The sequence below is a fragment of the Diadema antillarum genome, unplaced genomic scaffold (assembly GCF_040938485.1).
Source record: "Diadema antillarum isolate AM-2024a unplaced genomic scaffold, OU_Dant_1.0 scf00000200, whole genome shotgun sequence".
In the NCBI taxonomy this organism is placed as follows: Eukaryota; Metazoa; Echinodermata; class Echinoidea; order Diadematoida; family Diadematidae; genus Diadema; species Diadema antillarum.
In genome coordinates this window covers 395,203-539,381 of record NW_027271089.1, presented here as the reverse complement: position 1 = coordinate 539,381, position 144,179 = coordinate 395,203, and the positions used below count along the sequence as shown (strand labels likewise).

Here is a 144,179-nt window from a genome sequence, read left to right as displayed (position 1 = left end):
TGACGGAATCGTTCCGCCGTCCAGATTTGACTTTTTGGGTCAGATTGCGCACGGCACGCAGATCCGTAGTAACACAGCGATCCGGTCCGCTGCGCACGACACTCCTCTTTTCCTTCACAGGGACGCATAAGGAGAAAATAAAAAGAGCTCGTCTCCTGTTAGGGCTCAGTGTATAACTTAGCGTCGGATCGGATGGACATTATTTGTTGACCAACTAAGGGACAATTTGGGGTTTCACTCGTAACATTTGTGGCTTGGTTTCATCTCGCAGAACACGAAGAAGGCATGTACCAGGAGAATTCATAGCAAGAGCTGCTCGGAAACCTTGATTCAAGCGCCCTGGCTGTAAAGTGGATCGTGTCACCTGCAGATAAATCTCGTCAAGAACTTTTGTACATGTACATAGTAATAGCAGGTGAGCTTTTCTTGCCCCATTATCCCAAGAGTCCCTTCGTTCACTCTCTCCCTCTTTCACTCTATTCTCTCTCCTTTTTTTTTTCAATTTTCCTACCATGTGTGACTTGATATGGGCACACGGTGGTAGAGTGGTTCATGCTTTGAACTTCCCGACAGGTGTTTCGTAGTTCGCATCCTGTCTGATGCTTTCATTCATGTTTTTTTTTAATAGATATTTTACACACACACTCTCCCTTTTCAACCATGACTCTTAAAGTTTGGTACCTAGCAATGCTGGGGTGAGTGTTAGTTTCATAGTCCTTTGGAAGAGCAGTGGCTATAGTGAAAAAAACAATAACAGGAGTTTAAAAAAAAAACAAGAAAAGACTTCTTGCAACATTTTTGATACTTTGATACTGTGTTTTTCTTGTGTTCAAACCCTCGCAGCAATAGTTTCCTATTGCCTCTGTAGATATCTGTGTGTGTCTGCAGCTCATCACTATGAAATGAGCTTACCACTCTGGCCTATCGTATATGAAAGGGTTGAGGGTGTAGGAATTGCGATAAGAAAATAGAAGACTCGAAATGCTACCGTCGCATATGACTTTGCCCAGCGTTACTTACTGCAATTCGCCTGATGTACGCGACATTTTGCCGGTCCCTTGAATGCGTTAAAAGCTGATGGTGTCATTTCGTGGTCGATGCACCGTGCATATAGGCATGTTAATTAATTTGCCGCTGGCCAGATTAACGATCGTGGACTAACTAATGCCTTAAATTGTGGTTTGCCCCACAGAAAATATCCAGTACATGGGGAATTCCGACATTAGGAACTGCCCTGGAAAATAAACCCACCACACAACCGAAGAGGTAATTAGTTTAGGCTCGGTTCCTAGAACACATGTTCATCATGGAACTAATTAGCAAAACACTTGTTGCTCTACAAAGCAAGGTCAGGTTAGAATTTTAGCCTAGAATCGCAACCAAAAGCGTGTCTAGTACAGTTAATTAAAAACAAAAACAGAATCATAAAAAGCAAACATACTAAGAGATTTATTCTACAGTTGTGATGGTATAAGTGCGACGCTGAAGTTGTATCACTAATGACATTGTTTTGTTTTCTAAAGCGCTGCACTATTTATAAGCTTACACCATCGTCTTGTCATTGGAATCATGACCTATCATATGGTATTGTCATTAAACTGTAAGTTGTCACAATCTTTCCTATTTTTAATCTCGAACATTCTGTGATTACGAGGGAATATACGATAAGACTCTGTGGACGAGCACAGTCACAAAAGTACCATCATGATTATTAACTTTTGAAGAATAAAGAAATAAAAGTGATCTGGATATTCGTTCCTCCTTCGGAACCACATCAAGCTTTGGGTATTTTCTTTTTAGATTCCCTTCCCTCCTGACGCGTTCATCCGTGCATACCTGGTAGCTCATTGCCAGAAAGTAGTTTGACCCCGGTCACCGTCTTCCGTCTTAATCACTTCAATTTCCAGTGGCTGTTAGTTGGCAGAATTATAGAGTACATCGCCTTTGGTTTCCCCGAAATCCTATGCCCATAGGCATCCCAAACGAGAAAGAAACAGCAAAGTGCATTTGGAAGGAAAAGTTGAAATCAAAGCCAAAGGAAAGTGAAATCCTATTCAAAGATTTGTGATATGTAAAAGCTCAATGACACAATAAGTAGGACTAAATACCGACTTGTTGATCAAACCGAGCGTTACATGTGCAGTCATGATTTCTTTCAGAGAAATAAAAGCCTGCAGGTTGAAACTGAATGGGTTTTCTCATGAAACAGGCACATTTGCTCTTTACCCAAAGAATTGGGATATTGACATAAGCTCTTACAACTGACATATTAGCTCAACTGTTCTACTTTTATTCATGTCATGAATATTCAGTGGGATCGAGAGAATAAAACTGACAATGTTTGAGTCATTTCTGCCTTGTAATTTTTTTTCTCCGTACATCCAAACCAATACCTCTGACATCATGGACGCCTTAACATGTTTAAATGGTCACTTTACCCAACCGTACTTTTATTTAAAGTAATTTTTCTCATTTCTTTTTTGTTCTTCTCTTTTCTTTACGAGTCGTCGCCTTCAGCAATCATGGCAGGTTTTTATATATTACATAACACTTCCCGGCATTCACTTTCTTACTCACATCACGTACAAAACCGCTTAGATGAACAACGATGAAGTAAGTAGGCGAATACACGCTACAGCATATGAAACATGTATGCTTTGAAATCGAGACGATGTTGTCAAAGAAAAACAAAAAACAAGACAAAACAAAACAACAACCAGCCGGGTACTCCTGTCATAAGCCTATTGAACACACGAAATGTCTCTCTCTTTAAATGATATTGTGGAGGCCTAGTGGTCGGTGCGCTAGGCTTTCCAACCATGAATGATCTGGGTTCGAGGTGTGCCGTGAAGACGTATTTTGGGCATTTTTTCGCACCGTTCAGTTTCTAACCAGTCACTACTTGTAGACTGGTAAAGATCATGGTCATTTAGGAAAGAAGATCTTTTTAAGTGTGTTATTGAAAAAAAAAAGACTGAAGAAGGAAAAGAATAAAGGAAGCTGATGGCGAGGAAAGAAATTTCAAAAACCTCAGAAACTTTCAGTCAAATACCATATAAAACAGCAAACCGTTAACACAATCTGGCTTGATAGGTCTTTGACTTTTCGTAGAAACTTTTGCCTTTCGATGTCCTTTATTGGACTGTTTCACTTACTAAATTTGTCCCAGAAGAGAGGGGGATACATCGACTTTAGAGAAAGTTGACGTACCCTCTTTGTCAGACTTTTGCGAAGTTGCTGACTGAAACATGTCTTTGCACAAATTTTGTTTTGCGGAATTTTTTCCCTGTCTCTTTCTCCTGAAAAAGTCATGTTATTATGTTAACTTTAGATGATAATTTTTTATCAGAAAGACTTTCGTGTGTGTATGTGTGTGTGTGTGTGTGTGTCTGTGTGTGTGTCTGTGTGTCTGTGTGTGTTGTGTGTTGAGGTTGTCAATGGGACATTATTCTACACCATAATGGTAACATGCAACTTCTCCTAACTTTCATCGTAATATGTCTGAAAACACTTAAATTTTCAAACTTTCATTGCGACGTTTTTCCAGTCAGAGTGCATATATACACTGTGTTAACTTTCACATTTCTTATGTCGCATGATACACATGAAAGTACTTGATGTTGTGGTACGTTGTTGCCATGTTGGTGCTGTTGATATTGCTGCAGTTATCAAATTGGTACAACAGATGAACTTTTCTTCTTAAGGAAATCGTTGCTGCGGGAACGAAATTGGTGCTTTGTTTCAGTTCGTACTTTCTATTGCGTTACCTCCTTTAGACTGATTAGGCTGACGGGTAAATTTGCTCGGCTCGCTCTTATTCTTCAAATTGCAAATCAACGCGCCGTACCTCATTTCGCTGATACTCCCTTTCCTAGAAGACCGTAACTTTCAACTTGATTTTGTACTTGAGCCAACAACATTCTCAAGTGCTCTGGACATCGAATATCGTAGGTGAGAACGGAGTGGGAAACGTTTTGGATTTCGCTTTGAGCGGCGGGTGCTGGCTGAACATGCTTCAAGGGCACAATATTCAAGTATGTTGCAAACGTCGAAGGGGTATGGGAGGAAACGAAAAATGTACACCTGGTCAGTTCACTTGCCAAGCATTTAGAGGTTTTTGATACCGATATTGTTCATGAGCATACACTGAATGGTTTTACAGCGTAGAACAGAACATGAAAGTGACAAGATGCTACACATTTCCAAAATCGTAAGAGAAAGTATACTAGGAAAGTCACAAAAAATAAGATGCCTATGTAACATACATGTATAACAACAGCAACAAAACGCTCTATCCAATACATCGTCCTTACTGGGTGAGGATCGGGGTAAATGCATTATTAGTGCAACTGAAGACTCTCCGATTCCGTGTGTATACCAATATAGCTTTACAAAGCTAAACTTCTCTTCCCGTTCAGTAGGATGACTCAAAGAAGTGCTGCACTTCACAAACACTCCATATAGTTCTATTGTTTGCGTTAATTTATTTGAATGAGTCTAAGTGTGTGAGAGAAATGAGATGAAAACATGCTTTTCTAAAGAAATGGGTTTCGCGCGCTTTTGAGAAAAAAAAACTGATTACCACTTGCTTCACATCTACCTCTGATTACGCCAGACGTCATTAGTACACGACCCTCGTTACTGGCACTGTGGATACACCAAGCAAATCAAGTGGCCTCGTGATCGCACGACACTGCGCAAATTTGCATGCATTTTTTTTATTTTTCTTATGCAGTTCTTGTTTATGTGAGCGCATCGTGAGTGCTGGCTATGGTATTGTACATTTACGTTTCTCCGCAGCTTCTATTAGTTGCTACAGCTTGTTACGGTTGACAAGATTCGCAGAATTTTCCATTCCCGCTTGGACGCAAGGAACGAAACTACGATCTAGCTATATTAACGACACCACACCACACAAGAACTGAGGCGTTGTTTACAGCCGGTGTATAGGCCTACTTCTGGTAATGTAATTCATTTGTTTTCTTTTCGTTAACTTACTGTAACATGGAACATAAGACTGGTGACACGTTTGCGTGGATCTTTCTCTTTTAGTGACAAATATCATTTTTGAAAATCTTTTTTTTTTTACTTACGGCTTCTTACCTCCAGTTCCTTTTGAGCTCAGATACTTGTGTTCCCTTGTTTGAGAGTATCAGAGGTCTTTTAAGAGAGTAAAATCTCATTAAAGGGGCATTCCAGACGATTGTCAAAATTTCACATCATGCAGTACATAAATCGACAGCTACATGTATAGATTTATGGAATTTATTGTGGTCCTTGAGCAGAGAAACCAATAAATCTTAAACAAATTAAACTGAACAATGTTGATGAGATAGAAACCTCCCATATGTCAGAAATGTAGCAGTGTAATTCCATTACAATACCGCTTGCTTAACAAGTTCACCTGTGTAGAAACTATGCATGACTTCTTCTTTTGTTCTGCTTCCTTGAGCCCCAACTCATGCATTCTTATGGTGAGGCTGCCATGTCATCATCCTTGTCCATTGCAATTTGTTATAAATTTTGAAAACATTATTATTCCTCATCCTTGTCACTATACATTCTGAAACACTGTACTCTGGATAACAAATTTATAGTTCAAAATCATGTAAAAGTCTGAAAATCATCTGGATGTCTTCTTTAAAGGATTTATTGTCAGAACATCTAAGGGTTTGAGACAGTCATTCTCATCTCCCCACATCTACTCTCTCTCTCTCTCTCCCTCCCTCCTTCTCTATCTCTCTCTCTCTCTTTCATCTTCTCTTTTTTTTGTCTCTGTCTTTCTCTTTCTTTCTCTCTCTCTCTCTCTCTCTTTATTTGCATTGTCAAGAAGTTAGTCTGCGTTGAAAGATTAGTGAAAGTTTGTACATTCCTTTTGAAACAAATAATCAACTCTTTGATGAGAGCGTTTTCATTGTATAACGATAAGAGGAGGGAGAAAAAATATATCACAGCAGGTCTAGTTGCAGGCAATAGTGTGCTGTACGCCTAATAGGACAGGCAGAATCACAAGCAGAATCACACTAAATTAAGATTAACGTGATAACAGCAATAAACCTCCCACTACTGTGCTACGGAAATGTCCCTCCCCGAACCCAAATATTCCGAATCACGATAAAATCACATGTAACCGTGAAGTCTGATTCCACATTGACCTCCCTCAGTGCAGCGATAAAAAAGGTTTCGGTGTGTGATAGTTTTTAAGTCTATTATCATAATGTCTAAAAAGAGTCTGTGTATACAAAATCATGTATACAGTATCTACAAGCCCCTGCTTAAAGGTGTTTAAGATATTGTATACACATGTATATGCGTGTGTGTGTGTGTGTGCTTGTGTGTGTGTGTGTTTGTGTGTTAGTTTAAAAAGTACACAGATGCATCGGAATTAAAACATGAAGCAATATTTACGAAGTCAGGTACTCTCCGCGTAATAACCAGTTCAAGTGTATCCACTTCCTTAGACTTCTAAATGTCAGCCAACTCTTTGTCATATCATAATATGTCTCTGTCCATCTGTCCCTTCAGTATTAGATGCGGGGTCTCCGATGGATTATTACTCGGTCTTGCATTCACCAACTGGACTTTATTGACAATCTTAAGCAGAGAAAAATAATTCAAGTACCTGCCTGGCTCTTGATGCTACAACATTAAATATTTGATTTGGATCTGACATTATTGACAGTGCGATTATATTCCATTTCCATTGGCAATATGAATTCACTCAGCTAAAGAAAGAGAGAAAAAAAGGAGTCATCCTCTAGGCTACTTGTATTCCTCGTTTCATTTGATAAGTGTGTGTGTGTGTGTGTGTGTGTGTGTGTGTGTGTGTGTGTGTGTGCAAGTGAGTGTGTATGTGTGTCTTTAGTGGGTCGTACTTCAGTTCTTGAGTACCCGATGTCCCTTTATTCCCATTATTTTTTTGGGGTGGAAGGGGTAACTCAAACGCTCGAACGGACTGTCGAAGGACTGATTACAGTAACATGTGACGGTCCTTCTACAGTTCCCCTTAAACTTGGTAAAATGTTATGATCAAAGTATGGCAGCGGCAATTGTATCAAAGTTTTTCATGTTTCACCAATAGGCATGTGCCATCTTTACTCGACATAATCAATCCTTTCGCTTTTTTTCTTTGCGTGTGTGTGTTGTAATATCACCGTGTTCTGAGACGAATTAAAATATTTCGAGTCCCCCCCCCCCCCCCCCCCCCCCTATTTTTCCCCTCCGCCAACTCACCCGTGAGTGGTTGCAAGTTTCGTACTGCCAAATGCGGGCTATATAGATTTCATTGTGCATGATCTCTGTATCAAAGCAGGGAGGTGGAATTTCACCTCCCTGAACAAAGCAAGCACTCTCGCGCTTGACCAGGCCACCTTCACTCTGCACAATGCGATAATGATCCTTGCAACTTTTAACAGGAATTAAGAGAAAATGGGACTGAGGGCCAGTTTTAGAGGGCAAACTGTTGTGCCATTTCTTGGAAGCAAGGTCTTATTTTCTCATTCCGCTAGATGAGTCAGATATGGTTAAAAAAGGAGAACGATAACAGCTCTAATTGCTTCAGAGGTAAGACAAAGTAAATAAAAAACTCCTTTTAAAACACCCAGTATCCTGATTTCATGGATTTTGCCATAGTAGATGGAAGTTTCATTCCCTCCTCTAAACGTACGATGTGGTGAACATCGCAGCAAATTACTTGCCCCGAGACCAATTGTAACGCAGGACACTGTACACGCTGCCCTCTACTACCTCCAGAGATGAAGCAAAATGAAGAGAAAAAAAGAGAGGAAAGTTAATCAAATCCTGGTTTATTCCTCAACTGATGCGCCCTGGGCGGTCTATTTTGATTTCCCCCATCCCCCGTGGGGACCCTGTCCAAGCATGACAAAAAGCTGCCGTGTACGACGTAAGACGCACTGCGTCTCTTCGTTGCGGTCCGACGCACCAGGTCGTGACGACCAGCGTGTTGAGATGTCACGCCACGTGAGCTCCGTCCGAATCTTGCCGACTCACTTCCCCCGTGATTGTCATCAGTGCGGTCCATACCACACTCCCCCCCCCCCATGCCCCTCTCCCCTGACCCCATCCTCACCATCACCCTCCGTCCGCCCCCCCCCCCCCTCCTTCCCTCACCTAATACACGACTTATTTCAACCTCGTCAGGCAGGGGAGTGAGAAAGCTCTCCCACCTCCCTGCTCTAAGCACTGCCTTATTAGCAGTTCCTTCTCCGCTTGACACCCCCACTAAAAGCCTTAGGGAAATATTTGATTTCGTAGCATTCTAATTTCCATTTTGAAATTCTCTCTCATACGTTTAATCTCTCATCTCTTTGTCTTTCCATAAGTATTTATTACTCTCTTGTGTATTACTTACTCGTGTATTTTAGATATCCCTTGGTAAACTTCTCCGATAATGTCTTCTTGTCTTTCCATTTATATATGCATCCGTCGATTTCAAGGTTTACCTGAGATTGAAATTCTGTCTCAGTTACATAGGGTTTATTCCTTCTGTTACAATAGGTTTTCTGTCATCATGATTTCTTAAATGTACTTATTTTGTCTGCCTCTTGAGAACCTTCAGTGTAGTTATGGAGATTTAAAGCTAGGAAATGCGTTCCTGTCTTCCTGATGAGGCGTTTGCACTCATACGTCCTTTATAGCAAAATGTCAATTCGATGAGTATATATATATATATATATACATATATATATATATATACATACGTACATATATACATAATGTACGTACACACGCATTATACATACATATACATATACACTGAAAAAAGATACCTTAAGATAACAGCAAATCTAGCGGCAGTAGAGTCGCCAAAACAAATGTAAAAATACAAGCTGTATATAATTGTAGCGTACATTTCAGAATTGAGATTCAGATTACAGGTCGCTATGTATCCTGGACTAGCAGAAATATACTTTACAACGTTTAACATATCATATCTGTAGATAGACGTATTTATGTTATCTCTCTCTCTCTCTCTCTCTCTCTCTATATATATATATATATATATATATATATATATATATATATATATACACGTTGTATATATATATATATGTATATACATACATATATACATATATATATATATATATATATATACATATATATATATACATATATATATATAATGTATGTACTATACATATATGATATACATTATATATTTGTCAAGTTAATAAAGGAAAATAAATATATGACAAAGCAGTTTTTTGGAGAAAATTCATGGCATTCATGTCTCTCATGGAGCATCATTCAAGCAAATCTCTTCGTTCTCACTTACAATAAATTGCAGGGACGAAAACCACCATTATAACTGAATTTTGTTTAAGAGAATCAACATTCAAAAGACTTGAAAGAAAAAACAACACAGCAAGGCTGCGAGAGACAGAGACAGAAAGATAGAAACTGGGCAATTAAAGGTAGAAGTTAGCATGAGAAAAATTAAGGCCCATACTTTTTTCAGTCGTTTACTTGAAAATGATGTGATGTGGAAGTTTCCAAAAAAGTATGGAAATTGCCAGCAACACGTATGGTCCTTACGTATAAAGTGCTACAGCTCCGGCAATGTGTTGAAACTTTCCCCTCCACCAATCAATACGCACACACACAGCAACACACATACGTACATTCACACACACAAACATACACACAAACACACACACACACACACAAACACACACACACGTACACTTCCTATTTCACATCTTTACAACTTACCAATCAGCCGACCCCGTCCGAGAAGACCGCCGAGAACCAATTAGGTCGTGGAAGTGATAATGAAATCTTGTCACGGGGTGTCGGATCCGCCAATCGTGCGAACGATTAACCACAAGAAGCTGCTCAAAGTCTTCCAAGAGTTTCTGACGTAATGACCACGAAATGATGAGGATTTGAGATATATGCTTCAATTGTGCGCATGAATATCATCTTCACGCCCTCCCTCTTTTCTCGCAAATTGCAGAGTGTCCGCCAGATAACAGCGCATTGAGATGAGAATAAGAAGGAAGAACGCTACAGGTGGAATAGTGGTACACATCACTGTTACTCTGATTTGCTTCTTTCTTATACAGTATTTCCGATTTCACGGGTGAAAGGCGTAATTCACAAATTGGTTTATCATACTTTGTCACTGTTTGTACTAGGGTCGGAAATTCTCAAAATCAATACAAAATATGATTTCAAGATACACAATAGAAAATACACAGATAAAGTGATGTGCTTTTTTTTTAACACACCGTCAGTGTTTTACTTTTACACTCGTGCTATATAATAGATACTAGGATACGTCTTTTACGCATAAATGAAAAATAGATGCATATCATTTATTAGTGATCATTTTACTTCCGCGTACACTACATTTTCACCGATTGTTGCGTGTTTTTTCTCTACAGATGTAAATCTTAAGAAATGCCCAATATTTCGATGCTAAATTTCTCCACAATTAAAAATGAAAAGATGGGTATCTACCTGTAATACAAAATTGACGACATTCAATATTGCCTGTCACAAATGCAAAGAAACAGCAAACTAAAACTTACAGCAGTCACCAACTTTTGGAGGCCTGTATACAATGGTATAGGTCTCTTGTCATGTGTTGTTTGTTTGTTTGTTTGTTTGTTTGTTTGTTTGTTTGTTTGTTTGTTTGTTTGTTTCTTGTTTTGTTTTTGTGTAAAAATTGCTAGTCATGTAAATGCCCGACAAGCCTGAGGGATAATTTGTACACCATGATTTGCATTCAAGGGATAAACATCCGTTCATGACGTACATTTTCAAAATTGTTACGTGAGATGCTAGCTTATAAAGAGATCTATCTTGTCATCAAATAGTATGAAGATAATGTTTGTGTGTATTAACTAAAATACATGATAACATTCAATATCCTTCGTTCCCAGACAAAACAAGTAATTTCTGGGTCGTGTAATATATAATATGTTTTTTTTTCTATAAGAAAACGACTATCGGGATGTATATCGTAACAATGCAGGTGGAGAATAGAGAAAGATGTGGTAGGGAACGATATTTCAATGGGAAGAACGACATACGATAGATTATCAGGCGAACCCATTATGCCAGAACCCAGAAGATACCTGTACAAGTACCTTTTTTTTCTTCAATAATGTTGTTTTCAAGTAACGTACACGAGCGCTGTATCATCAGAATTGTTTTTGTTTTTCCCCTCCTTGAGCCACCACTTGGAGTAACATCTCATACCAACTTTCCGTTTGAGATCATAGAACTAAGAGCTATTGATGCCCGGAGGGAGGAATCCATCCTTGGGATTGACAGATAATGAGATCTGGTGTCACCTGAGAAACTCGCTAAGGATATTCATTCCATATTCCTACTCGGAACTCTTGCTATCAAACCCTTATGCAGCTGGGCCATTCGTAAAGTATGCCAAGGATTATGACTACTTCATGAAGCAAAATGAGGAAACTCATTACACCTACGCCCTTAAGAATCTTGTTTCTTTTATATTTTCATCTAAAAATTAAAGACATCATATTCAGGGCAGAGAATATTCAATACCCACTCAGACAAACATGTCAAGTTGAAAAAACAAAACAAAACAACCGCTTATTTGAGAACGAACGTGCCTGTGATTGTGAATAATCATTATGATATTCCGTTTTACCAAATAAAAAACAACGTTTTTTGATAGCATGAAGTGAGTGAGATGCAGCCTTTAATTCTTCTCATTTTGATTGCACATGTGATTGTTCAAAAGGAGCACTTTCGTAATACGTACGTAATCATTGCCTCTAACAGCAATAATGTTATGGAAAGAATGGAATGAGCATGGGTGTTTGTTATTTCGCTTGTTTGCTTGTTTGATTTATTGTATTTTGTTTTTTTGCTTGTATTTCCAATTCCCGCTGCCCCAGAACAATAAATCGTAATGTTTTCTGGAACTTCTTATGTTATTCTAGAGGGGGGCAAAAGAAAAAAAAACAAACAAACTCCTTCTCATCCATTCATAGTAACAGAAATTATGTGCACGTATAAGAGAACGTGTAAGAAACAATATTTTGATATATATTGAGACAGTGAGGGTTTTTTTTCGACCATTCGATTAAACTCTACGCGGTTTGTCGCATGCATCCTAAAAGTGTGTTTGCCATACTTTCACTTCAAACAAGATTCACTGAACTATGTATCAGTGAACTCAGGGGTGAGCAGAAAAGAAATACCAAGCCATGCTTTGAAGGAGGAGGGGGTAAAAAGGGCAGGTTGCCCCTCGTTCGGGACCCGAGAGACGATGAAGTCAAGTAAGAATCCGCTTTCAGATCCGACAATTTCGGAAATGCCCAGGGGAATCATTTGGCAAATTGAAGCGGGCGGTCACGAGGGTTTGTACACCACTTAGCTCCTCCTGAAACCTAAGCCATGAGGTTTTTACCCATCGATCGCTGTCGTGCAAACTCGACGTCATAATCATAATTATCTAGGTCTGCGTCTTGTGAGAACTGTTACCAAGAGTAACCGCGTCGCTGACCGCCCAAAGCCGCATGTGCGAGTCGCTGGTCGTAAACAAATATGAATACTCAACACGATGCAGACAAATTTAGCAAACGATTTCCCTCTCCAGACCCCCCCCCCCCCCCGCATGCACCACCCCTCCCCTAGAAAATAAAAAAGGTCAGAAAAAAGTGTGAGAGTTCAAAGTAACCACGCAACATCACAACGAACAGAAAGGATTACAAGAAGAGAGAAACACTAATATCTGAAAGTATTGCGTTTCCATGGAAACGAATTTCGATAATGTGTCATTGCCTACAAGGTCATACGTAACTCACTAAGATAAAAGTAGTTAAACTGTTATAATTTTCTCGATCTATATCATTCTTTTTGCGTAGCCTGTAGGCCTACCTATATTAGGTCAGTGGAGACTGCTTCTTAAAGCCAGGGTACAGACAGAAGTCGTCATGTGGTCGCACTTGCTATTTGTCCGTGCTAAATCGATGTAAGCGTGAGGTTCTAGTGATGTATACAAAGAGATGAGATAGAAATAGAGAGTGAGAAAGAGAGAAAAAGGAGGAAGGAGAGTTAGCATAATGAGGAAAGAAAGGAACTTCATGGTCATTGCATATAGTTGAAGCTCTCACGCAATCACCATGGATTCTTTTAGTTGCGTTCCAAACAAGAGCGTGCTCCCGTCACTTTGATCATAATCCTTGTCACTGTCCGACTAATAGCCAGTTACCGTTGGCTTGCCAGCTGTGTATGGTTCCATAACAAAGCCGACTTGGGAAGCTATAGGTACACCTTTAGATGATAGTCGGCCATTAAGGGTTCGTAAACGAGATCAAAATACATCAGGAATACAAAAGATAAATAGCGACATGCCACCGTTAAAGCCATAATTTACCATTTGCAGATGAAACAAAAACCCAACATTAGTGCTTCAAAATAATTTTAGAATGTGAGTTAGGGATAGAAACAACCGCTGTAAAAAAATTAATCAATAAAATCAATGCTATTGTTAAATATATAAAATGTGAATAACAGTTGTAACAAATATTTTTCCAGACAAAACCGTCTACAGTTACAGTATGTTGAGAAAAATAATGATGTCTCCTTATATTTTAGGCTTAATTGCAAAAATTTTATATGATGTGATATGCTTTGTGGTACAACAGACACACACATGTGCATGAAATGTAATGTCCTAAACATTTCTTTTTCAATCACTGCTCCTAAAGGTAAACAGGACTTTTAAGACCGGCGTTCCCTTCGGCTTCCCTTTGCTTCTGATGTCATCACCAGCTCTTCATTTTTTAGCAACTGCTTAACATTACATATATACAATATGCATAACATGATTGTTTTGTACAATTTAAACCATTTTCGTTACATATATATATATATATATATATATATATATATATATATAATATACATCTGTAATATTATTAAATGGATTATATCTTAATTTCCTTACAGTACGATTGCCAAGAACAGCACCGATGTATTGATCGCATTGTAATGCATATGATTCACTTAAGCCGAAGAACAATTCGTACAACAGAAACAAATGGGAGGAATGAATAAATGCAATTAATTTCTTCAGTCATTAATCAATGTATTCATTCATTTCCTATTGATATGTTGTGGAAAGACAGAGCAACCAGTCGTTAATCCAAATCCTGATTCTAGTTTCACCAGACATTCTGGATTCTGGGGTTGTCTTTCTTCGCGGCATAGAGTAATAAACATGTATTTTCGATTGAAGTGACAATCTGAGATTATATTCTTTGTCCTATATATTTTCGTTGAATAGAGTAAAATAGCAGAATGTGTGTTTGCCGTTTGTCCCTCTGTAACGCGCAGATTAAACTCCAAAAGGATTCCCCGCCCAACTGTGGGTGACTGAAACCCCAACGCAAAGAATAATCTATAAAGCAGATGTAACGACAGTTTGAAGATTTAGAATCTCTGCAAATCCTCCAAAAGTGAATGGAATAAACAGTCGTCATAACTCTGATACCAAAGCAACTCCGCTACGTACAAGTATATCGCGTATCTATGAAGTTCCAAAAAAAAAGAATATATTTGGCATGATGAATAACAAATTTTATGAGGTTTTCACTTTTTGTTCCTAATCATGGCAGGTTTTTCAATCGATTAAAGGCCAATTTTGATAAACGAGACATTATTTCCTAATTTAATGATAAAATTTTCATAATTTTTTTATTGTCGAAGCTTCCTCAGTCCACTGCGTATTTTGTGCATTCTCTGATACCTCTGCTAAACTCCCAAATCGTCGGTGTTACCACGAACCGACGCTATTTCGTTTTTGAGCGAAAATGCAGTTCTGAGAAAATCGCGTTTAAAGATCTCACAAGTTTTAGACAACGTTTTCAATGACTTTTCCTGTCTTGTGTGTGAAAATTTTGACAGGGTGATGAGAGTGGAAGTTATTCTTCCTATCCATAGTGTAATTTTAGTGTGAATTCAAAAAATTTACGATATTTCTGTCTTCAAACTCACTGCGTCGGTTCGTAAATCCATCGTTTCTTGCGCGCACCATAGGTTATGTACTTAAGCGCGGGTCCCACGAACCGACGTAAGTTGTATTACGCCGGTTCGTGGGACCCGCGCTGTAGGGCCTGTACAATAGGTAACGTGCAATACGCGTGTATTTACGAACCGTCGCTATTTCATTTTCGTATGTGTTTACATACAAATACTATTAGGGCTATACCTGCTTATCAACAATAACCTTATTAATTGAAATTAATTGTCATGTAATGATTGTTGTGATGATTACAATACATTTAGTGATAACTAAGATGATAATACAAGCCAGTTTCTCTTGATTGTTCTAAAAAGAGTGTTGTCATTGTTTTCATCTTCATTTAGTACACGCATGTATTGTTATTATAGCTGTGGTTGATCGTTCCAAAGATTTCTTTGCCCCCCCCCCCCCTTTTTTTTTGTGGATATATTATTATTTAACACTTTTGCGTTTGGACATCTATGGTACAGGGGAAACTCGGTATAACGAACACTGCTATAACGAGATATCGGTTATAACGAGGAAATTTTCTCGGTCCCAAATTTCCTTCCACACAAGTCTATGTAAAATGCTACTCTTATAGCGAGATCGGCTATAACGAAATAACTGCTATAACGAGATAAATTTTGTGACTTCCAAACAAAAAAAAACATAGTAAATCAAACCTGTTATAGCGAGGTAAAGCAAAATGCCTTCGGTAGTGCTTTACTTCGCCTGTGCTATCATCTTCCGAGATTATAAAGCTTGATGCGCCAAAAACTGTCTTGTACACACATAATAATTTTCTTCAGTGCACTCCAGCTAGCACTGCATGTTGTACGTGTGATGTGTGTGTGTGCACGCACACTGTATGCAGAAAATGTGGTGGGACGGCCATGTGTATACATGACATCATCATGACGTTTAGCAGGTGTGAGGCAATCTGATGCCGTGATTGGCCTTCTACTTTGGGAATTCCCCGTCTTCACACACACACTCAGTCATAATGTACAGAATGTGTCACATACACACACAGCATTGTGCAGACCATATTCAAGCTTTCCACACAACACACACCCATACGATAACCACATACCAATCCACAGACGATCTTGATACAATCGCAAGCTATATAAATTTACAAATTCAAACATCTACAATTAATGAGAAACACATTCTTGATATTGGATTGCCGGATTTCCTTGGCGAAAAACATCTTCTTACCCATAAAGGTGAGTAATTCCCTCACACACAATATCAAGTTATCAGTATTGATTGAAATATGATGGGTAGTCCCACATGTGCAAATTAATGTCTTTATTTTATGCCTTCTTTTATGCCTACTGATATAACGAGATATCGGCTATAACGAGGAAAATGACTCGGTCCCGACCATCTCGTTATATCGAGTTTCCACTGTAATACATGTATTCGGTATACTGTGTTTCATATTTTTTTACTGTTTTTTTTTTACTTAATTAACTTACTTTTTCATTTTTTCACATTATTTTTAATTCAAATTTAGTTCACTTCTTTCATAATAATTATGAATGTTTGTTCTAAGATGAAGGATACCGCTAAATCTTGGGAAAAAGATGTGCCAGTCAGTAATAATTACTTGTATTTACTCATCTTTCATACTCATGCATGCACTCTGTTATTTCTTTCTCTGAAATAATATATTAATTTCTTTATTTCTTATTATTCCACATATTTGTGACATTTACTTTGTCACAATTTTTATCAGTGTCATTGTCATTTGGCTCGCATGCGAATTCACTCATAATTCCTCATTTTCCATCTTTCTCTTTCCTGCTCAACAGATTCTATGATAGCTGCACCTGATCATATAAAGACATAAACTCATCCTGCATGCACTCTTCGAAACTGATAAACTCCTAAAAATACATGAATATCAACACTATCAGAATTTCAAGCTTCATTTTAAATATATAACAATGGTCATGTTTTATTATGCCTTTTGCAGCAATATATTGAAGAGGTGCATTATGTAATCGAAGAAACATAGGTCCTCAGTAGAATATCAAATTTGAATTATTCAGAGATGAGTAATGACAATGGGAAGGATAACAATTGTGGAAGAGCTCCATAAATCAATACATATCCAATGGCAAATGGAGATGGAATCAAGATTCAAGAATATGTGTAATTCAAGTTCATTATTATATCAGTTCTTGTGTGTTCACAAAAAGAGGAACACAGTTCGAACATGCACACCAAATCTTACATCGTACATTTACATCTATAGAGTGCGGACGGAACATATACAAGAGAAAGAATAACATTCTCAAATTAATATATCAAGCATAACTACATGTATGTATATGACCACACAAAGATGTTGCTGCATACAGGTTTTAAATATGCATGAAGCTTGAGAGTGCTGCAACACCCATATGCTCAGATAAAAACTTGATGTATATCATACAAAAGAGAAGAGGTACTGCATGTACATGTAGTTACACTATTCACAGGACAGTAGAGAAAAAGCACGAGAGAGAGAGGGAAATGGGTGTCTAAAATAGGTCGATGTAAGGAGTGCCAAGCCAATTAAGTCTCTAATAGAAGTCATACATATATAAGGAAACAAATTAATCACAACATAAATGATCATGCTCATGTTAACCAATAATTAGCATCTAAAAATGTGTGTAGAAAGCCCATAATATCAGCCTTTCGCCCCGAAGGCTTGTATTATGAGAAAAGAGAAATTTTGGCCGACCCCCCCCCCCCCCTCCCTGTGAATCCTTAATCCACCAGTACTATAAACACATTCTGAGAATGTGTTTTAGTACATGTACTAGCAAATTCACAAGAGGGTTGGGGAAATTCAGCCAAAATTGTGTGTGGCTAAAATAATTAAAAAGAAAGGTCATCAGCAAAACTACGGGGTGGATGCAGACGAATTTTCATGTGATGACTAAAAAATATGCAGCTAAAGGAAAAAAAAAAGACGGCGGAGAGGGGCCAAGGCTAATTTGACTCCCCTCCCCCCCCCCCCCCCCCACCAAAAAACAAACAAACAAACAAACACCACTGTTTTACAGCACCTTTAAAGGACTCTTAATTTTTTGTTTGTTCAAAAACAAACGTCTTTTCCATATTGTAGGCGAAATGTAGACCGATACAGTGTATAAAGTGTACATCCCAAGCTATTAAAGAAAAAAAAACAGATTATGAATATCATTTAAAGTAAGAATTTCAGTGTGTTTAATCATCTTTAGTTGAGTTGCAAATGACATGTACATATTTAATAAGAGCAGTAAACTTCGAAGCGCCCCCAAGCCCTTCTATACTTAATTATTCATGTGTAAAGGTAGCGCCAGGGCACTCTGGTGGTCTAGTGGTTATGACGCTGGTCTAGTAATCCAGAGGTCGTGGGTTCGAATCCTGCTTGGGCTGCCTGTGATTTTTTTTTCACAGCAGCCTACAAACTGCACACTGCAGTTGCGTGCGTTACTACGGATGGAGACAAATGAATAATCTATTATTTTAATATACGATGTTTGACATCCTTATTGCAATCACTTTCTTTAATTGTAAATTTAGAGACATAATGAATTATTATTAAAAGAAATCAAATTTCTGTATTTTGTTGTGAGTTTGCATGGGAACATACACGTATCATAATTTACAATTTTAGTTATATAAAGAACATCTTATAACAGAACTGTCTAGTGATGGTTGAATAATTATGTCAAATTGTTATAAGTCCTATCATTTACATGGAGTGCATGTTCCCATGTTTATAAGAATCATACGTGACACATTCAAAGTGGGTTGAAGACAACAAAATAATAAATAAAAGAATAAAGGAGAATAGAACTTAATCTGATTACAGCATCATCTAAATATTGCCAATGTGCACTTAGAAATCTATCAAGATTTATCACAAGGTTATGATTACCACACAAAACCTTCAAGATTTATTATCATGAAATACATACCAATGAACACTTAAAAAAATCTAACGTTCCACATCCACATGAAGCTTTCCTTGATATAAATGTCTCTCTGTAGTGTTATTAAAGTGTAGCAAAATTGTAATTACGACATCACAGAATGGAATGCATCGTTTTCACCTTCAATCTTAGGATCTCCTTTCATGTTTCCACTTTACAATCACATTTCACTGTAGATATACCGTCCTTATGTTGTCGCCCTTCATCCCAATTTCTCCCTTCTATCCTATCTGTAGATTGTCTTCTTTCCTAAGCCATTGTATTCACATTCCTTGATGATCAGCACGATGCTGTACTTTTTTCTTCTTCTCTGAAACAGTCCAGCTCTTCGCTACTGCATGGCATCAGTCATCTGAAAGAAAAGACAGAAATTAAGAACTTTCGATTAAAATCAAACATCATGATACAAGATACAACTTTCATTTTGAGAAAAAGAAATCAGCCAACTAAACTGTAGTTGAAATTATTTTGCTCTATTTATATTAAACATAAAACAAAACGGTATACAGGATCAAAGAATGTCAAAAAAAATACTGCTGTTTTTGATGCATATTCAAATTGTCTCGCCTTTTACATACTTTAATGATGCAAGATCTTATGTCTAGCACTTAGTAAGTCTCATGTAGAATTTAAATTATTATTCACATGAATAAATCTGCATGTCCTTGTAAACAAGGCATTGCTTTGAAAAAGCTGAATATCACTAATTGCATTTGGGAAAGAGTCTACGACAATCAAACTTGTTTATTATCAGAGACTTTAACATCTTAATAAGACCTAGACTCTACATTACCATTGTATTCACATCCGTTGGTGATGTACACGACCCTGTACTTTTCCTTTTCTTTTCTGAGACAGTCCAGTTCTTCGCTACTACATGGCACCAGTCATCTGAAAGAAAAGAAAGAAATTAAGAACTTTTGATTAAAATCAAACATCATGGCACAAGATACAACTTTAATTTTGAGAAGAAAAAAAAATCAGCCAACAAAACTGAAGTTGAAATTATTTTGCTCTATTTATATTAAACATAAAACAAAATGGTAGGCCTATGCAGGATCAAAGAATGTCAAAAAATGCTGCTGTTCGTACTGTATTTGATGCATATTCAAATTGCCTCTTCATTTACACATTTTACTGATGCAAGATATTATGTTTAGCACTTGGTATGTCTCATGTAGAAATTGAATTATCATTCACATGAATATAAATCTACATGTATTTGTAAACAAGGCATTGCATTGAAATAGCTGAATATTACTACATGTACCTGCATTTGGGAAACAGTCTATGACAATCAAACCTGTTTCTTATCAGAGACTGTAACATCTTAATTAGACCTAGACTCTACATTATCATTCAGCTTTTAAAGGTATTAACCATTCACCTATAAAACACTGGCATTGTCATGTGCATCATATTTCTTTGATACTGCACATATTTTCATGAAGTCTGCACAAGAATGCAAATGAAACACGTCTGCTGTTTGGTATTTATGAAAAAAAAAATCACTAACCCGAAGTCCTTGGCCTTAGAAATAACATGTGGCGAGTTTAGTAGGAATTGACGTTAAATTCTTAAAATAGAATAAGAATAGATCTACTAAGTAGGCCTTTGCCTCATGAATGTCTGGTCTAATTATAGACTAAGTGAAGTCTAGACCTTTCACTTTTAAGTTACCAGTGGTTCACAAAATTTATATTATAGATCTAGACTACATCTAGATCTAGACATCTAATACTATTAGATCTTGGCAACTTTTGTCTTTGTGACACGAAATTAACACGTCACGGATGATATTGCGGCGATATCCAACAGGATGACAGTACCACTATTACTGACTCAGTAAGTTGACATAGATAACTAACATCAACTTGTTAACGTACGTTAGAGATGGCACCATATACAAAAGCCGGTGACACTGACACTGACAGATCTAACGACTACGTTAGACTAACGTTAAAGAGTTAGACTCGCCATCTCAGTAAGTCGGCCAAAGACAAAGTCAATACAGGGCTAAGTCAGTGTTACTGTTATGTTAGGCCTAACAAATGTTAACGGTTACTCGGTTAGGTTAGGTTTACCAGGACTCAAGAGTCCTGGTTAAATCAGTCGAGGGACATTTCTTAGAAGTCCTTCGATTCCAAGAATAAAAAGGGTGAAAGAACAAAGGGAAAAAAGGAAAGAAGAAAGGACAAAAGATTATGTATGGATGCTGTGGAAATCGACAGCGCTACTGTATCACTATCAATCACGCATGAATATGTAAACGCCATTTGGTTGGGCCGCATTCACAAGTTTTAGGGAAAAAAAGTCCCACCGCTGTGCTTCAAAGGTACTCCACTCGAACTAACATTAGACATAATGTCACGTATCTACACACAGTACGGTACTAGGGCTGAATTCACAAGTATACTATAACACTGCACTGTACAGGAAAGCCACCTAACCTGTAGAGTACTACTCGTAGTGTTTAGCGTTAGGTAGTATCACTAGACCACATACTGTCATAGATGACATCTACACCAACGCTGCACACTGGCACTGGTCCGACGGTCCCTGACCAGGAAAAATCACTGTTGGACACTGACCAGTAACTTTTTCAGGAATGGACCAGTAAAGATTGGGGGAAAAAATGGGTGGACTCTACCTACTATTACCACTAGTCTAGATGTAGATCTAGAGCTAGACTACCGTGTACCGGTATGGCTCTGAACTGTGTTAATTTGACTTGGTCTTAGACTTCAGCTGATCTTAGTTTTAGTAACTGGTACCGGTATTACAAGTAAAGTCTTAACTTAGACTTAATAGTTAGACTTGAAAGTAAAAGTCTAACATGTCTAACTTTATTCTTTACTCTTCCTTTGAGTTTTACTGTTAGACTTTTTATTATTTTTTTTGTTTAGTACGCCTACTTTGTCAATCTCATGATTTCATTTTCAACTCAAAAGTCAAGGCTTTTAGTGTCTTCGAGACTTTGAAATCTTGCAATCTGCATGTCTTGCACACAGACGTTACGACTACAGTACTCAGTAGTCTCAGAAGTAACGACATAAGTTGAAAAGAAACAATAAATAATATGATTTGGGATCTAATTTGAAATTGGATGGCGTTTACAGACTAGGCTTCATAAGCATCACGCGATTGAATACATGGGACTACACACTACCGCAATTAATGGTTATGGTAGTCCAACTGAAACTGTTATTTTGAGCATGATTTTAATAGGATTATAGCTTACCATTCACTTCACTCGTGGACAGTGGGCTGGCTTAGGCCGTCATTCATCTTTCAGAAGGTTTGGTTCTCACTCTGAGATCTGGATTAGGGCCAAAACCTAATTCTAGGCCAGTAAGTTGAACAAAGCTCAAAATAATGCAACTGCGACGGTTCGTGAAACCCGCATTGCTCTTCACCGTAGCAATTCGGGTTTCACGAACCGGCGTATCTTTCCTGCGTCGGTTCGTGAAACCCCTTTTTCTCAATTTCTCGATATTTCGAGTACCGTCGTTTTTTTCTTTCTTTGATAAAATTAAGAATAATTAATTTTGTGATCTAAAATTTTGGGATTTGGTAGAGTTTTGAAAGCACTTTCATTTGGTACCAATATCTCGATTTTGAAAATTTTGACCAAAATCGAAATAGCGTCAGTTCGTGAAAACACCGACGACTTATGTGTAGGTATGTGTCTTTTTACTTTCCGTCGTTTACATCATGCTTATTTCTTCCCATTTGGATTTTAAAAACAGTCAATCTAGTCTTCAGTTCAGTCTTTAGATCACTGGAAAATGAAATTCTTAAAGGGATCGTACAGTTTTGGTTGAGACATAATTTCAGGTTTCTAACATTTTTTGATGAGATAATGAGAAACCTCTTATGAAATATGAAAGAGCATGTAATTCTATGAGGAATTCAACGTTTATTTGGTGAAAATTGGTTTTGAAATGGCTGAGATATCCAAAAAAGAGCGATTCTAATAAAGTGTGGGACCCACACTTTATTACGATCGCTTTGTTTTACTTTGTTTTTGGATGTTTCATTCATTCCAAACCCGATTTTCATCAAATAAACTTTGAATTCCTCTTAAAATGGTATGCTCTATATATTATAAGTGTTTTCTTGGTATCTCGCAAAAATTTAAAAGCCCAATTCTACAATTGTGGAAGAGCTCCATAAATCAATACATATCCAATGGCAAATGGAGATGGAATCAAGATTCAAGAATATGTGTAATTCAAGTTCATTATTATATCAGTTCTTGTGTGTTCACAAAAAGAGGAACACAGTTCGAACATGCACACCAAATCTTACATCGTACATTTACATCTATAGAGTGCGGACGGAACATATACAAGAGAAAGAATAACATTCTCAAATTAATATATCAAGCATAACTACATGTATGTATATGACCACACAAAGATGTTGCTGCATACAGGTTTTAAATATGCATGAAGCTTGAGAGTGCTGCAACACCCATATGCTCAGATAAAACTTGATGTATATCATACAAAAGAGAAGAGGTACTGCATGTACATGTAGTTACACTATTCACAGGACAGTAGAGAAAAGCACGAGAGAGAGAGGGAAATGGGTGTCTAAAATAGGTCGATGTAAGGAGTGCCAAGCCAATTAAGTCTCTAATAGAAGTCATACATATATAAGGAAACAAATTAATCACAACATAAATGATCATGCTCATGTTAACCAATAATTAGCATCTAAAAATGTGTGTAGAAAGCCCATAATATCAGCCTTTCGCCCCGAAGGCTTGTATTATGAGAAAAGAGAAATTTTGGCCGACCCCCCCCCCCCCCCTCCCTGTGAATCCTTAATCCACCAGTACTATAAACACATTCTGAGAATGTGTTTTAGTACATGTACTAGCAAATTCACAAGAGGGTTGGGGAAATTCAGCCAAAATTGTGTGTGGCTAAAATAATTAAAAAGAAAGGTCATCAGCAAAACTACGGGGTGGATGCAGACGAATTTTCATGTGATGACTAAAAAATATGCAGCTAAAGGAAAAAAAAAAGACGGCGGAGAGGGGCCAAGGCTAATTTGACTCCCCTCCCCCCCCCCCCCCCCACCAAAAAACAAACAAACAAACAAACACCACTGTTTTACAGCACCTTTAAAGGACTCTTAATTTTTTGTTTGTTCAAAAACAAACGTCTTTTCCATATTGTAGGCGAAATGTAGACCGATACAGTGTATAAAGTGTACATCCCAAGCTATTAAAGAAAAAAAACAGATTATGAATATCATTTAAAGTAAGAATTTCAGTGTGTTTAATCATCTTTAGTTGAGTTGCAAATGACATGTACATATTTAATAAGAGCAGTAAACTTCGAAGCGCCCCCAAGCCCTTCTATACTTAATTATTCATGTGTAAAGGTAGCGCCAGGGCACTCTGGTGGTCTAGTGGTTATGACGCTGGTCTAGTAATCCAGAGGTCGTGGGTTCGAATCCTGCTTGGGCTGCCTGTGATTTTTTTTTCACAGCAGCCTACAAACTGCACACTGCAGTTGCGTGCGTTACTACGGATGGAGACAAATGAATAATCTATTATTTTAATATACGATGTTTGACATCCTTATTGCAATCACTTTCTTTAATTGTAAATTTAGAGACATAATGAATTATTATTAAAAGAAATCAAATTTCTGTATTTTGTTGTGAGTTTGCATGGGAACATACACGTATCATAATTTACAATTTTAGTTATATAAAGAACATCTTATAACAGAACTGTCTAGTGATGGTTGAATAATTATGTCAAATTGTTATAAGTCCTATCATTTACATGGAGTGCATGTTCCCATGTTTATAAGAATCATACGTGACACATTCAAAGTGGGTTGAAGACAACAAAATAATAAATAAAAGAATAAAGGAGAATAGAACTTAATCTGATTACAGCATCATCTAAATATTGCCAATGTGCACTTAGAAATCTATCAAGATTTATCACAAGGTTATGATTACCACACAAAACCTTCAAGATTTATTATCATGAAATACATACCAATGAACACTTAAAAAAATCTAACGTTCCACATCCACATGAAGCTTTCCTTGATATAAATGTCTCTCTGTAGTGTTATTAAAGTGTAGCAAAATTGTAATTACGACATCACAGAATGGAATGCATCGTTTTCACCTTCAATCTTAGGATCTCCTTTCATGTTTCCACTTTACAATCACATTTCACTGTAGATATACCGTCCTTATGTTGTCGCCCTTCATCCCAATTTCTCCCTTCTATCCTATCTGTAGATTGTCTTCTTTCCTAAGCCATTGTATTCACATTCCTTGATGATCAGCACGATGCTGTACTTTTTTCTTCTTCTCTGAAACAGTCCAGCTCTTCGCTACTGCATGGCATCAGTCATCTGAAAGAAAAGACAGAAATTAAGAACTTTCGATTAAAATCAAACATCATGATACAAGATACAACTTTCATTTTGAGAAAAAGAAATCAGCCAACTAAACTGTAGTTGAAATTATTTTGCTCTATTTATATTAAACATAAAACAAAACGGTATACAGGATCAAAGAATGTCAAAAAAAATACTGCTGTTTTTGATGCATATTCAAATTGTCTCGCCTTTTACATACTTTAATGATGCAAGATCTTATGTCTAGCACTTAGTAAGTCTCATGTAGAATTTAAATTATTATTCACATGAATAAATCTGCATGTCCTTGTAAACAAGGCATTGCTTTGAAAAAGCTGAATATCACTAATTGCATTTGGGAAAGAGTCTACGACAATCAAACTTGTTTATTATCAGAGACTTTAACATCTTAATAAGACCTAGACTCTACATTACCATTGTATTCACATCCGTTGGTGATGTACACGACCCTGTACTTTTCCTTTTCTTTTCTGAGACAGTCCAGTTCTTCGCTACTACATGGCACCAGTCATCTGAAAGAAAAGAAAGAAATTAAGAACTTTTGATTAAAATCAAACATCATGGCACAAGATACAACTTTAATTTTGAGAAGAAAAAAAAATCAGCCAACAAAACTGAAGTTGAAATTATTTTGCTCTATTTATATTAAACATAAAACAAAATGGTAGGCCTATGCAGGATCAAAGAATGTCAAAAAATGCTGCTGTTCGTACTGTATTTGATGCATATTCAAATTGCCTCTTCATTTACACATTTTACTGATGCAAGATATTATGTTTAGCACTTGGTATGTCTCATGTAGAAATTGAATTATCATTCACATGAATATAAATCTACATGTATTTGTAAACAAGGCATTGCATTGAAATAGCTGAATATTACTACATGTACCTGCATTTGGGAAACAGTCTATGACAATCAAACCTGTTTCTTATCAGAGACTGTAACATCTTAATTAGACCTAGACTCTACATTATCATTCAGCTTTTAAAGGTATTAACCATTCACCTATAAAACACTGGCATTGTCATGTGCATCATATTTCTTTGATACTGCACATATTTTCATGAAGTCTGCACAAGAATGCAAATGAAACACGTCTGCTGTTTGGTATTTATGAAAAAAAAAATCACTAACCCGAAGTCCTTGGCCTTAGAAATAACATGTGGCGAGTTTAGTAGGAATTGACGTTAAATTCTTAAAATAGAATAAGAATAGATCTACTAAGTAGGCCTTTGCCTCATGAATGTCTGGTCTAATTATAGACTAAGTGAAGTCTAGACCTTTCACTTTTAAGTTACCAGTGGTTCACAAAATTTATATTATAGATCTAGACTACATCTAGATCTAGACATCTAATACTATTAGATCTTGGCAACTTTTGTCTTTGTGACACGAAATTAACACGTCACGGATGATATTGCGGCGATATCCAACAGGATGACAGTACCACTATTACTGACTCAGTAAGTTGACATAGATAACTAACATCAACTTGTTAACGTACGTTAGAGATGGCACCATATACAAAAGCCGGTGACACTGACACTGACAGATCTAACGACTACGTTAGACTAACGTTAAAGAGTTAGACTCGCCATCTCAGTAAGTCGGCCAAAGACAAAGTCAATACAGGGCTAAGTCAGTGTTACTGTTATGTTAGGCCTAACAAATGTTAACGGTTACTCGGTTAGGTTAGGTTTACCAGGACTCAAGAGTCCTGGTTAAATCAGTCGAGGGACATTTCTTAGAAGTCCTTCGATTCCAAGAATAAAAAGGGTGAAAGAACAAAGGGAAAAAAGGAAAGAAGAAAGGACAAAAGATTATGTATGGATGCTGTGGAAATCGACAGCGCTACTGTATCACTATCAATCACGCATGAATATGTAAACGCCATTTGGTTGGGCCGCATTCACAAGTTTTAGGGAAAAAAAGTCCCACCGCTGTGCTTCAAAGGTACTCCACTCGAACTAACATTAGACATAATGTCACGTATCTACACACAGTACGGTACTAGGGCTGAATTCACAAGTATACTATAACACTGCACTGTACAGGAAAGCCACCTAACCTGTAGAGTACTACTCGTAGTGTTTAGCGTTAGGTAGTATCACTAGACCACATACTGTCATAGATGACATCTACACCAACGCTGCACACTGGCACTGGTCCGACGGTCCCTGACCAGGAAAAATCACTGTTGGACACTGACCAGTAACTTTTTCAGGAATGGACCAGTAAAGATTGGGGGAAAAAATGGGTGGACTCTACCTACTATTACCACTAGTCTAGATGTAGATCTAGAGCTAGACTACCGTGTACCGGTATGGCTCTGAACTGTGTTAATTTGACTTGGTCTTAGACTTCAGCTGATCTTAGTTTTAGTAACTGGTACCGGTATTACAAGTAAAGTCTTAACTTAGACTTAATAGTTAGACTTGAAAGTAAAAGTCTAACATGTCTAACTTTATTCTTTACTCTTCCTTTGAGTTTTACTGTTAGACTTTTTATTATTTTTTTTGTTTAGTACGCCTACTTTGTCAATCTCATGATTTCATTTTCAACTCAAAAGTCAAGGCTTTTAGTGTCTTCGAGACTTTGAAATCTTGCAATCTGCATGTCTTGCACACAGACGTTACGACTACAGTACTCAGTAGTCTCAGAAGTAACGACATAAGTTGAAAAGAAACAATAAATAATATGATTTGGGATCTAATTTGAAATTGGATGGCGTTTACAGACTAGGCTTCATAAGCATCACGCGATTGAATACATGGGACTACACACTACCGCAATTAATGGTTATGGTAGTCCAACTGAAACTGTTATTTTGAGCATGATTTTAATAGGATTATAGCTTACCATTCACTTCACTCGTGGACAGTGGGCTGGCTTAGGCCGTCATTCATCTTTCAGAAGGTTTGGTTCTCACTCTGAGATCTGGATTAGGGCCAAAACCTAATTCTAGGCCAGTAAGTTGAACAAAGCTCAAAATAATGCAACTGCGACGGTTCGTGAAACCCGCATTGCTCTTCACCGTAGCAATTCGGGTTTCACGAACCGGCGTATCTTTCCTGCGTCGGTTCGTGAAACCCCTTTTTCTCAATTTCTCGATATTTCGAGTACCGTCGTTTTTTTCTTTCTTTGATAAAATTAAGAATAATTAATTTTGTGATCTAAAATTTTGGGATTTGGTAGAGTTTTGAAAGCACTTTCATTTGGTACCAATATCTCGATTTTGAAAATTTTGACCAAAATCGAAATAGCGTCAGTTCGTGAAAACACCGACGAAATATGTCTATGTATGTGTCTTTTTACTTTCCGTCGTTTACATCATGCTTATTTCTTCCCATTTGGATTTTAAAAACAGTCAATCTAGTCTTCAGTTCAGTCTTTAGATCACTGGAAAATGAAATTCTTAAAGGGATCGTACAGTTTTGGTTGAGACATAATTTCAGGTTTCTAACATTTTTTGATGAGATAATGAGAAACCTCTTATGAAATATGAAAGAGCATGTAATTCTATGAGGAATTCAACGTTTATTTGGTGAAAATTGGTTTTGAAATGGCTGAGATATCCAAAAAAGAGCGATTCTAATAAAGTGTGGGACCCACACTTTATTACGATCGCTTTGTTTTACTTTGTTTTTGGATGTTTCATTCATTCCAAACCCGATTTTCATCAAATAAACTTTGAATTCCTCTTAAAATGGTATGCTCTATATATTATAAGTGTTTTCTTGGTATCTCGCAAAAATTTAAAAGCCCAATTCTCATCTCCACTAATACTGCACTATCCCTTGAAGTACTTGTCTTTCAGCACCTTTCATTGAACACGTCTTCTACATTGTCTGTCTCTTTAAGTCATCGTTACCAGAAAATGCAATTCTATGGTATCCCCTGCTATATCTGTTTATCACAATTCTCTAATTTCTTTCTTGTCATTTTGTATGGGGAAAAAGGCTAAAATCATCCTTTAAACAAGTTCTTTGTGGTTCATGTTGTGATTATTTGTGTTAGCTTCAGGATTCGAAAAGCCTCTTAATACCCCATTCATCAATCAATAACAACATAGGTCACAATATTGGTGTTCTTTTTCCCTCACAAATTTTACCTTCTGACTATGTTCAGATTTACTTAGCTGAACCATGTAATTCCGTCTTATTTTTTCCAAGGGAGAATACTCGGTAAAATTCTGAGTTTTCCAATGAGATAATGGTAAGATGATTATTTGAGCAGCAAATTCCCCCAGCTGTGCTTAAAGGGATAGTACAGTATTGGTGGAGATGAAAATTGGGCTTTTCAATTTTTGCAAGATACCAAGAAAACACTTATGATATAGTACAGAGCATACCATTTTAAGAGGAATTAAAAGTTTATTTGATGAAAATCGGGTTTGGAATGACTGAAACATCCAAAAACAAAGTAAAACAAAGCGATCGCAATAAAGTGTGGCTCCCACACTTAATTAGAATTACTCTTTTTTAGATATCTCAGCCATTTCAAAACCAATTTCCATCAAATAAATGTTGAATCCTTCATAGAATTACATGCTCTTTCATAATTCATAAGAGGTTTCTCATTATCTCACCAAAAAATGTTAGAAACCTGAAATTAGGTCTCAACTAAAACTATACGATCCCTTTAAGGTTACCTATCGGACGTTGGTCAGTGGTAGTTGAGAAATTTCAGGATGAACACAATAAATGATTTCTCTTTTGGCCAATGCAGTAAATTTCCCACGCTTATATTCTTCCATGAGCAAATGCTGTATTATTGGGATGGGGGAAGGGGTCTGAAAAGAAAAAAAAACAACAACAACGTGGAACAAAGGAGAAACGAAGGAGCTGCAGTTGCGTGAACGAAATTGTATCTCATGATAATCACAACTGCGCCGTATATTCCGAGACCTTCAGAATTTTTGTCGGATGGGTCGTATTATTGCGACGTGGGAGTTGGCTTGGCTGGACTTCTAGCTGGCCGACTGAAATGACTTACCTGTTCATTGTAATCTTTTTCACGAACCCCAAGATGCACTTTGAGAGCGAGAAACACTCGCTATGTCTGCTATTATTTCCTCGTTTTGCCACATTATTTATGGACGTCCATGGACGTCCATAACAAAAGAGAGAGAAAAAAACAGAACAGCTTTATAAAAGTGTATTATTGTTTATACTGCAGTCTGGGAGGGGGCTGGCCACATTACATCTATTCATATATTTTTATAGCGTATACTATGATTGACTTCATGACATTTTTCCTATCGCGAGTTTTTGTAGGGAAATCAACTGATCAGAGCATTTACTCCACCCAGACACGGAATTATTACAAATAAAGGAGCTTTAAAATGTTAATCATGGCCTTGATAAAACGCATCCTTATGTCTATTTTTACTCGAATTTAAATGATTAAGGACGACCTGTTAAACATCTCTACATTATCAGGATAAAGTTGCAGATCGTAAGAGGAGATGATGCCAGGAATAAATGCGAATTTATAGTTCTTCACAAGTAAACTCTTTGTATACTCAGTTACACATCCCGTCCAAATTCTAAGGTCTTGAATAATGTGAAAGAGTTCATGTGCATAAAATATATTCTACTTGCACTCTTTCAACGTCTTTTGAAGTTAGATTGCGGTATACAAAGATCACAAATATTATAATGCTATGATTGAAAGTTGATATTGACACATGGACACTTCGAGATTGTAATTACGTTATAAAGAAAAAAAGTAACACATCGACACACCCCGAAAACTGACGATGAAAACTGGATGCAAAGACTGCCTGTACAGTCTTAGCCAATGAAAATTTGTCACGCAAGATGTCGCCACTTCCTCCCCCCCCCCACCCCCCCCCCCCCCCCAGCGAAACGGGTTTCTTACCCCGTCAACTTCTCGTTGAAATTTCTTCAATTAATAGTAAATGTCATACGCAAATCCTTTCGAGAAGGTGAGGTAAGCACAGGATACTTCTCATCTAATTCTAATCTTCTTCATTCGACATTGATATCGTAATCCGCCATGTCTTCGACATTGGGTGGATGTATCAATGATTGTGAAGAACGAAAGGAATTGGCGTTCATTGCCTGTTTATACTACCGCGTGCGTTTCACTTCCGTCGCAATGAGTTCCGTTTACCTTCCAATTTGTCGATGGTTGTTAGTTTGATAGAGTAGTGATACGCGCCCATTCTGCTCGCCATGATGTATTTGCAATTTAAGCCGAAATGTGAGTAAATAAATTCATTCCAAACGTCACGTCTTCTATCGCTGGCATTTTGACGGCCACACGTTTTTCCTCGCAACACGTATACACCTTTGTAGTTCACTGGCAGATGACTCCCAGCTACAAAAAAAAAAAGAAAAACGAAAAGAGAATGGCCGCGTTTAATGGAAGCGAGCGTAAGAAACGCATTATCTGAAGTGTCGACAAGACAATAATTGGGTTTCTTCCTTATATAGGGCTTCATTTTATTTCGATGACGGAGGTGATTGAGTTTGCGTTCGTTTCTCCTCTCTGATACTCCTTGTTTAACTCCAGGCTCGGGATTGTCGTTGTGTGCTTCAATGCATATATATTAACTAACTCAAAAATCTGAGAGTATAATGGATGCATCAAAACAGCTTGTATTAATCATATTCTGGAAGTGCTAGAAATATTTCGCTTTCCTCCAACGACGAATTTTCAAATATATATTTTCCTATCGACCATCTGTCTTGTGTATAGGGCCCAAGGAGTTTTAAACGTTAATCATTTACACTTCTTCTAGGCGTGCAATTTACACTAGCGGCATTGACGTTCAGAAAGATGTGGCTGGAATGAGCCGCATCAATGTAAATTTTACACCACCTGTAATATCATTATAACTCCGTAAGTATACTTTCTTCTAAGATTCACTGAGGATTTGCTGATTAGGATTAGGCAGCAGGTATTATATCTTAACTATTAGGAATGCATGCACAATATCGATAACTTTTGAAAATTGCAAATTGAGCCCCATTTTGCCTCCTGCCCCAGTTTCGAGAAGCCTTGGGAAGGAGGGGATTATTAAAGTCTCGCGGTTTTAGAGCGGAGACGACGACCAGTTGCTACGATCAGATAATCATCTCGGCACTTGAAATAGGAAGAAAAGGTAAAATCATACGGACATGTATACATGTCTGTAGTGATAAGAACACACGGACATCTTTCCCTCAGCCAGAGAAGAAGATAAACGTCCCCGACCACTTCAAAAATCTGATAGTGAGATTTATAGTACTAGTAGTCATTCTGGTAGTTGTGAGATTTTATGATGCACATTACTCGCCGCGCACACTCTCATACCGACACAAGCACATTTAATGCATGATATGCATATTTGTTATATTATATATCATATCACACTATATTATATTTGCATACCAAATCATATTCTGACTCTTCTCAACCACCTGGGTCAATTTTCCAGTCGGAGATTCAATGCTAGTAACGTCACACACTATCTCTATTCCCCTACTCCCACTTACTACCCTAATTTACAGCATTCCAGTCGTTTTAACCATGTATCCGTGATATTACATCTCTCTTTCTCTGTCTATGTGTCCGTCCATCTCTCTCTATCTCAGATACGCGCATCCAGTCAAGATGATGAAAGAATTAACAGTGATGGCGATTGTTTTCCTGTCTCTATCAAGCGCATTGGCCTCTCCCCTCCTAGATACACAGGTGAGTGTCATCCAGGTATCCATGATGGAGGTGGGTCTGCTCTCCATCTCACATTATTACTATTTAAAGGGATCGTATAGTTTTGGTTGTGGTGAGATGGTGAGAAACATGTTATGAAATATGAAAGAGCATGTAATTTCAAGAGGGATTCAATGTTTATTTGGTGAAAATTGGTTTTGAAATGGCCTAGATATCTAAAACAGAGCAATACTAATAAAGTGTGGGACCCACCTTATATTACGATCGTTTTGTTTTACCTCGTTTTTGGATGTTTCAGATATATTCCAAACGCGATTTTTATCAAATATTGGAAAACTTTTAATTCCTCTTAAAATGGTATGCTCTGTACTATTTTATAAGTGTATTCTTGGTATCTCGCAAAAAGAAAAAGTTAAAGCCCAATTTTCATCTCCACCAATACTGTACCATCCCTCCAACGTAGTTTATGCGTAACTGATCAAACTCTCCCAAACTCCACCCCTCCCCCTCCCTGCCCATCCTCAAAATATGTGTTGCATGATTGAAAGATCTGAAAGGCGCAGTGTATCACAGCTCAGGTACTGCGTCATTCTCATCTCCCTTCATGGTCATCGTGATTAAGAGAAGATGTGCACTTTGCACATGGACGCATATTATCTGAGATGTCAAGAAGACCGTTATTCTAAGGACTAAAGAGGTATGGGATGCATTGTTCAACACCTTAATCATTATCACTGTCATCATCATCAACGCAACTAGGGCCGATAGCATCTTCAATACAATCTCTAAACAAGAATCTCACGTTTTCCTAACATTTTTGACATTTTAGAACAAGAGTAAAATTGCTGGGGGAAATCCGTTTTCCCATCATCTCCCTCACACTCTTCTTCACGATGGCAACTGATGAGATCGTTTGATGCGAAGACTTTACGAGGGCAGGAGGAGGATGATATTTTTGAGGGGCCTCGGTTGACAGACATCTGGACTTGGGCCGAGATCATTACTCCAGCTGAGCTGTAGTCAGGCAAAAAACGTACTCACCTCACGAGTAACGCTACCAATTTTACTCTTTGTAACACTCTGACTATAAAGCAGAAAAATGCCAGACAAATGGGCGCTTTATGAGAAAAAAAAAGAGCGAAGAAGAAAAGGTAAATTGAACACACATTTTCAAAGACATCTACGTGAAATTGCAATTAGCAATGCACTCACTACTACTTCACTCCCTGTCATCGTGTCTACGAAGGATCTTAACTTGAACGCGTTGAACTGAAGATTAACAATATTTCTTTGTCACCTGCTTGCTCGTTCAAAACTTTTCCACATTTACATTTCACCGAAAGAGAACGGAAATATATATATATCAAGCCATCCGAATCTGCTTAAAACAAGACAGGAGAAATAAATGATCGCTTTATAGAAGAGCCAGATTGAATTTGCGGTGAATACGACTCATCCTCGGTAATCAAATTAAAAACTGGCCTTACTTCATATTGGATTAGGATATCTGAAGAAATCATATTAGCTTGGTAGACGCTCGTGTAGATGTATCTTACACCCATCTAGCTTTTGCTTCTTTTTTTTTTGGAATCATTGTTACTATGTTCACCATTTTGTGAATTTGTTTATTGTATCTGATAAAGTTTTTTCTTCTTCTTTTCTTTTCTTTTCATTTTTTTTAAGGGGGGTGTTGTATATTTGCATAAGTTTTTATCAGTGCACGGACATGTTGAGAAATGGGCTTTGGCAGATCTTGTTACCGTGCTTAAATAAATGAAATGTATGAATGAATGAATGAACGAATGAATGAATGAATGAATGAATGAATGAATGAATGAATGAATGAATGAATGAATGAATGAACGAACGAATGAATGAATGAATGAATGAATGAATGAATGAATGAATGAATGAATGAATGAATGAATCCTTACCAGAGCTCTGCCACAAGTCTCACTGACCCCTTGTCAATCTCGTCCTACCGTGTCTGGCATCAAAACGATTGGTTTAAAAGAAGCCAAAGACTATACGCGTCACATAGAAATCACACAGTTATAGGCATCATTAGATACAGAGGAACCCTGCCCTACACCATTTTACTTGTGTACATTGAAATTTAAAAACCTTAAAACTCACATTTTACCACTTAAATCCACACACCATAAATCCACTCCACCCCCGCCACACACACACACACACCCCAACTATATTTACACGGGGTCGAAGGGACCGCATGCGTGTTTCGAAAATCACCGGCCCGAGGGGGTTTATTTGACTTTTCAAAAGGTTAATATCAGGAAGGAAAAAAAAGGTGTGTTCAAGTAAAGCTTTAGGGTGTTAAGAAAAGACATCTGTGCGCGTGTTTGTGTTAACTTTCGGATTAATGAATTTTCTTAATAACGGAGTTTATTTTTTAACGAACCTTCGGAATAACGAACTTTTTTTAATTTTCGGATCGACGAACCTTAGGAAAAAGAAATTGTAACCGAATTAATGAACTAGTGGTATCATTATGTCATTGTTATTAAGTTTCTGCTGACAAAATCATAAGATTAAACACACACACACACACACACACACACACACGCACAAAGCATATCGTACGCAGTAAAGCGCATGATTACACCCTTTCTGAAATATAACAAACAATTAAAGAAAGAAATGATTATAAAGGAGACCAACAAATGGATAAAGTATACATTATACACCGAATTCACGTATTTATCAGTACACCTAAAATCTATCAGGCGCATTGAAAGATCTTAAGTAATACCTAGTACATGATATGATTTTTCCATTCTTTCTTTTTTCTTTACTATATTGAATCATGTAGTTTTATCTTCATAATTTTTTCTTTTTGAAACAATTTTGATAGTACGTATAGTCAAGACACACTTAGAAGACATTTTGTATATTGCACTTTCATTTTGTGTGCATCATAAACACGCAACAAGTAGAATAAAGAAATGGCATACCCATTTCGGAGGCCTTCCGAAACCGTGTTACCACAAATTCACGATACTAATGGCGAAAGTGCACTTGTCCCCCTAGCACAGATTTGACGCCCACTGCCGATTAAAGGTGCACAAACTGTAGGAAATTCACGTCATTTTCAATTTATGCTTAAACGTCAAATGATGCGCGTTATCTATTGATGTCAACCGTCATTAAAATCACCGCGTGGGTAATTTATGAGTTTGTGTATGGCAGTGAATGAGTGTATGTTTGTGGGGGGGGGGGGATAGGAGGCAGAAATAGAGAAAAATTTTATAATTAACCTGATTGAGGGAAATTTTTCTATTGCGTCGTGCAACATGCAAGAAGAATGAGAACATTATAAACAGGCGTTAGACTTCATAAAGACTTATTTCAGTTTTCATGATACACCTTTTCATGATACACTCTGAGATTGGTTGGTGATATCAAAAAGATACAGGTTTAAGGTATAGGCTTATCTATTTGAACGAAACAAAATGAGACATGAAAGACCCTTCAGCGCGTTATTCTAATGTCGTTGAAATAAGTCTTTGAAAAATGTTGATTTTTTTTTTTCAGAAAATGTTAATTCTTCCTGAAAATTTTGTTTTTTTGCTGAAAATATAAAAATGTAGCTGCATCATCAAATATCAAAGAGTGTGATGTTTCCTTTTCAAATTTCAAGGTATATATATATATATATATATATATATATATATATATATGACAGTCTAAAATCCAACGTGGTTATCATTGGTTTGAGTGAACTGCGTTACCATGGTATGTTGATGACTCTTTGTGTTAGAATAGATTGGCTTATCTACAGCACGCTTGACAAGATCTGCTTGACTCTTTGAAACTCCAAACCCATTTTCAGAGCAAAATTGTGTTTATGTAATATCGTCTGTTGTTCCTTTCCAATGGTATAAGTTTCAGAGGTGAACCGAACAAATCATTTCTCAATGAAAAGTTCGTGGTCTGGAGAATCGGAAAAATACCCAAATCAAAGGATCGATGGAATGTGACTCCGTTATACAATAGAAAATAACGATTAGCATTTCTTTCTTTATATTTTTTTTCTTATTTTTTTCTTCTTTAGAATTGACCTGTGTTCAAATCACTTTCCAATCACTCTCCCCTCAGTAATTAAGGTTGATTGATATTGTGTGTGGGTTTTTTTTTCAGCATTTAAAATGTATGAACGATTTGACGCTTTGTAAACGATTGAGAACTTCAAGATTCTAATCGTTCTCTTTTGTTATGACTTATTCAGGAAATCGACACAACATTTTTTTGAGACGAAGACTGATTTTTCATTTATCGTGTAAGAACTAACCTAAAAACATTCGAAATATCTCTGATACGTTTGAATAATAACGTTGGGTTGTGTTACAAACATAAGACCATAAATGTTTCCATGTTTATCAGGAATTCATTAATTCTCAAACAGTTGAGCATTTCTAATCTTTCACAAATGCGTTTTGTCCGTACTATATGCTATTGTTTTTGCATTGTTTAATTTAGATTTTCAAAATGTTTAGAATCACAAAAAACAATTATTTCATTATTTGTGCCTCTGCATCAGAGAATCCACAGAAAGCCCCGTACAGATTCCTTCTTCTTTGTTTTTCTTTAGTTAGGTTTCCAAATCATCACAAAGAAGATGATCAGCTTAATAACAAAAAAAACTAATTAGCTGTTCTTAACACAGGGCGGTGAGTTGGCTCTGTCGGTAGTGCGTCTGCCTCACAATCCTAAGGACCCGGGTTCGAACCCGAGTCTGGACTGAGCAATGTTGTATGTAATCATACCGTCCCCTCTAGCTAGAGGCAAAACACTCTGTCCCTTGGATAGGACATATAATGGAGGTCCCGTATATGAGAGAGTTACAACTCATGCACGTAAAAGATCCCGCTTCATTCATTCATCGCAAAGAGCAGGGTGTTTAACCCGGTGAAGTGGTCCCACCTCACATCCAACTGGACCCCATGGAAGACCAGCTTAACGTAGCTGAATATGGGCTATCCAGCCATCTTCTCAGATGGAAATGAACAAACAAACAAACAAACAAACAGACAGACACACTTAGATAAATAGCAGAAAAAATATACATGTAAGAAAGTTACTTGACAAAAGAAGGCTTTGAAGTTAAAGGAATCTATGCAAGTACAAATTCGACCTTTGCTTGGTGAGGAGCAACAAGTGCATGTTAAAGTTCATGACTACCACTCTATTTTATTCTACTCATGTTAAACTTTCAAAGCTAATATTAAGTACTTTAATATTCCTGGAAGGTGTTTTTTTTTTTTCATTCATATTTTTCATTACATCATAGTGGCAAAAAAGACTTGAGACAGCAAAACAGATCTACAAAAAATTACATCGCACATTCAACTGTAATGGACCTAAATTGCATATTTTCCAACATTTAATGCTACTTTTTAAGTTTTGTAATGTGCTGTCACACTTATGTGTCACCCTGGGGATTGCTGCAATTCTTCATATTGATCATTACCTGGGCATCCAGCCGTCTGGATATAAGTGGCCCAAGCATCGTATCTTCTTAGATAACGATCTTTTATTGTTTGGCGGAAAAAATCCTATGTCATCATAATGTTACATACTTTACAAGTTGATGTTATGTCTACATTACTACGCCTCTCTTGTGGATGTATACATGATATAAATAAAGAAATATATATATATATATATATATATATATATATATATATATATATATACTCCTAGATGGGTCATTTGGAAGACATTTCCATTTGTTTTATATGCAAATTTATTAATACATGTTCAATGGCAGTTTACGCAATGGAGACACGAAAATTGTCTCCTTAATGACCAGTTGTCTCCCTAATGAAGACACTTCCCCCTAAGGTGCCAACTAGGGATATATATATATATATATATAAAATATGAATACAATATATAAATACATATATATATATATATATATATATATATATATATATATATATATATATATACATATATATATAATGTGTGTGAGAGAGAGAAAGAGAGATAGTTTGTGTGTGCGTATCTAAGAAGTCGTCCCAATTGCTTTTAAAGCTTGTCAGTTTTAATTCCGGTGATTTGGGTGTTGTTATCGCACTTTCACGCTTTAACGTGTGGAACAATTTCAATGCACTTTGCGTCCCATCTTTGAATGTACGAGCATATAAATATGTATATTTAGCCTACATAGCATCCTAATCGACACACTTAACCTACATCTTCGGCATCTAGAAGTCTAGGGAATTAAGAATGGATTAATGTACCAAAAAAGACAGATTAGTATTGTATGATTGATCTCATTTTTATGATCTCATATATTCTCACTCTCTTTTTTCGCTCTTTTATGTCGCAGCTACGTTTCCAATCAGGTATTGCAGAACTAGTTGCAGATCTTTTTAAAAATGGTAAGTACATTTCTTTTGTCTTTAAGCTGTTCGCATGGAAATACGGGGGTTTTTTAGTCCGACAATGGGATCGGTGACGTATAGATTGAGCAAACTGAGCCATAAGCTTAACTCTCAACACGGTTACATTGCTGAATGACAGGTGTTGTCAATAACAGGATAGATAAGTGATTAAAACAAAGACATAATCTGATCAGGAAGTGCCAAATTCATAACCACATCTGAGGTTTCCTTTCCCGTTGTATTCTTCATACACGACTTTGTCTCATCAAGTGCACTCAAAACAAAAGTCATGTCATTCTGGTGATTACCATCACGAAATTATCAAAAATTCAAAAATTACTCTTGTGAGCTTGATGATTATTTTTGTAACACTTAAAGAGGAAATCCAATCCAAATATAAGTTAGTCTGATAAAAAAGAGCAAAATTCAGTTCAATGGTTCAACGGTAAAAATTTGACTGAAATCGGATGAAAAAGAAGGAAGTTATGAAATTGTGAAGTTTTGATAATTTCTCCAAAACAGTTCTTGTACATTGGGTATGAATATGCAAATGAGAGAGCTAACCATGTCATACCCTCACAATTTTGCATTGATCGTGTACAAAAAAAGACGAAAATTCAATGTTTCTGTCATCGAAGTCTGAAACATGACGTTATTCCTCGTTGAATAACTTTAGAAAACTGATTAGTTAGATATGAGGTTTTGAGCCTCGGGCATTAATGCGTTTGAATGAAAAACAGGAGATTTCAAAATTTTATGTACAAACTATATGGTAAATTGTGAGGGAATAACATGCTCACTTAGCCATTTGCATATTCATATTGACTGTTCCAGAACTGTTTCCGCCCCAAAAAGCAAAACTTCAAAATGTCATGACTTCCTTATTTTTCATCCGATTTGATCAATTTATAACAATGAACTCGTAATATTTGACTCTTTCTTATCAGACTAACTTATATTTGGTCTGGATTTCCCCTTTGAATATTCCAAAGGTTCGTTGCTCCGAAAATGAAATAGTATTCGTTTTTCCATAGGTTCGTTAATTATTCGAAAATGAAAAAAAAAAAAAGGTTTTCTTATTCTCAAGATTCATGAAAAAGCACTTTTTTCTCTTTTTTGAATTGACAAATATTGTGATTAATTTTTGGAGAATCGAACCTTCGGAATAACGAACCTTGTATCATTTTTCAGATCGACATACCTTCGGAATAACGAACATCATCCGTTATTTCTCGCTGTTTTCTATTTTCTCATATGCACTCCGTCTAAAGTAAAGTTACAGCTTTGCATGCATTGCTGTGATTCAACACAAAGTCTCTACAGCTCTTTAATTTGACTTGTATATGAATCCGGGTATTCCATTCATTCATTCATTCATTCATTTTTTATTTCATTTCCGGCCAAACCATATAATATGACATTGCATATACACAGAGTCAGTACAAAGTAACTTTTACGTGTCCAAATGAAATTTAAATACACGTCATTTGTTTACATGAAACAAAAAACATATTTTGGTAGAAGAAGTACAAGGACAAAATGTGACTGAATCATAACAAAGAAAAGGTCGGAAATGGAGGGGACTGCTAAAAAGCCAAGCTTCCGTTCTGCTATCAAAACTTTTCTCACGAAGACAGAGTATTGTGATTGAGAGGCACAAACACACAAAACAACATATTGCAAGTTAAGTGTATACGCATACGTGTGTTTGTAATATACATATATAGGCCCTACATCTAAATAAACAAATTAATTAATTGATTATACATAATACATTATACTCATATGATGTGACGTTAATATTCATTTAAGGGGTAATTTCTCTGTACTATATATATAGATATATAGATATGTATATATATATATATATATATATATATATGTACATGTATATATATATATATATATATATATATATATATATAATTTTCATACAAAAATTGATTTTTTTTTTTGACGTGTAAAATGAATGAGGATATGATTTTGACGCGGAAATGAGATGGTGTATTTGATATATTAGATGTAGGAAATTTTCCATTCCGTCACGTTTTTCTTGATTAGCAGGTTTTCCTGACGCTCATGCATGCCAATACGAGAATTGTGTTTTTAGTGGCATGCAAACAAAATTCAGTTTTCCTCCAACATGCAGCTGTCTATATTCTCAGACTAATTTCAATTACCTTATTTGATATTTTATTGAAAATTCTGGTAGAATGTGAAGTCATATCTATTTAAGCTGCAGAATTACGCAAGCATTTTAGACATGCTTGCTTCAACAAAAAACGCTGATTCTCTTTTGTTTGGTTTTGTTTTCACTCTTTGCAATCTTATCATTAAATTGCATAAGAGCGCCTTTTCCTTTGCAGCTGCGAAGGTGCGCATGCATTCAATGTTATATTAACATTATGCATGGTTATGAAATCAGGTCAAACTCACCTCCTTACCAGAAACTACAATTTACAAGTTTTGAAAAAACAAACAAACAAGCAAACAAACAAACAAACAAGCATACATACATACATACATACATACAAACATAAACATTCTCTTTCTGGCATTGTTCACAAGGCTTTCAAAGATATTGATAAAAAGCTACGATACTGCTGATCATGAGAAAGCCATTAAGTCGTGTCGATACACTTCCGACGCACACACACACACTCACACACTCACCCTCGCGCGCTCGCACACACACACACACACACACACACACACACACACACACACACACACACTTACAAAATGCACGCACAAAAGTGCAAGTTAATGAAAAGGGATCTTGGCATCGACGCGCAGTGGTCAGCTGTGCACTTTTCGGCTTCAGCAAACCCATCCACCATATTCTATATTTCTCCAAAGCGCCACACTCATTAGTCAGTTGCGCTACGTTATTTAGTGGCGCGCGAGATGTGAATTTTCGGTCAGATAGTTGCATACAAATAGGAAAATGGTTTGCAGCTAGACATCTGGAGGAAATCAATCATTTTGTTGGTCGAGTTTTCACAAACAGGGCCCCGTTTTATCAAAAGATAAAATCGATTTTAGATTTCCTTACCACACAGGCTGCCACAGACTTACATTTGAAATCAACTATATAATCAATTTTAACTCTTCATAAAACAGGGCTCTGTCACGACTTTAGATAATCAGCAATGATTGCTTTCTTGTCGAATCGTATATCCAGCCGCGGTTGTATGTGTGTGTGTGTGTGTGTGTGTGTGTGTGCGTGTGCGCGCGTGTATGTCTGTTCTTGTTACACATATGACGTGATAATTTGCATATGCCACAAAGTTATTTATGCAGTAAAATGTAGTGACACCTTGGCTTCCGATTCTTGGGGGGCTCATTCCATCTCATTACTGGACCTGTTATTTTCATTCTAACATGAAGACCTGCCTCGAAAACAAAAACAAAAACAAAAACACGAAAATATCTCGAGCTACGTAGGGACCGAATTTAGACGTGGCATTACAGGCAAACGAGTAAACACATACTTACCTATAGTGGATGCATGGTCGCAGCACTCTACACAATACCCATATCCATTTATGAAGTTACTGCATCACGCCTAAACCTAAAGTGGCCTGATTTTCTTGACCAGCCAAAAAAGCGAAACAGCGGCTCTGTTGACACCCTACGTCAGATTATATATACCACCTTCCTGATTGTACTTTATGAAATGACAATTTGGGCGGTGTCAGTGCTAATGCAACTCTCGATTAAGTATTTACTCTCTAAAAATGAAGATGACTTATTTCTGCACGCAATGAAAATTTGGCGACAATGTGTAGAAACCTTCGCAGCTTTGCTTGGTTTCTGAGTTTATATAAGAATCAGCTTCCCGCGAATCACTGAAACACACGATAAAAATTTGGTCACGAAACAGGGTCACTCATTTCTTGATACATTATAGACAGATGTGTGTGTGTGTGTGTGTGTGTGTGTGTGTGTGTGTGTGTGTGTGTGTGCTTGTGTTTTTATGTATATGATCTGTTGTCGAAATTATGATGTCACGTCTTTTTTCTTTTCTATGCTTTACTGATCAACACATTAAGGGTTTAAATCCGAAGTTGAAACGCGCATATATTGGATTAAAATGTGTCATATCGTCCTCTTTATTTCATTTGGTAGAGAATAAAAGGAAACCGTGCGTACACGATCATTACCGCAGCATGAAAGCAAATTTTTCGATTGGGTTATGTGCCTGTTGTTGCTGTTAATGGTGTTGTTTTTTGTTGTTGTTGTTGCTGCTGCTGCTACTATTGTTGTTGTTGTATCTGATAGGTTTCTCGCTTCAAAGCCAGTAATTAAGGCAGCAAAAACATCACATTAAGCCAGAGAACAGAATTCTCAGAAAACAAAAACCTGAAATGTAAATTCTGCGTGATATCTGTAGACATAATTATTCTTTGATGTAACGAGCCAGATTTTCGCAGAGCCGGTCCAAAAATGTATACAGAGCGTCTTGGTTTTTCCTTTGGTCACCAAATACACCTGTCATGCCAATAAGCGCCATGTCTTCAAAAAGCATCAACTTTGCTTCATCGTTCTTTGACTGCATGAAACCTTTTTTGTCAAACAAACAATGACGGTTGCCATTTCTAAACATGAAACGCATATTGTACAGTTTGAATATTTCGTGTTAAATGACGTACTAAGTAACGGACTCACCGAACCGTCACTTCAGACAACTCAAACCATAATGAGATAGGTAAGGATGCAAAACAAAACAAGCAAACATTTTTTGCCACGTTGCCATGTTCATGCCACACACCCGTTAAAGCGTAGCAACCGTGACTGATTTGCGGGCTGGTTATTTCCAAAGGAAGTGGGGTCGGCGGAGCTTAACAGTTGTCACATTGTTCGGGTTTTCTACAGGCATTTCCTGCGGGATGAAAATTGGGGGAAATTTCGGGAACAAGGCTTTTCGCCTTTAAGAGGATGCTGCACGGTGGCATATGAGCTGCAGTGGGACGCGAAGAAACGAACCCCGAGTAAATTCAATCAAAATGCAAATCAGCGGCGTGTTTTACGTAATTGTTTTGCTTATTTTGGCGAGTGCAATCGATCGATGTTTCCTCTGCCCATTTGTGTCACTTGGATTGCTACAGTTTAGTGACGGTGCTTTAAAACGTCACATTGGCCCTACGTCAAAATTTGTATCCACTCTACATCCTGTTTAAGATGTTCCTTTTTCTCGTACCTCTGGAAAAAAAAAACCGCTTTGAAAGTGAGATTTAACTTTTCACTTTTCACTCTTCAGCGCGATAATATATATATATATATATATATATATATATATATATATATATATATATATATATATATGTGTGTGTGTGTGTGTGTGTGTGTGTGCGTGTATCTGCATTAAATCTATGGATGAAGTGTCATTTTTGTAAATCAGAGCTTGGCCCATTCTTTAACCTTCAAACGACCTCTCGTAGAATATTTCTTTTTCCTCTCTGTACTGCTTCCATGCAGGACTGTATAGAGTAGAAGATAGTTGCAGGCAACTCTAGCAAAGGTGCTTCCATGTCTTGGGACCTTATAGATGCATGCCAATACTTAAAAGATGATTGTGTGCGTGTAGGACTGTCGACAGAGCGTATTTATATGAGTAACTCACCCCCACCCCCATGATCAATTGATTAATTAGACTAGCTGTCCGTCTATATGGCAGCACTTGATGTCCTTGGGGTGGATAGACCGGGCCTCAGATATCCTTAAAGTGGTGCATTTCCATTTGTTTGTATATATATCCTTGTCTCTTGTCTGTTGTTGTTGTTGTCGTCGTTGTTAGTGTTGTTTTCCCAATGAGCGTTTCGTTGTTGGTAGGGAATGAATATGTCGCGACATTTATCCCTCTTATCCGGTCCAATCTCGATGACCGTTTCTTGGTGGCCACTTTGCCACATGCACGGCGGCAATTAACGTAGTTCCATTAAGAGCATTCCAGACCTCGATAAAGCACAGAAGAAATTAAGAAATTATATTGTCATAAAGGTAGATCGCAGCTGTGAGTCATATAACGGGTCTCATGACCTACCGGTGCATATCCGCAGCAGTCAACTACCATACCAAAGGAGGAATGCCCCCCTTCCATGAAAACACACACACACACACACACACACACACACACACACACACACACACACACACACACACACACACCAAAAGTATGAAAACACATAAACACAATTCAAAATATATAATAAATATCATAATGATGATAATGCTAATGCATTAGAATGAATAAATCACTTAGCTACCACATTGAATACATTAGTATTCTCTTCCTTTCATCATAAATTGACAATTTTATATTTGTGTTATGTCATTATATTATACTTTGTTGTGATTATCAAGAGATACTATAGTACTTTATCTTTCCATTTTAATTTTGATTTCAGGTCATCTATCCACCATTGATTTTTAGATTACTCTATATAAACGAAAGTACAACATGAATTACACCGGAATTTTTTATGCACATATGCTTTCTAATGCTTTTTACAAACATTGAATAAATTTATGAGAAATTTATACGAATTGTCACCCTCTGTTGCGTCTGTAAGACTGTTTTATTGTAAGATCATATCTGCTGATCAACATTTTGCCAAACACGTCGTTAAAAAAAGAACCACTAGGATTCGAACCTGTAATCTACTGCTTTCCAAGCAGTGATATTAACCCCAGGCTACCCCTGGTTGCCGGCATTGCCACGACGAATTTTCAATAGATATCCCGGGTACGAAGTGTGTTGTTTGTTTGTTTGTTTGTTTGTTTTTCCCCGACATGACGTTTTGCTAAAATGTAGATCAGCAGTTGCAATCTGAAAGATACATTTGGGTGACAATGTTGAAACAAATCTGTCATACCACATCTTCACCCCAGCTGCATTAATAAGCTCTTACCTTCATTTACTGAATCATTTAGATACAAAATACAAGAGATTATTGCGATTTTTCTTTCCGTCTTTTAACAGCCTCGCACCTCCTCCGAGGCCAAAAAACATATTAAAGATTTACATGTCCCTGCTGGTGCACGATAATCTGAGATTGGATTTTTTGTTGCGATAATCTCTGTGGTCGTTGCAAAATGTTGAGACCTCGCCTCTCAGCCTGTAGGCTAACAAATATCATCTTGGGAAGATTTTGGAGGATTTTCATTGACGTGCAAAATTCAGTAATGCCAAATCAGAAGAGCACTGGCGCGCTATGTATCGTATGCATGCATTGCTTTTTGTTCGAGGGAAACAAAGTAATGGGGTTGAAATGGAAAGTGAATTTAAGTCTTTCAGACGACAAAAAGCTACTGTAAGTCCTCTTTTCTTGACGACGGTGTTGAATGGTATTTGTTTGTCATCAATAATGTCGGTCATTGCAAGCCTGTCCACAGACGAACATAAATGTTAATCCTTCAAAACATGTTAAAGAGAAATGAAACGTAAAACGTTTCTTTTGTGTGTGTGCGTGTGTGTGTGTGTGTGTGTGTGTGTGTGTCATCTCTTCCTTGAAATGATATTGGATGTTTGTCATGGGTTTTTCCAACTTTGCTGTGGATATTAATATTTTCTTCAAAACAGGGCGTAAAGAAACGAGCCTTTTTCTTTTTGAACTATATTAGATCAAAAGGAAGATGGAAAATAAATAGATTCAAGAAGAGTAAACCTGGAAAAGAAAACAATTCTTGATTAAATCGTTAACCAATCACATACTCCTACTTTGTCAGTATAATATCGAACGGTCTCCTTAATCATGTTAATATTGTACGTGTAGTTGTGTTAGAAATCCAAAGACACTACAGTAGTGTGAACTCTTCACTGATTTACACTTTTTCCATTTGATTTAAATTTGGACTCAATCAAAGAACAAAGGAAGTGTTATTTCATAGTCTGGCATCAACATTCAAACTAAATCTATAGGATACAAGTATTTGTAGGAATTTCATTTCCTTGATTTGTAAGATATTTTCTTTAATGCGTTCAACTTCTATCACGAACAACTGATATCACTCCCAAAAAAACCCGAGAGTCAATCATGAATGGATAATCTTTTTGTATCCGTCCATTATGGAGAACGTTAATTTTTCTGCTTAAGAAGGCTCAAAAAGATTCCCTCAACCTCAAGCATTTTTATTACACATAGTTCTTCTATATATTTCTTTCAGTTAGTATGTTCTGAAATCAAGCTTTTTCCAATTACTCACCAGTTGAATAGAATAAAATGAAATAAAATAAAATAAAATGAAATAAAATTCTAATAATTAAACCAGGAAAGAAACTTTTTCGAAAGTAAAGGAATCAATCCTGTGCAATCTCTCTCTTTCTTTTTTTTTTGTAAATGCCTAATTTTCTGATTCTCCTCATTTCAATTTCGATTTCAATCTATTTTCGTATTTCTCACATACAGCACTATAAGGTATATAAATAAGAAAAGTCATACAAAACATAAATTAGATGAAACTTCACCGGAATGTACAAAAGTTTGTCTTGGTATTAACACAAGGTCTGTATACATGAGAGTTGAACTATGGTCATAATGCGAGAAATATGATGGGGCCTGCGTAAAAGCAAGCTTGTACAGCCGCAGGTCCTGTGATGAATCAGATTAGGTTCTGATCAGATCTGATTCTCCTCATACTTAAAGGAATGTCATAGTTTTGGTTGGGATTAAGTTTCAGATTTTTTGGGGGTAAGATAATGAAAGATGAAGCAGTATACAATTCTAAAAGGAAACGAAAGTTTATTTGATTATAAAAGGTGCGACCCACCCTTCATTGGGACCTCTTTTTTTTTGGGGGGGGGGTATCTCAGGTATTTCAAAAAAAAAAAGATTCCTCTTAGAACTGTAAACTGTTTCATATTTGAAAAGTGTCTTCTTATTATCTTACCAAAACGAAAAGTTAAAAACCTGAAGCCCCATCTGAACCAGAACTATACCATCCCTTTAAATCATATGTTGATTTGCAGGTGTCCATTTAATAAACACAATAGTAATTGATTAAGTTAATCGGTTCGATGACAATCACCTCATCAAGTTTTTCTTGTTGTGTAATTGTGACCAATGGAAAAAAGAAAGAGAAAATCTAACTTTAAGTGAGAAAATAAATCAAAACATTTGGAGAGACAGAACATCAATGCACTTGTCACCGCACATTCTTTCGAACTTTGTTAAACAAGATGACCGTGGCGATTGTGATAAACATCTTCTTCAAATATGCATTCTGTTTCGTTTTGTAGTGTTTTGTGCTGTTAGATTCAGTAGGTTTTTAGACACACCAGAATGTAATTTACATGATGAACGATATCAGAATTTTGTTTGAGAAAAAGAAAGTCCAACAGCTTTGAAATAGTGTTTTAATACAGACACACACACACACCAAAAACTACCATTTTAACACTGTTCAAAGAATGATACACCCGTTGTATCTTGTCTTTATAGTAAAAAAAAAAAATCCCCTCTCGCTGTAAGGTCTAAGCTTATACCTGTTTTGTGGCTCTGATTCAGTGTACGTTTTACGTTGTTTGACAACACACACAATCCCTCGCATGCACAGTCAGACATTAATGCATTCACACACACACTCACGTACAATACAAAACAAAAAAAAAAAACCTCTTGATTTTATGGAGGCTGATGATCTTTAACAGCGTGATGCTGCTTTATTTGAGGTTTAATTCAGCGCTCCTGTCAACGTGCAGCGATGGACTTTGCAATTCGACAAAAATGTTGATCTTTAGGGAGGTTGAATCGGCCACGTGTGTACGTAGGAACACACCCTGGGCTATTGTCCTACCGTCAAACGGTGACTGTGTCGAAGATTTTCCAGGGGCGATGTACATCGTACGCTTCCCTGGCAAAAAGGAAAGAAAGATTCATTTGTTTGTTGATTTTCCGGCGGCTTTGTCCTTTATAGCTCGGACAGTGCCGTTTGCATTCACGCTCGAACGCACGGATGATTAGAAACGTTTTTTAAATCTTTGTAAATCTGGGTGGAATGGGGGGGGGGTGAAATAAGAGAAGCGAAAACATCACAATTTCAATAAGATCCCTTCAAATTTGATATTTTCACCAGGACAGAAACCCATGACAGCCATGTTTTCATGCGATCTCAAGATTCATGAGATTATTCGACAATGAACAGGTTACTTGACTTGCTTGCTTCGTCAGGTAAACCACGGCAGAGACAAATATAAGGAGCCTCACTTATTGTGGTGTTAGACTAAGCAATAAATGGGTCTTATTAGCATTAATGATATACTGGAATTCCCATATATTTTACCATTATCATTAGTTTTTAGATTATTGTCATCATTATCACTGTAAGTATCATTGTTAAATCATTATCATTATCGTCATCTGCTGCACTCATTATAGAATGTTTCACATATCGCATAGTTGATGAAAGAAAAAAGATGAGAAGAAGGTGCGTACGAACAAAACTTTGGAATTTCGTTTTCGGATTAACGGAATTTCGGATTAACGAACCCTTGTTTTTTATTATTTTGTATAAACGAATCTTCGAAATAACGGCCTTTATTTTCATTTTGCGAGTAAGAAGCATTCGGAATAATGAAGCTTCGGATTAACTAACCTTCGGAATAATGAACCTTATTTCATTTTCGGATAAGTGTATCTTCGGAATAACGAACCTTCAGAATAATGAAATGTATATCCGTAAAATCCATGTGCTGTGAACAAGTGACATTCTTATATTAGACGAGGATCGAGTTTCAATCAAAAAGGGATAATAATAATGATAATAATTCACAACCATTTTACTTTGATTGGTTTAGATAAACTTTAAATTAACTTGCTCTTGACAACGCGTCAATAAGTCGCAATAGTTACTTACAATAATTTCTGAGATATTACCGAAAAGAACTTTTGATTAATGTATAAAATCATGTTGAAGAAAATGAATGAAACACACAAACAATTGAGACTGTTTCATTTCATTCGATAAACGATTTGCTCCTCTACGTACTGTAACAAAAATATCGTCTCTCCCTCCCTCGCTCTCTCTTTTTCTCTCCATCTGTGTCTATATTATATCCAATAGACTATCTATCTATCTATCAATCTATCTATCTATCTATCAATCTATCTATCTATCTATCCATCTATCTATCTATCTATCTACGTACCTATCCATCTATCTACGTACCTATCTATCTATCTATCTATCTATCCACCTATTTATATATCTATCTATCAATCTATCTATCTATCTATCTACCTACCTACCTATCTATCTATCTATCCACCTATTTATATATCTATCTATCAATCTATCTATCTATCTATCTACCTACCTACCTATCTATCTATCTATCTATCTAAATATCTATCTATCTATCTATCAATCAATCTATCTATCTATCTATCTACCTATCTATCTATCTATCAATCAATCTATCTATCTATCTATCTATCTACCTACCTACCTATCTATCTATCTATCTATCTATCTACCTATCTATCTATCTATCTATCTATCTATCTATCTATCTATCTATCAATCTATCTATCTATCTATCTATCTATCTACTTGTATGTATCTATCTACATATCTTTGTACCTATCTATCTATCTTTTGTTCACACTGTCTCTCATTCATTCTTCTGTCCTTCCGTTCTTTCTTTCTCACATGAAAATCAAATAAATTGGTACTCGTCAAAAATTGTTTCGTCTTTGGTATAAACACTATTGCTGAGACGAATAAAGAAGTGTTTGCCATATCTCTTAACAGATGAAGGAAGGGGGACGGGGCGAGAGGAGATGAGAAAAAATGCTGAACCCTAAACTGGGAGCAAGGATGGTGGAAAAGAGCACATAAACATCATTCCAAAATTATCGATCAAAAAATATGATCCTTTGCCTTGAAGGGCTATGGCAGCTAAAGCTATAGCTACGTGGGATATCACGCTTGCCCCGTTCGCCGCCGGTTCGCTGACATTTGGATCTTCGTCTCGTCCGGCTGGGCATTATTAGATTCAATCAAAGGATTATTCGGTGGCGAACTGGGGCTCGGCAGTCAGCGTTCTGCCCGCACCCGGGAGGCGCCATTGACATGCATCGCGGGGACGGAACATCTGAAAGTTCTTGAATGAACGCAAGGGGGTCATGCTCACGTAAAGGCAGATTACATCAAATTTGTTGTGTTATTGTGCGTGTGTGTGTGTATGTGTGCGTGTGTGTGTGTGTGTGTGTGTGTGTGTGTGCGTGTGTGTGTGTGTGTATGTGCGCACGTTTACATAATTATTATTTCCCCCGAGGGTGACTGTTTGCATGTGTGTCCTTTGTGTTTGGTGGACATAATCTATATCCCATTCCCGGAGAATCAAGTAGAAATTCCCGAAGGAAAGTTTCCCGGAAGCAAAATGACGATTTTTCGTTGATCAAACAATCAATCACTTTGTGACTCACATCGTCAGACGCCAGGGGGTTTTGGAAGACTGTTAAACACATGCCACGAGATTGTGAGAAGGTGCGTGTGGATGTGTGTGTGTGTGTGTGTGTGTGTGTGTGTGCTCGTGTGTGCGCTCGTGTGTGCGCGCAAGCAGCGTCTATAACTCGATGTCTCTATAAACTATTTGATACAATTAGTCGATTTATGAAACAGGTTTGATCTTGGCAGTAGTTATACTGCATTTTGAAGTTCACATTGGATATAGTATCTGTAGGTTTTGATTTGCTTTCTGCAAGTCAAAACCTACAAACACTATGTGCAATGTGAACTCTAAAATCCTCCATGTGTGACCTGAACAAAACCTCATTATGGTTAAGATCTTCGTAACGCTCACACACACGTACACACGCACACACAAAAAAACCCTCTGTAAGTTAAAAAAAAAAAATCCCCATGCTACTGTTAATGGACAAGTCCCCCTTCATATACATATGAATTGAGTGAATGCAGCAATATTAGTAGAACACATCAGTGAAAGTTTGGGGAAAATCTGACAATCCGTTGGTTCAAAAGTTATGAATTTTTAAAGTATCTGCGCAGTCACTTCTGGATAAGAAGACTATTACAGTGTTTGATGTCACATTCGCAGAACGTTATAAGGAAAGTATAAAGAGAATTTCACAAAATTTTATTTTTTTAAACAAGTGCACATTTCCTCGACTTGTCACTGACGTATGTTAAGGGTAATGTTACTCCCCCTGCCTTCTGAAAGAGGCAAGTCAAGTGTTCTTTTATCATGGGAGAAAAGTGAAAATATATGGATTTTTCCTTATATTTTCTTTATATCGTTGTACACATGTGACATCACAAGCTGTAGTAGTCTTCTCACCCAGCAGTGAATGAGTAGAAACATATAAAATTCATAACTTTTGAACGGATTGTCCGATTTTCCTCAAACTCTCACTAATGTGTTCTGCCAACATTGCTGATTTCACTCAATCCACATGTCTATGAAGGTGGACTCGTCCTTTAAGCTTGATTTCCAAGTCTTGTGTGTTGGGCAACCGAATGTGAATAAGACATAACTAAAGTAATGAGGGTAACTCCCCAAAAAGAGAGTGAAAGGCAACAGACAATTCAAAAAACAGACGACTTTACAATAGAAATAAGCAAAATTCTATGTCATCAGTTTATTACATGCATATTACTGAAGCTTGAAAACAAAACAAAAAAAAGAGTTGATTTAACTTTTAAAAAAAGTTAGGCGCGCTTTCTTTTCTCAAACTATGAATTACACAAAAGCAAACGGGAAGTTTCCACTTTCTTTGAGCCCTTTCAAGGCCTGTCCCGGAAGCAAAATTAATGTGCACGACGTACGTAGCAACAACACAGCTAATGTATGTTAAAGTCGATATGGCAAAAAATAAAAAATGAAATAAACAAAGAGAACTGCTGAAAAGTAAGCAGCAACTAATCAATGACTGGCCGAATATTGTCAGAATGACGCATACATCTAAACATTAAGTTTCTTATATAAAGAATGTTATGATAATGATGATGTCAGCGTTGTAAATTTTCTCGTCAATAAAACCTCCGTCCCGAATATAGATCGATTAAGGCAAAGAAGTGCATTATCATGAGCTTTCGCTCTATCTCTCTCTTTCTCTCTCCTTTATATATCATCTGTATATCCATTTAACAACCTAACAAGCTATTATCGATTTATTGATCTGTATTTCTATTTCCTTGTTTTGTTTGTTTGTTTTTAAAGTGAAGATTTACCTTATATTCACGAATGTAATGCAGGATGCCTGGACAATACCAAACTGTACAAGAAAAGCAAGATTTTTCTCCCCCAATAAAAGCTATATGTCGAGATAACGAGGCTTTTCGTGTTTGCCGTTAGCAAACGTCATTGTATGGAATCCATTCTGTGTGCATTTACAGTCATGTGTAGATTCAGATCGGGTTCCTTTAATCGTCATTTTCTCGTACTTTCCCTGACTATAGAAAGATCATGGTAAAAAGCTCTCAAATTTCTTGTTTGTTTGTTTGTTTGTTTTTGATAGGTGTGTGTGTTCGTGTCTATGCCGATTGGTGTATTGGGTTTTGACTGTGTGTATACCAAGATGTCTGTCAGTCTATCTGTCTGTTAAAGACCTACATCACCCAGGGGACCCTTGTGTCTGATTCCAACAAGTGTTCATTGACGATCACAAGTTTGTTCACGTTCATCGGTCGAGTAGTCCCAAGGCCCCGCTTTCCTTTGATTGAACGGCTCGATCTTTCGATCGTGCTTCATTAAGTACCAGCGATAAACCCCTGTAGACACACTTTAACCCCCTTTGCATTCCCGTCTCCACAAAGATTGTGTCGTGTGTTTGTTTTTTCTTGTTGCATGTCTTCTCTAAATAATTCAGGAGAGATTCTGTACCCGTTTACCAGTGTCCTTGATCGTGAAAAGCCCGATTCTCGTCAAGTTTTGTGTAATCACTACGAATGCGCAGTTGTGGTGGTGCTATACCTATTAGTAATATAAAACTTTGAAGGGGAAAAAGTTCATTGACTCCGTGACGGCAAAGAGTGCAGCTTAAAGGTGCCGATGAGTATACTATATTGCATAAGGATATCAAATAAACTGGGTAAAACAAAGCCTGTAGTACGAAAAATTATACAACATTACACAATCGATATAAACGCATTAGGTTCAGCAATAAAATGAACGCGAATACTTCTTGAGGTCGATGATTTTCGACGATTAAAACGTGCATTAAACTGCCGCCATGTAAAGTTTTCAATTTTGGAGAACATATCTTGAAACACGGTAAACAACAAAGCTCCCATAAAAAAAAAAACCGCACACACACAAGAAAATGAATTATCAAACCGGTTGGAAATGACAATAGACGGAATGCAATTACGGGATGGATTCGACTTCTTTTCCATAAACTGCTGTAGACAAATTAAGCCGTGTTTGTTCTCCAGTATTCGCGAGCGCAGGAAACCCAAGTAAGAGCCGCCCGGGCGAATGAGGCAAATGAAACGCAATAGTCCGTTGAGGGATAAGATCTGAAAACCAATTGACTCAATAATTGAGCTGCGGGTTGTTGTATTTTTTTTCTTTCTTTCCTTTTCTCTTCCTCTACCTCTCTGTGCCTTTCATTTATTTTTTTTATTGCGAGAACATCAATGCTATGTCATATAATCGAACAGCAATTAACGGCGACTTTGAAGTGAACACCATAAAGTATTCTAACGGTGAAGGAACTCTATTTATCGACTGTTGCTACCTAGCTACGACGGACAATGAGAACATCAAAATGCAGAACAAAAGTTTCTTCTCAATTCGAAAGGATGACAGGAAGATGAAACTGTTTCTCTGAAACACTTCACGTGATTGCGACTTCCTGTTTATAACTGATGCGGAAGAGGAGCGAGCCAGAGAGACTTCTTGCATTTGTTTCTTGCCCGTTTAGGTTTTTGCCTTTTGAAAAGATTGGGTACATGTCGCTTGACATCTCTTATTACTCTTACGAGCGCACATGTAGATCTTCAGTCGGTAGACATTATCATGACTGCCTTTCTTACCCTCTTCTTCATTACTCTTTCTTCCACCACTCTTTTGTTTGTGATGGGGTGTAGAATATCTCACCAAAGCATTCTTCACAGAATGAAACGTACCATCGAGTATCTGACACAACAAAATGAGTGAGCAGGTGGGCACAATTGGTAATTACCTATTTGCCAGAGGTGTGCGCAGATATAATTGGTGATCGACTGTTAGTTTGTTTTTGTCAATCATTATTCACAGAACTGTAACTCTTACTATCCAGAATGTTTCGACTTATTCTGCTTTCTCTTTCCAGCGGCGCTGAAGCGAAACAAGGGGAACAACGATTGGACGCAGATTCATGCTCTCGGCGGCATGGGAAAGCGTTCGGCGGCAAAAGAAGGTAAGCAGTGCTGCAGACGATAAAGGCAAGATACAGAATAGATGCCGCACTACTCCGTGATGGGTCAAATTAATAGCAACTGCTTTTATTCCCGCGTTTACATTACACGTGACATAATTTGTCTTGTTTCCAATTCGATGAATACAGTGAAATGAGACATCCCTGTTTCCAGTTAACGAGCATAATTTCAATACTTGGAGTGAACGTACGGTGACGAAGTTCATGTTTTAACACTGCTAAACTCTCATTTTTTTTTAAGTACGAAGGAAAGAGAATGGCCCTATGCACCTACATATTCCCCAGTGATAAAGATTATGTTTGTTTGTTTTTTTAACCACTCAAACAATACAGTTTAAGTAATGGTGATGGCTAATTGATTACATTATGATATATTCCACCCCCATATGGTTCAAACATAATTTTATCTCTACCAATGGCACAGATTTCAGAGATGTGGAGTAATACCTACGTATGCCCTCCCACCTACACACAGTTACGGATATGTTTCTTCAAACATGGGCGTACGCCAGTGGCTTTTGAGGAAAAGAAATTGAATTACTCCGGGAGATCAGTAACTCGACTGTTTATATCATCTAATGTTATTATTTCGTCCTACATATGCAACTGCATAATTAAAGGTTCCAGCCTTATTATCTGTAATACGCGATGTCTGTATACCTTTAAGAGACGTCTTATAGACAAAATTCACAATATTTAGGTCTGTACACCGACTCTCAGATTAAGAGCGTGTACGATTCATGTATAAATCGGTTGATAGTGCCAGAGGCTGAACCTTGTTTTGCTTTCTCTCCATTTTTGCAATTTTTTTTAGTCCTATTTGTTGTTACTGTTATTTTTTCATGGTTATAACTCTATTTCGGCGGTGCTAAATCCGAATCTGGGTGATGGGGCTCTTGTTTCCTCGAGGGTTTTGAGATATTCAAGATGACCGCCAAAATGGCCGCCAAAAACGGACATTCTAGACATTTCCTACTAAATTGTGACAATTCGAAAACAATCGATGGTTTTACCCTATTTCGAGGGTGCTGATTTGAATCTGGATGACAAAACTATTGCATCCTTGAGGGTTTCGAAATATTCGCGGTGGCCGCCAAAATATCCGCCCAAAAATGGAAATTCCTGTATATTTCATTCTAAATAGTGAAAAATTGAAAACAATTGATGGTTTCACCCTATTTCGAGGGTTCTAAATCCGAATCTGTAAGATTCAATTGTTGCATCCTTGAGGGTTTTGAGTTATTTAAGATGGCCGCCAAAAATGGAAATCCCATGTAATTCCGTCTAATCAAAATGGTGAAAATTTGAAAACAAGTAAGTAGGTAAGTAACCACATCTTTAGAGCTATATTGGTGGCCATTTTTTTACAAGCCATCTTATATCTTTTTTTAGCATATTAAAAACATTAGTCATTATATCTTTGCGTTTGTAAGTGTGAGACTTTCATTTCTTGTGGAGAGGGTGCTAATAGCAACATCTTCTGTACCCGCGAAAGCATCCTTTAAGGCACACATTATTGGGGTATTTTAGTGTATAGTTACATGATGGTGGCCGTTTTGGATACCATTTTTGTCTGATTTGACAAATTCGCTCAACTAGCCCTAACCTAAGAGCTCAAGGATGCAAGATCTGCATTAACCACGTTCGGAATCCCCCTCGGATTTACTCTCGAAATAGGCTAAGACCATTAAAACTCGTTTATTATTAATTATTAATTTTTCACCATTAAGAAAGGAATTTCTCTTTCAGTGGCCATTTTGGCTGTTATCTTGAATATTTAAAAAACTCTCAAAGATGCAAGAGTTGCATCATCCAGATTCGGATTCAGCTACCCCGAAACAGGGTAAACTCATTAAAAAAAAAAAAAACATTGGGAGAACAGTAAAACAAGATTGAACCCAAAATCTGACTTTAGCGCCCAGGTTAGAAGCAGTGTTTTTTTTTTCTTCTTTGTCTTTTCCATTGAATTTTATAATTTTTCTTTTTGAATAAAGGCTGCTTTTCTCAAACTTGGCAACTTGATAATGATAAAACCACATGCCTTTTCAAGGGCTCCCTGACAGGTGTTGTTTTAGTGGGTTTTTTTTTTCCAACAAAATTTGTATTCATTTCAATTGGAATAGTCCTTACGAGACAGAAAGATTTAGCACTTTTCTGATGGTCACCCAAGCATAGCGTGGATGTACACCACACTGCATGTATATAGAAAGTTATCATTCCATCATTCTATTTTCATAACCATTCCAATGCGACATCTTTCTTCTCCTAAATTTAATAGATGCATTATGCCTTGGCGCTATTCGCTGTGTCCGCCTACCGACAGAATTACCCCAATCCGTCGAAAGTCACGTGACATGGATTTTGTTTTCTGGGTCGTAAACTAGATCATAGTTGTCCTTTGCCCTTTCATGCGCGGCACCAGTTAAAAGAAGAGGAAAAATGAATGTGTTCAACGACATATGAAGACTGATAGACGTTGAATGATTGCGGCTAACTGGATGATTTTTTTTTCAATCTGCTTTGTTTTGGGATGTGTTTACCGGTTGATGTACACTTGCAATGCGGACAGCCACAGTCGTATTATATGATGACATGATAACTGATATTGATTATATTTCGGCTCAGCACTAAGAGGTTGGATACAATTTTTTATTAAAAGGGTAACAAGTTTTAGAGGAAGGATGTATAGTCACGTTCTGTCCTTTACAATTCTTATCCCCATCATCTTACTTTAGTGTGTATACGTACTTGTCTCTTTGAGTCTCCTTCTCATCAATCAATCTTTCCTTGTCTGTATGAACCTCTCCACTATCCCATCCTACCATGGGGGATCTCAGTAGCTGATGTAAGATTAAAAACGAAATAAGAACAAAGATCTATCTATCTACGAAAGACATGAGCCTTTCGAAATGAATCCTCAATGCTTATCTATCTATAAGTTGTTAAGCTGTAAGTTAACAAAATTTTTAATGCACCTGAATATAATAAATCTTGTTAAGATTTGCAGATCTGAACAAAGGTATGGCGTGTGTCTGTGTGTGTTAATGATGATGATGATGATGATGATGATGATGATGATGATTATAGGAAGGCTTCGCGCGGAAATTTGTCGAAAGTGAAACACCAACAGGTGATATTTGTTGAAACTGCATCAACAAAAGTGTATTTACTGCAAAAACTACCAATCATTTTTAAAAGAGAATAATAACAACCAAAATATCCACTAAGAATCTAGAAACGATATGATCTTTGGTCTTGTTGTTGTTGTTGTTGATTTTTTATGCAGGTATAGGCAAAAGCTATAGATTGTTACACGCCTTACGTGATGAGTTTGATGTGAGGAGCACACAGACGAGACAACAAGAGTGGAGGCCGGACGCAGGGCGCCCGCTAGGGGAGAGGTACGACGAAAACGTCAATCCATTCCAAGACAGTGAGTAACCACGCCCTCTTTGATTGTATCTCCTGTAGACATAAATAAAGAAGTTATTTAAGGTATCGTTTACCGTTGGGAGCAGTGATTTGAAAAAAAATGGTCGAGTCATCACATTTGATGCTTATGTGTAGGTCAGCTGGATCACAAAACATCCTACCATATAGGAATTTTGCAATACAACCTATAATATGAGGAGATATCACTAATTTTCTCAATAAACTGTAACTGTAGACGGTTTGTTCTAGAAACTTTTCTAGAAATTTTAGCATAACTACTGTTCACATTTTGCATATTTAACAATACTTAACATTGATTATACTGATTAACTTTTTTTACATTGGTTGTTTCTACCCCAACTCACAATTTAGAACTATTTTTAAGCATAAAGCTGGGTTTTTACTTCATCCGCTATTTTTTAAATAATGCCTTTTAAGTTTGAAGACAGAGAGAATATCCCACCACCCCCTACAAAAACAACAACAACAAATCCGTGAAATTGGAACTTAATGCATCTAACAGAAATACTTTCTCGTTCACCTATAAAAACAAAAGACTCCTTTAAGGGGGATGGGAGAAATCGTTATTTTCGATGCTGGTTAGATTCTTTGTTGGAAAGCTTTAATATACCGTGGCACTGAACTGTAGTACTCTTCAAGCAGTCAGTGTACATACTAATCTTGTACCCGCTTTGACAGTGAAGCGAGATGCGAGGTGTGCAAATATCATCCAAGCCCTGTAGGGATAACTCGCCTTGCTGTGTACAGACCAGAAAACTTACAAGCGGACGCTCATTTGTTTCTTTAAGCTTTTTTTTTCCTGTTTTGGGTTGTGTGTGTTTTGTTTTGTTTTTCGACCAACAGGTTTGATCAAATCCGATCAAATCCGACAAACCTGTCGCTTCTTTATTAAAAAATCAACGACGAAAAGCAGTTTAAAATTTTATTTTTCTTGAATGAATAAATCTATGCTTCGAAATTATTTTCCACTCCTCATATTACCCCAAATGGGGATCTGATAACCTTAAATCTATGTCATCAGTTATTCCATTTACAGGCAGGATAAAAAAAAGGGGGTCGTTGTGTCCAATTCTCATTGTAACCACGGCCACTCGTTGTCACGATCCTAATTGTTTTCAGGCAGGTCTAATTTTGCTGCATTTAATCAGATCTTGTTTTCAGGTCATTCCACGCTGCTGCTCATTAACGTTGCTTTGTTCAGTTTACGGTGAAGACATTATATAGGCGGTCTTTCGTGTCACGTCAAAGACAATCGATTTTCATCTGATCTTACAGGAAGGTTTTACTTCAATAGTACACAATTTTAGTCCAACTTAAGCAACCTTGTACTCTTTGATACTCCTACTTCAAGGCTCTGATATCCCGCGCGCCATTCTTCGTGCGTTCGATAAGGGGGGGGGGGGGGGGGGAGGAGTTGACTAGTTGTGCGAACATCACCACAGGGGTTTTTGTTTTACAACTTACTCCTCTTTCTCTCTCTCTCCCTCCCTCCCTCTCTCTCTCTCTCTCTCTCTCTCTCTCTTTCTCTATCTCTGACAGCACAAGCACAAAATCATACAAACATAGTACACAAACCAATTCTACACACAATAACAGCAACAGTGAGAGGCTTTCGAGCAGACATATTGTGAGAAATTCTATAATGAAGCAAAAATAGTGACAATTATATTACATTTATTTGTGTATATATATATATATATATATATATATATATATATATATATATATATATTATATAATAATCATATACCTCATTGGATGAATCCTCAATTATGATTGTTTGTGATTGGGGGCATAATTCAAACGGCAGCTGCCTTCAGCCCCATTGTACAAAAAAAAACAATTGCACTAAACCTCCTTTTTTGCTTTGTTTTATTTGTTGTTGTTGTTTTGGGGTGGGGCTTCGTTGTGCGGTACGAATGTACGTGTACTGTACACGATGCCTTGGTGTCCATAGGTGACACTTGTCCGCAGTATTGATGCAAACAACTCTGTGCCAGCCCAGATTTGGCTAGCGCAATCGCCCGGAAGAATTTCATTTAATTTCTTTTTTATACCAAAAACATGCATGAGTTTTTTTGTCTTTTTTTATCTAATTCTATTCAATCTAGTTCAATCATAGCTCATGTCCACATACACACATACATACACACAAATCCTACCTCACCAACATGATCTTCCGGAACATAACGATCAAAGGCAGATTTAACTCATATACATTTTCAGTCATATTGTTATTGTTTACATGAGATAAATCTTCATTGCGATACCTATGTTTTGCCTTTTTGAAGATAATACTTCCCTATCAAAGCGGGTCAGGAAAGTGCAGCGCCACAGATGATTTGTCTCGCGTTTGTCGCATGTGACTGAGAGTACAGTGTTGTGAGAAATTCAAGGTTTTCAGGTTTTTATATAGGCACAGTTGATTGCAGTTTATTTGCTTTTCGTAGTCATACTTTAAAGGACGGGGGGGGGGACAACATATACAGATGAGTTCCATTGTGATGTTTACAGTCCCTTCTGAACTGTATCAAAAAGGACAATATATAGACTGAATAAAGTTACTGCACGGAACATGCTAAATGAATATCAAGTCTTTCGTGATTGAAACTGACATAAAACTACCCCAAAATCGACAGAAACGTGACTGAAATGCTTACGTCATGTTACAGTGAGTATGTAACTTTAGTGCTGCATTTTGCGAGTGATAGCAATCCAAACATTAAATTTGCATCGCATTAAACTTCTAAAGTGCAATGGTCTCTGGTAAAATCAGATTAGTGTTGTACAAATCATTGTTCACAATACGGTTCAAAATATCTGCTGTCAAATTCAGCCTCCTTGTTGCTGCGAATTCGAGATTTCTTCTGAAATGACGTAACATGTTCTTACTCACATGCCGTTTGTGGATAGCGTCCATTTCGTGGGGCAAAGTCACGTGTTCACCATCTAAAGGTCAGCGTTGATGTCGAGAAATCAGAAAAGATCATCAGCGTGTAGCCATCACGATATTACCACTTGTTTGGACTCATCCTCCTCGATTTTCATGACTCTCTGTCTCGCTAATTGAAGGATTGTTTCAACCATGGCTACAAACACAACATAATTTTGCCGAAGGATGGCATTTTGACTCCTGAATTTCGTGTGTGTTTGTGTGTGTGTGTTGTGTATGTGTGTGGTGTGGTGTGTATGTGTGTGTGTGTGTTTGCCATCGTTTCCGGTCGATAGTTAGTAAATCAAGAGAATTGCTTAAGGTATAGGCATACTCAGAATTTCCGTAGTTGAGACTGAACGAATGACGAGTAGCAAGACAGTCAAATTCATTTCTTTTTCTCTTTATCTCTCGAGGCAAAAGTGCAAGTTGCATCGAGGCCGCTTGACTCACAAATTAGTGAACATACGTACATGTTTACTAATGTATATATATATATATATATGTGTGTGTATGATAAATGTATATAATGTATATATATATACATATATGTATATAACAAATATGCGTATATGTGTGTGTCTGAATGTAGGCATATGTATGAATACAGGTAGATGTTCGCAGAAAGAGAAAGATTACATGATAAACCTTTAAATTTCACTTCAATTTGCGGCAGTTCGTTACTATCTCGAGTAGATGTGAACTTATCCGTTTCCCATCTGCCGACGAAAAGAAACACTCTCCAACTTGGTACATGCAGGATATTACAGCATGCAGTTACGTTTGGTGTCAATTATAGTCAAGCGCTGCTCTCTGCATGAGTGGGGACAGACTTCAATTAATCACGATGAAGGAAAAGATAGCATTGCCATATCTCTTTATGTCCGTATATGGTCTTTACGTTTAAATACGTTGCCATCCTTTTTCCCGCGTTAATGTAAGTTCTAAAGCGATTAGCGCGCTAAGGTTTATGACCCAAAGTTATTAAATTGTAATTATTTTAGTCTGTGCATTGATACAAGAGAAAATTAACTTCTCTACAAAGTCTTGTCATGCCGCTGAAACCACCTCATCGCTAATGAATTATTTGCATTGACCGATGGGAGGGGGGGGGGGGGGAGAAAGGGATAGGGTCTGAATTGGTTTATTGACAAATATATATTGTCACACGAATAGCAAAGCCTTATGGTATCTAGCGGATGTAACCTCAGGTATATGCCAGACTCTATAGGGTTACTCCTTTTCTTCCATCCAAGGACAAGCAAATTTGTTTGCTAGTACGTGTTTGTTTATTTGTATGTTTATTTGTTGTTGGTTTGTTTTTGGAAGTATGTACTATAAAGGAAGAGCAGCCCACGCCAAGGCGTGGGTGTCGCGCGTGCGCAGGCGCACTTGCTGTGGAACCGGAACTTGCTGTGGAACCGGAAACATGCACACACACACACACACACACACACACACACACACACTCCTGGTCAAGAGCATCAATAATCCAAATACCAAAGAACAAAGCACTTAAAACCTCACTGAATTCCTCAACTTTCATACAATTTCGCCCGGAGATGCCTATTGGGGAAAATACAATAGGGGAAAAATCCGACAGACCTCTACCAACTTAAACAAATTAAAAAACACACACGCACACACCAACAACAAAAAATTATGAAAATGATAATAATTACCATAACTTTTCGCGACTCCTGCAAAACCTATTTAGCCACATAGAATCCTGGCAATGTTCCCCTTTATTTTGAAAACAACAACAATAACAGCAACAACAACAACAACAACAACATCAAAATCAGGAACCAAAGTTGAATAGATCATGTGACAGTAGAACGTACAAGCTCTGTATTGGTTACTATGTCGAAGTTACTGATACCACTTAGCGGTTCAAAGCACATTACTGAATGTAGTTTTTTAGTCAAGAAATAGTGCAACCATGATTTTCAACATATTTTCAAGCTATTTCGTATGCCATTGCTGCCTCTTTTCTTTTTTTCAAAGTACAATAACCAACATGATTCAAGTAGTCAAAAATGCAAGCAGCTCTCTCTCTTTCTTATTTCATGAGTTCGTCATGATGCCAAATAAACATGAAGCACAGAGTCATTAACAGTGCGGAAAGCAAAGCAAAAGAATTGGCGTCATAGTAACCGTTGATTTTGAGGCTAATTGAGATAGGGCAAAGTGATGTGTAAACCTGTTTTGTATAAGCAGTCTAATAAATCTTCAATCAAGCTTAAGTAGTGAGTAATTTGATATTCGCAGAAATCCACCGCTACAGACACTTCGTAGAAGAAACAAACAGATAACGTTTATGGACCTAATAAGAACGCAGAAGTCTATTAGCTCTCAGTATCAAAATAACTTGCGTGCATGACTGCCATCAACAGATATAATGTTGTTAGATATAACGTTCCCGACGTAATTATTATACCAATATTTTCATCTGCACAACTCGATGGAACATTATGACTATTTCAGTAGAAGGGGAGAGTTAAACGTACTTTGGTTTGCATAGGAGGAATCCGTTACACTCCCTATACAGGCAATGAATAGGACAAATCCTCAAGACGCGTACATCGCTTGTTCACAAGAGACTGTGTTGGGACAGACAGACAAAAATAACAACAGGAAAAAGCACAGGGGAGAAAACAAGAGAGAAAAACACAAACAAACAAAGCACATCGAATGCGGGCAAGGCAAGTGATCGATGATAATATTTGTTCTTGCTCTATCCTGTCCACCCTGCTAATCGTCATCTTAAAATGCGCAGCGCTGTCCCCGCCGGTGGTATTTCGTTCAAAATTGCCGCAAACTTCTGACTGTCACTTCCAATTTGGCGGGTGCTCCGGTACGCTCTTGGCACGTACTCAAGTGCACCGTTCAGTGTTGTTCATTACAATGGCCGCGGAAAGACATTTTGTGGGTTGTGTGTGCATGTGTGTGTGTGTGTGTGTGTGTGTGTGTGTGTGATTGACTCTCTTTTTTTTTCTAATTCTATGAAATCACCGCCCCTTCCCCCACCCCCACAACCCGCTTGACTTGTCACGATAATGAATAGAGTATTCTGTATGGTATAAACGATTGATAATCTGTGCATGTATATTAAAGCTCATCTGTGCATGGACGTGGTACACGATTTGAACAAAAGTTTTCTCTCATCTGTCACTTTGTTGTCTATCTGTCTGTCTGTCTGTCTCTTCCTTCCTAGATTTCTCCCAATTTCCATGGAAAGTAGGAGATTTTCCGTTTCTCTCTCTCGTTAACGTTTGACCTTTTCTTATACGCTTTTGTATGTTATCACTGACTGTTACCTACTTTGTACCTTCACTGGTAATGTCTTGTCTTACAAAGTGTCATTTTCCCTCTGTTTGTCTAAGCGGCCATTATTCTCTTCGATATAACTCTTTTAATAACACTAAACAGCACCTATTGTTCTCTCTGTCTCTCCCTCTATATCTATCTCTCTATCTTTCTATCTATCTATATCTATCTATCTATATAGTCTATCTATTTATCTATTCTTTCCATCTATCTCTCATTTCTTTCTCTCTCTCTATTTATCTATCCCTATCTTTATTATTTTTCTAAAATTGGATTGAATTGGTATTGCTTACGGTTTTCTTTCTCTTCATTTCTTTCCTTTCTCAACTTTCACTGTTTACTCGTTTCTTTAGTTTTTTTCTCCCGTGGTGAGAGCTTCCCATGCACCCACTTATATCTTTTCTTTCTCTCGCGTCATATCTGATCTGCGGCCACCGCAGTGGCTTTGTGTGTGGCATGACCGCCTCCACCAACGACACGGCCATGGAAATTAGTAGATCCAGGCTGGGTCACTCCGATCTTTATCGTATCATTTCGTCAACATATTATGAAGGTTAGGTGTTACCATATACACGTCAAAGGCGAGAAAACTACACAGGGTATAGAGCAATGATTCTGTTAACAAAATGGGGTTTTACAAACATCATCCTTCTCCCATATGCATCAGAAGAGATAGGAGCTGGGGAACGGAGGGTGAAAATATAGAATAATGACGTCATCAGGAATTCCTCTGCGTGATGTTATTGCGTCATGAGTCATCCAAACACAATTTATCCGAGCGCTTACAGAGGGCGTTCTTTGTCATTTTGAATGTTGGGTTTGTTGCTAAGACATGTAAGATGAGCGCCTTCCAGAAAAGCCCCAACAAAATTCCCTCCCAACCTCTCCGCATCCCAAAAAGCTCCAGATTGTCGAAATACGACATTTTATCATTGCCATGGCATCCCCATATGCGACCGTAACGGCAAGATAACTGCGTAGGAAGTACTTTTGTGATTAACATTCGAATTTTTGCCGGTCATTATGCCTCTCTAACTCTTTGGAGGTTACCGGGTAGTTAGTCTCAATAACGGTTTAAAGCTAAATCATATAAGTTCAGGTCATTAACATTAATCTTCCACCATTTTGAATTTGCTTGCTACATATCGGAAAGATCCATCAAGGAACTTCTCTGGCTGGCGCGATTAGCCAGGATATCGAGGTGTTTTGTAGTATTTTTTCTTTTTGGTAAAAGACTGTGAAATGATAGAACTCGGTATACCGATTTTATTCTTGAAGCGCCCTCTCGCGTTTAGTGTTTGGGTGTGTATAGAAAGAGGTTATGAGAACGTGATGATCGAATCTTGTCCTAGCAGTATAGTACAATGTTGACATTGAATCGCACTCAGAACAAACTACATGCAATTTACTCTCGCGAGCAATGGATACCGCTATAGTCCGGTATATTGTAATCGATGTTATTGAATGTAGCCATTCCATTTTTTAATTTCCGTGTTCAGATAGAATACATAGAGTCTGCAGGAAAAATACATAATCCTTTACGGCACGAAGAAACTGGGATTGCCCATGAAGCCGTATTTGCAAAATACGACTGTTCTTACACAGGGTCCCACATTTACAATACACGATAACACATTGTATACTCAAAACATGAAAAATAAAATACTCAGTGAAAACATTTACAGGTACACTGAGAAAGTCTACAATAATCAGAGACAACTAAAGAAAAGAAGAGCAAGGAAAAGAAAAGAAGAGGATATAAAACGTAAATAGAAGCATGACCAAACAAACAAACAAAAAAAGACGGATGCTACGTTTGGTTCGTCATTGTGTATATTTTTTTTTACTACAATACTCTGTCTAGATAAAAAGATAATAGCGTTTGAAAAGATCTTGAAATTGGTGCATTACAATTCTTATCGGGTAATAATTGGTTTTAACGTTGATATTCCCCTTTAAAAAGTCCTTTTGCAATTATTAGAATTTGACAAAGGTAGATTTAGATTCTGATTCGACCGGAGTAGATAATTCAAAATTCTTCTACGAATATTATCAGACATATTATAATTTGGGAAAAATTACGCAATATCTTTTAGATCATTATACTCATATGTTTTTATAGCAGCATTCAAGATCCTTTTCGGTTAATATTTTACATTTTCGTCATTACCCAACGATAATCGTGTTACCATGGTGTTCTTTCATACATCTCGTATACATGTATGAGTGTAGAGATTAGAGCCAAAATCGAAAGTTCTGTAAGCACGAAAACTATGTTTGGGCTTTAAAGCTGACCACTAGCTGGCTCTCTCTCTCTCTCTCTCTCTCTCTCTCTCTCTCTCTCTCTCTCTGTTCGGTTTGTATGACGTATATTTGTCGTTTCATTCCGTTTTTTCATGTTGTCGTTGTGTTTCTCTTTCTGTACTGAAACCTGGTGTTAAACAGAGAGCTTGATCTTAAACTATTGCAATTGTTTTTTTTTTTGTTTTTTTTTTTGAATAATCGTTCCCCAATAGTAAAGAAGGGTCACTCTGGGTTCGTAGATAAGTGCCACTCATTAGTACTGGTGCGAATAGTTAATTTTCTTATCTATTATCTGGTCAATCATTGTCACGTCAGACATTCATTGAATTGAGACTGATAGTGAGGCTATACTATACGCTAGACTCAGTCATCCAAGTGCACAATGTACACTGCAAACAAACAAAATCTGGTGTTAAATATGAAACACCGAGCTGATGCTGTATTTCCGGTGCTCATTCGTGGTGTTAGATTAATACCTCCGGGTTTCACTTCAAAATAAAAAAACTTTTTTTGTAGATAGGCAATCAGTTACTGGTTTTCTTGTTGATTTTCAACTTCAACAAGACGAACAAGAACTTTGCAACAAAGTATTTGATATTTGAAAAAAAAAAGAAGTTGTAAACACATTTACACCACAGACACTGGGTTGGTGTTATACCTCTGGCATTAACACCAGCAATATCAAATCAACACGATGTAGTGTCATCGTCAGTATGATAGTGTCAGTGTCAAAATGTCACGTAATTGTAAATACGTTTTGTGAAATGAACAATTTCAGCTTTTGAGCTGTATGTTCTTGTTTTTCCTTGTGAATAAACCTATTTTGAATTGAATTGAATTGAATTGAATTAAACTGAATTGAATTGAATTAATTTGAAATGAATTGAATTGAATCGCCATCTACAGTGTCAAATTAACACCACGAAGTGCCAGGTGAACACTTTTCAACACCATCAAAGCATATTTTGTACACCTGTCGGTGCAGTGGTCTACCTCTATTGACACTTGATCGGTGTAGATCTAACACCCATGGTGTTAAATCTATCACCGCTTTTTTTTTTTGTGTGTGTGTATACGTATAGGTAGGATATCCCGGCAAGGTATTCATGGTATTGTTACGCAATCTTCGATACGGACTGGTACAATATCGTGCCACTTGAACAAAGCAGACTATAGACGAATAAGGCAGTCTCCCCTTGTGTCCCTGGCTATACACCAGGTGACAACTAACTCGATATTTTGTAAAATCTGGAGAGTAAATGAGGTTGGCTGTTCAATTACGTTTTCCACTTCAAACAACAATTTGAAATAGATTGTAATACTCGCCAGGCCAAACAACAACAACAACAACAACAACAACACACAAATACTAAAAAAAGAAAAAATAGCGTCCTTCAACCCCCTCAGTGATATGATAGTTTATACCTTTAGATTTAAAGTGATAACAGAACACTGATAGAACACTGACAGAGGGAAATATGGGACAATAATGGCATATATCCTCTCTTTTGAAGAGTCGTAGGAAGCGTTTATTTCAATACCACTTCACTACATTTGCAATCGACGTTATTGCCGTTTTTTAGATGATTGGAATATGCGTCTTTTTCAAACTATTTCGCAAATGCCCATCGGCCTTCGTCAAGACGAAATCAATCCAGTGAAGATATGAAATAGCTCAATCACGCTTTGGTCATGCATAATTACAATCTTATATAACATATGATTTTCAACAGAATAATCTATATGGTGAAAGTGCAGTAGCCTTAAATGGTTCTGTAACAAGCAGATCATATCGAAACAGAATTAAGAATATCTAAATCTCAACAACATCTTGTTATCAAACTCGCTATCATTATTTCCAACTTGCAAATGAATTAAACAAAAGACAAGCATGACCATAATGCCATCCGAGAAATGCTATGACTTGGGAGTGTGGATATACAGTGCGACTGGTTTTGAGAAGACAATTGAAGAGTTTTCATAATGTTTCAAATATGTTTGCAATAGAATCATGATATAATCTACTCAGTATCCTACACGTTGTATAGATAGAGATCTTGAAGTGTGAGCGCGGTAAGGTTATGTTTTTCCACTGAAGACCTTAATTTTTTATTGTTTATTTGTTTTTGAGCTCATGAAACCCGGAAGTGGGCCCCCACACTTTTGAAAACGCTCCGCCGGCCCTGCGTTGTACATTCGCCTCAAAGCCTTTGGAATTCGTCGACCCCTCATATTAATTTACAAAGACCCGGTACCCCGTAACGTCCGGAGACTGTGTTGGCCCGCGATAGAATCAATCTTCATCCGGTGCCGCCCATCGCCACTGGGGTACCTCCGAAAACCGCATGTACGCTGCGTATGTAAAGCCATACTTATTCGTCACGGTACTCCCGAATGTAGCCGTATTGTGCCAACCTCCGCAAAACACAGCCTCCCCAAGTTGCCGAGTTTTTTTAGGGAGATTTTCAAAAGTGATTCTCTTTTGTCCCTTTTTACTGTCCACTACATCAAAGAACCTTGGACAATTCTGGTTTTCTTTTTCCTTTCTAACAGGGGAGTGGTGAGAACGGAGCCTCATCCAGCACTTTCGTATCGCCCAAACAGAGCTACACCAGCCGTCATCAATCGTCCAACAGAGCCGGAGATTTTAACGTGACCCAACGTGACCTCTTCCTCATCCGTCTTGCCCCGCCCACAGCAGCTCGTCTGACCAATCACCATGTCCGTTTCGATGTTTCCATGGATGCGAACTGATGATGCGCCTTGCCTTTTAGAATAAGACAAATCGAAACGACATATTTCTGTTATTGTTCTTTTTGTTATTATTATTGCTGCCTCAAGTTTTTATTTCTCTCTCTTTCAAGTTTCTGTAGCTTTATCCTCAAGTAGTAAAGAATAACATAATCTAATCAAGGCAAACTGTATTTTTAAAAGACCGCCATATGACATGTAAAAGAAACACATGCATAACTGCATGTGTATGACTTTGTCGCCAGTTATATATTGTTGCACTTGATCTCACGGGCCGAAACTTTTCGCTTGGAGCAGTATTTTTTCATTATGTCTACTTCACTCGAGTGTGTGCAATTAATCTCATAGTTGTTGTTGTTGTTTTATTTTGTTCATTTGTTTAGTTTTGATGTTTTAAGACAGACATAAGGGCAATTACCGGAGCGCATTACACCATGTAAGGGAAAAAATGGAAACTTTTTTATTTCTTTATTTTTTCCATTTTTTTTTAGAAAGCAACTTACCCTTGCTGCTTCTAGGTCTTTGATCGTCTTTGAAATTTTGGGTGCGCGAAGGGCGAGGTTTTCGATATGGCGGATGATCCTACGGATATGGCCTTTGTTGTTTTCGGGGGAAAAACCAGAGATGCAACGGGGCACATCACATCCCCTAGCAACCAGACTATGTTTGTGTGTTTAAGTCTTCTGATTTGTTGTTCACGTTCCCCTTTATTTGTGCAACAAAATTCGGTTGGTAACCACTACGGCTGGGTTACGCTCACGTATCGATACCAGTAACTTATGAGATATCTTCAAATTATGTCTTCTTTCTCTTTAGAGAGAAAATTGTTCCACATTTGCTAAATATTTGTTTAAACGATGTGCGTAATCATATATTTAGTATGCCACATTGCGTATGTGTGCGAGATGCTCACAGGTGATGTTATGTTGATGATGTAAACTTCAGTTTTCTAAAGCCAAGTGGCTTATACTCTTATTTCTCTGGTGGAAGTGAAATATTACGTAAGAACCTAGCAAAATGTTTTCCTAATACGGCAGATCCCAACAAGGAAGGAGTACTATTATTCTTTCCTTTTTCAACGTAGCTTATAAATTCCACATTTTCGAATTTATATACTGCGGAAATTGGTTGAATCCCCAAAATTGTACCATATAAATCAGCTAAAACTGTGTAAAAGCACGACCTCGTGACGGACCTCATATTTTTTTTCTTTCCTTTTCTTACAGGTGATATTGCTAACTCCAGTGCACGGAATAGGAGTGTAAATCCCTTTTCAGACTTACAAATGTAGAATCTGAAGACTATGGATGAACTTTCTAACCTGTCTCATATTGATTGTCCGGTAGTTCTTTTCAACTTACCTCTTTCCATCTACTTTTTTCTTTCTTTCTTGAGTTCATTCCATCTTTCTTTCACTCCCATATACATGTAGGCCAACTCACACATACTCAAGATACTTTTCCTACTGAACGAAGAAAGCAGGTTTTATTAAAATGTTGATTCCATGACATTTGCTCCTGCGACAATTGCTCTCGCTAAGCCAAACACAAGTTCTACCCACAAACATAACCCTAACCCTAATCCTTATCCTCACATCAAACTAAACCTAAAACCCTAACACAACCCTAACCCTAACCCTAACCCTAACCCAAGTCCTTGAAGAAAATAAGACCGGAGCAATTGTCGCACGAGTAAATGTGTCGTGTCAAAACGTTAAAGAAGCATACAAGAAAACGACTCATAACAATAAGAGCTAGAGAGCTGATGGTTATGCAGTTACTTCTTGGATGGGCCTGTTATTAGCCTGTTGACCAGGGCGCATCCAAAAAAAAAAACAGGACAAAAGAAAGTCAGACAAATAATATCAGATGTCATTTCTGATTTACCAAACACGTATAGATTAATATTGGATTGTGATTGCGTCAGACGCATGAAAAAAAAGTAGAAGAATATACCATTGACGGGAGGGGGTGGTATATAGAAAATCTTAGAGGAATTGATGATGACAGAAAATGAGGGTGTGTGTACTGTGGGTAATGCACATTTATACCCATCCAGCTATTAGGGCCTCGTTAAATGTTTTGTATTAACCAGTAAATTTTGTTGCTTTTTGTCATGTCTTGTGCAATTCCCATTAATTTGGTGTACGAATGTAATGCGGTTGCTAATATGTTACACACACATTTACAAAGCAAAGATCTTCCCCTACGCACCGTAGAGCGATTCATGGAATTAATAAGAATCTGTATGAAATCATAAATCAAACTATAAGTGATAATTGAAATCATAAATCAAATTACAAGTGAAAATTGAAATCATAAATAATAACTGAAAGAAAATGACAGTAATAGTAATAAAGATAATCATAATCATCATGATTAAGATAATGACAACAACAACGCGATACTTCCACTACTACGAATGATAATACTGAGAATGATAGTGGTTTTATGATAATGATAATAATTAAAGAAATGCTAAAAGGCACAATATTCATGACTATGCTTGAAATAACAGCTGCAGTAATGATCATACAACCTTTCTATATTGTTTTATTGACATGAATTGACATTGCAATTAAACAAATTCTAATGGAACTTGTGATTGCTACGTGTTGAAACTAAAAATCCTGATAATTTCTTATACAGTACTCTGATACCGGCAGAGTTTTCAATTCATATCTGATAGCGGTTAGTATTTTTCGATCCTATCGTCCTGTTGACTTACAGTCATGGTATAAGATAACCTGTTCGAAATTGTCTGCAGGCACCATCCATAATGTTTTTTGTAGGCCCTACGGTGGGAAGTCACTTCTCAGTAAACCACCTTGCTCAAACATCATCCAACAGAAAACTATCACATTTTCTGAGGGCAATAGAATGTAGGAAGCTTTATATTTAACATATTTTCAATATTGCAGATTGTATGACATGACAGAAAGAGGAAATGAATCCACGTGTCTTTGATCTCCATTCAGATCTGATGTGGAGATCTAATCCTTTACATGGCAATCTGTGGAACATAGCGATTTGAGGTAAACTCACTGTAACAAAAAAAAAAATAATATCAATTCCTATTTACGTTAGGAGTATCCAAATTTCAAAAGTGTGTTTGACCTTTGTAAAGGACTTACCATAGGAAAGATCACGGGTAGTTTCCTGCAATCAATCTGCGAGGCAAAAAGGACTTTGCAGTAGAATAAAGACGACTTTTGACTCGGCGATTGTTGTTGTCATGTCTGTACCATTTCGATCTTTGTTGTTGTTGTTTTAAAGAAAGATCTTTGTCATTCTCTTTTTTTTTTATGGAAGATATCACGAGCAACCTTGTACATTCAATACTTTTAGAAGTAACAACGAGCATGATTGATTACTAATTTGTTGGATAAGTATGATGTCCCTAAATGCCGAGATGATAAATCAACGTATGATGCAGAAAATTATTACACGGAATAAAAAGATTACGAAACAATTATAAGTTCCCACTGTATGATAGACATCGATGTGCCATTATCGTCCCTTCAGAGAAACACCAACACGTATTACATAAAAAAATACAAATACAAAATCAAACACACACACACACACATACACACACGCACGCACATAATCATATTATACACAAACACGCACACTCATTTACACCAGAAAGAACGGGCAACTTCGGCATTATCTTAACGCAGACTAAGTAAACATCATGGAGCTACAACACACCCACAGGTTGCACGAGTGCGTGTACACTTGGTATATAGGCATGTGCATAGACAATTGTTGCAAACACCAAGCATGCACATACACCAAAAGAACACCACAGTGCCAAACCCTCAGCGCCCTGGTCAAACCCGATATGTTGTCCAAAAACATAAATAGAACAAAAACAAAAAACGGTGATGTAAATGTGCTGTTGATGACTGTCAACATGTAGAATAAACAAAACACTTTGAGAAAAAGAACAAAATAAAGTTTACAAGAGAGATCTTTTCATTTGTAGAAAATTATTTTCGTTCGGCTTGTGGTATTGGAAGTTGTGTCTCGCAGTCTCGGGGAATGTGGTTACAGACATTGATTGGTGAGTTGCATGTGATTGCTTTTGTAAGTTATGGCATGTTATGGGGCATATGCTGAAAGTTTGAGAGGACAAAGTCTTGGGTTAGTTTCTAGAAACTCACGAAATCTTGGGTAGTACTTCGATACTTCCTTTTCATATCTAGTTTCGTTTTAGTTTCTAGCAACTGATTCCGGAATGACGATTGTGTATGTTGTCGTTATTGGAATGACGATTGTGTATGTTGTCGTTCTTGATATGATGATGGTGATGGTGGTGATGATGATGATGATGATGATGATGATGATGATGATTTCATTTTCCATCTGAGAAGATGGATAGATAGCCCATATTCAGCTGCACTAATTAGTCTTCCATGGAGTCCAGGTGGATGTGAGGCAGGACCACCCTGCTCTTTGCGATGAATGAATGAAGCAGCATCTTCTCTATACGTGAATGAGTTAGATGACTCTCTCACACATGGGGCTTCCATTTTATGTCCCATCCGAGGGACAGAGTGTTTTTGCCTCTTACTAGAGGGGATGGTATGATTACACACAAGATTACCCAGTTAAACTCGGGATTCGAACCTGAGTCCTTTGGATCTTGAAGCATCGCGCTATACCAACTGAGCCAAATCGCCGCCCTTGGTGAGAGCGCTGATGATATTGATGCTGCTTCTGCTGCTGATAATGGCGGTGATGTTGATGATATTGATTTTATTCCATTTTTAACTTTTTCGTGTACTGTTAATATAAGTATGATGCGTGAGTCATTGCAGATATGCGGTGAGTGTGATAGGTCTTGTAAAGTTTGAATAAGGCTTTTAACGTGAAGCAAGCGAGAAATACGTCCGTGTTTGTGTGGGGATACATAGGGTAATTGGTTAACTTAAGAATTTAGGACTACCTTTAATTGTTGCTAATTACATCAACTGCATACAGATGAATTAAGCAAGCTGTGTGAAAAGACTAGTTAAAAAAAACACTCTTCTTAAACGCCACGTCGCTTATCAATTTCAAAATGTAAACGTTGGATGAATTTTTCGATAAGGTTGATCATCAGATAATTCTGCGAGCATCGTGCAGCTGGGACAATATTGGTCAAAACTGAGCGCTAGGTGGCAGCAGACCATAGAGTCCTCGCAGTTTAACCGTGGGGGGCCTTCACATGAGCAGGGCTTGGACAACACTGTCTAAGTAGGTATTAAGATAGCGAACGTTGAATTCTTATATAATAGGTGGCCGTGCATGAAAATGAATCACGTGCAATAAACATAACAAGCGTTTCGGCCAATGTTGTCAGTTCCATACTTCCATTTTACACATGGTAAAAACCACTGCAGCGCATATCTAAATTACCACCAGCTAAAAACAATGTTGATAAGAGAAATACTTTCGCTATCTGTGAGGACCTAACGGGGAGATATCCGTTATTCCTAAGGTCCGTTATTCCAAAACGTATAAATTCCCTATACCCTATTATATATGTTCGTTGATCCCAGAATGAAATAGGGTTCATTATTCAGAAGGTTCGTTATTCCGAAAATGAAATACGAACCTCTATTCCCAACGTTCGTTAATCAGGAAGGTTCGTTTTTTCCACAGGTTCTTCAATCCGAAAATGAAATAAAGATTGTTTTCTCGATGGATGGTTAATCCGAAACTGGAAAGAAGGTGCGTACAAACCTCATGTTGCTTTTGGATTAACGAATCTTCGGAATAACGAACTGTAACCGGGACTACATTTTTTTTTATTAGAAAAAAAAAAGAAGACGCGATATGGAAAATAAAAGAAAAAGATATCGAGTGGCCATCTCCGAGAATGATGTGGAGGGGAGACGATTGCCAACACACGTTACAGCACACACACACACACACACACACTAACCAAAGGTAAACCTGAGTTTCGTAGAAATGTAAGGAATTTCTTTCAGATTAGCAAAAAGCCTCGCAGCCGATCTAGTTTATATCTCACAGAATGGAGGAAATTCATGTCGGAAGTCTATCTATTAGTGTCTTTTCGTCTTCAAAAAGCTGAACAGTAATTCCTTATCGAAAGGGCAGGGAAGGTTTGGAGGAAATTAGCAATTCATTGTCAGAAATAGAATAGGAAGAGAAAACAGGACACGGAGAAAATGCGCTGAGCCTATTTGAAATTAGGTTAGAGATTAGAATAGAAAAGCAATCGCACTGGCGAACGAGGACTAATGGTACATACGAGTGAGGCGTGACATCACTGGAACCATTTGCTACGTTTCAACTAATGATGGCGCTGTTCACATAGAATTGGCAGCGCAAATTTAAAAGAAGAAATTTTTTTCACATTTCATAGGGGAAAAAAATCCCTGCAGAACAGTGCAAAATAATCAAAATCGGATAAGAAATAAGGAAGTTATAACATTCTGAAATTTCAATATTTTTCGGACAACACTTCTTGACCAGTTGATATGAATATTGATGATGTCATGCTCTTACAATTTCTTATTCACTTCATGTAAAGAAATAACAAGAATTTCATAATTCAGTCATCCAAATTAATAAAGTTTGCCTTAAAACCACTCAAAATAAACAAGAACAAAATGCTACCTCTGATATATTTTAGTATGGGAATACGATTTTACCTGTATTAGCTAAAAATAACAATTTTCCAAATTTCATAAATAACCTACATAAAAGGTTGTGAGGGCATGACATCATCAACTCGCTCATTTGAATATTCATAAGGACCTGGTCAAGAAATGTGTTTTCCGGAAAAAAAAAAATCAAAATGTCATATCTTCCTCATTTCTTATCTGATTTTTGTCAAATTTTAGAACGTTCTGTAGTTATCTTGTCTCTTTCTTTTTGGAGTTTATTTACTTTTGGGGTGGATTGCCCAAGAATGGCTCTGATAAACGGGATTCGCTGTCCTTACTATAGGGCAACAATATTTGCAAAGTTCATAAACAGAAAATTATGATAATGGTGATGATAACGGTGAGGATAATTATGATAATTACGATAATAATAATGATGATGATAATGAAAATAATGATAATGATTTTGATAATTACGATTATAATTATTATAACCATAATCAAAATCACAATCATAATCATAATTAGTAGGCCTAATGATATTGATAACAGCTTGATACCACCACTACACTACGTACTATGATAATAACAGTGGTGTAATGATAATGATAATGAAATTAACAACACAGGTTGAAAGTCGATATTGTGAATATACTAACCCTGCAACCATTGTCGTTGTTTCATTAACAGGAGTAATGAAACTGAATTGAATTGAATTGAATTGAATCGAAAATGAACTGGTAGTTGTTTTATACTATGGCTATAAACGTGATAATTCCTGTTACATTTGGTAGTAAATTCTTCCTTAATCGTAGCAGGGCAATTATTGCCCCCCCCCCCCCCCCTCCGAGGCAATTTCACCCCGGCTAGTAATAAGATTAGCGTTAGGGTTGGGTTCTAGGGTCAGAGTTTGGGTAACGGTTAGGATTAGGATTAGGATTAAGGTTAGGGTGAGGGGAAGGGTCCGGGTTAATTGCCCAGGGGGTAATTTCCCTAGACCCGTTCCTTAATACATAGAGGATCAGATGTTAGAGCGCAGGTGTGTCATGGCATTACACACTTCACTTTCATTTCATTCCATTTCGTTTATTTCATTTTTATCTATGTCTTGCCACATTATCTTGCGCTGGCTTTTCAATTTTAATAAGATCACTGATACAAACTGTCCCTCTATAGGACTCTTCTTGTGCTTGCAATTGGGTTTTTTTTTTCGAACCATGGTAATCTTATCACCAATTGCGATATTCAACTTGTTACTGATATCGCGTGTTTTAAACATTTCAGTCATGATTAGTGGTACCGAGTATTTTCGTTCGTGGGTTGTAAATATGGGTCTACAAGGTAGTAAAAATGTTGGCAGGCTTTTGCCACGAGATGGCAGCAGGCCGCTAGCTGCGGGGATCCTAAAGATGCGATTGATCTTTTCGTTAAGAATATTATTATCAGCACATCATAGAGACAGGTTTTGAACACGAAACCTTGTCTATTTTGTAGTGTGGTCTCGTAAATTGACAGCATACACATTGACACTATAACAAAAACAATATCCGCACATGAAGAAGTAGGGGCAAGATGTATATTTATATGTTTTCATACTTTAGCTGCTGCGATTGAACGCAATAAGGAAAAGGACAGAATTTGGTGAACATGCACACCATACATTTGACAACTCATTTACACATTTACATCACGACAACTCAACTTTTATATGGCTAACAACAATTCCCCAAATAATAATATCAAGCAGTGTACTGTTGAAACACCAATCAAATGGAACAACTTTTAGATAAAACATCTTTGTATGGGTATTTTGCGTTTCTTTTGTGTCTCTTGTGTCATATTTACTTGCTCATTATCGTCCACATTGCGTTTAAAATTCTAAGAATTTTATTATGTGTATATAGGTTTAAAAGTAAACCGATTTCTTTCAAATACCTAGGCCTAAACTTGCTAAGTTCTTCTCAGAAGTTACATGGTATTAAATGATAAGTTAGAAACTCAAAATTGATGTTTGATTGATGTGGACATACTCAGAAACAAGCGAAACTATAATTCTTCAAAAATCTTGGTTAGGAAATGATGCATCCACCTTTTTCAGAGAGGGACTTTTTTAGAAGAAATCACCACCGTTATCCAATAGATTCCATGAACCTTATCAAGCTGACATCAATCAAGTATGCATTGTTGTTGCTGTTTTTAATTCCCTGGCCTTAAATAGTCCAAAATGTTATTAATATCGTAACAAAAACGAAGCGCGTATAGACGGCGAATCAACGGTTTTCCTTATAGAGAAGGGGTAATCATCTAGACCACAAGTTTGCAACACATGGCACAATGCATTAATAAAAAACAAAACAGGTTTCTTTTTGCGGTCACAGGAAACCACAATTAAACGTTTTATTTGTGGAAAACAGATGTTTTTAATCTGTTATCAATTTCACAGATATATATATTTTTTAAGATAACAAGTTACCTGCTTCAACCGATCTTTTTCTTCCATGGCTATAATTCTCATCCACACTTTTGCTGTTTCTAGGTTTTATTGGATAATAATCTTCAGAATATTTTCGGCATTTTTTTTCGGGGGTGGGGGCGTTTGGGAGCTTTTCATGATAACCTTTGTGAAGGAAGTGTGCTTTGGTTTTCAAAAACCCCTAACACAGTCATGCTAAAACTGGTATGTTACTCGTATTCACCGACGGACGATAACAGCCCGCATTGCGGCTATTGTGGAATGAGAGCAAGGACTGGTGTAATCATTAACTGGCTGAAGACGTTTTAATGTGCATGTTCCTATCGCGGGCCCCTCGAAAAGTAAACAGAAGCTATTTGTGTGCCCCGATGCTTGTTTCACCATCAGACATGCCGTCCGTTTTCGGACCGTTGGAAGCATTGCCTACCACGTGATCACATGCAATGTACCACTATGTGGGCGCCCCATTGTTAACCTCCATGGTTTCAACATTTTATCGATCGTATTGACAAGTGATTGAGTACGTGGTAGGTGTCATTGTCTGCGTTGCGTTCAGTCAGGACCGCTCCGTAGCAGACGAGGCCCGGAGAACAGGTTGCTCATGTGCATACATAATGTGATGAGGTATTATTAGATGCGGCGGTGATCATCGTTCGTTTTAACTGCGAGCGCTTGACGATTGCTACATCTCATTTTATCCAGGCTGAGCGAAGTGAGCATCAGTATTTTAGATCGTATATTCTTATCTCGCGTCCTCCTGCCATCATGCCTAAACCATCCGCCATAAAACTGAAGATATTCCCTGACTTGAATTCTACCGGTTCCTAAGGCTGTCGTGTGGGGCACGCAATCAGATAGCTTTAACGCGTTATACCATGCTCAGTAGCCATCCATATAAAAACTAGCCATTCATACTTGAAATCCGCCTGTAGCCTATACTTGGGAGTGGATGACTTTCTAGCAAGATGACTACCGGTACTTCTACATCGGCGTGTCATCAGGAGAAACGCATGTCTAGGCCCAGGGCTCTGTCCTCGCCGTACCCCCACATATGTCCGCCGCCCGACGACCCCGCCGATTTTACCTTCAAAGTACTGGTGATTGGCGACACTTGCGTGGGCAAGACGAGCTTCATCAACAGGTTTTCAGATAATGACTTCCGGGAAAGCGTCGCTGGAACGATAGGTATGTGGCAAGGTTATTTTTCTCTCTATGTAGATGACATTTTAGTGGCTAATTGCAAGGTTTTAAGCAGCAGCTTCGGCTTTCATAAATATGTTTCATAATACTGACGCACAGTGTGGGCAGGAACTATGAACATCATAGCTCATCTGCGCGGCGTACGTCTACCTATGATAGCTGTAGGCGGTCCTTTGTTTTTCTAGTTGAGGTGAGCACGATGTCAATGATTGCGAGAAACGAGGTAAGTGTTTGGGCAAAAACAGTTTGATGACAAAAACATATATGTAATGATAAGTTATGTCATTTTATGGAGGTTTATATGAGAACCTGACACAATTTTTGTTATAGGTCAGAAACATCGGTATAATTACAGGGGCGGACCCAGGAATTCTGTAAAGGGGGGGGGGGGGGCGTGACTAATATTTCAGGTTTCATTTCATTGTTTTCTTTTTATTTCTTTTGTTTTTCACGAAAAATAAAGGGGGGGGGCATTCGCCAGTTGTGCCCCCCTCTGGATCCACCACTGTAATTATGTTACTTAGTGTCCGTAGATACTGGAAGTGTGTGTGTGTGCATCTGTGCGGTAGCAGGTGTATGTATGATAGTGTAGTGACAGGTTACTAATGATTTGCCATGTTTGTTATGCTTGTGTTCTGAGAATAATTAACCCGTTGAGGACGGGCTGACTTTACTACAACATGCATTTCTCATAGACACTTGCCCATACTTGGGACTCGTCCTCAACGGGTTAAGGGCCAAGATTCTGTTATCAATAGAGAACATCCAGAGAATGAGCAAGTTGCAACATATCCTCGTAGTCAACTGTAATGGAATTTTAGCATTGGGTTTGAAACATACCAATAATGATAGTCAACATTCTGTACCCTGGAATCATACAGGCAAAAAGAGGTGAAGATACCATACAGTGCTATATTATGTGTATACCAAGATGGTATTTTATGGATTATTCTATGAAAAATATATATATATATACATATGCATGCATATATATATATATATATATATATATATTATATATATATTATGTCTGGTGTAAGTGCAATTTAAATGAAGTCTGCTTTGATACAAAAATTATGATCATAGAGTGTATACCTTATACACTATTTTGTTAAAAGTACATATAAGTGAATTAGTGCGCTAGCGGTGCCATGTGTATGTACCTTCACTGGAGATGTGCATTTTCTGATACATTTGACATTTTGAAAGGAAAAAGATGCCCTTGATTCCCCACTGCCCCCCCCCCCCCAAAAAAAAAGAGAGCATATGGATAGAATGCAAAGTTGAAACAAATGTGAAAACCACCCATGGCTGATCCTATTGATGAAAAAGCTGTGGTTCATTACTCAAGAGCACTAGAATATATCGCTCGATACACATGTATATTGATGTGAATATATAGTTGTTGCCTTGAAGAGGCTGCTTTGAAATCTTGCTCTGGGAAAATATTGTTGTCCATTTTTTATCTCATGCAGGTATGGATATGAAGAAGAAGCTGATTGATGTGGATGGAAAGAAGATCAGACTAGATGTGTGGTAAGTGTGAGAGAAGACTTCAAACCCAGTGGTTCATATAAGGGTGATTTTCAGCTGTTTACGGTATTTGAAACATGTTTTTACTATCAGCACTTTGATTGCCAAGGCAAGAACGATGTTCTTATTATGCCATCATTTGAATATGCAGGTTGAAGATAACATAATATTCAATTCATGCAACTGTTCATATACATAAAAAAGTAAACATTTTTTGTTTCAGAAAGTAAACTGAAGGCCAAACTCTATGCAAAATCTTTCATGCTGACTGATTGAGAGAGAAGTATTGCTGTCTTTCTGTCTTTCTTTCTTTTTATTTGTCTGCAATCTAAATGATGTATTCTATTCAACCAAATGATGTTTACAGCATCATTTGCATGACTATCATACTTATTGCCTTGTATTTGTTGTAGCTGGGGCTTAGAGTTCATGAGTAGAGATGAACAATCATGCAATATTTTTCAAAGAGATGCTCCCATATGACATTTTGTCATCAAATATATATTTTGTTTCTAGGGAGTTAATTTCTCCAAACAGTCATGAATCTACTCAAATAATGCTCAAGGGAACTTGTGGCATTTTGTGCACATTTTGAGTTGCTACCAGAAAAAAAAAAGCAACACACTTTACCATCAACAGTGATTATTGTCATTTTCATCATCATCACATCATCATCGTCGTCATCATCATCGTCATCATCATCATTACCATCATTATCAATAGCTTTATCATTTAGTCACACAAAAAGGAAGTAATGACATGAGTGTAACTATAAGTCAAAATAAACATACATTTGTCTGGAGACATAGTTATTACAACATTTTGCAAAATGAGAATATTAAATGATGCCACACCAATAGTCCTGCCTTGATCATTCGTACCTGTTCATCTAAACCCAGTGATTGTATAAATCATAAGCAAAATTTTTGCAAGTCTTTTTAAGCCTTACTAGTCCAACAATCCAAAATAAAATTGGCATCTCGTGGATTAAGTTACAAATCAGGAGAGATATTAGAGTTTTACTCTAGGGGTTTTACTCTTCATGGGATATGTTGCTTCGGGCATCAGCCTAGTCATTTTCAAATTATCATAACTTGAGAAACTTTGCATCTATGTTTTCATGGTTATGTGGCCGGTTTAGCATTGTGAAGGCACACCCTGTGCTTGCAAACACTGGTTAGGAATCTCCACCCTCCCCCCCCCCCCCCCCCCAATCCAAAGTGAAAGTGCTTAGAAGCACAACTTGGAACTGCTGTGTTTGCTAACGCTTTTGTGCTGCTACGGGTCATGACGAAAAGGGTACAAGACGTCAGAGGTCTGTTTGTTTGAACGCTACCTCATCTGCATGAATATCATATCAGCTTCTGGCAGGAACTCTCTCCTAGTCTTGCCAGCAAATCATCACAAGACTGTGACAGAACTAAATATTTACCTCCTTAGGAGGATTATCTCATCCAGTGTGACATCACCAGTATTAAATTGCTACTAACAGATTTTATATGGCTTTTGTTGCGCACACATGCAGTGCAAGAATGCCAGTCTGCAGTGCAGGTGATCCATTTGTGCGCATTTATGACAGAGTCAATTTTGAGCTCTAAATACAAGCTAGAAATTTTAGTCAATATTTGTTGCATAGTTTGGAATCAGTCTCGGCAGCAGCCTCCCGTTAGTCTTCAGGGATCTGTGGTACGACCTTTGGAGTATGAAACAAACAATGATCGCTATGTACGTCAGTCGCGTAAAAGTGCAAGTCGTTGATCGCCCACAGCAATCAATATTTGCTTGTTCTGTCATTTAAACAAATGATTTCAATTTTGTGCAGCACAAACACTTAATTCTTCATGTCAAGGGTGTGGTTTTTGGAAAGTATGAATTTAACCAGGTTCATTGATTGACATGGCCCTATCATGCTGAAAAATGCTGTTGATGTTATTTCTTAGAGAACATATACTTCTATAGACACTTTTATTAAAAGAAAAGTTCTTCACCTTCCCATAGTTTAGAGTTTTTGTCTCCCTCCCCCCATGTACGAGCTCCTCAGTTTTCATAAAAGTGGCACATTCAGTGTGTTTTCAATTTTTTTCAGGTTCATTGTGTAGTCAAACCGCAAAGCTGCCTCAAGAATCAACTGTGATTTCCCAGCTTTGCATGATCTGTGAATTTTCATGAGAACAGAGAAGTACAGCTTTGCAGATAATTCACATACACACTCACACAAATAAATCTTCATGTATACACTCATGAGCTGCATTCTTATACACTTTATCTGCTTCCCTTGAAAAAAAAAAAATTAGAATACAAACCAACAAACAAAAACTACATATGCACAGCAATGCTACCTGGTGGCAATGTTAAGAATCAGTATTAAAGTATTGCTGCTGTTGTTGTTTGTTTGTTTGTTTGTTTGTTTGTTTGTTTTGGCAGAATGTGAAAGAGGTGTTGTTTCATGGATTCAATGGAGCATGTAGAATCAGTTTGATGATTTTTCTCTCTTTTTTTTTTCCTCTCTCTCTCTGGCAGCTCTGCCCTTTGCAGACTGCTTATGTCCTGCCTGTTTGCTGTGCTTCTTTTGTGTACTGCTTTTATTGCAAGTGTAATCAGTATCCTCCAAAGATTTCTTCTCGGTGGTGTAAGGAGAACAAAGAACAAAGAGTTCCTGATGTTTGGCAATTTGATGTTTCGTAATTCAAGGCAAGACAGCTCTGTCAGAAGCGGTTTATTTTCATGGCATAGTGCCAAGAGCAACGTTGGTGCAAAATGGCATTAAAATTGTTGGCAAACATGCAGAGTGTGAGATGTGCATCAAATCCAATGTCGGTGCAGCAAAAGGAAAGAAAAAGAAATCTTCAAAAATGTCAGTTGTGTTAAAGAAGAGTGATGTCTGACTTTGTAATTGGTTTTTATCACTTGGCAACTTGTTCAGGCTGTGCATCGCTTTCTGCAGTGTCAATTACAGCATCAAAAAGTTAGATATTTGCAATGAAGTGACTAAGTACAGTATGATATATTTTAGTGTGAATATATGAATAGATATAAATATAATTGAGTATATGTGCAATGAATTACATATGGTCCATAAATGTATATGATATACTGTATATATATATATATATATATATATATATATATATATATATACACACATACACTACATAATATGGCACTGTTCAACACTAGTAGTAGCGGCCTGGTGGCGCAAGGCCACTTAAAATTTATGGCTGATCACCGAATATAAAAAAGTTATCTTCTGGTGGCCTGATCAGGCAACACCGATTCAAATTGGATTGTTACTGTGATTTTAGCATTTATTTTGGGTAACTAACATTTCTGTCTTTTTTATCCACTAGTGAAAAAAGTAAGTATTGAGCCCTGCATATATGTGTGTATACCCGTACATATTATATACATGATACACATACAGATAGAGAGGTCATATTTCAGAAAGGGAGATACAAAACAGTTAGATAGATAGAAAGATATAGATTGGATAGATAGATAGATAGATAGATTGATTGATTGATTGATAGATAGATATATAATTAAATAGATAGATAGATAGATAGATAGATAGATAGATTGATAGATAGATAGATAAATAGATAGATAGATAGATAGATAGATAAATAGATGGATAGATACATAAAACAACACAAGTTTAGAAAGACTTGTTTACCAAATTTCACTACCACATTGTTGAGTGCATTAGGTATTGCCCAGTCCTTGGTGTACTTTTTACAGTACAGCCATGTCCCTCTCCTATACTGTATACGCTATAATTTTCGCGTACATAAATTTTCGCGAATTGCCGCTGTCACACACTTTCGCGAGTGGTTAAATTCGCGATTGGGGGACCAGAGAAAACATGAAGTGGCAAAGAAAGTGTGAATTTTCAACTTACTAGCAAATAAGAATGATACTAGTTATACACTGCATGAAAAAACTTACCAAGCTCTGCGAACTAGTAAGTTAGAATTCAACATTTTTGAAGTGGTTAAGTCCATCGCGCTAGATTTCTGACGAGTGGTCCCCTTGCGATAATGGATTGGCTCTCTACAGTATTCGTAAGTAGACGTGGACGTGCGTAAACGTAAACAAGCTGAGCCAGTATGGTCTGTTCGGTAAGCCGTGACATGGTATACTAGTACTGAAATGTTCGTATCATCAAGGCAAGGGATTCATTTTGGAAGGTAATATTTTCGCGTGTTGTTAATTTCGCGAATAGCTCCCGACTCGCGAAATTCGCGAAAATAAAACCCACGCGAAATATATAGCGTATACAGTATGTCCTTCACATAAGGTAATGGGCAACCACAATTTACAAAATCTAGAGCAACTAACTTTTCTCTCCATCTTAATTTTTTTTAATGATTTGAAAGACCTTCTGGCAGGGACAGATTGTCGATGTTATTTTACACTCAACTTATTCCCATCTATAAAGTATATAGTTTAGTATATGGGGAAAAAGAAAGAAAGAAAAGAACACCATTGGGCTAGAGATCATAGCATAGTGATGTAGCTACTCCCTCACCTCCCCCTTCTGCTGGCCTTGTCAATGTTAGCACTCCTCCTTAAGAACGAGGGGCCTTTCATGATCATCATCAACCTGAAAAAGCCAGACACTCTTCCTTACATCCTGGTCAAGAGGAACATTAAAGTGGACCAGTTAAAAGTTAGTCTGAATAGGAAGAGTAACATTTTTTTATAAGTACAACAATGTAAATTTCATCAAAATCAGATGAAAATTGAGAAAGTTGTGAAATTCTGAAGTTTTGCTAATTTTCACCAAACAGTTCTTGAAAAGTCAGTATGAATATATGCTAATGATGAATTGATGATGTCAACACCTCATTACTTGTCAGTTATACAGTTATGTGTTTGTCCATAAAATTTGACATTTTCAGTTTTTGTTCAAACACAATAACATTATCTCCAGTCTCAAATCTGATATATTATGACTGATCATTATTTGGAATATATTCAATCAGGAGTGACATTATATCTTACACTTTTCTAGCAGAAAAAAAAAATGAATTTTTTTTTTTTTTCTGTACAATCAGTGGAATATCGTGAGGTGAATGCATCATCAGCTCACTCATTTACATATTCATAATCAACTTTTCAAGAACTGTACTGCAAATATTAGCAAATTTTTATAAGTTCATAACTTATACTTCCAATCTGATTTTGACCAGATTTTCACTGTTGCACATGTCATACTTTACTCTTTCTTTTCAGACTCACTTTTAACTGATTGGGAATTCTCCTTCATGGGGAAAAGAAAGGTTATACCTTTATAAAACAATGCTATATGCCAGGCAAGATTCAAACTTTGAGGAATCTGTGGCTAAAGAGTCCTGATCCTCATCCACTCTATCACCGTGCTCTTAGACAGTGGAAGATGGGTAGGAATTTAACATCAATGACCTCAAGCAAATGTTACAAAAGCTTTAACTTGTGGCAAGATGGGGCCTGGTTCAAAATTTTCATTAGTGCCTTGAATTGCACAGAAAGAAAAGAAGGTTATCCTCAGAATTCACTCCAGTCCCCTGTTTGAGGCAAGCAGTGCCTTTAAAAATGAGGTCTAACAAGTTGCCTTCTCACCATCAAACATGAGGTATGTTTGAGCAAGTCATCTTTTCTTCGTTTAAGAAGAAGGTGCTGTCTCAGTGCGTGTCAAAGCATCAATAGCATGGAGTGCAACAGTCAAACCGCACCTCTGCCAATGGATACATTTTACATTCACATAACACGAAAGAGGAACTCTGGGGCTTTATTACATAACCAAGCCACTGTCGAGGTGGTCACATGTTTACCAAGAAAAGCAAAGGCAAAGGTCAATTTCTTTTTAGTTTTAGATGTTTCACAGTGGTTGTTTAAACAAGTTTTTAGTCAGTGGCTGATACAAGCAACTCTTGTTATGGTGGAGTCCTCGCGAGACTGGCAGTTTTATCTTATAATATCAAGAATTTGTTGAAACAGAAGGAAATTTTGCACCACAGACTTTAATGATGATAATTTTGGGACCTGCATTTTTACTTCATTGTAACAAAATATCGTTGTAACTGTGTTTGTTGTGACAGGAGTGCCTTGTATCAAACTTTTATAATCATCTATAAAGGGTTGAGTACATTTACATCACGGTGGCAGTGTAAAACCAAGGATTTATCATGCTGTAGACTTTCATTTGAAGTTAGCGTGGAACTATAGTATGTAAAACCTGGTGGGGGGGGACCATTCAAAACATACAATAAAGACCTATTTTTGAAGAGCATATAAATGTACACTTTAAAACTCTTTCAGTTTTTCACCAATGTTTTTCTGATGAGAAAGCTCCCATAAATGGGAATTTACAGTGCCAATGGCAGGGTGAAGAACTCAGGTTTGGAAAAAACCATGCAAATATATATTGGAGTAATCTGCATTACTGAAACAAGACATTTTTTGAGCAGTTAACACACAAAGGCTATTTCATTGATATCAATGAAATTACAGTTGGACAAATGTTCATCCAAATGCAGGATAGATGGAATGTAATGTAGGTCTGCTGACTACCATTTCAGTATGTTTTGAAGTTTAGTAGAAAGCATTAAAACAGCACACAATGTGATCACAGTGTTAAAAATTCAATACCTGTTCCAAAAAAAAAAAAACCAACTTAAATATGTCTGCATAGAAGATAGCAGGTGATTGAAATGCTGATATTATTCTAATTATTGGTATCATTGGCATCCTTGTCATCATTATTATAAATATCATAATTATCATTATAATCATCCTCATCATCATTATTAGTGTTGCTATCATCCGTTGATTTTTATCATCATCATCTTCTTCATCTTAACATCATCTTCATCATCACTATCATCATCTTCATCATCTTCATCATCTTCATCATTGTCACTTTTATAACAAGAACTCTCATGCTAATGACAATAATGGTTTTGTTTTAAAATATCCATAATCATCATTACTGTTATCTGTAGGGATACAGCTGGACAAGAGAGGTTCCGAACTCTGACCACGGCTTTCTACAGAGGGGCAGCGGTAAGCATTGCTTTAACCTGACATGGATCCATTGTACAAGGATTGGAGGAAAAACAATGCGTGATAATTAAGCATATCGTCACAAATATGCAACACATTAGATTGCAAGTCTGCATTATTGACAAGTGGGAATACAAGAGTATAAAAATTACTCATAAATTTTGGTGTATTCATTAAGAAACCAACCATTTCGCTTTTGTACAGCTTTGTTTGTAAAAACTGAATGGTCCTTTTATTTGCAGAAGTCTTTTTATTACTTTATTGGTTTTCGTCATTTATTGCCAAATGCCATAGTTGCCATGTTTACTTAAATGAGTCATAAGAATGACATTGTGTAAAGAGAGAACAGGATCACGCGCCAAAGCGATAGACCAATGATTGTTTAATCAGAGGCATGAAAATTTTGAACATGTTTATTCTGTCAAAATAAGTGAAGGGGGGGGGGGGGGGGGCAAGAATGTAGAAAGGTTAAGAAGCTGAACATTGGACATGTTAATTGATATGTTATAATCTCAACAGTTTATTAACAATGGTATGACGGTTGAATCGTTATGACATGAGGGCGGAGGAGTGGAGCATATGAATGTGATTCACTTGGGGTCTAAAGTCTATACTTGAGACAGGAATTCACAGAAATGATCACATTTTGACATGACAGCAGACACGTACATGAACTTTACTAAGGTTTTCTTAACCAGAGAGTCTCTTCATGGATACTCCCCTTTCCCCAGGTACATTGCCAGTGCCTATACCTCATGCTTTTCAAATAGATGATTGAATGATTTTTAAATCTTTACATATGTTTGCAGGGCATCATCATTCTATACGATGTGACCAATGAGGCGTCTTTTAACCATGTGACTAATTGGCTGGAGGATGTTGCTGTGGTGAGCCCATTTCTACTTCGCTTTTCCCAGATACCATCACCAGCTATTTTCAAAGGCTGCTATTTTTTTATTTGTGGTATATTTGTAGGTTTTTTTGCTTTGTTTTGTATTAATTTTGGTGTGTAGGTCCTTAATTGCCATGAATGCCATATTTCTTTGAAAGAGGGCATTCCACTTTATCAAGTCTAACATGTTGTGGAGGAGCTGATTTTTGCTTTAACACGCGTTTCTGATGAACACCTGCCTTAGTATACTGGGGACTAGTTTTTGATGGGTTAAAAATCCTGTATCCTGATACAGGTACAGCCTGTAAACTAGCTTGCAATTGTAGTAGAGAAAAATGACAGTGTTTCCTTCAAGTTCCTTGTATTTTGTCAGGATTCATGTGGGGACTGTTATCATGATGTACTAATTGGATGATCTCATTTGTAGCTAATTGATGGTGCAGGATCACAATTGTATATTTCAGCTACCATTCCACTGGCCCTGCTTTCAGCCTGAAGACTATATGTACTGTGTAGTTAATGGGGATGGATTTGATTTGACAAGTCATTCATATTTACCCACAACATATATATTTCAGATATAAATGGCCATGGAGTGATTACAATATATTCTTATCAATGTCCTCATATTTGTATAATACGTTGAAATATTTTTAGGGAAACAAGAATACCATGGAACATGACAGAAATAAAAAAGGGAAACGCCTGTTGCCTTGTATAAGAAAAGTAAAAATAAATATCATGTTCGTGAACACGTGCATCAAGTGGTGTCATTACCCGCATGGATGATAATCATTGCACACCATTCCATTATGAAACATTTCGTGAATGTCTGTGCACGTGCATGTCTTGTCACGAACAACACTTCTGTCGACATAATCTCACTGGTAATTTCAAGTGGGCACAAGTGGCTCAAACGTGTAGGAAACACCTCGGTGGTTGCGCAACTGTCTGTCTCAAACCGGTCGACCTGTCTGAGCTTGATCGGCGCTCAACATTGCACTGCCTCACCTTTCCTCTGTAATATGTGCGTTTCATTATGCATATTGGTTGGGACTTCCCTCCTTGTGATGAGCAATACCTATCATATCTTAAGGACCTCGTTTGTTTGGTCTGTGCAATACATGAAATGCTTCTGGCAGATAAGATATGAGTTTGCACGTGGCTGCATCCATGCACCGCTTAGGTTGGAAAGTTGCGTGCGTCAGAGGTAAGGTAGCCACTGTCACATAAAACAAAGTGGAGTCATGGAAAACTTGTAAAGAAAAAAAAAAGATAAGACATTTAAAAAGCAGAACTACACCGTTGAGGACAGTTTGATTTTGCTACAACACGCATTTCCCATAGACGCTTACCCGAGTATAGACCAATTCTGTGACGCGCCATGTGTATTTTTGGCATGGGCAGCGCCATTACTGCGATGTCTCAGCCGACCCCCCCCCCCCCCCCACTCCTCCATCCCTCTCCCTGCATTAGCACGCGCACGGAATGAAAAACTGATGCATGGTTGCTTTAGCCAATAGGCATCTCGTACTGAATGCGCGAACCTTTTGTTACAAGTGCGCGATAAACATGTTGCCCGTGGGGTGGGGGAGAGGAGGGGGGGTCGGCTGGGACACCGCAAAATGAGCTAATGGCTGCGCCCAGTGCCACAAATTGTCTGCTGCCCTCAACGAACCCGAATCGGTCTATACTCAGGACTCGACCTCGATGGGTTCAATGCTGTCCATTCAATGTATTGCGTTGCCTGTTGCCTTGTATAAGAAAAGTAAAAATAAATATCATGTTCGTGAACACGTGCATCAAGTGGTGTCATTACCCGCATGGATGATAATCATTGCACACCATTCCATTATGAAACATTTCGTGAATGTCTGTGCACGTGCATGTCTTGTCACGAACAACACTTCTGTCGACATAATCTCACTGGTAATTTCAAGTGGGCACAAGTGGCTCAAACGTGTAGGAAACACCTCGGTGGTTGCGCAACTGTCTGTCTCAAACCGGTCGACCTGTCTGAGCTTGATCGGCGCTCAACATTGCACTGCCTCACCTTTCCTCTGTAATATGTGCGTTTCATTATGCATATTGGTTGGGACTTCCCTCCTTGTGATGAGCAATACCTATCATATCTTAAGGACCTCGTTTGTTTGGTCTGTGCAATACATGAAATGCTTCTGGCAGATAAGATATGAGTTTGCACGTGGCTGCATCCATGCACCGCTTAGGTTGGAAAGTTGCGTGCGTCGGAGGTAAGGTAGCCGCTGTCACATAAAACAAAGTGGAGTCATGGAAAACTTGTAAAGAAAAAAAAAAGATAAGACATTTAAAAAGCAGAACTACACCGTTGAGGACAGTTTGATTTTGCTACAACACGCATTTCCCATAGACGCTTACCCGAGTATAGACCAATTCTGTGACGCGCCATGTGTATTTTTGGCATGGGCAGCGCCATTACTGCGGTGTCTCAGCCGACCCCCCCACTCCTCCATCCCTCTCCCTGCATTAGCACGCGCACGGAATGAAAAACTGATGCATGGTTGCTTTAGCCAATAGGCATCTCGTACTGAGTGCGCGAACCTTTTGTTACAAGTGCGCGATAAACATGTTGCCCGTGGGGTGGGGGAGAGGAGGGGGGGTCGGCTGGGACACCGCAAAATGAGCTAATGGCTGCGCCCAGTGCCACAAATTGTCTGCTGCCCTCAACGAACCCGAATCGGTCTATACTCAGGACTCGACCTCGATGGGTTCAATGCTGTCCATTCAATGTATTGCGTTGTTCACATGTCCTGTTTGTCACAGTGCCACAGAGACAAGGTGTGGTTGAGAAAATCAAAATTCTCTTTGCAGTTCTACTGTTCCATGTCAAATAAGAGAGTTCCACAGCTTTAACGTTGCTGATGAGGTCAAATAGGATTTGGGTCAAACCATAATGATTTCATGAAAAAAAAAAATCAGAGATTTATACCCAGTCACAACTGGACCTTTATACTGTCTTTATCCTGTTTGTTTTTATACTGAATCAAAAGAGCAAAAGCATTAAATGTGCCTGTGTTTGCCTGGGATTTTTTGTCCTTCTTGATTTCTCCTTTTTATTCATTTTTTTTTAAGGGGGGGGGGCACTGTATAACCTACCACAGAGGTACAATAACATAGAAGCCTGCCATGCACATGTCTGGTGGCGTGACCATCTTCCATTGACCTTTGAGTTGTATTACCCTCCCAATTTTGTTTGCATAATAACTGGTAAGTTTGAAAGGACCATGCTGATTTAGGCAGGGGAACAGTTGGACATAATAGTATAGACATTGTCCTGTCTTATCACTCATCGAGACAGATTTTCAGGTTCGGTTCTATTTTAAGCAATATCAGAATTGATATAAAGCACAATTAGACTTCAGATCATCGATATTATATGTTAATGGTTGTTGTTGTCTTGCAGTGTACGTGCAGTTGGCCTATTTTTTTTTTCTCCTTTTTGTAAGAGGGGTGAGGAGATGTGTAAAAATGTCTTGTTTGTATCAAGAATTTTTTTTTTCTGCAAGAATTATGGAACCTTGAGAAGAAAACAAACAAGGTCATTGCAAAAACAAATCTTAATTGGTGTGGATTACATTGAAAATGAAAACAGATTAAAAAGAAGACTAGTGGTGGGAGTTAAGGTTCAACTATGCGTAAATGCTTTCATACTAAATGGTTATTAGCTTGAGATGTAATTAAGGTCACAGTCAACATGCGAGGTATTGGTAGGTTCGTAGCAATGCAAAATGACCACTAAAGCTGCAGTTCACATTTACATAGGCGTGAGACAAATGTCAGAATTTGCTACATTCTGTCATTTCAACCAATTACAGTGGAAATACCAAATAGTAGCGTGTCATGAAAGCTTACAAGTGCAACATATGAAATGTATGTTAATAGAGAGCAGTGTTATGGCGTATGATTCGATTCGTGACAAGTCAAAACCTTTGTGTCCGGTATTGATTATTTTTCCCCTGAAAAATACATTAATGATATGCAAATATTTTGCTTTCGTTTGCAACACCAGGCAAAAAATAAAGAAAAATAAATATAACATGCATTTTCTCTCATATCATTGATTACAGTAAATAAATAAGTTTTACTTTCTACAGCACACACAAACACACACACACACACACTTATTCATACTTTTCCATATCTGAATATTCATAATGATAGTATGCATTTCATTCAAACATATTCTGACAAAGAATTTTGTTAAACCCCACAATATCGCAATTATCAATTGTGTGTATGTGTGTGTGGTGTGCTGTTTGCACAGACTATTTTTTTCCTAAATAGGACTGTAAAATTGTATCTTTCGTGGCAACTTTGTTATCATAAAATCTTTTGTTGGATAACTCTTATCATGTCTCTCATGATGTTTGGAGGCAAAACCAATTTAAATCCAAAAAGTTGTAATTATGGTAGAGTATGTTTTCCCTCGTGAGATAATTATAGGAGTTTGATTCAGAACGAGAAAACAATTTTCGATCATCTTACTTTGTAAACGCATTGACATGTATTGATTTCAATCATTTCTGTGTCATATTTGAGTGACCTTGTGTGAAAAAAACAACAACAAATAAGCCCCCTCCCACTGGGAATATTGGCAAGTTTTCATCTTGTATCAATGCTTATAGTGGTTGCAGAATTCTACATAGCAAATTCTATATTCTACTTTAATATTAAATCGTCATCGGTGCCGTTTTGGCCTCCCACTTCAATGTTTGTGTGGATGATGTGACGAAGCGAAAGAAACAGAGACATGTTCCTAGTCAGATTAAATAGAACTCTGTGAAAATGACACTTAAGATTATCAGTTAACAGCAGTCCCTTGGACGAGACGTGCCATATCAAAGATTAATTTTTTCTCATTCATGATCAAGTGGCTTGTCAGTCAAAATGATCCTTATCAATTAAGGAATACTGCATGCTTTGCAAAAACAAGGAACAAACAACAGACCAAACTCCACATGATATTAAAGCACCTTGATTGTTGTTATTGGAAAATTTAGCCTTAACTGTCAAAGTATTCCACCTCCACCAACCCCCCCCCCCCATCCACAACTTCTATAATTATCAAAGAATATAAACTAATGTAATATGTGTTTGCGTGGCGGCAAAGTGCAATCTATTTGTGACTTCAACCATGTGTAGTGAAGCCGCAAGTTGCGGGAAATTTGTCCATTGAGAGAGATAAGATGTTATAGTCACGCCTAAAAGATTTATGTCTATCGGCATGCTCCAGAATTGATAGTAGTGTGTCTGTTTGTATGAGGTTTCGCTTTCTTTTCAAGGGTTCCACATTGGGCCCTCAAACATGTATTTTTCTTATCAGCCTGGTGCCATCTATGATTAGCAGTCTTTGGGGGACTTTTCGTGGGAGTGGAAGAAGAGGACCTGAAGAAGAAAATAAAATCCCGGAGTTACAATGTACATCAGTATGAAGAAAATTGCAGATCATGTCTCAATATTCTGTCTGCAGATTGTGGGTGAAAAAAAAAATGAAAAAAGAGGAAGTCTTGTTCGTAACAGTGTCTCATAAATGTGTTTCTAATCACTGGTACAGACTGGTCTGACGGACATTCAGCACAAACAGCGTTCTGTTGAATCCCAAAGACCTACCAGCCACCACTACACACACAGCTCACAATACATTCTAATACGTTACATGCATGCACATTGCGCATGCACGTCTGCGAAGAGTATGCAGTTTGCCTGTTGCAGACGTGCTGTTACTTTTGTGCGGTATTTTGGGGTTTTTTTTTGCCAAAAATACTGCAGGTTTCATGGAAAATACTGTTTAGTCCAAATTGTATTCCTATGCATGTCTATTGCAGGGAAGGTGAAATGCTGTGTACTGTTTTTTTCCACCAAAAATACACCTTTTCAGGCCTCAGAAAACGTCAGTGCTGTTTGCAAGGTTAGCATCCCTGCATGCAGTCGACAGAAATAAATTAGCTACGTTTTTGCCCCACAAATATGTGCTCTGGAGGTCAAGCTATACAGACTGTAGACATGCAGCCACAGTTGGGCAAAACTTGACCCAAACGACCTCCAGGCACATTTTATTATGAAAGAAAAAATAATGGCATTGAATCTTGCTGTTGGGGTGTATGAACATGACTTGATTTACATGAAAATTGCTACTTAATGGAATTATAACAAAGTTATTTTGCTGGCCTGTAAGTTGAATGCGATATTTACATGCTTGCATGGATTGTCCACTTCACTATTCTCTGTTACTTAGAAGAGAGGCATGCTTTCTTTAGATATGCATGGTGAAATCAGAGTTAGATGGGAATGTACTTAATTTGATTCCTGCAATAAGTGATGTCCTGTAAAACCTAGCCGAGGAGAGGAATGTAGGCACGGTACTTCCAAGAGGGCTGCCAAAAATTATACAAATCAGAAGGAACTTTATCAAATTACTATGAGAAGTCTATAACATCTTACAGGAAGCCTTCAAAGTGAAGGATGTGCCGTAAGCCTTAATTGTCTTATGAAATCTTTTTATGGACAGCTAGCATTCTTTATTACCAACGGACTTGGAGACCTGCATGCTGCATCTGGCTTTTTGATATACGTAGTGTAAGCTGTTTGTATTCTGGTGGAAAGAGGGCAGTTTCAAGAGTGCAAGATGAACTTGACGGTCTTCATCAACTGAGGGATGTTTTGTCAAGACTGTTGAATGATTCAAGAGAAATATCGCTTAAGAGTGTTTGAGGGTTAAAAGATTATATCCTTTCCCAGAATATGGTTGAAAAACAGAATGTGAACCTGCACTTGCCTGTATCAAAGTGTGTGTACGTTTGCAAGTGAGTTTGCTTATGTGTGTTTGTGTGTGTTTTTTTTTCCTACGACTACACTTCCATCTGATGACTTTCTGTCCATCCACGAACCTCTAATGGCTGGCAGTGATCCCACTTTTCTGTATGATTTTATATGTGGACAAGGTTCAAGTAATTATAGCCAGATCACATCCCAAATTATTTGCTGACTGTCCATCCCCTCGTGACCCACTTAAGAATCACCCTTGAGACCCACTTTAATATGAATCACGCGATCTAGAAAGAAAACAAAGTCCCCTGGAAATGATCACCAGAGAGGGGAACTTTCATCCCAAACCATATCTGTGAGTCTTGGGGAATAAATATATCAGTAGAACAAATCTGTAAAGTTTTAGGAAAATTTGACAAAATGCCTTTTTTCCCCATGATAACTGCACACTCCCTAAACTTCAAACTTATTGAAGGTAATGATTATTTTCCCCGTTGGCTTCTAAAGTAGATCTCAGTACAACATTAAATTTTGTTTGGGAGGGAGGAGAATATGTTCCGAAGTCAGTGTTTTCATTTTGTTCCTATCTGTCCTTTGTCATTGTGAAGTCCTCTTGTCTTGACAGTGTGATTACTGCTCATTCAATATGAAAAGAAAAGGAAGGAATGTAACTTCAGAGTGCTTTTGCTTTGAATGGCTAATTTACTCTTGGTTTTTCTGTCTTCTTTATCGATTCTCTTGGCAGAATGTTTCCCGAGACGTTTGCAAAGTCCTAGTTGGTAACAAATGCGACTTTCAGCATCGTCGGGTTGTGCAGAAGAGAGCTATTACAGTAAGTACCTGCAAATGATCATCTATTCGAACAAAAACTTACAAGAATCAATTGACACAAATAAGAACAAAATAACGGAAGCAACTCAGCCGGAAATGCATAATGCATGTAGTTTGAGGTTTGGGCAATGTATCAACAGATGTTTTCAGGATATGACTCGATATACATATATCAAGGCTTGACATAAATCAGCAGTGGCCCAGGGCAACCAGAAGTAGATGTCAGGCCAACAAAAGATTGTGAGTGTGTACTTTGTTTTTCTCATCCAGAAGAGGGGAGAATATCTCATATAAAGTAAATCAAGTCAGTTTGAAATTATTGTCTTGTCTATTGTCTATTACACAATGATCAGAACAGAGTTTCAGATCTCTTTGAATCAAGCCATTCATAGGCACTATCTATCCCAAGACTAAATCACTATCTTTTGATATACCCTCCATTTATAAGACAACAGGCATTAATGGCAAAATACCTCACATTCTTGATTTAATTACATTCTCCCTCAAGGGAATCAAAACAATTGCAAAGTCATTGAGTAAGCGTCACACACGTAAGAATAAATTGTAGTTTTCAAAGAAATTTAGTGATTTTTCAAAAGAAATCCATAGCACACATGTCAGTATCAAAAGTATTTGTCCCTCTACAAAGGGGAATTTTTTTTTTAGAGGGGGAGGAAAAAAAAACAAAATAGAAGAGAGACGTGCATGATAATGTAGGCATGCTTGGTATGCTTACAAGTAAAATTCTGATGATGCAAACTGGTTTTCTTATTTTTCACATTTCATTCCCTATAATCAGTTGCTGCTTTGCATTGGGTATTAGTAAAGTGAATGACCACTCCAAGGCCATGTGTAATTACAATAGGACAGGTTCTGCATTGAAGAAAAAAATGTGAATACACAAATATTTGTAAAGAATATTGGCAGAATCTGGCATTCCAAACATGATGGTGAATTCTTCTTGATAAGAAGCAAATGCACATTTATTGAGGTACTGTAGACACAAGCATTGACGTTTGTTTCTTATCAGATGCCACAGCATAATTATGTCATAACTTTATGAGCATTAATTGTCTAGGAGGGCGACAGTGGAATAATTTCTTTATGCCTCCTCCATATCAGTCACTTCGGAGACTTCAGTGTGGAATGGCTGTCTACTTTTATGCATTTAAAATCCATATCCCGTGACAACTCTCCTGTTTATGGCATGGGCACATAATTTTACATTTTTCTCTTGATTCTTGACCATACGAGTGCTGTGCTCTGACTGACAGGAGTGTGCTAAAATATTGCCATGCAAAAATATGTGAATGAATGAAAAGAATAAGACATTTTAGGTGAAGCAAGTGGTTGGTATGCATGATCTCCATACTCTGGTTATACTATGCTATAGTAGGCCTATCCACTGTGCAAAAAAAAAAAAAAAAAAAACACCCAACAACAACAACAACACCCAGATAAGGTTAAATGCCTTCAGATGAGTCTTGGACCCCGTTTCCAGTGCAGGGCTGAGCCCTTCAGGCTGAGCGCGGCATCAGTTGCGGTACTCGGCCCTGCAATTCTGTCCGTTTACAGTGGAGCTGGGCTTGGCCTGGGCTTTTAATTCAAACCTTTCAATATTTTCTCATAGAGGCACTCTGCTTGTACACAAACGATTATTACTGGGCGCGCGCTGGTTGCAATTTTATACCACATTTGGCCCAGTTTGCGTTTACAGTGAGAAAAGGCCAGGCCAAGCCCAGGCTGAGACTACCTCTAGAGCTTGGCCAAATGCCCAGCTGGTTTTGGTACCACATTTGGCCTTTAGAGCATTTACACTGAAAGGAAGGCTGGGCTTGGCCCGGGCCGAGCCCGGCCTTTTTACTCACTGTAAATGGGGTCTTGGAAGTGAAGATTTAATGATGTCACTTTCATATATAGATCATACTTGTATTCTTTCATTCACAGCTGGCGGACGCTTTCGAATTTCCCCTCTTTGAGGCCAGTGCAAAGACGGGATTCAACGTCGACATGGCGTTTGAGAATCTTGCCCAACAGATGCTTTCCTGCTATCAGAGAAGGGTACGCAGCATGATTGATTCAAATAATTTCACTTTCCCCTGTGCATGTCACTGCCTCTTAATAAGGCACAATGGCAAATGAATGATAACCTGCGCAAACATGTTGCATTGTACAGAGGATGATGCATCATTTAATAATTGCATGAAATAAAACAGTTTCTTTTTATTTTTCACACACTGCATACATCAATGACTTCATCTCTATCTCTATCTATCTGTCTGTCTATCTATCTATCTATCTATTTATCTATCTATCTATCTATCTATTTATCTATCTATCTATTAATCTACCTATCTCTCTATTTCTCTATCTATCTCATATATTCAATATATGTCTATCTGACTAATTTTCAACATGGACACATATGTATAATACACTCAGTCAATATATATATTTTTTTAATTCCAATCTGAAGGAAAAGCAAAAAGGATGTTCATCAGAAAAAAAAAATGAACACACTGCTGACATCCAGCCTGCCCCTTTTACTGTTGTGTGCCCCTGATCTTCCCTTGTTAGTTCATTTTGTGTTATTGTGTGTCTGTCATCAATACAGTGTATATAATCATTTTTTACTCCGACAGAGATTGTGCTGGGATCAAAATTTCAGGCCCCTATGGACTCATAGTGTCAATCATAATATGCAGATGGGAATAGTTAGCTTAAATCTTTGTGCTAAGTTGATTTATTTGCACTAATTGAAATGATAAGCATGCTGTCAGTGATGCGCACTCTGAACAAGAAACACACTGGTATAAATATTTTGCATTAAAAAAAAAAATCATAATGAACCAGAGTTGATTGCAAATCTCTTGAATACGTAAAAGTGAAGTCTGAATAAGTGTGCAATTAGTGCACAAAATGGTCCTATGTAATGCTAATTGTTGATTACAAGTCAACCCAAATGCTTGTGATGATCTTCTGTTTTATTTTTAATAGTCATTGAGTTTCTGTCATCATTCGTAATGCAGTTCTTGTCTAATCCACCTCAATTTGTGTCCTCTCTCTCTCTATGATCAGATGTCTACAAAGAAGATATTGGAGCGCCCCTTCTCGGCGGAGAAGCTCGAGTACATTGCAAAGAAAAAGACGTCATTTGCCATTTGTTCCTGTTGAAGGAAGGAAGACAGTTCTTACAGTGATCCTTGTGGTGTAAGGTGTCCCAACATCTCCCTCACAGGAGACTTTATAGAGATAAAATGCATTATTTTCTAAAAATGCATCATCAACTCAAGCGGAGCAAAGTCATGGCGGATGTGGTGATCGACCGATAGCAATGGATGCTGTCCCTTTTTACCCCCCGTGCCGTGTAATCATGGCTTAAACTCTCCAAGGTTGATTCTACCATTCAACTGGGAGTTGATAAACTAGAGATCGGTCAGCCACAGGATTCCACAACTGGATTGCAGAATGCCTCAGGTCAGGTTGGTTTGTGTCCGCAGGAGGTCTATGGGCTCTCCCCTCCTTTGCAAGAATGGAATCTGGACAAATCCTGCACTTTTTTTTTCAACTCTGTCAGTTGTCTCTGCCAAACTACGTGGGAATGAACTCTTGGAGATAAGTGCCAAGACTTTGAAGCGGCCAGAAAAGACAGTACTGGTGTACAATTTCAGTCATTTTATTAGATGTTTGGTGCCATTGGTTCAATTGAATCGTAATGATGGTGGTATTGTAACCATTACAGTAGCCCTGTATGTACAACCCAGTGGTGAGTATGATGCTGATAAGCTTGTAACTTGGATGTTAGACGAGTCAATGTACGTATATGTAATTGAACTGACACACAAACCATTGATCACAAGTTGGTGGGATACTGTCCACTCTGATTTTACATTATGGTCTCATAAATCCAAGCTTACAAGGCCTATTTTTACCCTCTCTGTCATCCTACCTATAGATTCTTTTAATGTGTTGTCGGTTTTTGCAGGTTTTGATTATTATAATTAATGCACCTGACACAAGGTATACACCCAAACATAACCTGAAAAATAGTTGCACCTACTATATGCTTCTAGTAGTTCATGCAACACAGATTTGATTTACACTTTACTTGCAGATAGTGCCAAAGATAAGAAAAGTGGTAAAAAGATGCAATTCTGAGAACAGAAATTATCAGTATGTAGGTGTTAGAATAAGCAAAGAAAAAAAAAACTCACAAGAATAAGCCATAGCTTTCAGTGCAGAGTGTGTAGGGTTGTGTTTTGTTGTTTCTTGTTTGTTTTCGAGGGGACACAGCTTTATATGAGAGACAGCATACCCACCATTGCACTAAGAATTATAGTGGGTCCTTTTGCGAGAAGGGAGAAGGTGAAGGTGTCCCACACATACATACAGTCATCATATAAACATGTGTACATTTAGGAGCATTAATCAATGCAATGGGAAATCTATGTAATAATACATTTTGAAATACAGGCTATTTTTACACTATTACTACATGTATTATTGGCAGAATTGTTGTTGTTTTTTAGTGCATGTACCAAAATTACAGGGTTAGCCGACCTACACGTACCTAGATTTGTCATTTCATCTCTGGAATTGTGATATCTTTTTGTTCTAAGGCGACATTAGGTGTAAATATGGTGAACAGGAGTAAAACCTACATACCTCCTTTTCGTTATGCCTCATATTAAAACTGTTTTATAATGGCAGGAAAATTTAATATTTTCTACTTTTTTGGACAGCATGTAGAAGCAGGTTAATATGCAGTGTACACTTACGAAAACAAGTTGAAAATTGGTAGCAATTCACGATAGTGAAATCTGGTTACGTGTATCTTTAGAGGCATTGTTCAGAATGTATCACTTTTGTCACAAACATTGTGGTCAGATTTTATGAATCTCTACACTAACTTGCAGACTCTGTCTGATGTTGTTAGGATACCGCAAGAGGTCGAATTTCTCCAAAGCGCTGAACGCCAATGCGCAAAATGTTGAACTGTGATGGATGCAGATTTGATCTACATGGGAAAGGTTGTTTTGTTGAATTCTAATGATGTTCATATCCCCATTTTACTACACTGTTCAGTGCAAATTGTTTTTTTTTTTTCAAAAAATGTGCAATAATCTGTAGACAAGCAAACATACTTCAGATGCTGTACTGCTGTTTCCAACCCTCTACGAGATTTGTTAGGTTTCTTGAGACAAGCAACTCCAAGCCACTAAGTGCCTTGTAATGTAAAAGGATAGCAATATGATGTAAATGTTCAGCTTTGTATGTTTCACTTGCCTAAGATTAGTGTCATTTGTTCTCGAGTATGTTTTCAAGTTGCTTTTTATGTAGATGATTTGCATTGAAGTTTGTTGAATGCTATTTGTGTATGAGTGTATTTTTGCCTTATAGGTAAAAACAGTAGCACAACTTAGCCGTCATGTCAAAGCTCCACAAAACAGTCATAACGTGGCCAATTGTTCGTCCAAATAAGTCTGCTGTGTCAAACATGGTAGTACTACTGTACACCCTTGTGTATTTGAAGTAATGCTGTTTATCTATTCATTTGTGCATTTTTGTTTTTGTTTTTTAAAATTTCAGAGAGCAAGCTTATGTCAATTTATCACAAATTTTCCCATCTACGTTGTCGGCCAGAGTTTATGCAGGACTGTAAGTGAAAACACTAGTGAAATAATGCATCGTAGATCAGGAAAGTGGTTGTATTTATTTATGTGTCATCATATACGCAGATGGGAAGACCTATGATATACGAACAGGGTGTGGTAAATATTTGTTACAATAACAGCAGGTATGTGCCTCTCGCCCCCCCCCCCCAAAAAAAAAATAAATAAATAAATAAATAAAATAAAAATAAAATAAAATATTAGTCTGTGTTTATAGGAGATCCTCACACAATAGCTTAACTGCAAAAGGTCGTGACTAACACGTGAATAACACTAACTTTGAATGTAGTGAAAATACGGCCTTTAGGTGCAATTACTGTATGTGTTGGAAATCTCAGTTTTATTTGCTTCTCCTTTTTCATTCTTTGTTTCTTCCACTGGCCAAAAGCTGGAGTTGTTATTAAACATTAAACATGGAACTCCAATAATAGACGAAGCAAAGGAGAAATATGTACTCTTGCGAAAAGGTGAGAAATTGTCAATTTGGATATCCACTGGGTATTTCTGCTTTTGTTTTTATTTTGGTGATATGTGTTCTCTCTTTTTTTTTTTCATATGCCATACCTTGGAAATTTTAATTGGCACCGTATTGGTCAACTGACGAGTCAGTAAATTGTCACCTTTACCTCCCCCCCCCCCCCCCCCCTCTTTCTCTCTCTTGGCAATCATACATGTATGCAAATAGTCTATACTTATATTTACCTCCTTCCAAGGTCAATGAGAGTTCACCTCAGATAGGTGACATCACGGGCATTGTTTAGTGAGGTTATTGCAGACAGCCACTGAAAACGGTGTTGGAACAGCGGATTACAACACTACCAGGCAAGAGGTTTGAGGGCCACTGGTAGTCCTGGCGAGTGACACATTTTGCGTGCAGTATTTAAAGATGAGCTCTAGACGCTCTGGAAATGTGTGAGATCAATTCTGGTGGGGAATTTTGTTGTGTTCGTTATTTAATTAAAAACAAATATCATTCTTTTACCATTCTGACTAATGACTGGTTTGAAGTTGTGGTAATTTTCTTGTAAAATGTAGGCTAATTTGGAGGTCTTCCTCTGTTGTATGATGCAATACAACCGGGTGGGTGAGGGGTTTATTTAGACTCATAAGTTTCTATCTGAGCTGCAGATCCAGTTCAGCAGGGCAGCATCACTTGCTTGAGGAAGTTGCATTACATCGGGTTGATTGTATTAGTAAAGAACAGGGTGGACGAGGTGAAGGTAGCAATCTCCCAACCCGCTTTAGAGGTACCATCTGCCCATGGGCAGAAGAGGTCATTTGTAGTATGCATTTGATGCTATGTCATGAAAGAGCACTGATAATTGTATATGCAGGCAGCAATTGGAAGTACATGTGTGTTCAGATGAACTGTACATGTACTTTTTTTCAAAGTGGACAAAACAAAAACCCTGTGATCATGTTCACGGTTGACAAAAGAAGGAATGGAAAATGTAATTTTTGGTGGCCATCAACATTTCAGAATTTATAGCACCTTCTTGGGTCAGTCAATATAATCGCACATTAATCGAAGAAAAGTATATTCACATACTTGGTAGACCTCTTTTTTTTCCTCAACAAGACTTGCAGTAGTAGGAGTATGAGATGTGTCAGAAAAAAAAAAGAAGGTATGAGATGTCTTAAGAAATAGAAAAAGGTACTAAAGTGGTAAACAGAAAATGTTCAATATTTTGACTTTTAGAAGATTTCGGTTAACGAATACACTTTTAAATGACCAAAGACAGAAATCTTCTTTCGATAAGCCAAAGATTTCTTCCTTACTTGTCTTTGATGTGTCTTTCTGAAGTTTGCTTGAAGAGGACTGGTAAAGGTATGCAAGTTCTCTGAAAAAAAAAATAAGCAGAGACTGAAGCCCATCAATGCTTGTAATTATGCAAATTGTTTTGCACAAATGTCGTACTGTATCTTGTTTTTTAATCCTTTTCTATTGCATCTATAGAATCACATGGACTGATATCGTAACAGCTGCTTTCTGCACTATGTTTTATACTTTTCAGCAGACTTGCATGAGCAGACAACCCAGCACATAATGATGAAATGAAAATACACAGATATGTATTACATCAACTAATGTGCCAGCTTGCATCTTTCTTATGAGCATTCTTACTCTAATGCCCTCTTCATTTTGTCTCCTTTTTTTCAGAGGGGGCGGGGGTCATTGCACTCAAGATGATTTTCTGCAAGTCTGCAATACCAATGATGTGTGGTAAAATACTGATAGAAGTGTGCGTGCAAAAAGACAGTACATTAAATCCACTCTTTATTGGAATAGAGGTATGTACGGTACTCTATTGTAGTACTGTGTATGTGCATATCATATTATGCTACACCAGTGGTGTGTGGGGTTTTGTCACATTGTACGTAGTGTAACACCTCTCCATTGGCAATGTTGTTATGTCATCTGAGGTACACATGAGCTTTTCTGTCCGATTTGTGATGTTGGCCGAGCACGCAGCAAACATGTGACTTTCTTACCGCAGCTGTAAATAAATATGTATGATATTTACTTTGAGTCAATGAATCTTGTGTACTCTCTGTTGACTGAAAAAAAAAAAAATGTCCCATTGAAGTATGGATGATGGATGTACTGGCTAGTGTGCTGAAATACAAATATTTGACATCAGGTTTGCTGCTCAAGTACATAAGCCCCCTGCTTACCGTAACCAAGTTGCATTGCATTACAGCAATGAGGATTACCACATTGCAGACACAACTGGTTACTGCATAATTAGTTATAGAAATGCTGTCCACTGAAGACAGCTAGTCTACATTAACAGTCCTCATTTGATAATACATTTTGTTAATACAACTTATTTTGTTTATACAGGTGACTCCCATTATAACAAAGTCCTCAGGACCAACAGTTCTCTATAGTTGAAGTGGAATTTTTGATATAGCCAAACAAATAAAGTATAGGTTCCTACATAAAGATATGGAGAGAATGATTTTGGAACTCAAATTTACATTTCTCGGTTCATTGCTGTACTCCACAACCATGAAATGAACCACTTACTGAACGGTCTGGAAGTCCTGACTCACAAAAAAAATAAATAATGATAATAAAAATTAAAGGCTTAAAGGGTGCGTACAGTTCTGGTCGAGGTGAGAATTTAGCTTTTAATGATTGCGAAATATTCAGAAACCACTCCATGTGATGTCAAAGAGAAAGCAATTCTAAGGGGTATCAAAAGGTTATTTGATGAAAATCGGTTTTGAAATGGCCAAGATATCCAAAAACAAGGTGAAACAAAGAGATCCTAATAAAAGGCATGGCCTGTCACCTATTATTATTGTCACTTTTTTGGATATCTCAGCCATTTGAAAACCAATTTTCATCAAATAAACGTTGATTCCTTCTTAAAATTACATGTTCTTTCATATTTCATAAGAGGTTTCTCATTATCTCACTCAGGAATGTTCAAAACATGAATCCCCACCTCAACCAGTACTGTACAGTCCCTCTAACATATAAAATATATAACAGTACTTGCTCATTTCTTTTTCACATTGACAACATATTACCCACATTATATTCAAGTGGATCACAGTTATTATTACTTTCATGATCAATGATGACTCTAGCTTGATAAAATGGGGCCTGCATCCCAGCCAGTCAAAATTATACTTATATGCTTGTGTCCTAACTCACTTCATTTGTCATCTCCTGTGCCCAGAATTTTGACAATTCTATGGACACATACAAATACCTTGTGTATATACACTGTCTATATATATACATTTTTTTTTCCCGCATAGCAAGAGTCACGTGTTTCACAATGCTGAAAAAGTGGGGGGGGGGGGGGGGGGGGGGAGGAGGGTTACGAGAGATCACAAACAGGCCAGTTACTGTAAATGCCAAAATAGGCCAACAAAATCAATGTTTACATAGAGCAGCAGCATGCACTGGAGGCTGCCCCAGCACCTCTTGGGTCATAGCAGTGTGTAAACGTACTAGCTGTCATACCATTTTGTTTGGCCTTACAAGTGAGGCTTGCTCCACAGATGTGGAATAACTAATGCAGTGTCTGCTGGTTGTTGTTGTTTTCTCTCTCCCCTATATTTTTTTTTCTCTCTCTCTCTCTACTTCTCTATCTAGACATCACTCTGTGTGTATGTATGTGTGGTTATAGGAGATATGTGAATAGCATCTTTTTTTCTCATTACTTCATATAAGAGATGGTACATGCATTATAGATATACACATTGCATATACATACACATGTAAATTGTATGTACATTTACATACATATATATATATATACATATATATATATATACATATATATATATATATATATATATATATATATATATATATATATATATATACATACATGTATATGTATATATACATGAACACTGTACATATACATAAACAGTTTATGTATAAAATTATGGATCCAGCTTTAGGAAAACATTATATGCTCAAAATACTATATCAACGAGACACACAACCTCAAGGAGACAATCTGTGTCTCCTAAACACTATCAATCATATTAAATTCCACTAACTGCATGCTTTACTGCTGACATTGCATACTTATCTACACAATATCTGCCTAAACCTGGATCCAGAGTTACGTATATATTATACATAAACATTCCTTAACAAACATGCACACACATTCACACACATTCATATGTGTGGAGTGCAGAGATAGAGAGAACACGTGTATGCATGCTTGTATGTTTGCATGAGTGCAGTTACGAATGTAAGACAGACTCGACCACCAGTCCTTCGAGAGCATTAACCAATACGTATCGACCGATCAACAAACCTTCACCCGTTGAGGACGGGCTGATTTTGCTACAACATTGATTTCCCATTGACACCTGCCCGAGTATATACTCGGAACTCGTCTTCAACGGGTTAAAGAGAGCAAAATCAATACAAGTCGGGTGATCCTCCGTTTCACATGCAAGTGTTCAGCCAGTAAAATCAATACTATCTCGCCACAACTTTCAAGAGGAAGAAAATACGAGGTGTTCTCACAAAAGGAGCTACGGTACATTTATTCTACAAGGCCAAGGGTGAATGGCATGTACCAGAGTCTTATATCATTTCTTTCAGGCTTAGTGAGGCTTATCAGGCAGGTGCATACAATGTCTTATTTCCTGCCAGCATTTCAATTGTACAGTGGCCCTCGCTGAAGCCTTGTTGTGCTTTGTTTGCCAATAGGCAAGCATGACGGAGTACTTTCAGTGGCCGACTGGCACAACTATGTGGAAACTACGACTGTCAGTGAATAGAGATAATCTAATCCCCCTATCATAATCCTTATTTTGTAACAACATGTCCTTCATGTTGGTCTAAGAATCATTGCTACATGCCCTGAGTGGGCTTGCAAATCAACAAGTTTGGATGGATTAACTGAGTTCCCAACGATAAATCTTTTTGAAGTATACACTATGGCACATACGGGTGAATCCAGACAAGTCGAGGGAAACAAACTCTTCTCCCATTTAAGCCGGGCTCCAGCTTAAGCAGCTGTTGGTATTGAAGCCCTACAGATACATGAAACATACATAACACTCAGTAAGTGGACATTGCACAAAAACCTGGCACAGGTTTTTTTCACCCATTCATATTCACGGTAACAAGTACACACCCAACAAAACACCCACAGACATACAGTAACAGCACTGATACATGTATAACATTTTTCACAAAACAAGAAAAATTTTATTCGCATATACACTTTAATACATGTATATTTATACAAATCAATATGTACACTTTTACACTGACAATATCCCTAAAATTCTGACCTGTGCATGACAGCATGACAGAAATGACCAAAAACAAAACAAAAACAAAGAATAAAAAATATACACTATACTGAAGATACCAAAGCTCAGTTATCAATTATGAGCTCAAACTGTATCATTGCAAGCCTTGTTGGAATGTCTTCATTATTCTTGAAATTTGAATTTCCTTCCTGTTTATGTGATGAAAGGGAGGACTTGTATTGTAATGGGAATGTACTAATTTGCAAACAACTTGCAAACGCTTCAAATCATCTTTCAAGGTAACGATGTGAAAGTAATTCATTCTGCACTCCAGTTCATGATACATTTTGCTTTTCTCACGTATTATGTCTGGCAGAGGCTATGGAATTTCAGCTATGATAACAACACAGCTATGATAATAACACAGCTATGAGATAATGACACAGCTGCTGCATTACAAAAATCCATGCATATTTCCAGAACATCACATTGCTACGGCGAAAATCTCAGAAAAGTCTTCATTTGACAGCACTCCATAATGATAAATTCGTCGTGCGCATGGCAGACTGTCGTTAACGCTCTTCCCTGCGCAAAGCAGAATGTCGCTAGGCTGTGGGAGCGTGCATAGGGTTAACAACGTTCTGTCATGCACAGGGAAGCATGTTAGCAATGTTCTGCCATGCACACGACGAATTATTCAACTTTACACACTACTAAAACAAGCTTGATGATACTGTCATACTGTAAAAGCGGAAAATTTTCGCGCATTTCGCGCAACCAGAAACTAGCGCGAAAATAAAAGCACGCAAATATTTTCCTTGAAATATGTTCCTGTGCGTGATGTCTTGATTCCGCGGAATTAAAAACAGGCGAAACTCTTCTGACCCCGCCAAGTGCGAAAAATTAGTAGCGCGAAAATATCCACTTTTACAGTACTACAACAATATCAGAAACTTACTGGCCGATGGCAGGGTTCAATGAATACAACTTGCCTTTCTGGGGAAAATATGGGCAACAGTCTTTGCTTTGAAAAAGTTCTTACATCAAGAGATAAAAGCTTTTCACATTGAAAACTAGAGAAGCACTCTGAGAGCGCAGACCTCCGCCAAGCATGCAGCTCATTTCCACCACTGATCTTGGTCTTCCATAGAGATATCGGTGATTTCCACCAGCACATACTTATAGCATTGTGTGCTGAAAGTCGCCTGATTTCTCAATATAGAAGCCTTTGTTACATCATAAACCCTCAGCTGTATGGTGCGCCTCGCCCTTGCAGAAACTAGAGCACGCACTTTAGTGCGCGCATGCAAACCTCAAATACGCGCAGCCTGAAAAATTTAATCATCTGTTTAATTGTATCAGTCTAAACCTTTCCTGCAAGTTTCATCCAAATCCGTTAAATACTTTTTGAGTTATTTTGCACACGGACAAACTAACACTAACAAACAAACAAACAAACCAACGGTAATGAAAACATAACCTCCTCCCTTGGCAGAGGTAAAAAACAAGTGGGAAACACATCTGTCAAACCTCAGAGGAATGTGTCCGAAGGGCAAGAAGTACAGAAAAGTGGAAAACATGCAACATATAAATGTGATTATCTGATATTCGAAGTCCATTTCTGGTACTCATCTTTTCGGCAAAAGGAGTCATATAGTTTACACATAACAAGTACACTAAAAATAAACCTCACTGAAGTTATAACAAGTCTCAAGGCATGCATTCAATACATATCTTGTTCAGGTTCCTGTCCCTCAATGACGACATTCGCCATGACTGTCTGTTATGATACTAGTTACCATTGCAACAAGTGAAGTAATCAGAGCACAGTGCAATTATTCTACACAGATTTGCATTACAGTGGTCCCAGGGTGGAGATACTGGAAGGATTCTCCATTGACTTTTTTTTTTTTTTTAATTCCGAATAAATTCATTTCATTTCATTTCACTACTTTGGCCTGTTCTATATACTGAGATGGAGGTATTACAAATAAAAAAAAGAAAAAACAAAACAAAACAGACTTCATAGACCAGCCAGTATGCCCTACCTCAACACATGGGCCCCCCACTTTTGAAAACGCTCCGCCAGCCCTGCTCTATTCATACCCCAGAAATCTTAATGTAATACATCTTGTATAACAGAGATCCACATTGCCATTACATTTTATTGGTGAGCATTTAACACATTCCTTGTGGGGAACAATATGTGCCTTGCATCTATTCTGTGGCAATGTATTCAAGTTTACAATTGTACCTATACTTGGATGCAATGGGTTAAATCGTATCACAGGGACCCTTACATTGAGCTGCAATGCAATCTACAAATGATATCAAATGTGACTGTATGGCTAGCCATGCATTGAAAAGCATAAAATACCAAGTACCCCCTGTGTTGCGCTGCAAATACTGTATGCCCCCCCCCCCTAAAAAAAAAAAAAAAAAAAATGACAATTAGACTTTCTGCAATAACTTTAAAAACAAAAATGGTGAATGAATAAAAATGCAATTTCACAGCAAGTACATCTATCTTACAGAACATCCCATTTGATTTGCTTCAGTGGTCACAGATTTTCGTAGAACATGTCAAGAATCCCTTTCCCTCCAAGTTTTGTCCATTGTGCTCAAAAATGCATTACAAAATGCCAAGAGCAACCAAGTGCTAAACTTGGAAGAACGTACCCATGACATGCTTTAGAATGATCCACATTTCTCTGTGACCACTTAACCAAAGCAAATGGGGTTTTCTGCAAGAAGTAGGTAAGAACTTTTAGTTTCCTCCCCTGAAATAGCATTCAGATTGTTCAATCATTTCGAAAGTTATCAATGTGGCAATCCAATTGAATGTATTTCTTTCTTTTTCTTTGGGGGGGGGGGGGTGAGATATACTGTATGTTAATCATTTCATTCTATGAATGGAAAAAAAAACCGCTGAAAACCGCTTATATAATGATAGTAAGGTCAATGGAGTAAACTTTTTTTTTTCTGCCTCTGACAAAGAGTCTGCATGGATCAAAAAGCTCTGACATCTTTTGATAGATATTTTTACTTCTTTAACAATGGAAGACAGTTACACAGTTAATGGAATAATGTGAAAGACATGGTACAATGTAGAATGTCAGAGGCAATGACCTGCTTTTTAATAAAAGACACTGTTTGATGGAATAAAAGGGGGGAGGACGGAAGCAGGCAAAAGAAGGCTACCTCTGTACCTTTAATCCTCACTGCCCTTTGACCACTAATTGGCGTATCCAATGTCATGTTTTTTCTTCACTGATCAGAGACAAAGTCCAGACCCTAACTGCTACTGAATAGGGATTATGTCCTGGTATTAACCTTTACTGAATCCCCTTTGGACCAGCGTCAGTGACTTGGAACTGTCCGGTTGGATCACCCTTGGGATGAGGTTCCCTGACTTTGCACCACAGCAGGGCCTGAGGTGGAATTAATCCACTATCACAATGGCACAGCTTTAGCAAGTTGAGGACCAGTGCACAGACCACATGACCTGCAAAATCCTTTGTGGGGAAGTTCTGGATGTGCTTATTAAAGCTGTCAAGGTGGAATCAATCCACTATCACAGTGGTGCAGCTTAGCAAGTTGAGGACCAGTATAGTACTATACAGACCACATGACCTGCAAAAAGCCTTTGTGGTCATTCTGGATGTGCTTATGTTGTCACGAAAACAACAACATGACCTTGCAGGTCCTTGCAAGCTGCACCTGGCGAGACATGTTCAAACAAGCATGCTTTGCAATGTGCATCTCCTTCTTTCACACCTTCATATATCCACTGCTCTTTATTAAAGATGCCACTGTTGCCATGACAACTATGTGTATTCACTACCTAAATAACAGTCATGTCATACACATCACAAACTATGTATTGTTTTCTTTTGACAAGATGGATCATATTATACAGCCGGGGTCTAGAAATAGTCACCAAACTTCTTCTTTTTTTCAATGTAAATGAACATCCTGGACCTTCTTTTTGTACTCTGATAATGCTAAATGAGGATAATGCAAGTATTTACTTGGTTCTGCAAAGAACATTCCACAACATTCCATTTCAAATGAAAATCACCTCATATGAAAGTCAATTGAACAGGCAGCATTGCCACATATGTATAAAAACAACAACAAGAAGATACATGAGGAAAAGAAATACTGTGTAAGCCATATAACTGTTACTGCAACCAGCAACACCTACCGGTATATGAAATGTAAGTTTTTTCTTTTTCTCCATCTTGCTGCTCTGGTCAATTGCATTTCTTCTGACTTCAAGTGGATTATCTGTAATTTGACAACTGACTCTTGGACTTTCAGATCAAATAATTTCCTTTCATCTTGGGTTCTGCTGAGACCATAATGCCACCTATCTGATGCCTGTTAACCAAACCTAACTCAATAAAAGTCTTGTTTACTGCATGCAAATGCACTTGCAAGTCACCTTATTTGATGTAGCTATCTTAAGTAATACCCCATACAGCAATAAAAGAGGTCATATAGTTAGTTGCTGATATCGATCGAATGGGGTGGGGTGGGGATGGGTGAGAGGGGTCGGGAAGGTAAGCTTCAAACAAGTAGTTTGGACTAATTTCAGTATGACCTTGAATATTACCCTCATACTGTGATCTTGAAGGTCCTCCTTGTAAACAGTAAAGTCCCTACTAAACAGCATTGAACAATGAGTAAGATCCACAAGAAATGATGACCAATATCACAAGTGTTCACAGTACACCAGATCACAATGATTATCAGCACCTTTTTATCATAATTCCCTCTAAAGTAAGCTCATTTCATACACACTGAAAATGTGAGGTTTGAATCATGATTTGAATCACATCTTTTTTTTTACATTTTTTCTGGTTTACACGTACTGTGAAGGAAAAATTCGCTATCTAAATAGCACCCCACTTACAAAGTCAAATAGTGACTAAATTTGCATCAGTTCGAGTGAAGACAAACTGCACATGGGCGAGTCTTGGAGTCTGACCTAACCTTGACCAAACCGTCCAGCCCACCTCCTATTTGGGGATAAAACAAAACAGTGCGATTTGGCACAGCATCCATACACACTTGGAACTGCAAATAAGCACAGAATGACCTTTTTTTTAAAGTCACACTTTTAGTGGTGGGCTGATTGCTATTTGAATATAACTATTGGCATAATTATTGTGTCCACACACATTACAAAAAAACACTTTTTTTTTTTTTGCCTCAATTCAAATCGCAACTATTGGTAGCAGTGTGAATGGGCCAAATGTCGAAGAAAAAGGTTTCCTGTTTCTTCTTCCCTCCCCTCCTCCACCCTTGTTCACTATGTACGAATAGATTTAGTGCTTCCTTCTTTCTTTCTTTTGATTAGCCACTTATCTCTGGTGCCCCTGATGATGGCTGAATATGCCGGATGATGCATCGGCACGCGTGAGGAAGTATGATCACATCCAGGGAGGTGGAAGAGCTTCCACCTCCCTGATCACATCACTCTTCTCCTGACTGAGCTCCATTGGCTTTCAGTCAAGAACATACTATATTTCAAGATCCTACTGCTCACTTTTAACTCCATACAAGTGTCACGTTCACACGCTTGACTCAATCAAACACATAATCCTGCCCAAACCAATCAATAAATCACCAATTGCCACAGTACAATGAAAGCATATGTGGGACTCCATTCTTGCCACATGTAGCTTGCATTTTATGTGGTGATTGACTTTCAAGCGGTGTTCCCTACTGAGTTTGGGGGTAAATTCTGAGTTTCAGGCACTGTTTTAAGTGCAAAAGTCATGCCAGTGCAATAATGTAGCTACTCATCATTTGAGAGCAAAATACAATCCTAGATATGACATGCAATTTGCATCAAAGTAAAGATTTGCATTTTCACTACAACTTTGCTCTGTACATGTCAAAGGGTAGTAAAAATCTGTAAAAGTTACAAAGATTTGAAAAAAAAAACCATAATGTTTTCCCAAAGCATGATTGTGTTGTTTTCTCAGAATAAAGTGGCACACAAGGGGTTTTAACATCATGGCACAAAAGGAGTTAAGATCATCTCATCATCTCATTCTGTTATCATGCCAGTCTGGAATCATCATCATCACCATCATCATCACCATCATCATCAAGGGCAAGGAGGATTTCTAGGTTCAAGACAATCACATTAATTAACGAGAAAAGCACTCTGAGAGCGCAGACCTCCCCCAAGCATGCAGCTTATTTCTACCACTGATCTTGTTCTTCCATAGAGATATCACACGTACACACAGCATCGGAGCTGAAAGTCGCCCGATTTCCCAAAATAGAAGCCTTTGTTACGTCATAAACCCTCAGCTGCACGGCACGCCTCGCCCCAGCAGAAACTAGAGCATGCACTTTAGTGCGCGCAGGCAAACCTCAAATATGCGCAGCCTGAACTCCCTAGTTCACTGACTCTACCTGCCAAAATATCAAAAATCCTTCACAAATTCCCCAAAAATTCTCGGATCATTACCAAAAGTTAATTGTTTGTTACTTGTGTCATTCTCAGCCTTTCCTGCAAGTTTCATCCCAATCTGTTAAATACTTTTTGAGTTATTTTGCACACGGACAAACGAACGAACAAACGAACAAACGAACGAACGAACGAACGAACGAACAAACCAACAGTAACAAAAACATAACCTCCTCCCTTGGCGGAGGTAAAAATTGGAGAGAAAGAAAACAAAAAAATCTTGCAATGATGTAATGACTATACTGAGAACTGAATGTAGTTGACCCTTCTTAAGGTAACTAAAAACAGGACAATTGGTATCTGTGATAATCTAGAGAGCCACTGCAATACATATACACTGCTCTGTGGTTACAGATTAAGTATTTGGTGATTACAAGGTCATTGATGTCAACAGGACAAGTATTACTGATAAAAAAGTGGGAATGTTCGTCAAAAAGGATCATCTATAAGTTTGAGTCTAAGTTTTAGGAGCAGTCACCCCCTTCCTCACTTCAATCCAAGTTACATTCAGACACTGCAATTTACCAAACACAATTGCGAAAAAAGTAAGGCTTCCTTTCAGCTAGCAATGATATTACGAGTGATCTCTTCTCACAAACAGTGCACTGGTTACAAACTAGTTTCAAAGGTTGTGAATGTCCATGAGGAGAGTTAAACTGATAAAGGAATTTAATGTTTATCAAAGGATCGCATCGGTGACACCAGCTAGTAATGTAAAGTTCTTAAAGGCAGAAGTCACCCATTTTGCAAAAGCAGTCAGTGGCCCCTTAACTGAGAACTAGCCATTGTTATCTCATAATATAAAAATTTCACTCTTGGAGAACACATGCTGGGGCTAAAGGTACCTAGAAGACATCCTAAATATTCATATGTGGAAAGGAGCAAAGATCTTTTTACTTTTCTAACAATATAAAAATAGATTAGTTTGGATCATAAATTTTGCAAGTCATTCTGACATTATATACTAGTTAGCGACTGAGATTTTGTATAAATTTCAACGACATGAAAGACAGGATTGCTACCTTTAAAGTATCCACACACCCAATGGACGGACATACAAACAAACTTTAAACAAAAAAAAAGTCTATAATTAGTTCAAGGGACATAGTCCAGTGATAAGACAGGACATTACCTGGAAAGCAACTATCAACCTTCCAGATGAGACATCTATGTCAATAAATCATTTGTCTGGCTCCCATTGTCTCACATGCAAAGCAAGGCGTCAGTCTCGAATGGGCTCACAGGAATTTCAAATGCCACCGTATGTTGTGGACAAATTTGAAAAATATGCCTGCACATTGTGCTGATGCAATATTCACATTTTATATCGCACTACTGTCTACCTTGCACATACTACAGGATGCATCAAGCATTCAAAGGAATGAGATCAAATTAATTTCTCACATCCACATACATTGTTTGGTCTGAAAAGCAATCTATTAACATTATATTGACCTGCAGACATACAATGTATGTTAAAAGAGTCACAGCTACGGCACTGGCAAAGTACTCATCAAACTAATGAGCTGACAAACCGCTTGTGAAATGAAAATATTACTTAAACATCTTATTACAAAGCCTGGAGATAAAAAAGAGAAAAAAAAAAGTTAAAAATAATAATCCTTTATGCATCCGTGGGTCAGTGCATTAGTTTGATATCCTTTCACAAAATCAAACCTCCAAATCAAACTTCAGAGATAAGTGAGGATTAAGTAACGCAAAGATAGCTGACAAAATCAGGGTAGAGCAAATCATGTTGGCCGAAAGAATGGGAAAATTTTATCTTTTTCTCCAAGCAAGGTGCTACTTAACTTTTTTTAACCATTTGCCCAGTCAGGCAAACAGATTTTCAAGTTTTTGCCACACACTTGCTTGAACATGAATTTTACTCGCCCAAAAAGAAAGCCCAAAGAGTATAAGAAAACGATTTTAAAAATATCTTGTAAGTCAAGGGCTTAATAAAACACAATCATTTCAATAAACAACACACATTAATTCTTACGCATAAACAAATTGGAGTAACAAACTTGGTTTGATCAAGTGTTGGTGTTGCATTGCAGTGAGGCTTCTTCACAGAAGTGTTGGAAAGTTGCTGAAATGAAGTTTAAGTGTGTTGCATCACTAAACAGTCGTTACCTTTGGGGCTTCTGTACGGTTGACTTCATGGGTTTGTGGGGCAAAAGTGAAAAAAAAAAACATGGCTTCAAAACGTTTTGCTTCCCAAATTCCGGCAAGCATTTCTTCTCATTGTTCCAAAACACTTGCCCAACTTGATTTTCACTTGCCCCGGGCAATCGGGCAAGCGCACATGTAACACCTTGACCAAAGGATTTTCCACCTTCAGGGTACATGTCCAAGATGCCCACTCCATTATGCAGAAATGATTTCCATGGTAATGTTCATTCCAAAAAAAAAATAAATAAATGAATAAACCTTGGCACATTTCAGGATAATTTTCATCACGGCCGAGGTTTTGAGAAAGAGCCACTGAAGCCTCTTGCACTCTGTGCGTCAAACTATACCTCACATTGCCATGGCAACCACATCCTTGCATCTTTCTTTCTTCAATTGCCCCACTCCAATGCCTTGACAAACTCCTCCTCCGTGAAGGCCAGCATCTTTGCAGCTTCTATGTGCATCTGGAAAACAAATGCAGGAGTGTACATGTAAAATTCAATATTTTCACATGGTTAATTCTTCGCACTGTGCAGTTCAAAAACATACCGAATTTGCACTGTGGAGTTGCTTTATACACATATGTTTTCATCCAGTTCACAGAAATGCATGAACATTGATGTGCGGCCCAATCCATTCAAATGTACAGCTTCCACAAGCACTCAAATAAATTCTAATTGCACTAGGGCACACACACATACACACACCCACACACACACACACAAACACACTTGTACCTGGGAGGCATCAATGACACAGCACACGATTCAACTAATGTGACAAACACTGTGATGAAAAGAAAACATGAAAATGTTTGAAATTCCATTGGTGTCATGTCTAATGGTGCCTTTGATGACACTTTCACCATTCTATCCATGCAACTTCCCCCTATGTTTGTTCGGGTTTTTTTCTCACATCAACTTGTGCAGGGCAGAGAATTGCACTCTAGGAAAGAATCTCTGTGGACGAAATAAAGCATACTGTAAAACCAGAAATTTTCACATGCATGAAACTTTCCCGAATTTCGCGAGGAGCCAAGATATGCAGGAAATTGCTTGTCTACACAGTGCATTGAATGTTGGTGGTGATTTGTGAGAGTTTTATGTCGCCCAAAAAGGCCATCAGCTCTAATTCGTGAAGGCTTCGTGCCATGAATGTTTCTGGTTTTTACCGTAGATGACAATTCGTCGGATATCTGCGCGTCCAAAGCTAACCTTTTGCCTCTTGAGAACGTCGATCAGTTTCAGCTGCTTCTTGAATCCCGACATCAGCTCATTCTTCTGCTTCTCCAGCCGCTTGTTCTCCGCCTGCAGCTGCTCCACTCTCCTCCTCTCGCCGTCTGTGGACTCCTGAGGGAGGGAGAAATAGGAGGAAACCACAGACATGAAAAGTCTCCACTTAAAAAAAGAGTTACTGTATACGTCATATATTTAGCGAGTCTAAATTTTCGCAAATCGGGACTTCCCGGCGATTTTGCGTGTGGTTAACTTCGCGATTACTAAATGGAGAAATATATATGTGTATGTCACATATTCATATCTGGATCAGAGTCAATAGTTTTGTGTGTCTTTAATTTCGCGAATAGCACCTGACTCGCGAAATTTGCGAAAATAAAAACCTCGCGAAATATTCGGCGTATACAGCAAACCGTTAAGGACGAGTCCCAAGTATACTCGGGCAAGTGTGTCTGGGAAATGCACATTGTAGCAAAATCAGCCTGTCCTCAATGGGTTGATATGGCCATTCTGCTTAAGTCTTTGTGCGCTACATTTGAATGCCCGACCCAGCTGACGGCTTGCTAACCGTGCATACTATATACGGCGAATACTTCGCGAGGTTTTTATTTTCGCGAATTTCGCAAGTCAGGTGCTATTCGCGAAATTAAAGACACGCGAAAATATTGACACTGATACTGATGTGAATGAGATGTATGCATGTACATTTGAATTTTTCTCCGTTCAGTAAAGAACTCCACGATCGCGAATCTAACCACTCGCGAAGTCGTCGGGAATTCCCAATTCACGAAAATTTAGACTCGCGAAATATATGGCGTATACAGTATTTTGCTCAAGTGCACAACCACTCACAAACTGATCAATAAATTACAACATGCCACAATAAACTGAAAGCATCTTAGCCATAGCTTTGTCATGAACTTTGCATCGCAGCAAAGCTTGCAATATTCTTTACTTTTTTACAGTACTGCGTTACTATAATAAACGCTCCTACAAGTTACATGGCTTGAAAAACAATGTCTTCCACAAGCAATCATGCAGTGCAGTCTCAGAACAATGTGGCACAAAGTGGGCTTACTCCATGGCACACAAGGAGTTAAGCAGTAACTACTTTTGAATACCACCGACATATTGCTTGACATTGTTGCCAGTGGCGATCAAAGACTAGCATTCCCATTAACTCACAGATTTGTTCTAACTGTGATTTTCTAAACTGATTACCAGCTTATGCCTTCTGTTGCATGGGTAGCGTATTCTGAGGCCAACTAATTTCTACATCCACATGTTAGAAAAGAAGATTAAAGTTTGTAAACATTTTGCATTGCAAATTGCAGCAACACTTTCCAATGCTGGCACAGCAAAACAGTCAAGATGTTTTTGGTTACAGGTGCAAGCAACATTGGATCTGCCACCTACAACGGGTGTATCACCAGATATTCAGGTCACTCATGTATCGGCACCTCGAATTATAACAAGAGACCCAGGGGTCTCACGCTCACCCGAGTATCGCAAGTTCACCTTCCATGCATTCTTGCAGACTCTTACCTGAGAACATTGGGAACTTGGGGCAGGGGGCAGCTTTGAGAGCTGGGGGCATGGTGCCATTTGCGGTATCACACTGGTAGAAATACCTGCCAAGTATACTGTACTTTATGGAACGTTCGACTATGCAGTTTTGAAAAAAAAATACTTAAAGCTCTATCACTTATGATTTTAGAGAAGAATATCATTGAATATTCCTTAATTTAGGAGGTTTGGGGCCCCATGGGTACCCAAAGAAAAGCATGGTGCCCATTCAAACACTATGAGATCCAACCCCCTTGGAATGCTACTTGCCAAGTTTGGTGAAAATCAGTTATGTTGTTTTCAGCAAGAAGAGGAAAATGTACAATTTGGTCTGCATTTGGATCCACCCCCCCCCCCCCCCCCCAAACTCCAAGGGGCAGCCCTGGATCTGCAATGAACAAACTTGAAACTACAGTCATCAATGTACTAACTCATAGTGTTAACTTTGCTCTATCGCTTCTGGTTCTAGAGAAGAAGATTTCTGAAGACTGCTTGGACAAATGGTACAATTCTGGTTTCCACTGTGTTCGTGTTAACACATTTTGATCTCAAAGTAAAAATGAAGTGAACTGTTTCAGTAGTTTCAACAATTTCTGCTTCACGGCCCTTGTGTTACATCTCAATCAAAAATTTCAATAAAAACAGACACTCACTATGGAACATTTTCCTTGCATATTACTGAATCTGGCTTAAGCATAACAGATTTGATGTGCAGCATGATACTTGTCCAATAATTTGTACAACTGGACACAAAATGTCAATGTCATTAACCCACTGAGGACGAGTCCCGAGAATACTCGGGCAGGTGTCTTAGGAAATGCGTGTTGTAGCAAAATCAACCCGTCCTCAATGGGTTAAAGTGCTTAAACTTCCAGCATCTCATATCTCATCATCTCATTAAATGTTTATTGTGCCAGTCAGGAGCCAGATCCTTACCCTTGATGATGCCTTTAACCGTTGCATGTCCGCCTTGTACTTCTCAACCTCCTCCAGTGCTCGGTTCAGTCGCACCTCGGTGGCGCCTTGCGTCGTAGCAGACTTCTTCTGGTTCCGCTTCAGCTCATCCAGTTCCTGGCAGCAGAATTTGAAAAAAAAAAATTCCACTCTGATTCTGTGTTGCTTTGAATGAAAACTGACAAATCAGTGAAGTAGATCGGTCACAGTTTTGGGGAAAAACCGGACACTTGAAGACACATACTTTTACACTTTAATGTACACAGAAATTCACCATCTTCATTTCCTTCAGTATGTCCTGCTTCAGCGGATGAGTTCCATGTCTAGCCACATATTTGAGAAAACTAAAAAATAGTGAAATTCTGTGTACAACAACACATGAAAAAACAGAGAGCTACTCAACATCCAGGTTACATAGAGTTGCCAGTTTGTCTTATATGTACATGTACTCTCCAATCATTTGCCATTCGTAATATTTTCTCACTGTCCAATTTTTTCTTCTCCAAAATTTAACTTACTTGTCTGATTTTGATTTTTTTGTATCAAACCCCAAGAAATCAGGATGGAAGCTCCCTCTTCTGCTCGACAAAATGCTGCTTTTGTGATCATGATCTATCTACGGCTGTAGGATCTTTCTTCTGCAGTTTGTTCATGCTGTGTATGCCATTCAAACCCCTCTCCACTAGACATAAGTATGTTTCCTGTCAGTTTGTCGATATGTCCATCTGTTTTGTTTTGCTTTCACTGTCTTCCTGACACTGAAATGTTTGATACCGTCTACCATCAATCAAATTTTAACTATGCAACACCTAAACAGAATGTAGCAACCTGATTGGTCGATCGCTAATCCTGTGTTAAACTCGTAATTGATACAGGCTGTAGTTTTTTATCCATTGCACGGCTTTGATGTCATAATAAACAAGCATTTGCCACACACACCCAACAGTTACAAGCATGCTTGTAAGCATGCCTTTTGTCACTTTTTTTGTTGTTGCTGTAAACAACTTCAAATGATCGGTTTTGCACACGCAGTAGGCACACATACGTACAACTAGTAGACTGACTGTGACTGTGCTACTCATTCACCTTTCATGAAAAATGGTTGCCATTTCTGTGCTAAATTAAAGAATCTGTGTGGACCACATCTGTTGATGCCCAAGGTGTTGTATAAAAAAAATAGTGTATGGTGAAAGATGAGGCACACTATTCAACTCAGCTTTGCCTCGTTGAATAGAGCACCTCTATCTTTCACCTTGTGCAAAATCTTGTACATATCGCACTCGTGACCACTCACTAGTTGTATATCAAAATACTACTTGCATGATCTACTGTCCTTGGCTAAACAGTCTTTCCTTCCTCAATTTCTTCTCGTTACCTCTACCAGTCATCCCTTCACTACAACCCTTCCCACAAGAGACAATTGTGCGTTTCTAAAGCACGATAATGCTTACACGAGAACAATTTGATCACAATATTTTCTCTCTAAAAGTAGTAAAAATCTTGTCTTTCACATAAAATCTGATGCCAGTGCAGCTCTACCATAAAATTTGACCCTTGGTCTGGTTTTTCACAAAATTACTTTCTTTGTAATTAGTAATGCACTTTGAGGGATGGCAATCAAATGTCTTTAAAATACAGTCAAACCTATCTATAGCGGCCAACCAAGGGAGACAAAAAGAGTGGCCGTTATAGACAGGTGGCCGCTATAGACAGGTTATCAGACATTTTGTGTGCATCACCTACATGTATGTATTGTACATTTGTGTAGTATGCGTATACGTGTGCATACGTACGTGTGCGTCACGCATTTAACAATGCCAGTATTGATCAAGTTGTTGCACAGTAGCATACATTTATACGTACATGTAGGCCTACTTCAAGCAAGATTTTCACTATTACGTGCATTACTATGACTGAATGGCAGGTGAATGTAGCGGTGGCCATGACTGAATGCTAGCAATGAATGACAGGCACGGCTGCAAAGCGGAAAAAAGTGATGAATCATCGGCTTTGCTGCGGCTCCGGTATGGGTCTGTGGTCGCTACAGACAGATTAAAGTCTACCACGGGAGTCAAAATTGGTGGCCGCTGGCCGCATTAGACAGGTGGCCGCTTTACACAGGGTCTGTAACATGGCTTTTCTCTTTGGGGGCTCTTTCAGTGGCCGCATACGGCAGGTGGCCACTATAAACAGGTGACCACTAAGGCAGGTTTGACTGTACATCCTTTGCACTGAGATATTTTAGCTACATGAAATTTGGAAACTTAGGCTTTCAGCACTTGACTCTCAGTTTATAGCCTAGTTTTGGTGAACTGTTCGAGATTGTATCGACAGGCCCGATGTTTTATCAGGGCAAATAAAAGAGACAATGATAATTGCAAAGAATAAACACTAAAAGGAAAAGCAAATTGGCACTCAATTTTTATGATTCCAGTCTTTGGAATGTATTCAGGGTATTGAATAACAGCTCAGGTGAAAGATTAGGAAAATGCTATATAGTCCAATAATGCAAATTCTAAAGTTCACATGATAAAGTCAACAATAAAAGGTGTAGGATTGATAAAATGTACACCAAAACATAAAACTACTGCAGAATTCACACTGACATTTTCATAGAATAAAGAATTATTACTTCAGCTCAGACAAGTGCCAACACTTTAATATTGTATTATATTTCGTTATATTCTATGCATAAAATTTACGCATATGTACACTACACAGAATTTGTGAAATTAACACAAAACACAAAAGAACATACTATCTACCTGTCATGAAACAAACTTTGGCATCTACTAGGTGTTTCAAAAAACATTTCCCACTTTTGATCATTAATAGCTCAAAGACTATTCGTCCGATAAAACTGTCATTGATGTAAATAATAGCTGAATAGTGTACAATTTGGTTGAAGGTAATTTAAATGTGAAAGCATAACTCAGTTTCATTAAATCTAAGATTGATTTTGAAGTAAGGTTTCAGATTTTGGTCAAATTTTAACCCTCTGTACAAAAATAGAACCTTGCACAGGAACCAATGATGTGTATGTGAGTGTGTGCTGACAATGGCCCTTAACAATGGACATGCCTGAACCACCTGTTGACTAGGCGTCAGTCTCGTGCTCCGAGGCACATGAATGCTTAATCAATAATTCATGTGGATTGCCGTGGGTTATCATTGGGGCGATATGTTTCACAGGAGATTTATCTAAGGCTCCATTTACACAAGCGTATACTCTAATTGATTTTCTTTGCTTCCTGTCACAATGTTTACGATAGAACAGAAGGTATTCATTGTAATATCGTTTTTCAGAAGTAGGGAGAGCACTGTCGAGACCCAACGACAGTATCGGCAGGCGTTTGACTTTACACAGATACTGCCAGAGGCTGAATAAAGACTAGTTGTGATAGTAGAATTTCTCATGAATAAATAATGAAGCATTCAAACCCTAACCATTGTTTAGGACCATTGTCAGGGTGTTAACCACACATTCCCATACACACCCATTGACCCCTGTGCAAAGTGAAATTTTGTACAGAGGGTTGAAAATAGAGGAAAATCTGGAACCTAACTGTGAAATTAATCATGGATTTCATGAAACTGATTTATGTTTTCATATTCAAACCACCTTCAACCAAATTGTACACTATTCAGCTACTACTCATATCAATGACAGTGTTATCTGATATATAGTTTATGAATTATTAAGAATCAAAAGTGGGAAATGTTTTTTGAAACACCTAGTATAACTGTTTACAGTAAGAAGATACTCTGCAAAGGAAAAAAAAAATTGTTTATAAAATACCTGATTGTGACTGTGATTTGTTTAATTACCCTGATTATTAGATAACATTCTGAATTACTTATAGACTGGTAACTAACAAGTGTCACATCCTGAGGAAAAAAAAAAAAACATATATTGCCATAATTTTAATGGATAGAATGACCGAAACAATTAGTTTTTAATGTTAGGTCAGACATACACGTATGTTGCCAGGAAAAGTTCTCCACTTCACACAAAATACAAAACTTCTGATAAAATTGTGTGTGATAGAAGGACTGTAATGCTCTGGCTGTTGATCTTGGGGTAAGGGGGATGGGGGGGGGGGGGAAGGTGTTGTGATCCTGACGATACATTCTTGGAATCTCTCATGCCACCTACATCGTATGTGAATGTAAGAGCCACATCATCTTTGGTGCTAAAGAGTTTTACATGCTTCATGTTTATCTACTGGCAGAAATAACATCATACTTGATGCACAATCATCTTTACTATCAATGCTGTCCTGTCAACCAATATCAAGCAACATACAGAGAGCAGTACCAATTTCTCTTTAGGAACACACCAGTATGAAATGTATATACAAGTAACACTTTTCAGCAAAGATGATAATACAGCAGGTAAGTTGTTTTTGAAGTCAAGATTTTCTATCAACCTTCACTTATCCCCTTGCTGAGCAATGTTCACAAATTGGCACTCACTCACACTGGACTGCTTTCTTTACTGAGTGCCACAGATGTCTGAAACTATCTGCCACTGAATAGTACAGTAGAACCTCAATCATCCGACCACATCAGGACTGGCAGGCATTAGGATATTCGATTTGGCCGGATAAGAGATTATTATGCTCAAATACAGCACTTTTTAGCTTATTATGCTAGGGGCATACATGTTATTACCAATTCACTAATATTATGATTATCTGCATAGCACTGTAATGTTTCACACTTCATACATTGATACCAAAATAAAACAAAATATAAGTAAAATATCCCTTCATGTATTGTTCATTTGATTGATATTGACCGACAATAAGATTGATATTGCCACTCGTCGAATACTGCCACTGCATTGTTCTGTAACCACTGCTGTGCGCACAGTGTAGTGACAGGCGTGGCACTAGTAATTGACATATCATCTCACAAACTGAATTAAAAGTTACAGTCCGCTGCAATGATTGGAATATGTCCCGCCATGTATTCGCATGACAATGGTTGAACTGTTGTTTGTTTTGAGTGAGATTGGCACAGAAAATGCATGAAAATATAAAAAGATAAGTCAGCCAGTCGATGTACAGATACCAGAGAATCCAGATAATCGATGGCTGGATAATCGAGGTCCTAATGCACTTAAAGGGATGGTAGAGTGTTAGTGGAGATGGGAATTCAAAGTTTCTTTGATGGAAATCGGTTTGAAATGGCTGAGACATAAAAAAAAAAATAAAGCAAAGTGGTTTAAATAAAAGATGGGTCACACCTTTTATTAAGACCTCTTTGTTTTTGGATATCTCGTCCATTTCAAAACCAATTTTCATCCAATAAACTCTAAATTCCTCTTAGAATTGTAGGCTCTTTCAAATTTCATTAGAGGTTTCTCATTATCTCACAAATAAGGTTGGAAACATGATGCCCCATCTTAACCAAAACTATATCACCCCTTTAATCCACCTTAACCCTATTGTGTCACCATAGCTTTCCTGTTCAACCAAGGCATACTGTAAAACGAGGAATGTTCGCGTGCATTTTAATTTCGCGAGTGCCAAGATTCGCGAAATTAAAATGCACACAAAATTTCTTGTCTACACTACATGTATATGCATTGAACACCAGTGGCAATTCGCGAAAATTTCATGCCATGAAAAAGGCCGTCAGCTCCAACTCGCAAAAATTTCGTGCCGCGAATATATAATGTTTTACAGTATTGCTCCACCCGAGTGGGAGTGCTTACATGCAACTAGGTTAAAGGACAAGTCCACCTTCATATACATGTGGATTGAGTGAATGCAACAATATTAGTAGAACACATTAGTGAAAGTTTAGGGAAAATCCCACAATCCGTTCCAAAGTTATGAATTTTTAAAGTATCTGTGCAGTCACTGCTGGATGAGAAGACTACAACAGTGTATGATGTCACATGCGTACAACGATATAAGGAAAATAAAGAGAATTTCACAAAACTTTACTATTTGAAATAAGTGCACATTTCTTCAACTTGTTACTGATGTATGTTAAGGGCAATATCATTCCCCCTGCCTTCTGAAAGAGAGAAGTCGAGTGTTCTTTTGTTTTGCGAGAAAAATGAAAATATGTCAAATTTTCTCTATACTTTCTTTATATTATTGTGCACATGTGACATCACAAGCTATAGTAGTCTTCTCATCCAGCCGTGGCTGAGCAGCAACTTCAAAAATTTATAACTTTTGAACAGATTGTCCGATTTTCCTCAAACCCTCACTGATGTGTGCTACTAATATTGCTGCATTCATTCAACCCACTTGTCTATGAAGGTGAACTTGTCCTTTACGTTTACCAGGTAGATGGATTACTAAATGCTGATGAAGAAAGCATGCAAAGTTCAAGTTAAATGCCCGATCACACAGATATTAAATAATCACATCGGATGCGGGACTGGAAATGCTCACCTTGCGTAGCCCAGACAGCTGGGTCTCCAGCCCCTCGCTCTTCCTCCTTGTGTCCTCAGCCAGCCTCTTGTACTTGTCAATCTGCGTCTGGTGCGTCTGGTTGGTCCGCTGCAGCCGCCCCCTCTCCTCCTCTGCCTCCTTAACGCGACCCTCCAGTGTCCCCAAGATTTCATCCTGGAAGAAATCAAGCCAAGATCAGACTACCTGCATGAGCCATATATTCATTGAGTCTAGTTTTTTGCAGTTCGGGAATTCCTGTCAATTTTGCGGGCAGTAAATTTGCTATCGTAAAGTACAATACTATCATCATACACCTTGTTCATGTACTGTGCGCTGCCTTCATACCAGTGCATGTACATGGGCAAGTCAAATTCACTCAATTTGGATTTTACATGCAAATATTCAGATTCATCATATAAGGTCTGTATACTGCATACAAATTATTTCTGGGAGAGATTAGCACATTACTTTCTTCTTCCCCAAAATGTCCTCTCCAATTTTTCTCATGTCCTCTCATGTTTAAAAAAAAAGAGGTTCTAGCTCTACAGAAAAAATGAAAGTAGAACAAATGATATGACCAGTTTTTCTTACAGCTGAATTATCTTCCTTCAGTCACAAGTTTTGAAATGTACACAAGCCCTAACAAAAGGCCATTACAAGCAAATACTCAAACATCAATGCAAATTGCTTGTTTACTTTCAATTCTTATTTTCCTTACCTACAGACTGTAAAAACAAATCATCATTACAGAGTACCCATTGCAGTGGAAGAAGTACCTTTCACAAGAATCACAACAAAGCTCATTTAGCTGGATATAAGTAACCTTATAAACTAGATGAAATTAGTGGTCACAGATCCACTGTATGGCTTCCATAATCAGTCACGAGCAGAGAAATCTAGTCCAGCTTCCTCAGCCTCTAGATGGCGCTATTTAAGTTTCTGAGTCCATGATATTGGATTCACAGCCGTTCACAAGAATATTCCCCAAGAACGGATCACGAATACCTTTTGGTTGCACTCGTGTGCCAGCCGGTCCAGTTCTTCCTGCATCACTCGTAGCTTGGCCTTCAGAAACCTGATGGTGGCCTCTGTAAATAGAAATATTATCCTTTACGATTATCATTCCTTCTTGACTTCTTGATATAAAACTTTCCTGTCCCTTTCTCCTCATTTCTCTTTAAAACGAACAGATCAGCATTGTGCGGAGGAGGAACATAAATACCAGACTGCTTCTCACATTCCCCACAAATCTTGTTCAGTGTTTCACAAGATGGAGTAAAAAAGGAAAATTATTTCATTTGAAGATTTTGTAATTTATACATAGTTGTGTGGTTTAGTTACAGAATTCTTAAAGCCCTTTAGAGCCAAGTTAATACTCCATGTTACTTAAATTGGCTACATAGTGTAAGTGATTTACAATCCTGTGTCACTCTCAAATTTTAACTTTCTGTACATACAGGGCACTACATAACTTTTGTTACCACCTGCCTGGTTGGACAAGCAGATTTTCAAATCATTGCAGAACACTTGCCTAAAAAGAAAGTCCAAAAAGATAACAAAATGATACAGCTTAAATATATTGGAGTAACAAACTTGGTTTGAACGAGTGTTGGTGATACACTGCATTGGGACTTCTTCATGAAATGTTGGAAAGTTGTTGAAATGAAATAAAAGTGCATTGCATCACTTAATTCTCATTATCTTTGGCCTTCTGTATAGTTGACTTTGTGGGTTTTAAGGGAGAAAAAGTGAAAAAGGTGACTTCAAACCTTTTTTGCTTGCCCAATATGGGCAAGCATTTTTTTGTTATTGTTCCAAAACACTTGCCCGACTTTGATTTTCACTTGCCCTGAGGGTATAAAGCAAGTGCTTATGTAGCACCTCGAACATGTCTTTCGATTTTGGGCAGATTCAGTGACACGATCTATGCAAATTTCTCCAATACCGTGATGTGAAGTGAAATACATGGGTATCAATTTAATGAGGAGAAGACAATAATTTTTTCTTTTTTTGCATCCCTGCATCCCTGGGGCCTCCCACCTGATCCCATCCCTTCAGCAGCCTGGGGCAGCACGTCGTCGAAGACGGCATCGCTGGGGGGATTCCCCTCCTCGTACTGTCTGTCAATGGCCGAGATGGTGTCCGCCAGGGAGAAGTCCGCCTGCGTTGCGTCCGGAATGGCGACATCGTCTGCGAGGTTGGCGGACACGGAAGCCTGCGATCTGGGTCTGGAGCCAAATATTTTGAGATTGCCTTTAGCCGAATCATAATTTCCAACAGTGATACTGATATCATATTATTGTATATATCTTGTATTCCTATGTATCTATGCTATGCCTGTGTCTTGTATGAATGTATTCTACATATACATGAAAATATTACAATTTTACTGAAAAGGCCAACACAATCAAATTGAAATGAATTGAATAAATCAATTTTCATCTTTGTGGAAATGGATGCAAAAGTCTAGGTGACTGCTTGGTATCGTCAAGACGAATACTGTACTACATGCCTGCAATGAAGCCAAGACTTCAGCCCATTTATATAATGCTGAGAAGAATGAGAGAGAAATACAACACACCAAAATATCCTCAGCAAAAATCAGCTGATGGGATGTGTGGAATTAGTCTGAAATATTTGATATGCTTAGATTAGACAATTTTTTTTCTATGATTTCATACGTTCATTTCATATCATTTTGTAAAACTCATATCATAGCATCTTTGCTTGTTTGTTTGTTAGTTTGTTTTAAATCTATGCACAGACAAGCTGAAGAAAAGACCTGGCTGAAGCTAATAACTAGCTGAAATAAAATGAATGAATGAATGAACGAACGAACGAACGAACGAACGAACGAACGAACGAACGAACGAACGAACGAACAAATGAATGATTGACTTACCATCAGAAAATTCAGGGGGGGGGGGGGGGGAGTGACTCCCATGTTAATTCACATACATGCTATCACACAAACATGCACACACATGCACATAAACGCACAGACAATACACGACTAACACCACACAACCCTTCGCCTACTTACCTGGATTTCGTTCTTGACGGCGGCCTGCCGGCACCAGAGGATGAGCCAGGTCTCGCCCTTGAGGGGGGCTTCTTCTCCGACGTCAAATTTGTGGCAGGAATCAACGAAGGCTGGAAGAAGAATAAAAAACAGAACTAATAGTGATTGACAATCAAGAAAGCCTTACCTACTACAATCCAATCGCACTTATCCGGCACCTTCCTTGGAACTCAGAGTAGAGAGCCAAAATACACAATGCGTTTCGCTCGGGCTTGTTTACCAGTAGCCTACGTCTTTCAAGATGGCGGATACAATAATTGCAAGCCTGCTGGTGTACGTGTGTATGGTGCACGCATTACCCCATGGCATCCACACGCCATGCCCGTGTGTAAACGTAACAGGAGCGGATGGTGCTTTCGTATCCACATTTTTACAAATTGCATTTTCATTGTAGTTGATTTGGTTTTTTTCATCATTGGGGACCCTTTCGCGGTGTTCGAAAGAAGATCGAAACTGATAAGTGTGATCCAATATAGGGTGTTTAAAATTCCATTTTCAATAGGAAAAACTTAGTCTTGTGCCATGAAAGTTAGCGTACAGTGTAGATGTAGAAAATATATCGAAGATTCTATTTCTGCAAAAAAAAACACCAAAAAAACAAAAGCAACGAAAATAATGGTCAGAGTCTTTGTACCCCGCCTAGGAAGGAATTTGCTATTGCGACTTTTGCCTGAATCCATTGTCATGGGTCACATATACAGTATCTCTGTGCTACTCGTGGTCCAAGCCACTTATTTTGCAATGCTGTTTGCAGGGGAATTCCATATGATGGTGTGCAACACCAAGTTGGTAGGTCAGCTACTCTCGGCCATGCTGTGGGAGTACCTTTGAGATGTCATCAGAGACGACGGGATCGGCACTGAAGATGGCCTGGTGCTCCTCCTCTCCGCTCAGCTCAAGACGGTTCATGGATCGACTCAAGATGTCTTCTTGGTCCCTCTGTCAACAAAGATTATTACAGCAAAGGTATCACTTATTTTGGTCTCTAAAGGTCGTACATTCCATTAGAAAGACAGTAAAAATTGTGCATGATTGAAAAATAATGTCTCAAAACATTGTGTATGAAGTCTTACGGTAATACATGTCAGTGTTAAAAGAAAAAAAGAAATGAAAAACTAACCCCATATCACTCAAGAACATGCTCCCCTTCTGTACCTTTATTCAGGCTTTATGTTATAAAAGCTCTTACCATTCCTAACAAGTAAACTTTGGGTAAAGCTCTTACTCATTTGTCACGCTTTTGACACAACACACCGCAAGTAAGGGTTTTCTAAGGTTTGAAGAAAACGAACTTAACCTATTGCTCATCATGAAATGATATCAGATTACCAGATTTTTTTATTTTTTTTTTGGACACCTTGTTTTTCTAATTCTTTTTTTTTCCAGCCAATATTACAAAAAGTTGCAATAAATGAGTTTGATGGTCTATTGATATATTTTTCATGGTCATTAACACATGTTCAGTATTTCATTTCTTTTTTAAGTTCACACTTTTCCATTCACAGTCACAATTTTCAAAACTTCCCTTTTCTTGCAGTATACAAATCTGCATTTTCTTCTCTTTTTTTTTTACATTTGCAGATGATAATCTTTTAAAACCACACTTCTCATAATCTTAATGTTTTTCAACCCTAGGTCAACTTTGGCTCTTGCAATAGTTTTCAAGGTCCAGTTGGATCGAATGTGAATCATTTTTATTTCATTTTTGGCCAACATTGCAGCCCACTTGAATGAGCTTCATGCCCCACCAGGAGGCCGCGGACTACCAATTGAGAAGCACTGTCCTAAAACATACCAAACACATGCTAAGACATGAATCTTACATATCAAAGTACCATATTTTGTTACACAAGAATGTATAACTCCTAGTCTGGCTACATATACTTGCTCTGTCTGTTTCTAAATAAACTATTAACAGGGCAATAGATGAAACAAACAATACGTACTGCTCTGCATGTATTGCAAAACATCTGCATCAAAAGACTTCAGCTACTACTACAGAGGGTAGATGTCCCAAAAGCGGAACTTGGTATAATATGTAGAATGTTCATGGCATATGTCTCTAGAGCTATACGGAACACTTTTTCATTGATAGAAGCTATCGAATTCTGACATCACACCCTGATGTCACTGTAGTCCTGGCTGGATTGTTGGAGCAATATCTCTCGAATCAGGTCACAAGAGTAGAAGTGAAGCCTCAAAAAGTGACATTCTACAGGGCATTAAAACTCTTGATATCAAGACTAGTTAAATATCATCAAATTGTGACTAGGCATGGTAAGTTTTGTATTGTGAAATGGGGAGGGGGCACAATCAAATGTAAACAAACTTTCAGCACCGGTGGTGCATTCAATTATGATACAATTAATGATCAATGAAAATTGTAACTTATCAAACCTGGGATATAGGAATATAGTTGGCAATTATAATTTGTCTCCAAAAATGGCCACTGTCTTTGTTTAAAAAAAAAAATGCTGAATATGATTGCTCACTGTCATAGCTGTTGTGTATATGTTGAGATCTAAAATGACGAAAGCAACAATAACACCTATACAAAAACAAAATCACGAAAGACTTACCATAACTTCTTCTGCCTCCTGTATCAGAGATGCTGTTTTAGCCTCCAGGGCAGCATTCAAACGCCTGTGGCATTATATTACAAGAATAAAAAATAGAATATCTATTTCTTTTTTGCTTGAACAGACAAGGCATTAAACATATCTTTCCTAGTCCTTGAGGTCTCAAAGGTAATATTCTACAAGGATTCTGGTGAAAGTATTCACAAATGAGCAGTGTGCAGCTGGTGCAACACGTAGATATGGCATCAATCAACACAGAAATTTCACATCATATGTGAACATGCGTCACAAAAGCAACAAAAAGTCGCACGCACTGATTTTGTGTGAGGACTGAAAATAGGTGAAATGCGTCAACCCAGCCAATCTTGAGATTTTAATATTTTCACTATATTTTTCATTATACTAAAATTTGGGATCATAAAATGAACAGGAAATTGTGTTTTTGACAGTTTTTCTTGAACACATTTTGGTAGAATGTTGTGATTATGTGTGTCTTAGAGTCCCCTTTTCATTTCTTAAAAACCTGGTCCATACTCTCCACTTTCAACTCTTGATAACTTTGGAAAAGATGATGCTATTGCTTTGAAAGTTGGTACTAATCATCTTCAGAATGTGTTAATAACGCATCCTCAATTTCAGCTTAATCTTATTATCCCTTCATTGTTGTTGCTCCTGTGGTTTACATCCTGTTTTTTGTTCTATTCATCGCACAGCTAGCATGGCTTACTGGTAATGGTTAAATGCTTGAATAAACGCGTACTTCAAAGCTTCTTTTTTCAGTTCACACTTTCCAGAGTGATTATCCCATCATTGTTGTTGCTCTGGTGGTTTACATCCTGTTTTTGTTCCATTCATCGCACAGCTACAGCATGGCTTACTGGTAATGATTAAGCGCTTGAATAGATGTGTTCTTCAGAGCTTCTTTTCTTAGTTCACACTTTCCAAAGTGTGTGCTTTCTTTCCAATATTAGGATAGGTTAGGAGAGTCCATTTGAATTGAGTTATACATCATTTTAAAGCTTAAAGTCTACTCTTTCAGAATCTGTTCTTAACTAAAAATTGATGTCTTGCAACTTTTTGTCGGTTTTGTAATGCAGGGTCACATGTTTGTTTCATGAAAACATTCCAGTCATGCCATGAAAACAGAGTATGTACAATTGTACACATATGTTTGTCAGATCAATCACACCATAGCCTAGCTGTGTGAATGTGTAGTTATACCTCTGTACTCATTCATGTATCTCTGTGTAAAATAGAGTATAGTAGTCAAAGGAATATGTTTGCCATGGGCAACACGGCAGAGTAATTTGAAGTTACAAACTTCCATAGCCACGCAAGATGGAAAAAAACAACACTATTTTGCATTTTTCAGCAACTTCCCTGAAGAGTATTTATTTTTTCTAATTTATGAATCATTCCAAACTATGGGACTGAAAAATAAAGAAAAAAATAATGAATTTGCTTTAAAAAAGAATCTGTTGTATGGTGACTGATACGATGGCAGAGATATGGAATGTGCATGATTCTAATATGACTAAAAGATCAATGGAATGATGCTCCATTGAACGATGTGATAGGGTCATTACATGCGCATTTGACATGTAGTAGTAGTAGTAGTAGTAGTAGTAGTAGTAGTAGTAGTAGTAGTAGTAGTAGTAGTAGTAGTACAGCGGACAAAATCTCACTTTGACAGTCAGACACTGAGTTATGCAATGAGTTCCCTGTTTTGAATCAACTGGCAACAGCATCAGAGAAACCATGTATATGACACTTTATTTGTATTACTGCCAAGTACTTCTGAGGGAGTTTAGAGCCATCAGTTCTGTGGTTGCATGTCCAAAGGTAATTGCTTCCTCTAATAGTGGTCATGTCTGTGGTTGGCTTCACCGGAGCTGTTATGCAAGCTGATCAACATTAAGACGTTTTGAGTCTTGCATTTGACTACCCCCAGCTGAGCATCTTGTTTCGGAGCTTACATTGAAACTAACTTCAAGAAAAAAATCTATTTCTTTGTTAACTCTTTGGTTTGTATTTACAAGGGTGGTTGAAATACAAACCATGGTTTAAATTTGGTCCATGGATGACCACAAGCCTAAAATAGGCCTATCTTTCACATGTGAGTATCAATGCGAGGTGCTCTGTGGATGTCTGTTGGGGTATGCAATATAATAACATGTCATGCGCATTAAGGAAGAAAAACCTGCCCAAAAGGTAGACTAACTTTAAAACCACCTTCGTGAATTTGGGCCTTGGTGTGCCACATTATTCTGAGACTGCAATGCACGAGCGCTTTTAGGAAACACTTCTGTGTTCCAAAAGCATGCAACTTTTAAGAGTTAGTGTTTATGCCAGAAATGCAGCGCAGCAAAGTTGTAGAGAAAATTCCAAGCTATGCTGTGAAGTACCGTAAATTTTATGCAAAGCAATGGCTATGACACTTTCAGCGTACTGTGGGATATTGCAACATCTTTGTTTAGTTTGTGCGTGGGTTGTGTGTTCGAGCAAAACATGCGAAGCCAGAAAGCCACCAACCGAGTCGGGCATGTGAACACGACACACATAGAGTTAAAGACTCTTCAGTAGCATGGGGATACCATAGGGTTGGAAGACTGGACCAGCTTAGCTTTAATCAAGAATTCCTGTAGCGAATTGTGTACTTGTAGCTTGTCTTCATGGTCTTCTTGGTCTCTCTCGTCTCTTTGAAATTACACAGACAGCTGAAGAACCTCAATGGGAGTTGACTGTTACAGAGGAGTGTACACTTCGATGCACATATTTACTAACTGGTGCTATTCGTGTTTTTTTAATGTACCCCAATGGGGAGCGTACAAATACACTCTGGGTCACCCATAAATCCTCATGCTACCAGATATTTAAATATTGTATTTAGTCAGTTACTAGTTAATATTTTCTAGTAGAGGTTTAAATGAACACATGAGAAGGGAAGCACCAAAAAAACATGCCAAGAGCTTCTGAATCAGCTTACATGTACTCCTCCTCCCTGCTCAGTAAGTCTTTGTTCATCCCAGCGCTGGACGAGGGCCTTGAGTTGGACGCAGCCCCTTTGGCCCCCGCTGATGACCTGCGACCTGCTCCGCCACCGGTGGAAGGTCTGCTTCTCTGTCATGATACAAAAACAAGGCATCCACTGTTGCATCAGAATTGTTTCAGAGACGTACAGACCTAATTCGCACTTGAACTACTATGCATTTTTTACTTCATAGAAAAGTGGATTCCCAGTTATTCACGTGAACACAAATGGCAGTGCCTGTGGTTTTATCAAACGTTGCTATTGTGTAGGCCCTGGCTTGTAGACCAACCATGGCACTTATGTTTCTTGAGCAAGAAACTTTGCCTGTTCACCCAGGTGTATACAGCTTGTACATGGATGCCCAGTAGGATGTTAAATGTTGATTTAGACAGAGTCAAAAGGGGCCTGAACTTTCAATCCCAGCAGAATCTTCATCAGAGGCTAAATGACAAACATTAAGACAAGCAAGACACCTCTTTCTACCTCCCTGGTACTACACACAATGTAACATTTACTGTCTGGGAAGGGCATGGGACACGGAACAAAGAAAACAAGAGGGGCAGGTCAGGGCATGGGACACGGAACAAAGAAAACAAAAGGGGCAGGTTGGGTGTCAAAAGCAGGGAGGAAATTAAGTAAAAAGGAGGGGGTGGGGGATTATCCTAAAAAAGGGGCCAGTGATGATCCAAAGGCTCATGGTTGGGCAACCTGTGAAGGATAAAGAAGAATAGGGAGGCAACATGAAAAAAAAATCAACAACAACATAATGGGGTTGCTACATTTTGTTGGATTTAGCTTACACATGTGAACGTTAAAAAAAAAGAAAAGAAAAGTGGCAATCCCGCTAAAATGCTCTCAAAGGAGCTGAGCAATGACACTGTAAACTGTGTGTATTTCATTCTGTGGACTATCACGGGTCATAGTATCTTATGTCATCAAGTTTCTGGTTGAGCAGATTAATGTTGTGGAAAAGAATAAAACGATCTACTGAGTACTACTATCAGTTCATAATTAATGTATTGTTAAAACTATTCCGCAAGAAAAAGAAATATGTGGCACGGATCTCTACATGGTTGACATATTGATTGATAACAGACTGTTGCCATGCAAAATTGTCAGAAAGAGATATGACTTTTTTAACTGAACAGACACTATGAATCATGACCTACTCAGTATCTTTGAAAGCGATGATGCAGCTCTCTGCTGACTAATTCTGTTGCTGACGGCTATCTGTTACATCAATGATTTCACTGAATCTAACCTAGAAAGATCCATGGAAGGCTACGGTGTGTTCTGGTAAATTTTGAAACCTTCCATTTCTCAATGCCTGGTAATAGTCTGCACAAAGATGGCTTGAGCGTGCAATACTTCATATGTGACACTGAACATGCTATGCCATGTAGAAATTAACAAGATTTGCTAACCAGAGGGTAAAACAGGCAAGTCCACAAGAAGTTGACGAGGACATTCGCTATGGAACATCGATACAGGAGTAAGGACTTCCCACAGGGATACGGTTCATGAGCATGCTTTGGTATATCAACAAAAACAAGAGGTTCAACTGAGAAGAGAAACAAGGTAACTAATTTGTACTTTTTGTTGTAATAGTATTCTTGCACTCCTTCTTAGCTCAGTAAATTCATAGACCATCTAGGTCTAGACAGTAGACTAGATCTAGTCTTTTCTAGATCTACACCACATAGAAATCTAACAGCAACACAGAAAGGTATCCACACATATATATGCACATTGGCCCGACAAGGCGTCGTGCGATCATGCAAATTTTTTTTTTCTGCGACAGGGCGGCTGGTATAGTTACATGCACATTAACGTTAGATATGGATACACAAGAGTTTACATGTGAATGAGTAGGCTAGATATGAAGTGCAAAGGTATGTCTGAAGCCAGGTTACTGTCAAATTGTAATGCTCTAGAGGATTAGTCTAGTAAACAGTAGGGCGCTAGTGTACTTTCGCATCTGTTTGTCAAATGATCTCAAACATGCACAAACTTACTCTAAATATCCAACAGCCTCAAATATAAATTCGAGTGAGATTCAAGGCCAGTAGAAAAGGAATTTTCACCTTTTTGACACTTTTACACTTGTCAGAATGTGTCAATCGCAGCTAGTTCGCTCTGCGATAACTAGTTGCACGGGAGCAGACAGCACAGCACGGTGTACTAAAAACCTTCACGGCAGCAAGCACCGCGTCTGAGCTGAATGTAGCTGTCTCATGGTGATCAGAGCAAGTTCTTCTATGGTATCTTTAAAAAGAGAATACTTTTTCCGCCTTTCTCTCAGCTTGTACCCAGTCGCGGTAGCAATTGATTGAGGGTCGTTCACGTTGTGTGTGTGTGTGTGTGTGTGTGTGTGTGTGTGTGCAGTGGCGGATCCAGAGGTGCCTGCCCCCTCTTTATTTTTTGTTAAAACAAAATAAATTTAAAAAAAAATGGGGGCATGTGCACCCACCTTTGATCCGCCCCTGGTGTATGTGTACGTGTGTGTGTGTGTGTGTGTGTGTGTGTATTGTCTTTGTGTGTGAATGAAAGAAGATTGTGAAAAATGTGGTTATAAGACAAGGGTGAAAGAATATAAAGCCTATAAGGCTAGGAAAAGGGGGAAAAGGAAATAAAAGAAAATGCATAAAAAACAAGGCAAACGCCAAATTGTGTCTTGCCCATTCGCGTACAAGGAATTAATATTTTGTATAACTCCCAGAAGTTAATTGACCTGCTTATGACCTTTGACCTTGTGGTGACCTTCAACACCCAAGGGACATCTACCGTCCAAGTTTGGTCCCAAATGGACATAGGGATCAAAAGTTATGAGCCACAATCAAAACGCACCCCCAAAGTTTGTTGACCCCTGTCTGTGACCTTTGACCTTGTGACGACCTTCACCTCCCCAAGGGACATCTTCCATCCAAGTTTGGTCACAAATGGACAAAGGGATCAAAAGTTATGAGCCATAAACGAAATGCGCCCTAAAAACTTAATATTGGGCCCTAAAAGTTCGTTGACCCCCGTCTGTAACCTTTGACCTTGTGGTTACCTTCAACTTCCCAAGAGACATCTACCATCACCCAAGTTTGATTGCCATTGTAGCAACATGTGCTGAGTTACGTATAAGAGTCTTGCAAGTAAACTTTAACGTATGACCTCAAATGACCTTTGACCTTATCATGTGACCTCTTACAGCACCATAACATGAAGGTACCCCCAGTGCATCCATCACCCAAGTTTGATTGCCATTGTAGCAACATGTGTCGAGTTACGTGTGATAAGAGAGTCTTGCAAGTAAACTTTAACGTATGACCTCAAATGACCTTTGATCTTATCCTGTGACCTCCAATGGCACCATAACATGAAGGTACCCCTACTGCATCTATGACCCAAGTTAGGTTGTAATCCAAGCAACTCATGTGAAGTTATTTGTCAAAAGAGAGTCTTGCAGGTAAACTTTAACATAGAAAAGAGAGTCTTGCACATACTCTTTAATACCCAATGTGACCGTGCACCTCAAAACGAACATAAAGTCGCACACACTGATTTTGCGTGAGGACTGAAAATAAGTGAAATGGGTCAACCTAGCCGAACTTAACTTTTTCATATTTTCTGAAAGAGCGGGTCTTCTTTTACACTGTGCTAAAATTTGGTATCATAAAACAGGCAGGAAAGTGTTTTTTTAGCAGTTTATCTTGAACATTTTTGGTAGAATAGTGTGATTAGGTATGTCTTTAGAATCCCTTTTTCATTTCTGAAAAACCTTGTCCACTCTTCACTTTCAACTCTAATAACTTTTGAAAGGGTAATGCTACTGCTTTGAAAGTTGACATCAATTGTGGACAGAATGTGTTAATGAGGCATGCTTAATTTCACTTTAATCTGATAATCCCTTCATTGTTGTTACTCTGGTGGTTTACTTCCTGTTTTTTGTCCCATTCATCGCGCAGCCAGCACGGTTTGGTAAAGATTAAGCGCTTGAATAGACACTGTACTTTAGAGCCTCTTTTCTCAGTTCACACTTTTCCTGAGTTTGTGCTTTCTTTCCAATATTTAGATAGGTTAGGAGAGTCCATTTGATTTGAGTTATACATCATTTTACAGCTTAAAGTCTGCTCTTTCAGAATATGGTCTTAACTAAAAATTCATGTCTGGCGACTTTTTGTTTGTTTTGAGGTGCAGGGTCACATATATGACCTCAAATGACCTTTGACATCATCACATGACCTCTAACAACACCTTAACATGAAGATACCCCTAGTGCTTCTATCACCCAATTGTGGCTGCCATTGCTGTAACAGTTGCCAAGTTATGCATCATAAGAGAGTCTTGCAGGTAAACTTTAACATTTGTGACGGACGACGGACGGACGCCATTTGGATCCCTTAGTCTCGCCTTCACCTCCGGTGGGCGAGACAAAAACCTGGAAAAAATGAAGCAAAAGGTTTACAAAACAGAGAATACACTAAAAGATAATGGACGGAAAGAAAGAAGAGAAACTTGCATCATAAAGGAAAGCAAAGGAGAGATAGATATGTTTGAAAAGAAAAAAGGAAAGCAAAGAGAAAAACATAGATTGAAAACAGAAAAGCACTAGATAGAATAAGAGAATGAGAGATGAATCAAAACTGGATGAAAGCAAAGATGAGTAGGAAGGAAAGAAAGAATTATACAGGTTGAAAAGGAAATAAAGAAAAGGATTCACTAGAATGACACATAAAAAAAAAAGATATTGGAGATCAGGATAGAAAGGACAGACCCTTGCAGTAGTGGGAGGGAAAAACAACCCATGAAGGAAACAAAGAACAATTAGGCAGAAAGTATGGTTAAATAGGAAATTGAGAAAGTAAGGCAAGAGGAAAACCACACAGATATGATTGATAGGAAGGAAAGGAAAATTTAGGTATAGATTATACCTGATAAATGAAAGAAGAAAAGATAGGAAAGAAAGAGAAAGATATAAGTGGCAGCACACACTCGCACATGTGCGCTCAACCTCAGGCTTTGAAGTTTAATACAACTGCTAATGCAAAACTTGGTCAATGAAAAGAGAAAAACAAATTTTAGCTTTTCAATGACACCACAGAAAAACGCTGTGTGGCTACATTCAAACCAAAATAATGATCAACCCCTAGTGTATGCGTTGAACGTATTCATACTGTGCTTGTGTACAGAGTAGCATTTCAAGCGATCGAGATTTTCCGACGGCAGCGATTTTCCGACACTTGTGAGTTGACATTGTGACTGTGTAAATACTATTTTACTAAAAGTGTTAAATCGACTTTGGAGACTCAGATGCATGTATTTCTTATATAGGTCACTGAATTAGCTGAATAATAAGGGTGAGTTTGTGGATGTTTGGAGATCATTTGACAAACAGGTGCGGAAAGTACACTAGCGCCAACACAACAGTAGCGTAAAATTAGTTATACTGTATTTAGTTTAGCCGTTTAGCGACTTTAGCTGTACGTACACCAATCAATGGCAATGTCGGCAATGAGTCCAGCCATTTACCAGCAAAATAATGAAGGTATGGGACACTGTTAAAACTAAAAATGGCCTATGGTAAAATCTACGTAGTGTATGTAGCTTGTACTCGTAGTCGTGTTTTCATTAACTTCTGTCTGCAGGTCGATTGATATCATACTCACAGCAGAAGCGGGCCTCGAACTCCCAGTCCGTCCTCTAGAATCTGCCATTTCGTAGGTTTGTCAGCAAAGAATGATGATAGATGGTGCCTACATACGTATAAATTTATAGCTGTTGTGAAGAATACATACGCGCGATATACTAGTATGCGGGAGCAGCAGCGCCGCCTATCCTAGCGCAGTGGTGCAGAGCGAGCGGCTAGAGGTGGCCAGCCTGGCGCACCCGTTGTACGTGATCAAGGGACGTACGACGCCAGCAGCTGCTTAGCATACTAGTACATTGGGTGATTTCAAGTTCGGTGCTAGTGCTAGTGCTAGTGCTATCTCAGCACTAGCACCTGCGATAAAACCGAACTTGAAATCACGTCGGTGTTGGGAGTTGACCTCAAAATTATGACGTATTTCCGGTTGCTGGTGCTGGGCTCGGTGTTGAATGTCGTCTGCTGAACCGAGCTCTGCCGATTGTGTTAGCGATTTACGTGCTTTTTCACCATTCACTAACACTAGCCCCTAGGGATTAACATTTTCGTCATTTCAAGTTTGGTGCTGGTGTTAGCGTTGCCGTGCGAGACTCATATTTACGTCCATAATAGATGCGCGTTTTACGTGCAAAGTCTATGCTAACGCAATGGTCTCCCACCTAACGTACACGAACACTCTCGACATGGCTTCATAAATCTGAGCCTAGAAGCAATATTAAGATAGTTGTATTTTTGGGAGTGGATGAAATTTGTGGTATTTTAATATGTCTTCCTCACTACGTCTCTAAAACTAAGCAATTTTGGCTACATCTTTTAATATTTGACTGTAATCACGCGCAATCACTTTTTTCGTCGCGCAATTCCTGCGGGGCTCGCGGTGCTGTGATTCCAACACCTAGTGCTGGTGATCGATAATTTTGATCGGTATCACCTCGTTAATCTGACCGTCGGTGTTGGAGCTCGATTTAACGCTGTTATTTGGGAGCTAGCACTAGCACTAGCACTAGCACCGAACTTGAAATCACCCATTGTAGTAGTACAATGCACTGGTCCTGCGTTGCCTAGGACGCGACTTCTCTTTGAGTTGGAGCCATATCCGACGGCAAAATAAAAGGATGCTTGTACATGTACTTGCTACACTGGTGAAAATAGCTTACCACTATGCATGCAGGGGTCACAAGCAAAATCTAGAAAAATATCTGTGCAATAAAATTGTACGATATTGAACACTTGGATTTGGGGAGGGGAGTGGCTCTATCAATCTCTGGTGTTCATTTATGTGTTCACATCAAAGCATAACTTGTTCTCGTTGTTGGTGGTGGATGGTGGCGATTCCAATTGGGCGTAGTTTGTTTTTGTTGTTGCTGTATTTAAGGGATTAGTTTGAACAGGGATCCCTGATTTTGAATGCTTCTATACATTAAAAAATATTTATTATTCAATGAAACTCGTAACTATACGAAACCAATTCAAAACAATCTTATACCAGCCGCATTTATCACCACCCGTCATCATCATATCACAT

At 37.9% G+C, this 144,179-nt stretch overlaps 2 protein-coding genes and 1 long non-coding RNA gene across 3 annotated transcripts; 1 reads left to right on the top strand and 2 right to left on the bottom strand.

Annotated features, from left to right (window-relative positions):
- Nucleotides 1-18,045: 18,045 nt before the first annotated feature.
- On the bottom strand, nucleotides 18,046-22,647 carry LOC139723793 (uncharacterized). The gene is made up of 3 exons (XR_011710383.1): nucleotides 22,241-22,647; nucleotides 19,793-19,890; nucleotides 18,046-19,351 (listed from the first exon to the last, which is right to left on the bottom strand). It is a non-coding gene; the product is annotated as an uncharacterized lncRNA (long non-coding RNA).
- Nucleotides 22,648-80,263: 57,616 nt separating this feature from the next.
- LOC139723783 (ras-related protein Rab-13-like) lies at nucleotides 80,264-102,043 on the top strand. Its single transcript, XM_071634992.1, has 7 exons — nucleotides 80,264-80,955; nucleotides 82,446-82,506; nucleotides 89,487-89,547; nucleotides 90,357-90,434; nucleotides 97,989-98,075; nucleotides 100,022-100,135; nucleotides 101,153-102,043. Exons 1-7 carry the CDS (start codon nucleotides 80,736-80,738, stop codon nucleotides 101,246-101,248), a joined length of 717 nt encoding a protein of 238 aa, XP_071491093.1. The 5' UTR covers nucleotides 80,264-80,735; the 3' UTR covers nucleotides 101,249-102,043.
- A 16,451-nt stretch (nucleotides 102,044-118,494) lies between these two features.
- On the bottom strand, nucleotides 118,495-142,724 carry LOC139723790 (testis-expressed protein 9-like). Its single transcript, XM_071634999.1, has 11 exons — nucleotides 142,677-142,724; nucleotides 136,978-137,111; nucleotides 133,992-134,055; nucleotides 132,238-132,351; nucleotides 131,374-131,483; nucleotides 130,371-130,558; nucleotides 129,336-129,418; nucleotides 128,331-128,504; nucleotides 121,897-122,031; nucleotides 119,374-119,508; nucleotides 118,495-118,623 (listed from the first exon to the last, which is right to left on the bottom strand). Exons 1-11 carry the CDS (start codon nucleotides 142,722-142,724, stop codon nucleotides 118,549-118,551), a joined length of 1,260 nt encoding a protein of 419 aa, XP_071491100.1. The 3' UTR covers nucleotides 118,495-118,548.
- Between the last annotated feature and the right edge of the window lie 1,455 nt (nucleotides 142,725-144,179).

Excerpts from the sequence above, each read along its gene's own strand:
- LOC139723783 (XM_071634992.1), top strand. The coding sequence starts at position 80,736 with ATGACTACCGGTACTTCTACATCGGCGTGTCATCAGGAGAAACGCATG. Across the intron at positions 80,956-82,445 it reads AAGCGTCGCTGGAACGATAG|GTATGGATATGAAGAAGAAG; the intron begins GTATGTGGCAAG and ends TATCTCATGCAG. Across the intron at positions 98,076-100,021 it reads TGCAGAAGAGAGCTATTACA|CTGGCGGACGCTTTCGAATT; the intron begins GTAAGTACCTGC and ends TTTCATTCACAG.
- LOC139723790 (XM_071634999.1), bottom strand. The coding sequence starts at position 142,724 with ATGGCAGATTCTAGAGGACGGACTGGGAGTTCGAGGCCCGCTTCTGCT. Across the intron at positions 131,484-132,237 it reads TCTCTGATGACATCTCAAAG|CCTTCGTTGATTCCTGCCAC; the intron begins GTACTCCCACAG and ends TTCTTCTTCCAG. Across the intron at positions 122,032-128,330 it reads AGCTGTCTGGGCTACGCAAG|GAACTGGATGAGCTGAAGCG; the intron begins GTGAGCATTTCC and ends TTCTGCTGCCAG.